This window comes from Engystomops pustulosus, chromosome 4, assembly GCF_040894005.1.
Source record: "Engystomops pustulosus chromosome 4, aEngPut4.maternal, whole genome shotgun sequence".
NCBI classification, from domain to species: domain Eukaryota; kingdom Metazoa; phylum Chordata; class Amphibia; order Anura; family Leptodactylidae; genus Engystomops; species Engystomops pustulosus.
In genome coordinates, this window is record NC_092414.1 from 12,466,945 (window position 1) to 12,611,123 (window position 144,179).

Consider the following 144,179-nt stretch of genomic DNA (forward strand, 5'->3'; position numbering starts at 1 on the left):
AGCACAGAGCACAGCAGTGTGAAGGCACATTCCCATTACACTTGGAGAAGGGTCGATCATGGAATATAAATCCATATTTCACAGTCCTGCAGCTACTTAAAACATATACACAAAGGTGTATTTACCAATCTCTCCAGAGACTATACCTAACACCGGCTGCTGAGAGAACAGCAGTGTGAGGACACACCCCCAGGAATATAAATACATATATCACAGTCCTGCTGCTACTCACACCATACACATAGGTCTGATTACACATCTCTCCAGGGAAAATGCAGAACACTGGCTGCACAGAGCACAGCAGTGTGAGGACACCCCCATTACTTTTGGAGAAGCTACATTCCACGAATATAAATCCATTTTACACAGTTCAGCTGCCACTTGCTACATATACACATTACACATTTCTCCAGGGACTATAATCAACAGTGGCTGCAGAGAACATAGAGCACAGCAGTGTGAGGACACAGCCCTAGTGCACTTGGAGAGGCCGCAATGGCATGAGCCGCAGTCTCCTGGCTACTCCTTTCTAATGAATGTTAGTTGATTTGGAACAACCAGTATTTACAGACCCTGATTGGTCCACTGAGGATTTACAGACCCTGATTGGTCCACTGAGGATTTACAGACCCCAATAACATCCTGAACTGAATTCAGAGACACATACTTTGTACAGGATGACAATTTTGGGATCCATAGAGGAGGGGGGGAGCACATTTATGATCAAAACCCGGCGTAGAGAGGGTCAAGGAGAAGTGGCGGCGGTTGCTCAAGGGACTTTTTTTTTTTTTAATCTTCCAGATTTTTTTTATTACTTTACAATGTTTTTTGTTCATTTTCCTCTTTCGCTGGCTGTGCTCCAGATGAGAGGTGTTAGAATACACACTAATATATCTGAAGCGCCTTTTGAAATTGCAGATTGCTTTAAAGATCACATAAAAGTCTTTAGAGAGCGAAAAAAAAAAAAGTGGGAAAAAAAAGATTATAAGAAAAAAAGATGATTTTTTTTTTTTTTTTGCCAGCTCTCCTGAGATGTGAGGACAGGTGAGAGTGAACTCAGAAAACCCCAAGAAACTGAAGATGAACTTTTTTGGGCAAATAAAAAAACTTTCAAGACAGAATCCATCAATACAACTGCAGGCTAAGAGTAAATTTAAAGGGGAACACTACTGAAAGTGGACCTTCTACAACCTCCCACATGTGGAGAGGAAGCAACCTGCAGGGGGCTGCTACCCAGATTCCGGAGCACTTTGAATTTTCTTTCTAGCCCCCACGGTTGCTGAGATATCAGTCCCAGTATCTGACCATTATAATCCTCTTCACTGTCAGAGAGGAGGTGCTGGATGGGGGCGTGTGTTATGCTAATCTTCTCTGACAAGTAGACGATAATCATAAACACACGCCCCTTTCTCTGCTCTATGATTATCTTCTACTTGTTAGAGAAGATTAGCATAACATACGCCCCCTTCCCATCACCTCCTCTCTGACAGTGGAGAGGATTATAATGGTCAGATACTGGGACTGATCTCAGCAACTGTAGGGGCTAGAAAGAAAATTTAAAGTGCCCCTAAATCTGTGTAGGAGCCTCTACAGCATGGTATGTTCCTCTCCATGTGTATGAGGTGGTGGAAGGTCCACTTTTCAACAATTGTTGGATCATGTATCTGGGTTGTTCCACTGTTTCCGGTGTGGTTGGAATTTTCCCTCTCGCTGTTTTTGAGAAGTCAGTGATGTTTGTTAAGCACCCAGTATGCTAATTAGGCTGCCTTTTGCCAGGTGGGTGGTCCCAGACTGGAGTAGACACTTCCCACCTGACAGTTGAGAGTATATTGGGTGTTGATAGCTAGAATCTGGTATGTGTCATGGTAATGTCCACATGATGCCAGGACACATGCTTGCCCAAGATATCACACTGCCACTGTCACCATCTTCTCCCCATAATTGACCCTGGTGCCTTCTCTTTCCTTGGTCAGCAATGCACACACACCTGGCTGTCCACATGGCGTAAGACGTTATCCTTCAGACCAGTTCCTTTCTTCCATAGATGGTCCAGTTTTGGAGAAACTTTCCGTGGTGGACAGGGGTCATAATGGCCACTGTCCCCATGTGTGTCTTGGCATCTTTCAGTGCTTTTGTGAGATTGGACAGACAGTCTTGGCTCCACTCATCAGTGATTGTTGGACACCCCCATGACTCTGATATCACCAGTTGTCCTTCCTTGGACCATTTTTGGTAAGTACATACCATGGACTCCCCACAAGACCTGTTGTTTTGAAAATGTTTCCACCCAATTCCCCACCTTCAGATTCTTGTGCCTCTTCCTCAAGTTGACGCCTTATACCTATCCATCATGGCCAGTAAGACCTATTTTTGTCATTTGGTCTGCAGTAGCTTTTAGAAGATGGTCCCAGAAGGTCTACCTTGGATGTGCACACACATTATTCAGTTCTGCATGGTAACAATGCAGTCCCTTCGGCACATCTCATCTTCTCTTAGGATCATTCTTGGTACTAACCACTTCTTACCACAACCAACCCTCAAGACCTGCTGTTGTGGAGATCATCTGACCCAGATGATCATTGGGTTTCTAGATTTGAATCTCCACAGTCTACAGTCTTTCATTGTCATGACGCAGTTGCTTCATCACATCTTGTCCTTCCGTTGACCATTTTTGGTTGGTACTAACCACTAAAGACCTGCAACAACCCGCAAGACCTTCTCTTCTGTAGACAATCTGACACAGTCGGGAACATCATCGAATGTCTAGTGGTCGGTCCCGACATGCATCGGGTATGGTAATGATACTGTCACATCTTGTTCTTCCTTGGACCATTCTTTGTAGGTACTAACCACTTCAAATGGCAACCACCCCACAAAACTTCTTCTGAAGATGACCTGACCCAGTCATTTCCATCACGGCTTGTATAGTTTTTGACCCCCACAGTCATCATTGAGCATTGGGTGGTAATAACACAGTCACTTTTCACAACTTGTCCGTCCTTGGACCATTTTTGGTAGGCACTAACCACTTCTAATAACAGCCAACCCACTGGATCTACTCCTCTGGAGGTCATCTCATGTAGTCCTTGCCATCATGAATTGCCTAGTTTTTGCTTCCCACATATATCATGGAGTCTTTCATGTTAATAACAACTTGCTCTTCAGTGGACCACCACTACTGGTACTAACCACTAAATAATGGATTTACATGATGGACCTTATCTTCTAGAGATGATCTGACCCTGATGTTGCCATCATAGATTGTCCGGTCACGTTTTCACATCTTGTCCTTCCATGGACCATTTTTGTCAGATACTAACCACGTTATTTGGAAACCACCTCACAAGATCTTCTCTTCTTTGGGATTATGAGACCTAATTTCTGGTCTCATAGATTGTCCAGTCTTAGAACCTCGCGCATTATTGAGCCTTCTATGGGAACTATGACATCACAACATGTTTTTCCATGAACCATTTTTGGTAGGTACTAACCATGTAATATATGGCTACCACCACACAAGACCTTCTCTTTTGATAATGTGACGCACTCATCACCATCATAGATTGTCCAGCCATAGAACACCCCTTCCAAAATGGAACCTTCTCTGATAACTTTCCATTTACGTCTTCACAACATGTTCTTCATGGACCATTGGTGCTAGGTAGTAACCATGTTATATGGAACCCACCCCACAAGCCTGACCTCTAGAGATGATACGACCCACTTACTAAACAACATAGATCGTCCATCCTTCACACCCCACACGCAACATTGAGCCTTCCGTCATAACTTTCAATTTACATTTTCAGATGTTCTTCCACTGACCATTGATGGTAGGGATTTAGAACCTCACACACAACATTGAACCCTCTGCGATTACTTTCTATTTACATCTTCACAACATGTTCTTAGTGGACCATTGATGGTAGGTACTTACCATGTTATATGGCACCCACCCCACAGGACCTCCTCTTCTGGAGATAATGTGACCCACATCACCATCACAGACTGTCCAGCCTTAGAACCCCACCTTGCAACATAGAACCTTATGTGATAACTTTCCATATACATCTTTAGATGTTCTTCCATAGACCATTGATGATAGGCGCAGTATTTAGAACCTCACACACAACATTGAGCCTTCTGTAAGAAATTTCTATTTATGTCCTCACAGCAGGTTCTTCCATGGACCATTGATGGTAGGTTCTACCCATGTAATATGGAAGATCTGCTCTTCTGGTGATAATATGACCCACTTATAACCATCACAGACTGTCCAGCCTTAGAACCACACATGAAACATTGAACCTTCTGTGATAACTTTCCATTTACTTCTTCACAACATGTTCTTCATGGACCATTGATGGTAGGTATCTAGAACCCCACACACAACATTGAGCCTTCTGCAAGAAATTTCCATTTATGTCCTCACAGCAGGTTCTTCATGGACCATTGATGGTAGGTTCTACCCATGTAATATGGAAGATCTGCTCTTCTGGAGATAATATGACCCACTTATAACCATCACAGACGGTCCAGCCTTAGAACCCTACACACAACATTGAGCCTTCTGTGATAACTTTCCATTTACGTCTTCACAACATGTTCTTCGTGGACCATTGATGGTAGGTACTAACCATGGTATATGGCACCCACTCCACAAGACCTGTTGTTCCGGAGATGATGGGGCAGATTTACTTACCCGGTCCATTCGCGATCCAGCGGCGCGTTGTCTGTGGTGGATTCGGGTCCGGTCGGGGTTCATTAAGGCAGTTCCTCCGCCGTCCACCAGGTGTCGCTGCTGCGCTGAAAAGCATCGGAACACGCACAAGTTCACCGGCCTATTCCTAGTGAAGGTAAGTGCGTGACGTCGGGTTTTCGTTCGGTCACGCCCCCCAATTTCCGTCGCGTGCATGCCAGCGCCGATGCGCCACAATCCGATCGCGTGCGCCAAAATCCCGGGGCAATTCAGGGGAAATCGGCGCAAATCGGAAATATTATGGTAACCCGTCGGGAAACTGCGAATCGGGCCCTTAGTTAATGACCCCCAATTTGACCCACACATCACCATCTTGGATTGGCCATTGTCGGACCATAAAAGGTCTTTGCTCGCTCAGATGCTTTCGCTTCCATCTCCTCCGCCCTTCGGAGTGACTGCTCACTTGCTCCTGATCCGTCTCATTGTTAGGAGACCATCGCCGTTATTCACTCCGCCTTTCAATGGGACATTGTTACCGTCGCTTTGTCGTTTTCCCAGAATTCCCTCATTGTTCGATATCCCATTGATATAATTCTTGGTACGAGAGGAATGCGAGTTAAATAGAAGCTAAAGAAAACACAGCGGCGCCTGTCCTTGAGACGGATGAGCGCCATTCACTGCCGCCGAAAGCCACCGCACGACCCGGACAGACGCATTCCTCTCTTTAATTTGAAGCTACATTAGTTCTTAAAGGGATTTGTTGGCGGGTTTCACTATCCAGATTAGGTATTGGCCCTGGAGAGATGTGTAATCAGACCTTTGTGTGTTGTTATTAGCAGCAGGACTGTGAAATGTAGATTTATATTTTAAGATTGTACTGGTGTGTGTACTCACACTGCTGTGCTCTGTGCTCGTTTCCGCCAGTGTTAAGCATTGCCCTTGGATTGTTGTGTAATCATACCTTTGTGTATGGAACATTGTTGCTTAAAGGGATTTGTTGGCAGGTTTCACTATCCAGATTAGGTATTGGCCCTGGAGAGATGTGTAATCAGACATTTTGTGTGTTGTTAGTAGCAGCAGGACTGTGAAATATGGATTTATATTCCAGGGTTTTACTGCGGGCCTGTCCTCACACTGCTGTGCTCTGTACTCTACTGCCAATGTTAGTTGTTATACCTTTTGTGCAAGCTGTTAGTAGCAGCAGGACTGTGAAATATAGATCTATATTTTAAGATTGTAATGGTGTGTGTCCTCACACTGCTGTGCTCTCTACCACCAGTGTTAAGTATTGTCCCTGGATAGCTATGTAATTATACCTTTGTGTATGTTGTTAGTAGCAGCAGGACTGTGAAATATGGATTTAGATTCCAGGATTGTACTGGGGGCCTGTCATACTGCTGTGCTCTGTAATCTGTTGCCCACGTTAGTTGTTACACTTTTTGTGCATGCTGTTAGTAGCAGCAGGACTGTGAAATATGGATTTATATTCCATGGTTGTACCTCTCTGCATTGAATCCAATGTCCCTTCCCCTGTAGTATTCAATGCCAGCTGCAGTTTTAACTTAGAGGAGTGCTAGTCACCTAAACTGTGCAGGAAGCACAGCAGTGTGAGGGCACAATCCCATTTTATAATCCTGGAATATTAATGCATTTTTCACAGTCCTGCTGCCACTAACAACATACACAAAAGTTTGATAACACTATCCAGGGCTTATATCTAGCACAGTCTACAGCTCAATACAGAGAGCTAAGGACACAGCAGGGTGAGGACATGCCCACAGCCAACTTGGAGAAGCTACAATCCTGGAATATGAATCCATATTTCAGAGTCCACATACACAAAGCTATATACATCTATGCAGGGACAATAGCTAACACCGGCTGCAGAGAGCACAGCAGTGTGAGGACACAACCCCCACTACAGTTCTGAAAAATAAATCCATATTTCACAGTCCTGCAGCTACAACATACATAAAGGTCTGCACTGGCTGCAGTCTGTATGGTGAGAGCTGCTGATGGGTTCCCTGTGATGATCATAGAAGTTGATTCTTCCGGTGAAGGCCTCAGTTACCGTAGGGATCGAGGGGATGATCAGATTCTTTGATTGTGGTATAAAACACTTACATACGGGGTTATAGCTCCTCATCTGGAACATGTTACATGGACTTGTCCCCGGAAATTCACCGCATGATCCGTGTGATGACTCAGACTCCGGAACAAATGGAATTTCAAATGAATTTTCTTTGTTTCATACAAAAGGTCAGTCATAGGCACGAGTCCTGCTCGCCGCCATCACTCATCATGATATGTAGCGCGACGCTGTGTCTACATGAAGTCCTATTCACTACTGGGTAGATGATGGGGCTCATTTACTTACCCCTCCACGGAGTTCACCGAAAGTGCGTTGTCCGTGCATAATGTGCTGTGCGGGGAGTCACTAAGATCGTGTGCCCGATATCCTGCATGTGTCGCTTCTCCGCTCAGGTCCCCGGAGTTCACCTTCTTCTTCCTGGTGCATGTAAGTGCATTGTCCGTGTATAATGCGCTGTGCGGGGAGTCACTAAGATCGTGTGCCCGATATCCTGCATGTGTCGTTTCCCTGCTCAGGTCCCAGGAGTTCACCTTCTTCTTCCTGGTGCATGTAAGTGCATTGTCCGTGTATAATGTGCTGTGCGGGGAGCCACTAAGATCGTGCACCCGATATCCTGCATGTGTCGTTTCCCTGCTCAGGTCCCAGGAGTTCACCTTCTTCCTGGTGCATGTAAGTGCATTGTTCGTGTATAATGCGCTGTGCAGGGAGTCACTAAGATCCTGCGCCTGATATCCTGCATGTGTCGTTTCCCTGCTCAGGTCCCAGGAGTTCACCTTCTTCTTCCTGGTGCATGTAAGTGCATTGTCCGTGTATAATGCGCTGTGCGGGGAGCCACTAAGATCGTGCACCCGATATCCTGCATGTGTCGTTTCCCTGCTCAGGTCCCAGGAGTTCTCCTTCTTCCTGGTGCATGTAAGTGCATTGTTTGTGTATAATGCGCTGTGCTGGGAGTCACTAAGATTGTGCGCCTGATATCCTGCATGTGTCGTTTCCCTGCTCAGGTCCCAGGAGTTCTCCTTCTTCCTGGTGCATGTAAGTGCATTGTTTGTGTATAATGCGCTGTGCTGGGAGTCACTAAGATTGTGCGCCTGATATCCTGCATGTGTCGCTACCCCGCTCAGGTCCCTGGAGTTCACCTTCTTCTTCCTGGTGCATGTAAGTGCATAGTGTAATGGAAAACCAAAATGGAGTCGAAGATACAACATGGCTGCTCTTGAGATAAAAGACAGTTCATGTAACCTTATTTCAACTGGGAATGAACCCAAATCAACATATTTTGATCCTCATTATATTTGACATTTTTATTCTCATTAAGTTTGACATATTCTTATCCTTATTTGGCACTCTGTTAGGCATTACACACCTGCTGGGATGCGCCTATCTTTTGGGATGCGCTCATCTCCTGGGATGCTTTCCAATGAAAACTGGCCACTTTCATGGGAAACTATACCATTAGGAGAATAATGAGAGAAGACATATGCATACATATGTTTTTACATATAGTTTGGTGACGCACAGACATGGGGTATAAAACTTCCGTACTATCACCTAGCGGTAGGGATTTGAGAGAATTGAGAGCTAGCTAGTGACTGATGCTATACTGCTTGGGTACTTGTGGGACGCCTCAAGACCTGATGTTACCTGTCATTCTACTGCTTGGTGATAGTCCGTGAAGACCCCGACCTGCCGGAAGGTCATCAATGATGCTGGACAGAGTTGTAAGTTGATAAGCCCGTGAAGATTTTGTGTGCCGGAGCTCATCAATGAAAGTTGACAGTGTTGTGAGTATAATCTTTTGATATTTACCTCTTTATATACTTTTGTATTACAATAAACCTTTTAAATATTGTTGACTGTGTAGTTTTTCTTATTCTATAACACGAAATCCAAAGAACCTGTCACTCTTTGTAATACATTTTTTAGGCAAAAGTCTGTCACATTCAGTACTCGAGCTGGTACAGCCACATGTTCTCCTTCATTCTCCATAGATCTCTCTCCCACTCTCTTGCTCCTCGACTTAGGTTGTTCTCGGACCAGCTGGGGGCTTGATAGGGCTCGCAATAAGTCCACAATAGCACCAGCACAAGACATCCGATGATGATTATCGGGATCCAAACCTAATAGGAGATAGAAATTACTCACGTTAGTACACTTTATTGGCTGGGGTGCACTGATACTGAGTTGCACCAGGTGCCATGGTAACCAGCACATTATCAGTCCCTTTTGCAATTACTTCAGCCGGTGTGGGAGGACCTTGGGATGTTTTACACATACTTTGCTCCATCTGAGTGTCCAAAACCTCCAGGACCTTATACAATCAGGAGTTTAGGAGCCTCTCCTTTAGCTAGGGTGATTTTTGGTATGACAAGACTAGCAATTGTGCTATCTTCTCTCCCTCCTAAATTCCCAATGCTTCTATCTCAGTGTTACATAGAATCAAACTAATTTCACCTCCGTAATCAACATCCATTACCTCATTACTTACCTGCACACCACGTAAACTCAAGCTGGATTGTCCCAGGATTATATCTTGAGTTCCCCCTGGGATTCTGTATTACTTCACATGGATTGTTTTTGTAGCTCTAGGGATTTCAACAAGTTTCATGTTTAATTTTCCTATCACAACTGGATTAACTTTCACAAATTTTACTTCAAAAGAAAACGTCCTGTCATGCAGCTGCAACTGCATCCAATTTAAAATATCTATATCTATAATATATTCAGGGACTGGGACTAGAACAATTAACAATACTACAATAAAACATTATACTGTTTGACAGGAAGATTCCCTATTTTTAGCCAGATTTTTACTCAAGTGCATATAACTTTCTGATACCAAGCCCCGTAATAGTCACTTTTTGCCCAGAGTGTTTGCTTGGATTTCTATAAATAAGTGTAGCCTCCGCCCCGTATCTACTTATGCAAATACATTTCAATAATTGTTGTGTCTTTAATCAATTAGCAAATTTACATGGGGTCAGGCATTCCACACCGTGGGCTTGGCTAATCTGTCAGTCATATAACTCCTGGGAAGGATTTTCCCAAAACAACTCCTCTTTCTCCTGAGCCTTGTAATCGGATAACAGTGCCTTCACTTCCTTAAACAAGTTGGTGGCTTGGGCATGATCTTTTCTGATAATTGGTTTGGCAATTAACTGCGGAGGGTCTATGATTGTATCAGAGGGATCTTCCCAATCATCATTCCCCTTTGAATCACCTGAGTTGTCCTGATCCATAGAAAAGAACACTGAGGCATCAAGTTGGGAAGGGTTACAATCAATCCCAACACAAAAAACTGCCGAAGCCACCCTGTGCTTCTTTATCTTCCCTCACCGCTTTCTGTACTTATATCGGGCTGCCCTTACAAATGCCTCTTCTGACACATTGTTATACAGAAACACTTTGTCAGCCAACATCTGCTGCTGATATCTATGCATAGTTTCCTGAGACTGTAGAGTTAACAGCGGCTGTTCTAATTCACTGACAAGATTCACATCTACCGGGCTACAATTAGTTAACTGTTCCTTCCAGTTTTCACTTAATCCAGTAGTGTTAGTCCATTCCTTCCCTAAAATTGAGTAAGGAGCCTGCTCCCAACCCGGAATACACTTAAACATTTTACACATGATCATTTTCCTTAATTCTATAAATAGAAATCCTGCCGGACTACGCCAAAAATGTATTACAAAGAGTGACAGGTTCTTTGGATTTCGTGTTATAGAATAAGAAAAATTACACAGTCAACAATATTTAAAAGGTTTATTGTAATACAGCATAGTCTGTGTATAATGCGCTGTGCGGGAGTCACTAAGATCCTGCACCGATATCCTGCATGTGTCGCTTCTCCGCTCAGGTCCCCGGAGTTCACCTTCTTCTTCCTGGTGCATGTAAGTGCATTGTCCTTGTATAATGCGCTGTGCGGGGAGTCACTAAGATTGTGCACCCGATATCCTGCATGTGTCGCTTCCTCGCTCAGGTCCCCGGAGTTCGCCTTCTTCTTCCTGGTACATGTAAGTGCATTGTCTGTGTATAATGCGCTGTGCGGGGAGTCACTACGATCGTGCACCCGATATCCTGCATGTGTCGCTTCCCCGCTCAGGTCCCTGGAGTTCGCCTTCTTCTTCCTGGTGCATGTAAGTGCATTGTCTGTGTATAATGCGCTGTGCGGGGAGTCACTACGATCGTGCACCCGATATCCTGCATGTGTCGCTTCCCCGCTCAGGTCCCTGGAATTCACCTTCTTCCTGGTGCATGTAAGTGCATTGTCCGTGTATAATGCGCTGTGCGGGGAGTCACTAAGATCATGTGCCCGATATCCTGCATGTGTTGCTTCCCCGCTCAGGTCCCCGGAGTTCGCCTTCTTCCTGGTGCATGTAAGTGCATTGTCCGTGTATAATGTCCTGTGCTGGGAGTCACTAGGATCCTGCACCCGATATCCTGCATGTGTCACTTCCCTGCTCAGGTCCCTGGAATTCACCTTCTTCCTGGTGCATGTAAGTGCATTGTCCGTGTATAATGCGCTGTGCTGGGAGTCACTAAGATCCTGCACCGATATCCTGCATGTGTTGCTTCCCCGCTCAGGTCCCCGGAGTTCGCCTTCTTCTTCCTGGTGCATGTAAGTGCATTGTCCGTGTATAATACGCTGTGCGGGGAGTCACTAAGATCGTGCGCCTGATATCCTGCATGTGTCGCTTCCCCGCTCAGGTCCCCGGAGTTCACCTTCTTCTTCCTGGTGCATGTAAGTGCGTTGTCCGTGCATAATGCGCTGTGCGGGGAGTCACTAAGATCGTGTGCCCGATATCCTGCATGTGTCGCTTCTCCGCTCAGGTCCCCGGAGTTCACCTTCTTCTTCCTGGTGCATGTAAGTGCATTGTCCGTGTATAATGCGCTGTGCGGGGAGTCACTAAGATCGTGTGCCCGATATCCTGCATGTGTCGTTTCCCTGCTCAGGTCCCAGGAGTTCACCTTCTTCTTCCTGGTGCATGTAAGTGCATTGTCCGTGTATAATGTGCTGTGCGGGGAGCCACTAAGATCGTGCACCCGATATCCTGCATGTGTCGTTTCCCTGCTCAGGTCCCAGGAGTTCACCTTCTTCCTGGTGCATGTAAGTGCATTGTTCGTGTATAATGCGCTGTGCAGGGAGTCACTAAGATCCTGCGCCTGATATCCTGCATGTGTCGTTTCCCTGCTCAGGTCCCAGGAGTTCACCTTCTTCTTCCTGGTGCATGTAAGTGCATTGTCCGTGTATAATGCGCTGTGCGGGGAGCCACTAAGATCGTGCACCCGATATCCTGCATGTGTCGTTTCCCTGCTCAGGTCCCAGGAGTTCTCCTTCTTCCTGGTGCATGTAAGTGCATTGTTTGTGTATAATGCGCTGTGCTGGGAGTCACTAAGATTGTGCGCCTGATATCCTGCATGTGTCGTTTCCCTGCTCAGGTCCCAGGAGTTCTCCTTCTTCCTGGTGCATGTAAGTGCATTGTTTGTGTATAATGCGCTGTGCTGGGAGTCACTAAGATTGTGCGCCTGATATCCTGCATGTGTCGCTACCCCGCTCAGGTCCCTGGAGTTCACCTTCTTCTTCCTGGTGCATGTAAGTGCATAGTGTAATGGAAAACCAAAATGGAGTCGAAGATACAACATGGCTGCTCTTGAGATAAAAGACAGTTCATGTAACCTTATTTCAACTGGGAATGAACCCAAATCAACATATTTTGATCCTCATTATATTTGACATTTTTATTCTCATTAAGTTTGACATATTCTTATCCTTATTTGGCACTCTGTTAGGCATTACACACCTGCTGGGATGCGCCTATCTTTTGGGATGCGCTCATCTCCTGGGATGCTTTCCAATGAAAACTGGCCACTTTCATGGGAAACTATACCATTAGGAGAATAATGAGAGAAGACATATGCATACATATGTTTTTACATATAGTTTGGTGACGCACAGACATGGGGTATAAAACTTCCGTACTATCACCTAGCGGTAGGGATTTGAGAGAATTGAGAGCTAGCTAGTGACTGATGCTATACTGCTTGGGTACTTGTGGGACGCCTCAAGACCTGATGTTACCTGTCATTCTACTGCTTGGTGATAGTCCGTGAAGACCCCGACCTGCCGGAAGGTCATCAATGATGCTGGACAGAGTTGTAAGTTGATAAGCCCGTGAAGATTTGTGTGCCGGAGCTCATCAATGAAAGTTGACAGTGTTGTGAGTATAATCTTTTGATATTTACCTCTTTATATACTTTTGTATTACAATAAACCTTTTAAATATTGTTGACTGTGTAGTTTTTCTTATTCTATAACACGAAATCCAAAGAACCTGTCACTCTTTGTAATACATTTTTTAGGCAAAAGTCTGTCACATTCAGTACTCGAGCTGGTACAGCCACATGTTCTCCTTCATTCTCCATAGATCTCTCTCCCACTCTCTTGCTCCTCGACTTAGGTTGTTCTCGGACCAGCTGGGGGCTTGATAGGGCTCGCAATAAGTCCACAATAGCACCAGCACAAGACATCCGATGATGATTATCGGGATCCAAACCTAATAGGAGATAGAAATTACTCACGTTAGTACACTTTATTGGCTGGGGTGCACTGATACTGAGTTGCACCAGGTGCCATGGTAACCAGCACATTATCAGTCCCTTTTGCAATTACTTCAGCCGGTGTGGGAGGACCTTGGGATGTTTTACACATACTTTGCTCCATCTGAGTGTCCAAAACCTCCAGGACCTTATACAATCAGGAGTTTAGGAGCCTCTCCTTTAGCTAGGGTGATTTTTGGTATGACAAGACTAGCAATTGTGCTATCTTCTCTCCCTCCTAAATTCCCAATGCTTCTATCTCAGTGTTACATAGAATCAAACTAATTTCACCTCCGTAATCAACATCCATTACCTCATTACTTACCTGCACACCACGTAAACTCAAGCTGGATTGTCCCAGGATTATATCTTGAGTTCCCCCTGGGATTCTGTATTACTTCACATGGATTGTTTTTGTAGCTCTAGGGATTTCAACAAGTTTCATGTTTAATTTTCCTATCACAACTGGATTAACTTTCACAAATTTTACTTCAAAAGAAAACGTCCTGTCATGCAGCTGCAACTGCATCCAATTTAAAATATCTATATCTATAATATATTCAGGGACTGGGACTAGAACAATTAACAATACTACAATAAAACATTATACTGTTTGACAGGAAGATTCCCTATTTTTAGCCAGATTTTTACTCAAGTGCATATAACTTTCTGATACCAAGCCCATTAATAGTCACTTTTTGCCCAGAGTGTTTGCTTGGATTTCTATAAATAAGTGTAGCCTCCGCCCCGTATCTACTTATGCAAATACATTTCAATAATTGTTGTGTCTTTAATCAATTAGCAAATTTACATGGGGTCAGGCATTCCACACCGTGGGCTTGGCTAATCTGTCAGTCATATAACTCCTGGGAAGGATTTTCCCAAAACAACTCCTCTTTCTCCTGAGCCTTGTAATCGGATAACAGTGCCTTCACTTCCTTAAACAAGTTGGTGGCTTGGGCATGATCTTTTCTGATAATTGGTTTGGCAATTAACTGCGGAGGGTCTATGATTGTATCAGAGGGATCTTCCCAATCATCATTCCCCTTTGAATCACCTGAGTTGTCCTGATCCATAGAAAAGAACACTGAGGCATCAAGTTGGGAAGGGTTACAATCAATCCCAACACAAAAAACTGCCGAAGCCACCCTGTGCTTCTTTATCTTCCCTCACCGCTTTCTGTACTTATATCGGGCTGCCCTTACAAATGCCTCTTCTGACACATTGTTATACAGAAACACTTTGTCAGCCAACATCTGCTGCTGATATCTATGCATAGTTTCCTGAGACTGTAGAGTTAACAGCGGCTGTTCTAATTCACTGACAAGATTCACATCTACCGGGCTACAATTAGTTAACTGTTCCTTCCAGTTTTCACTTAATCCAGTAGTGTTAGTCCATTCCTTCCCTAAAATTGAGTAAGGAGCCTGCTCCCAACCCGGAATACACTTAAACATTTTACACATGATCATTTTCCTTAATTCTATAAATAGAAATCCTGCCGGACTACGCCAAAAATGTATTACAAAGAGTGACAGGTTCTTTGGATTTCGTGTTATAGAATAAGAAAAATTACACAGTCAACAATATTTAAAAGGTTTATTGTAATACAGCATAGTCTGTGTATAATGCGCTGTGCGGGAGTCACTAAGATCCTGCACCGATATCCTGCATGTGTCGCTTCCCCACTCAGGTCCCCGGAGTTCACCTTCTTCTTCCTGGTGCATGTAAGTGCATTGTCCTTGTATAATGCGCTGTGCGGGGAGTCACTAAGATTGTGCACCCGATATCCTGCATGTGTCGCTTCCTCGCTCAGGTCCCCAGAGTTCGCCTTCTTCTTCCTGGTACATGTAAGTGCATTGTCTGTGTATAATGCGCTGTGCGGGGAGTCACTACGATCGTGCACCCGATATCCTGCATGTGTCGCTTCCCCGCTCAGGTCCCTGGAGTTCGCCTTCTTCTTCCTGGTGCATGTAAGTGCATTGTCTGTGTATAATGCGCTGTGCGGGGAGTCACTACGATCGTGCACCCGATATCCTGCATGTGTCGCTTCCCCGCTCAGGTCCCTGGAATTCACCTTCTTCCTGGTGCATGTAAGTGCATTGTCCGTGTATAATGCGCTGTGCGGGGAGTCACTAAGATCATGTGCCCGATATCCTGCATGTGTTGCTTCCCCGCTCAGGTCCCCGGAGTTCGCCTTCTTCCTGGTGCATGTAAGTGCATTGTCCGTGTATAATGTCCTGTGCTGGGAGTCACTAGGATCCTGCACCCGATATCCTGCATGTGTCACTTCCCTGCTCAGGTCCCTGGAATTCACCTTCTTCCTGGTGCATGTAAGTGCATTGTCCGTGTATAATGCGCTGTGCTGGGAGTCACTAAGATCCTGCACCGATATCCTGCATGTGTTGCTTCCCCGCTCAGGTCCCCGGAGTTCGCCTTCTTCTTCCTGGTGCATGTAAGTGCATTGTCCGTGTATAATACGCTGTGCGGGGAGTCACTAAGATCGTGCGCCTGATATCCTGCATGTGTCGCTTCCCCGCTCAGGTCCCCGGAGTTCACCTTCTTCTTCCTGGTGCATGTAAGTGCATTGTCCGTGTATAATGTGCTGTGCGGGGAGTCACTAAGATCATGTGCCCGATATCCTGCATGTGTCGCTTCCCCGCTCAGGTCCCCGGAGTTCACCTTCTTCTTCCTGGTGCATGTAAGTGCATTGTCTGTGTATAATGCGCTGTGCGGGGAGTCACTAAGATCGTGCACCAGATATCCTGCATGTGTCGCTTCCCCGCTCAGGTCCCCGGAGTTCGCCTTCTTCTTCCTGGTACATGTAAGTGCATTGTCTGTGTATAATGCGCTGTGCGGGGAGTCACTACGATCGTGTGTCCGATATCCTGCATGTGTCGCTTCCCCGCTCAGGTCCCCGGAGTTCACATTCTTCTTCCTGGTGCATGTAAGTGCATTGTCCGTGTATAATGCGCTGTGCGGGGAGTCACTACGATCGTGTGTCCGATATCCTGCATGTGTCTCTTCCCCGCTCAGGTCCCCGGAGTTCACCTTCTTCTTCCTGGTGCATGTAAGTGCATTGTCTTGCGACAAAATTTGGAAGTTATATCCTGCGCTTAATCCAAATCCATCGGATCGTCCAACGGCACGCCCCCTGATTTCTGTCGCATGAAAGCCACAATCTGACACTGATCAACTCATCACCAAGTTGAGCACTCTAGATGAGACGTTTTCATGAACTCTCCAAAGCTATTATGGGGCTTTCTAGGTGAGACTGTTACTGAAATTCCCTGACAGTGTTATAAGGCACTCTAGGAAAGACTGTGACCAAAACACTCCAAAACTGTTATGGGGCACGCTAGGTGAGACTGTAACAGGGACCCACCTAAGGGTTTAATGGGGGACACACCGTGACCAATAGACCTCACGGGGGCATCATATACAGTCATGTGCCGAAAACTTAGGAAGTCTCTCCAACACTGTCGTGAAGCACTATGGGTAAGGCTGTTATGGGAATTATCTGACTATGGGCCACATTTATCACTTTTGTGCGCCTAAGTGTAGTAGTTGCGCCTAAATTCAGGCGCACTGTTTTTCCAGAATTATCACAAGCTACAACCATCTGTGATAAGTATATTTTCTGCCTCTTATTAATCACTTTACTTTAAAACAGTTTAGGCGCAATGTTAGATTCGGGCACTTACATGTGATCCTGCTACAAGCTCCTCTCTGCTTCTCCCACAGCCCAGAATGAAGATAACACTCACAGCAGCACCCAGGTGTGTGACACCCTGCACCCAGTGACCTCCTCAGCAGGGGCTTCTCCTGGAGGGGATCCCCCAGTGCTGGTCTCCTGCTGCACCCCTGTAATTCTGCACAGTATCCCCCTCAGACACACTGGTGATACTGTGCAGAATTACATGGGGGACACTTGTATGTCGTATCTGCAAACATCTGCAAACTTCTGAGCTCTTTGCTGTGAGCTCAGGAGTTTGCAGAATGTTTTGTAAATAGAAGTTGATGAACTGTAAATAGAGGCTGCAGCTCCTGTCTGTAATGTATCTATTATCTGTTCTAGTGTCTGTAATGTATCTAATGTCTGTATTATCTGTACTAGTGTCTGCAGGGTCTGGCTGAGCTTTGCTGCTAGAAATGAGCTGTTCTGCAAAGGGGCTCAGTGCTTTCTTCTCAGATAACGCCACCTTCGGGCTGGAGTGTTTTTGCGCCCGTTTTTGCGCCTAAATGAAAACGTTGCAAGTGATGAATATCATTAGGCGCAGCAAAACATCTGGATTGGTAAGATAGATGAGGGAAAGCTGGTTATTTTTGCTGCGCGGCTAGTTTGGCGTTTAATCGCAAAAATGGCGCAAAAACGGTGCGCCTGAATGAAAAGGCGCAAAAACAACAGAAAAAACGAGTGATACATGTGGCCCTATGAGTCTAGGGGAGTCATAGCTGGAAACTAGAGCATAGAAACATAGAGCACTCTAGGTGAGATTGTTAGAGCATAGCTCCCAACCGTCCCGATTTTGACGGGACTTTCCCGTTTTTCGTACCTCTGCCCCGCGTCACGGGCAGCTATGAGATTGTCACGGTTTCTCCCCCCAGGTCCCGCTGTGTCCCGGCGCTGTGTCCGCATAGTAAATACTTTGAAAGTCTGAACTCACAGTACAGAATGGCTTCTACAGACATCGGGAGGGAATCCTTTTCAGAGAAGTGTCGGGCTTAGCGCAGAGCAGGGACCACGTCATCAGGTCAGATCAGCATCTGTCCATATATGGTCACTGCATCTCCTAGGGTTCCCCAGAGCAGACATCGGGCAGGGAATCCTTTTCAGAGAAGTGTCGGCTTAGCAGAGAGAGCAGGGACCACGTCATCAGGTCAGATCAGCATCTGTCCATATATGGTCACTGCATCTCCTAGGGTTCCCCAGAGCAGACATCGGGCAGGGAATCCTTTTCAGAGAAGTGTCGGCTTAGTGGAGAGAGCAGGGACCACGTCATCAGCTTCAGATCACCATCTGTCCATATATGGTCTCCAGGGCTTCCCCAGACACAAGCTCTTTGTATAATTAAATTATATAAAGTTTTGGCCAGGCTGAGAATCGAACCTGGGACCCTGTGTACTGCAGACAGGAGCTTAACTAACTGAGCTATAAGCCCCGTGATACAGAGCTGAAGATTTCTGGTAACTAAGACATGTTATCTGCCAGTGTTACACTGTGATACAGACTAATGCACTGATATATAGAGAGGGATCTTCTCAGAGATTATTATTGTAATTATTGAGACTATTATTATTATTATTATTATTATTATAAATTTTATTATTTTTATTATTATGGAGATGATTATTAATAATAGTAAAAATAATAATAATCATCTCAATAATAATAATAATAATCTCCATAATAATAATAGTCTCAATAATTACAATAATCTCTGAGAAGATCCCTCTCTATATACCAAGGCATTAAAGGGGTTATCCGGGTTTAAAAAATTTCTTATGGCGGGGCTGGGGAGGGCTATTTAAACACAATAAACATGTACTTACCTCCTCCGGTGCTGCCGATGTCCCGCGCCGCGGCCCGTCTTCTCCGTGCGCCGGTTTCATTACACCGGCGCACAGGGAGCTTCCGGCCATGCGCACCATCTCCCAGCGCTTACAACGCTGAGAGATAGGGACGCATGGGAGGAGCCGTCCACATCGCGGACCGGAAGCTCCCTGTGAGCGGCTTCCGTGCCCCTGTTTGTTTACAGGGGCACGGATCGAAGTGACCGCGGCGCGGGACATCGGCAGCACCGGAGGAGGTAAGTCCATGTTTATTATGTTTAACTAGCCTTCCCCAGCCCGGACATAAAAAAAAAAATTAAACCCGGATAACCCCTTTAAATCTGTGTCACAGTGTAACAGTAGTCATAGTTCTTAGTTACCAAAATTCTACACCTAGATAATTACAGAGGTTATAGCTCAGTTGGTTGAGGCGCTGTGACATTATTATACATGGACACTGCAGGTTCTGGGTTCTAATCTCAATGAGGATAATATATATATTTTTTTTATTGAGATCATTTTTATTATTATAATATGGCTAAAATTTGGGGCGTGGCCAGGGAGTGATTGGGGGTGTGGCTTAGGGGGATCGAAGGGAAATGAAGGAAAACATGAGTAGAATTGGAGCAAACATCCAAATACAAGGCAAAAGGAGCCGGCGTTTCTGTGCAGAGGAGCAGAACTGCTTCAGTGTGTCATTCTGGAAACCATTGGTCACCAACTATTCCAGCTATTGGAAGACAGCAGAAGGACAATGATGATGATGGGGTTTGTAGTTTCGATGCACCGCAGGAGAGCCTCTGCTTGCTGATCACTTGTTCCATATTTTATCAAAGGTTCCACCCCCTGAGGCCTCTGGGACGTCTATATCTGGATTTTATGGGCCGTCATATATAACACTGGTAATAATTAGTGCCGGCACGTAGGCCTGACTCCACCGCAAACAGCTCATTCATCCAGACGTGGAGCAAGGGGACAAGAGGATTAATGCTCAGCCCTTACCACTAAAATGTAATCTCCCTCACTTACTGATAGATCATCAGCACCCGGAATCCATCATATGTGTGATAGAAAGTATGTACTGACTGCAGGGAGAGAATCATCACTGTATAATAATATATATATATGAACGCAACTCATCCCTTATATTCAAGAATATACTACAATACTGCCCCCTATGTACAGGAATATAACTACTATAATACTGCCCCCTATGTACAAGAATATAACTACTATAATACCACCCCCTATGTACAGGAATATAACTACTATAATACTGCCCCCTATGTACAAGAGTATAACTACTATAATACTGGCCCCTATGTACAGGAATATAACTACTATAATACTGCCCTCTATGTACAAGAATATAACTACTATAATACTGCCCCTATGTACAAGAATATAACTACTATAATACTGCCCCCTATGTACAAGAATATAACTACTATAATACTGCCCCTATGTACAAGAATATAACTACTATAATACTGCCCCCTATGTACAAGAATATAACTACTATAATACTGCCCCTATGTACAAGAATATAACTACTATAATACTGCCCCCTATGTACAAGAATATAACTATTATAATACTGTCCCCTATGTACAGGAATATAACTACTATAATACTGCCCCCTATGTACAAGAATATAACTACTATAATACTGCCCTCTATGTACAAGAATATAACTACTATAATACTGCTCCTATGTACAAGAATATAACTACTATAATACTGCCCCCTATGTACAAGAATATAACTACTATAATACTGCCCCCTATGTACAGGAATATAACTACTATAATACTGCCCCCTATGTACAGGAATATAACTACTATAATACTGCCCCCTATGTACAAGAATATAACTACTATAATACTGCCCCCTATGTACAGGAATATAACTACTATAATACTACCCCCTATGTACAAGAATATAACTACTATAATACTGCCCCCTATGTACAAGAATATAACTACTATAATACTGTCCCCTATGTACAGGAATATAACTACTATAATACTGCCCCCTATGTACAAGAATATAACTACTATAATACTGCCCCCTATGTACAAGAATATAACTACTATAATACTGCCCCCTATGTACAAGAATATAACTACAGGCAGTCCCCGGGTTACATACAAGATAGGGTCTGGAGGTTTGTTAAGTTGAATTTGTATGTAAGTCGAAACTGTATATTTTATAATGGAAGTTCTAGACAATTTTTTTTCTTTTGCCCCAGTGACAATTGGAGTTTCAAAATTTTTGGTGTAATTGGACCAAGAATTATCAATAAAGCTTCATTATAGACATCTTAAAGCAGTCTGGGACTAAAGTAAAGCATCCAGAGAGCTACACCAGAGGTCACAGTGGGCAGAGGGGTCCGTCTGTAACTATGGGTTGTCTGTAAGTCGGGTGTCCTTAAGTAGGGGACCGCCTGTACTGTAATACTGCCCCCTATGTACAGGAATATAACAACTATAATACTGTCCCCTATGTACAGGAATATAACTACTATAATACTGCCCCCTATGTACAGGAATATAACTACTATAATACTGCCCCCTATGTACAGGAATATAACTACTATAATACTGCCCCCTATGTACAAGAATATAACTACTATAATACTGCCCCCTATGTACAAGAATATAACTACTATAATACTGCCCCCTATGTACAGGAATATAACTACTATAATACTGCCCCCTATGTACAGGAATATAACAACTATAATACTGCCCCCTATGTACAAGAATATATCTACTATAATACTGTCCTCTATGTACAAGAATATAACTACTATAATACTGCCCCCTATGTACAGGAATATAACTACTATAATACTGCCCCTTATGTACAGGAATATAACTACTATAATACTGCCCCCTATGTACAAAAATATAACTACTATAATACTGCCCCCTATGTACAAAAATATAACTACTATAATACTGCCCCCTATGTGCAGGAATATAACTACTATAATACTGCCCCTATGTACAGGAAAATAACTACTATAATACTGCCCCCTGTGTACAAGAATATAACTACTATAATACTGCCCCCTGTGTACAAGAATATAACTACTATAATACTGCCCCCTATGTACAAGAATATAACTACTATACTACTGCCCCCTATGTACAGGAATATAACTAGTATAATACTGCCCCCTATGTACAAGAATATAACTACTATAATACTGCCCCCTATGTACAGGAATATAACTACTATAATACTGCCCCCTATGTACAGGAATATAACTACTATAATACTGCCCCCTATGTACAGGAATATAACTACTATAATACTGCTCCCTATGTACAAGAATATAATTACTATAATACTGCCCCCTATGTACAGGAATATAACTACTATAATACTGCCCCCTATGTACAAGAATATAACTACTATAATACTGCCACCTATGTACAGGAATATAACTACTATAATACTGCCCCCTATGTACAAGAATATAACTACTATAATACTGCCCCCTACGTACAAGAATATAACTACTATAATACTGCCCCCTATGTACAAGAATATAGCTACTATAATACTGCCCCCTATGTACAAGAATATAACTACTATAATACTGCCCCCTATGTACAAGAATATAACTACTATAATACTGCCCCCTATGTACAAGAATATAACTACAGGCAGTCCCCGGGTTACATACAAGATAGGGTCTGGAGGTTTGTTAAGTTGAATTTGTATGTAAGTCGAAACTGTATATTTTATAATGGAAGTTCTAGACAATTTTTTTTCTTTTGCCCCAGTGACAATTGGAGTTTCAAAATTTTTGGTGTAATTGGACCAAGAATTATCAATAAAGCTTCATTATAGACATCTTACAGCAGTCTGGGACTAAAGTAAAGCATCCAGAGAGCTACACCAGAGGTCACAGTGGGCAGAGGGGTCCGTCTGTAACTATGGGTTGTCTGTAAGTCGGGTGTCCTTAAGTAGGGGACCGCCTGTACTGTAATACTGCCCCCTATGTACAGGAATATAACAACTATAATACTGTCCCCTATGTACAGGAATATAACTACTATAATACTGCCCCCTATGTACAGGAATATAACTACTATAATACTGCCCCCTATGTACAGGAATATAACTACTATAATACTGCCCCCTATGTACAAGAATATAACTACTATAATACTGCCCCCTATGTACAAGAATATAACTACTATAATACTGCCCCCTATGTACAAGAATATAACTACTATAATACTGCCCCCTATGTACAAGAATATAACTACTATAATACTGCCCCCTATGTACAGGAATATAACTACTATAATACTGCCCCCTATGTACAGGAATATAACAACTATAATACTGCCCCCTATGTACAAGAATATATCTACTATAATACTGCCCCCTATGTACAAGAATATAACTACTATAATACTGCCCCCTATGTACAGGAATATAACTACTATAATACTGCCCCTTATGTACAGGAATATAACTACTATAATACTGCCCCCTATGTACAAAAATATAACTACTATAATACTGCCCCCTATGTACAAAAATATAACTACTATAATACTGCCCCCTATGTGCAGGAATATAACTACTATAATACTGCCCCCTATGTACAGGAATATAACTACTATAATACTGCCCCCTGTGTACAAGAATATAACTACTATAATACTGCCCCCTATGTACAGGAATATAACTACTATAATACTGCCCCCTATGTACAGGAATATAACTACTATAATACTGCCCCCTGTGTACAAGAATATAACTACTATAATACTGCCCCCTATGTACAAGAATATAACTACTATACTACTGCCCCCTATGTACAGGAATATAACTAGTATAATACTGCCCCCTATGTACAAGAATATAACTACTATAATACTGCCCCCTATGTACAGGAATATAACTACTATAATACTGCCCCCTATGTACAGGAATATAACTACTATAATACTGCCCCCTATGTACAGGAATATAACTACTATAATACTGCTCCCTATGTACAAGAATATAATTACTATAATACTGCCCGCTATGTACAGGAATATAACTACTATAATACTGCCCCCTATGTACAAGAATATAACTACTATAATACTGCCACCTATGTACAGGAATATAACTACTATAATACTGCCCCCTATGTACAAGAATATAACTACTATAATACTGCCCCCTATGTACAAGAATATAACTACTATAATACTGCCCCCTACGTACAAGAATATAACTACTATAATACTGCCCCCTATGTACAAGAATATAGCTACTATAATACTGCCCCCTATGTACAAGAATATAACTACTATAATACTGCCCCCTATGTACAGGGATATAACTACTATAATACTGCCCCCTATGTACAGGAATATAACTACTATAATACTGCCCCCTATGTACAAGAATATAACTACTATAATACTGCCCCCTATGTACAAGAATATAACTACTATAATACTGCCCCCTATGTACAAGAATATAACTACTATAATACTGCCCCCTATGTACAAGAATATAACTACTATAATACTGCCCCCTATGTACAAGAATATAGCTACTATAATACTGCCCCCTATGTACAAGAATATAACTACTATAATACTGCCCCCTATGTACAGGGATATAACTACTATAATACTGCCCCCTATGTACAAGAATATAACTACTATAATACTGCCCCCTATGTACAAGAATATAACTACTATAATACTGCCCCCTATGTACAAGAATATAACTACTATAATACTGCCCCCTATGTACAAGAATATAACTACTATAATACTGCCCCCTATGTACAAGAATATAACTACTATAATACTGCCCCCTATGTACAAGAATTTAACTACTATAATACTGCCCCCTATGTACAAGAATATAACTACTATAATACTGCCCCCTATGTACAAGAATATTACTACTATAATACTGCCCCCTATGTACAAGAATATAACTACTATAATACTGCCCCCTATGTACTAGAATATAACTACTATACTACTGCCCCCTATGTACAGGAATATAACTACTATAATACTGCCCCCTGTGTACAAGAATATAACTACTATAATACTGCCCCCTGTGTACAAGAATATAACTACTATAATACTGCCCCCTATGTACAAGAATATAACTACTATAATACTGCTCCCTATGTACAAGAATATAACTACGATAATACTGCCCCCTATGTACAGGAATATAACTACTATAATACTGCCCCTATGTACAAGAATATAACTACTATAATACTGCCCCCTATGTACAGGAATATAACTACTATAAAACTGCCCCCTATGTACAGGAATATAACTACTATAATACTGCCCCCTATGTACAAGAATATAACTACTATAATACTGCCCCCTATGTACAGGAATATAACTACTATAATACTGCCCCCTATATACCAGAATATAACTACTATAATACTGCCCCCTATGTACAAGAATATAACTACTATAATACTGCCCCCTATGTACAAGAATATAACTACTATAATACTGCCCCCTATGTACAGGAATATAACTACTATAATACTGCCCCCTATGTACAGGAATATAACTACTATAATACTGCCCCCTATGTACAAGAATATAACTACGATAATACTGCCCCCTATGTACAGGAATATAACTACTATAATACTGCTCCCTATGTACAGGAATATAACTACTATGATACTGCCCCCTATGTACAAGAATATAACTACTATAATACTGCCCCCTATGTACAGGAATATAACTACTATGATACTGCCCCCTATGTACAAGAATATAACTACTATAATACTGCCCCCTTGCTGGGAGGTTGTGTGTGAGCTGAGCTCCTGAGTCTCCTGATGCCTGGAGACAGCCCAGGGCGGGGCCACCCTGGGTGGGGAACTTCCCCAAGCAAGGCCCAGGCTTCCAGGCCTACACCGGGAGAAAACTCCCTTAATACTTCTGATGGGGATGTAAATCCCAGAGTTAGCCGCCAGCAGAGCAGCATTCAGTTTGTGAGTGACGTTAATGTTATGAGGAAAGAAGAAAAGAAAGTGAGTGAAAGTGAAGACAGATCCCAGCCCGGACAGCATGGAGCACAGATAATGAAGCAGCTGAGTACAGGTCAGGCAGCAGGTGCACAGCCCCCCACTCCTGCACCCAGACAGCGGAGAAGATCCCTGGAAAGACAAACCCTGCAAGAAAACCTGCAGCAGAGAGAGGTTGTGTCCAGCATGGCCTGCACAGGCCGCACCAGGTCAGCAGCAAAGCCGCAGAGTGTCTCTGCACAGAGTGATCCAGCCTCAGTCTCAGGCCCGGCCATTACAGGCAGCAAACCTGAGAAGCCAAGGCAGGAGATGGTTACACCCAGGCAGCCTGGAGGACTACAGCAACCAGCACGGCAGCTGAAGGAGACCACACGTGCACCTGAGCTGCAGATGGCGGAGGAGATCCCGGCACTGGTAAGGAGGATGGGGGAGCTAAGTCACCATAAGCAGATGCTGCAGATGCAGATAGACTGCATACCTCCCAACCGTCCCGTTTTGGGCGGGACAGTCCCGTTTTTTAACCCTTGTCCCGCCTGCACGGACCGTTAAGTGAAAGTCCCGGTTTTTTTGCGGTTTCACGGATTTTTCCGTTTTGTCCCGCCCCCGAGTCCCGCCCCCCCCGAGTCCCGCCCCCGAGTCCCGCCCCCGTCCTGCTCAGGATACAGAGAAGCCAGGGGGCGGGGTACAGCGTCCTCCTCCTCTCCAGCTCCCGGGCTGTCTGCTGCAGAGCCGGCACCTCCCCCATCCCCTCCCCTGGGAGGCAGAGCCCTCCCTGTCCTCAGGCTGCCACTTGCAGGCACATGGATGGATGGATGGATGGATGGAGCAGTGCAGAGTGTCATGTTCTCTGCACTGCCCCTGCACAGCAGCCCCAGGGGATCATCCTCCGTGCAGGCAGGAACTCTCCAGCACTGCTACATCAATGGCTCCCTGCCCCCACCTCCTCCTGCTCCTCACTGAAGTTCGTCTGATGAAGCAGAGCCGAGTGTGTGCAGCTGCTGCAGTGTGATAACAGGTACTCTACAGTGACTGCAGGCAGCAGCTAAAGGGTTAAACACTTTCCTCCATAGACCCCCTGCCCCCATCCCTAACCCCCCCAGTGCCCTTCTATTCTGCTTTTATTGTACCATATACTTAATCCCTTAACCCCTTAAGGACGCAGGGTTTTTCTCTCATTTCTCGCTCTCCAACTTCAAAAATCCATAACTTTTTCATTTTTCCGTGTACAGAGCTGTGTGAGGGCTTATTTTGTGCGTAACAAATTTTACTTTCCCGTAATGTTATTTATTTTAACATGCCGTGTACTGCGAAGCTGCAAAAAATTCCAAATGTGGAAAAATTTTTTAAAAAAACCGCACATGTCACGTTCTTGTGGGCTCAGTTTTTTCGACTTTGACTGTGCACTCAAAATAACACCTCAGCTTTATTCTTTGGTTCGGTGCGATCGCGGTGATACCGGATTTATAGGTTTTATTGTGTTTTAATACATTTTCAAAAATTAAACGCATGTGTGCAAAAAAAAAAAAAAAAAATTTTTGCCATCTTCTGACGCTAATAACTTTTTCATATTTCGGTGCACGGAGCTGGGGGTGGGGTCATTTTTGGCGAAATGAGCCGACGTTTTCATTGCTACCATTTTGAGGTCTGTGCGACATTTTGATCATTTTTAATTTCATTTTTTATGTGATGTAAAAAGGTGTAAAAGTCGCATTTCGGACATTTGGGCGCCATTTCCCGCCTCGGAGGTCACCGCCGCCCGTAACCGTTTTTATATTTTGATAGATCGGGCATTTTGGGACGCGGCGATACCTAATATGTCTGTGATCTTTACTGTTTATTATGTTTTATATCCGTTCTAGGGAAAGGGGGGTGATTAGAATTTTTAATATTTTATAAATTTTTTTTATTTTTAAAACCTGTTTTTTCTTTTTTTTCCACTATTTCTTAGACCATCTACGGTACATTAACCCTAGATGGTCAGATCGCTCCTACCATATACTGCAATACTTCTGGCTCATTGTAACGAACCTGCAGAAGCCATGTAGCCTCGTGTCAAAAGAAGACCCGAGGCTACCACGGCAAACGATCGCCACCCCCGATGACGTTCGGGGGCACAGCGATCGTAAAAAAGACTTTGCCGGCGACAATGACCGACTGCGGTTATTAGCGGTGGGGGTTTTCTGCAACATGCAAAACCCCCCACCTTGTATGAAGAAGACTCAGCCCGTGAGCCCTCTTCATACACTCCTTATACTCTCTGCGTCGTAGAGCTACGGCGCAGAGCGTTAAGGGGTTAAAGGGGTTTTCCCACAAATACAAGTTAGGCCCTATCCATAGGACAGGGCTTAACCTGCTGATGTGTGGGGGTTTCAGTGATGTGACCCCCATAGATCATGAAAACAAGGGGTCTGTTGGGGTCCACATAAGGTCCATGTCATCGCTCTATGACAGTAATGGAGCAGAATGGTCATACACGGCCGTCTGCTCCATTACTCTGACGGAACAATTTTTGCGTTTCCATATTTCACTCCCCACTTTCAAAAATCAATAACTTTTTTATTTTTCCACGTACAGAGCTGTGTGCGGCCTGTTTCTGCGTAACAAATTATACTTCCTAGTGACAGTATTAAATATTCCAGGCCCTGTACTGGGAAGCGGGAAGGAAAATATCAAATGTGTTTTTTATGGCTTTCACTGCGCGCTCAATAGGACTCCTCCCCTTTACTGCGCTCCATAGGACCCCTCCCCTTTACTGCGCTCCATAGGACCCCTCCCCTTTACTGCGCTCCATAGGACCCCTCCCCTTTACTGCGCTCCATAGGACCCCTCCCCTTTACTGCGACAACGAGCATGTCCCCCCCCTAGACAACGAGGATTTCCCCCCCTAGACAACGAGCATTTCCCCCTGCTAGACAACGAGCATGTCTCCCCCTGACCCCTAGACAACGAGCATGTCCCCCCCCAAGACAACGAGCATGCCCCCCCCCCTAGACAACGAGCATGTCCCCCCCCCCAGACAACGAGCATTCCCCCCCCTAGACAACGAGCATGTCTCCCCCCGACTCCTAGACAACGAGCATGTCCCCCCCCTAGACAACTAGCATTTCCCCCCCCCCTAGACAACGAGCATGTCTACCCCTGACCCCTAGACAACGAGCATGTCCCCCCCTGTGGCTGCGTGCCCTTTTTTGTGTGTTTGTGTTATTTTTGTCTTCCAGGACCGTGCCTGCTGTGGACTGCTTCGGATTCGAAGGATTACGTCTATGACCGACATTTCTAACAAATAAAATGGTCAACGAGGGTGTGTCTGCGTCTTTTGTTCAATAAAATTTTCTGAAAACGGTGTGATTATTTATTTTTTTGCGACACTCTTCATAGTTTGCCGTAGTAGTGGTGCCGGCTAGGTGACGGTGCTCATTACTAAGGGCTGGCCTTAGTGTTTGCCTTAATTTTTTTGGCAAATTTACACTAACGCCCATACCATTACCCCGGTACCCACCGCCACCAGGGGTGCCGGGAAGAGCCGGGTACAAACCAGTACCTGACCGTCTATAGATGGTCAGGTGTTGGGGCGGCTGCAGGCTGTTATTGTTGCGCTGGGATAGCCCCCTAACAGTGACCTATCCCAGCTCAGTAATGGCAGGCTGCTGCTGCTTTTTTGTATCAGGCTGATTTGAACAATAGGGGGCACCCCATGCCGTTTTTCCCCCCCATTTTTTTGTAAAAATGGGGGAAACAGCCTGGGAGCCCCCTTTAAAGGGGGGACCCCACGCATATTTTTGTCAAAAATTTGAAGAAAAAACGGCATGGGGTGCCCCTATTTTTCAAATCAGCCTGATACAAAAAAGCAGCAGCAGCCTGCCATTACTGAGCTGGGATAGGTCACTGTTAGGGGGCTATTCCAGCGCAACAATAACAGCCTGCAGCCGCCCCACTACCTGACCATCTATAGACGGTCAGGTACTGGTTTGTACCCGGCTCTTCCCGGCACCCCTGGTGGCGGTGGGTACCGGGGTAATGGTATGGGCGTTAGTGTGAATTTGCCAAAAAAATTAAGGCAAACACTAAGGCCAGCCCTTAGTAATGAGCACCGTCATCTAGCCGGCACCACTACTACGGCAAACTATGAAGAGTGTCGCAAAAAAATAAATAATCACACCGTTTTCAGAAAATTTTATTGAACAAAAAACGCAGACACACCCTCGTTGACCATTTTATTTGTTAGAACTGTCGGTCATCGATGTAATCCTTCGAATCGGAAGCAGTCCACAGCAGGCACGGTCCTGGAAGACAAAAATAACACAAACACACAAAAAAGGGCACGCAGCCACAGGGGGGGACAGGCTCGTTGTCTAGGTGGGGGACATGCTCGTTGTCTAGGGGGGGGGACATGCTCGTTGTCTAGGGGGGGACATGGTCGTTGTCTAGGTGGGGGTACATTCTCGTTGTCTAGGTGGGGGTACATGCTCGTTGTCTAGGGGGGGGTACATGCTCGTTGTCTAGGGGGGGGCATGCTCGTTGTCTAGGGGACATGCTCGTTGTCTAGGGGGGGCATGCTTGTTGTCTAGGGGGGGCATGCTCGTTGTCTGGGGGGGACATGCTCGTTGTCTAGGGGGGGGCATGCTCGTTGTCTGGGGGCGGACATGCCCGTTGTCTGGGGGGGACATGCTCGTTGTCTGGGGGGGACATGCTCGTTGTCTAGGGGGGGGCATGCTCGTTGTCTGGGGGCGGACATGCCCGTTGTCTGGGGGGGACATGCTCGTTGTCTAGGGGGGGACATGCTCGTTGTCTAGGGGAGGACATGCTCGTTGTCTGGGGGGGGCATGCTCGTTGTCTAGGGGAGGACATGCTCGTTGTCTAGGAGGGCATGCTCGTTGTCTAGGGGGAGTGGAATATGCCCCCCAATTATATACATAAATATACATTGGTGCCAGTGGATGCGTTGAAGGTATGAGCAGTGGCGTGGCCAGGGGGTGTGGTTAGGGGGCGTGGCTAGGGTGTGGCTTCTGTGGGTAAAAAAATCGCCGCGGCGCGCTTCGCGCGCCGCCATTTTGTCCCTCTTTCTCCTCCACTAAAGTTGGGAGGTATGAGACTGTATGTACAGCTTGAGAACCGCGCACCCAGAGAGCAGCGCCCTGTACAATAGTAAGCTGCAGGCGCTAAGTAAGGAGCTGGCGGTGGTGGTCAGGGACATGGACTGTGTTCTGGAGAGGATGGGACCCCTGGCCGAGTCCTATAAGAACAGGGAGCGCTTTGCCCAGCAGAAGCAGAGCTATAACCCTGGACCCCGAGCCCCTGCAGCACAAGCAGGACTTGATGCACCCCACAAAGTGTCACCCCAAGTATTGAAACCTGCAAGTTTCTCATTCCAGAAGGGACAGACACAAGAGCAGCCGCAGACCCCCGCTGCAGGCCTGAATAAAAATGCTGTAGTACCACAGGTCCCAGCAGAGACTATGCAGCAAGACAGTGGACTTCCATCCATGCGTCATGGTGATGCGGTGACCCAGAATTGTGCTGTAGTGACAGAGACTGGGGACATTGCTGGACGTATTGATGTGGCTGAGGGGTTGGGGGATGGAGGGGACCCTCAGTCTATCTGGGAGGTGCAGCCACCGGTGGATGGGGGGCAGGGGGTTGTACAGGATGATGTGTGTGACTTCCCCCCTTTAACATCGAGCCCCCCAGATGAGTCAGGTCCCTCTACTTCAGACCCTCCCCCCAATACCCAGAGTGAGCCCCGTCAGGAGCCTCCTAAAAACGCCTGGAGCCGCGGCGCTCCCTCCTTCACCTCTGGCGCACAATACTCAGGGCAGGCGTTTAAGAGGAGGAACGTGGTGCGCTTTAAGATCAGAGGCGCTAAGGAAGATCTCCCGGATAGGAGGTTTGTGGTGCGGGATCTCCTGTGCGGCCAAATGGGGTTCTCCCCAGATGACATCCTGGCGGTCATCAACCTTCCAGACAGACAGGGCTATGATGTCAGCTTCAAGCTCATGTCTAGTCTGGACAGGTTCTGGGATAAACTCCCCCGGTTCGGGGACACTGACGGCTGGTGTAAATTCACATTTGTCCCCATTTCCAGGCCAGGTACTGTGGTGGTGAATGTCATCTTCTGGAACGAGTCGGTTCCTCCTCAGGATATTCTGGTGTGGCTCAGGCGCCATTGTGATCTTGTGTCTGACCTCACCAAGAATAGAGACGCTGACGGTATCTGGACTGGAGGGTGGAAGGTTCTAGTAAAGCTGAGACAGTACAATAACATCACCCTACACCTCCCTAACTCCTTCTTCATTGGTAGAGAGAAAGGCGTCTGTTTCTATCCCGGGCAACCACGGAAGTGCTTCAGATGTGGTAAGATCGGGCATGTGGCTAAAATATGTACTGTGGTAAAATGTAATCTGTGCGGGGAGGTCGGCCATCTCAGTGCCAGCTGTGAGAAGGTCAAGTGTAATCTGTGCGGTGAGATGGGCCACCCACACAAGGATTGCCCGGAGGCCTGGCATAACATCGCCAGGGACTTCTCAGATGATGAGATAGTACAGGAGGCAGATGCCTTAGAGGAGGAGGCCATGCTGTCAGGACAAATTCTGACTAGGCGGGAAGTACAGCAGGGCTCAAGTAAAACTGCTCAAGAACCTCAGCGGTCAGACAGCAATCAGGGGAGTATGGAGGTTGTCACCCAGGAGCAGCCTCAGGCAGCCACCTCTGTAGCACCTGATGATTATGAGGAGGTAAAGAAGAAAAAAAGAAAGAAAAAAGATAAATCCTCCCGTAAGCCTGAGGAGTACAGTGCGGAGCCTAAGACCAGGAGGAAGTCCAGTGGTGATACTGGGGTCATGGTCCTTGGCAACCGGTTTGATGCTCTGTCAGAGTCAGATGGGGATTATGAGCGAGAGCTGGAACATATTGATAATGAGTGTGAGGTGGACATAGGGGACCCCCCAACTAAAAAGAAGCCCCCTCCTGAAGATACGGATGTAGAGTCAGACATGGAGACAGGTGGAAGACAGGGGGAGGATGACTCTGACACATGATGATGGGGGTCACTGCTCTGCTCTTTATCATTGTAATGGCTGGGTTCTCTCTAAAAGTTGCTTCCAGCAACGTCAACAGCATTAAAGTAAGAAGGACCAGACACGCCGTGTATGACCACCTGAGATATCTGGACGCTGATGTCATCTTCCTGCAGGAGACCCGTCTGACCACCTTGGGGCATCTCCGTGAGGCTGAGCGTGAGTGGCGGTCTGGTCCTTCTTACTGGTCACTGGCTGTGGAGCCGTACGCCGGGGTCGCCATACTGTTTAACACCACAGACGTGACGGTGCACAGGCTGACGGAGGTCGCTATGGGGAGGTGCCTGGTGCTAGAGGTGACCATCCATGGTAGGCGGCTCCGGCTGATCAACATCTATGGCCCACAGACAGTGACAGAGAGAATCCAGCTGTTCAATGAGGTACAGCAGTATCTATTTACCTCTATCCCTGTGATAATGGCGGGTGATTTCAATGTTACCATGACATCAGGTGACAGGTCCTCGGGCAGAGCAGTGGTCAGAGACTCCAAAGTCCTAAAGAGCATCATATCACAGGCCGATCTATGTGATGTGTTCACCCTGGATGGTAGGACACCTAAGTACACATACTCTTGTGCTGACAGACATAGTAGGATCGATATGGCTTTTGTGAGTCCCTCAGAGACTGTAAGTGGGATGAGCGAGAGAGTCGTCCAATATTCTGATCACCTGGCCTTATTGTTTAGTATGGGAGCCACTAACCGCTCTGATATTGGTCGGGGGTTATGGAGGCTCAATTCTAGCATCCTGGATGATGTATATGTCCAGAATTGTATCCACTCCCTTTTTCAGGACCAGCTCCAGAGAGTAGACTTCTATGACAACATATCTGACTGGTGGGAGAACGTCAAGGAGGAGATCAGGTCCCTCTTAAAGAGACTGTCAGTGAAGAAGGGTAAGAGTAAGTACAGCCAGTATCTCAAGCTGCGGAGAGAATTGGAGTCACTCTATTCGGCGGGTGGGGATGACAAACAAAAGATTGACCGACTGAAATCTGAAATAAAGCAGTATCAGTACAGCCGCTACACGTCCCTGGTAATAGAAAGAGATTACGGAAAGCTGGGTGTTCCCGATCCGTATGAAAATTGCCGGGAACGTGTGGCCAAGAAATCGATCACAGGTCTCACTGACTCCCAGGGAGTTTTACAGGAATCTCGGGAGGGTATCCTGGGGGTGGTGAGATCCTACTATGCTGAGTTATTTCAGAGGAAGGTTTTGGATAAAGAGAAAATGGCTCAATTCTTGGAGGCAACTCCAGGTCCTGACACTAAAGATTTGGACTTTTCTCCTTTGACTGCAGGAATAACAGAGGAGGAGGTTAAAGAGGCCATTGATAAGTTACATCTGAAGAAGGCACCAGGTCCTGATGGTATAACATGTGAATTCTATAAGAAATTTAGAGACCTCTTAGCCCCGATCCTTGTGGATGTGTTTACTAATTGTTTAGAAAATCACCTGATGCCTCCATCCATGAGAGTGTCCTCCCTTATTCTGCTGTCCAAAGGGAAAGAGCCTAGTGACATCAAGAACTGGAGGCCGATCGCCCTCTTGAATGTCGACCGGAAGATTCTGGCAAAGATTCTGTTTTCTAGATTAGTCTGTTTGTCCCCGGCACTGTTGGCAGGCTCTCAGTACGGCACAGTAAGAGGGCGGAACATCTCTGGAGCAGTCATCTCGATAAGGGAGATGTTTGAGAGATGTAAAGCTCTGAGGTGTGGGAGATATGTTGTAGGTCTGGACCAGGCTAAAGCCTTTGACAGGGTTGACCACGATTATCTATGGGCAACTTTATCAAAGTACGGTATTCCGGGACAATTTATAGATTGGCTGAGAACTTTGTACAGAGAGGCTGAGAGCTTTCCTCTGATCAATGGTTGGCAGGGGGACACTTTCGGGGTAGAGGCGGGGGTGCGACAGGGCTGCCCCCTGAGTCCACTGTTGTATGTGTTTGCCATCGATCCGTTCCTGAGATCACTGCAGCGGTGTGATTTTCAGGGGGTGCCTGTCCCCCATTGCTTGCCTTTGAAGGTAGTCGCCTACGCGGATGATGTGACTGTGGTGATATCTGAACCTCGTGAGGTGGAGATGTTGTCTGCAGCCATCAGAAGTTACTCAGAGGCCTCCGGGTCTCTGGTCAACCTAGAGAAGAGTCAAGCTTTCTGGACATTGGATACTGCTCCTGGCTTTGATCTGCCACAATTCGCCAAAGCCTCCACCCATATTAAGATCCTTGGGGTTAAATTCGGGAGGGAAGATAATGCCAAACTAAATTGGGAAGAGAAGTTGGAAACCGGAAATGTAAAGGTTCAGCGATGGAAGAACTGGAGGCTGACCTATAGAGAAAGGGTTACTCTGATGAAGACTTACCTGGTCCCTGTCTTCCTCTACGTCTCTGTCGTCTTTCCTTTGCCAGAATCTTTCTCCGCTAGGCTCTTTAGCCTGTTCTTCCAGCTTTTATGGGGGAACAGGTTGAACCCAGTAAAAAGAGGGATAACCTACCTACGGAGGAGAGAGGGTGGGCTGGATATGTTAAATCCAAGGGTTTTCTTTGACTCCATGTTTCTGAAAGTTAATTTTGGTTGCCTGGACTCAAATAATGGTCTCCTGTGGGTAAGTAGTGTCAGGGACTGGATATTGCCTTTTGCAGAGTCTTGGGTGCGAGGCGGCAGTCTCAAGAGGGGTCGGTGGACTCCTGGCTTCCTCCCCCAGTACCTGGAGTATGGTCTCAGGTGCATGAAAAAGTGGAGGCTAGACAAAACATTATTGGAGAGTAGGACCAGGAAGGACCTCTATACCAGTGTCTGTAGGACCTTTTATTCGTTACAGCCAGCTCTGAGGGACTGCACAACGGCCACCCTGCAGGAGAGTCTGAAGCTCCTTAATGGACCGAGGCTTCCAGCCAAATTCTTTGACATCGCCTGGTTGTCTCTGCATGGGAAGCTTTTTGTTAGAGGAAATTTAAAATTCCTGAGTCTTTCTGACCGTATGTGCCCCTTAGGATGTCAGCAGGAGGAGACTATGGAGCATTTTACCACCGAGTGCCCGGGAGGGAGGCAGATATGGCAGGAGGTGTCCCGCAGGCTGAATATACCACGTCTGCAGTCTCTCAGATACCCAGAGATCATCTATGGGGTAGCACCACATATAATGGACATTGACCGGGGGACCATGTACCTCATTATCACCATCATTAAGTATTATCACTGGCACAACAGGACCCGAGTCTCCATCCACAGCGAGACCTTCCAGCACATGACCGCAGTCACACTGATCATGTCTGAGCTCAGGTGGATCGGATCCATAGAGATTGGGAAAAGAGAAGGGAATAGGAAGTTATGGAGGAACATAAGTCTATACTGATGCATCATGTAATTCTGGTTATTTCTGATTTTTTTCTCCCCCCTTAAACCAGTGATGGACATTTAAGTTATTATAAATGGAATTTTGATGTATGATTTCTTGTAAATTCTGATAAGAATGTAAAATGTATTTTGTTTGTTTTTACTAATAAAAATTGCCCCCTATGTACAAGAATATAACTACTATAATACTGCCCCCTATGTACAGGAATATAACTACTATAATACTGCCCCCTATGTACAAGAATATAACTACTATAATACTGCCCCCTATGTACAGGAATATAACTACTATAATACTGCTCCCTATGTACAAGAATATAACTACTATAATACTGCCCCCTATGTACAAGAATATAACTACTATAATACTGCCCCCTATGTACAGGAATATAACTACTATAATACTGCCCCCTATGTACAGGAATATAACTACTATAATACTGCCCCCTATGTACAAGAATATAACTACGATAATACTGCCCCCTATGTACAGGAATATAACTACTATAATACTGCCCCCTATGTACAGGAATATAACTACTATAATACTGCCCCCTATGTACAAGAATATAACTACTATAATACTGCCCCCTATGTACAAGAATATAACTACTATAATACTGCCCCCTATGTACAGGGATATAACTACTATAATACTGCCCCCTATGTACAAGAATATAACTACTATAATACTGCCCCCTATGTACAGGAATATAACTACTATAATACTGCCCCCTATGTACAAGAATATAACTACTATAATACTGCCCCCTATGTACAGGAATATAACTACTATAATACTGCTCCCTATGTACAAGAATATAACTACTATAATACTGCCCCCTATGTACAAGAATATAACTACTATAATACTGCCCCCTATGTACAGGAATATAACTACTATAATACTGCCCCCTATGTACAGGAATATAACTACTATAATACTGCCCCCTATGTACAAGAATATAACTACGATAATACTGCCCCCTATGTACAGGAATATAACTACTATAATACTGCCCCCTATGTACAGGAATATAACTACTATAATACTGCCCCCTATGTACAAGAATATAACTACTATAATACTGCCCCCTATGTACAAGAATATAACTACTATAATACTGCCCCCTATGTACAGGGATATAACTACTATAATACTGCCCCCTATGTACAAGAATATAACTACTATAATACTGCCCCCTATGTACAGGAATATAACTACTATAATACTGCCCCCTATGTACAAGAATATAACTACTATAATACTGCCCCCTATGTACAGGGATATAACTACTATAATACTGCCCCCTATGTACAAGAATATAACTACTATAATACTGCCCCCTATGTACAAGAATATAACTACTATAATACTGCCCCCTATGTACAGGAATATAACTACTATAATACTGCCCCCTATGTACAAGAATATAACTACTATAATACTGCCCCCTATGTACAAGAATATAACTACTATAATACTGCCCCCTACGTACAAGAATATAACTACTATAATACTGCCCCCTATGTACAAGAATATAGCTACTATAATACTGCCCCCTATGTACAAGAATATAACTACTATAATACTGCCCCCTATGTACAGGGATATAACTACTATAATACTGCCCCCTATGTACAAGAATATAACTACTATAATACTGCCCCCTATGTACAAGAATATAACTACTATAATACTGCCCCCTATGTACAAGAATATAACTACTATAATACTGCCCCCTATGTACAAGAATATAACTACTATAATACTGCCCCCTATGTACAAGAATATAGCTACTATAATACTGCCCCCTATGTACAAGAATATAACTACTATAATACTGCCCCCTATGTACAGGGATATAACTACTATAATACTGCCCCCTATGTACAAGAATATAACTACTATAATACTGCCCCCTATGTACAAGAATATAACTACTATAATACTGCCCCCTATGTACAAGAATATAACTACTATAATACTGCCCCCTATGTACAAGAATATAACTACTATAATACTGCCCCCTATGTACAAGAATATAACTACTATAATACTGCCCCCTATGTACAAGAATTTAACTACTATAATACTGCCCCCTATGTACAAGAATATAACTACTATAATACTGCCCCCTATGTACAAGAATATTACTACTATAATACTGCCCCCTATGTACAAGAATATAACTACTATAATACTGCCCCCTATGTACTAGAATATAACTACTATACTACTGCCCCCTATGTACAGGAATATAACTAGTATAATACTGCCCCCTATGTACAAGAATATAACTACTATAATACTGCCCCCTATGTACAGGAATATAACTACTATAATACTGCCCCCTATGTACAAGAATATAACTACTATACTACTGCCCCCTATGTACAGGAATATAACTAGTATAATACTGCCCCCTATGTACAAGAATATAACTACTATAATACTGCCCCCTATGTACAGGAATATAACTACTATAATACTGCCCCCTATGTACAAGAATATAACTACTATAATACTGCTCCCTATGTACAAGAATATAACTACGATAATACTGCCCCCTATGTACAGGAATATAACTACTATAATACTGCCCCTATGTACAAGAATATAACTACTATAATACTGCCCCCTATGTACAGGAATATAACTACTATAAAACTGCCCCCTATGTACAGGAATATAACTACTATAATACTGCCCCCTATGTACAAGAATATAACTACTATAATACTGCCCCCTATGTACAGGAATATAACTACTATAATACTGCCCCCTATATACCAGAATATAACTACTATAATACTGCCCCCTATGTACAAGAATATAACTACTATAATACTGCCCCCTATGTACAAGAATATAACTACTATAATACTGCCCCCTATGTACAGGAATATAACTACTATAATACTGCCCCCTATGTACAGGAATATAACTACTATGATACTGCCCCCTATGTACAAGAATATAACTACTATAATACTGCCCCCTATGTACAGGAATATTACTACTATGATACTGCCCCCTATGTACAAGAATATAACTACTATAATACTGCCCCCTATGTACAAGAATATAACTACTATAATACTGCCCCCTATGTACAGGAATATAACTACTATAATACTGCCCCCTATGTACAAGAATATAACTACTATAATACTGCCCCCTATGTACAGGAATATAACTACTATAATACTGCTCCCTATGTACAAGAATATAACTACTATAATACTGCCCCCTATGTACAAGAATATAACTACTATAATACTGCCCCCTATGTACAGGAATATAACTACTATAATACTGCCCCCTATGTACAGGAATATAACTACTATAATACTGCCCCCTATGTACAAGAATATAACTACGATAATACTGCCCCCTATGTACAGGAATATAACTACTATAATACTGCACCCTATGTACAAGAATATAACTACTATAATACTGCCCCCTATGTACAGGAATATAACTACTATAATACTGCTCCCTATGTACAGGAATATAACTACTATGATACTGCCCCCTATGTACAAGAATATAACTACTATAATACTGCCCCCTATGTACAGGAATATAACTACTATAATACTGCCCCCTATGTACAGGAATATAACTACTATAATACTGCCCCCTATGTACAAGAATATAACTACTATAATACTGCCCCTTATGTACAGGAATATAACTACTATAATACTGCCCCCTATGTACAGGAATATATCTACTATAATACTGTCCCCTATGTACAGGAATATAACTACTATAATACTGCCCCCTATGTACAGGAATATAACTACTATAATACTGCCCCCTATATACCAGAATATAACTACTATAATACTGCCCCCTATGTACAGGAATATAACTACTATGATACTGCCCCCTATGTACAAGAATATAACTACTATAATACTGCCCCCTATGTACAAGAATATAACTACTATAATACTGCCCCCTATGTACAGGAATATAACTACTATAATACTGCCCCCTATGTACAAGAATATAACTACTATAATACTGCCCCCTATGTACAGGAATATAACTACTATAATACTGCTCCCTATGTACAAGAATATAACTACTATAATACTGCCCCCTATGTACAAGAATATAACTACTATAATACTGCCCCCTATGTACAGGAATATAACTACTATAATACTGCCCCCTATGTACAGGAATATAACTACTATAATACTGCCCCCTATGTACAAGAATATAACTACGATAATACTGCCCCCTATGTACAGGAATATAACTACTATGATACTGCCCCCTATGTACAAGAATATAACTACTATAATACTGCCCCCTATGTACAAGAATATAACTACTATAATACTGCCCCTTATGTACAGGAATATAACTACTATAATACTGCCCCCTATGTACAAGAATATAACTACTATAATACTGCCCCCTATGTACAGGAATATATCTACTATAATACTGTCCCCTATGTACAGGAATATAACTACTATAATACTGCCCCCTATGTACAGGAATATAACTACTATAATACTGCCCCCTATATACCAGAATATAACTACTATAATACTGCCCCCTATGTGTAAGTATATGGATCTGCACTCGGGATTGCTTCTTGTGATGTGTCTGTAATGACTTCCTCTCATCATATTCCGCTTCTTTCTGCTGGATATTAGTTCCCAGAATAGAATCTGTAAATGAATGAGAATTCTCTGCTGATGATTGCTCTATGTCGGAAGTGACAATCCTTCATCCCTTTCTTACTGCTCTTGTTCCTTGTCAGATTTATCAATGGGCAGAGTTGCGTTTTCTCAAAATGTCGAGTTTCTGATGGTAAGCGACTCCTCGGTGATGAGTGTTTGCTGTTACCGTCATGATAATGTATAGTTAATGACACCGATCGGCTGGTGAAATCCCGGCATTACATCCCCGGTCTCCTCAATCCCCCCCCTCCCCTTCCAATTTACCTGTCATTGTTTCAGCCATTTCTTAACAGCCGGAGGGCCTCAGGTGCCGCTTCCACATATATATTACGCCTCTCCATCATGGCCGCCGCAATCAGTCGAAGAAATTGTCGCTGGGGAATTCAATTTAAATATCATTACGTTGCGAGAAAAAGAAAAAAAAATGTAAGAAAAAAAAAAAGGAGAAAAAGATATTAACGCAAAATGTAATGAAAAATCGGGAAAGCGACGATGTGCGGATGAGGCGCACGTTTCAAGACGCCTCGTGCTTTCAAAGTAGTTTCAGGGATGTGAAAGGCGCTCGCCCGTGACGACTCTGGGGCACATTTGCTTACCCGGTCCAGTCGCGATCCCGCGGCGCGTTGTCCAACGCTGATTCGGGTTCTGCCTGGATTCACTAAGGTCCGTGAGCCCGATATCCAGCAGGTGTCGCTGCTGCGCCGAGCTCCGCCGGAGTCCACCTTCTTCGTCCCGGTGCATGTAAGTGCAGATCTTGCGACACAAATTCTTTTTTAAAGTCCACGGTTTTTCCCAATCCGTCGGGTTGTCCGACGGCCACACCCCCCCTATTTCTGTCGAGTGAAAGCCGTTGCCGATGCGACACAATCCGATTTCGTGCGGCAAAATCCTGGGGCAATTCGACGCAAATTGCAAATATTCAGGAAACCCGATGAAAGTGCGGAGTTCAGACCCATAGTAATTGAGTCCCTCTTTCTTGTGATTGGAAATCTTCAGTAGAGATGAGAGGACCCTTAGTTTTCGTTTGGGTCCTGCGTACTGGCTCTTGACCCGGTAGTGCTGGCGGATTGGCGGCCAATCTGCCTAATTGACGCCTCTTGCTGCCAATCATGGCCATGATCGGCCAGGTGGACAGCAATTATGGCCATGGCTGGTAACATGGGACTTCAGTTTGCCGGATTGACCGCTTGGCCACCAATTCGGCAATATGTCCGTGTCGCATGGCCGAACCTGAACTAAAACTATGGGTCCGCTCTTCTCTACTCTTTAGTCGTCCATCTTTTTTTGCGTGGCCATTGATGTCTCATGGGTAATCGCTCCATTTCCGGTTGCAATTCAGTCCAGTTGTCACAACTAAAGTCAATTTCTCAACAGTTGGTGGAACTTGTGTCCTTGTTTTACCAGGAACCCTAGAAAAACCTGGTGGGAAACCAAGTTCCGGCTTCCTGCTTGGTGCCATCTGTCCACCAGGTGTGGTCAAAGTCAGCAGGCATTGGTCACTTACCTAACTTGGTGGAGCTTCTGACCATCGTCACGACTAATAATTGGAGAATGATCTGGACCCCATGGAATGTTTCCAAATTCGTGTATCATTATTATCATGATGAAATCCTTGGATCCAAGTTGTTTTCCTGGTCAGCAAGTTGGAGGAGACGCTAGATTCTTGGTCTATCAGTAGACTTTAAGGTTTTTCGAGTAATTTCTTGGGTAGGTGTAAGATGAAACTCTGCTTCCAGTGTAGTGGCTTGAGGTTGGTAACGGCTAAGCCAGGATTGTCAGTATTTATGCTTCAGCCAGTCATTGCCCTCACTGATATCACTTGGCCTGTTGCAGTCTTGTGGGGGCTGAACATGTTCTGGCCAGAAGAAAGTGGTGGGAAATCCTTACATGAGGATCTGAAATTTGCTGTAAGGCAACCACCAGAAAAAGACTGACCCAAGTGGGACAAGCTCATGTCAGTTGAGATGGCACAGGTGCAGAATCAGTTATGCTGGCACGGGTCGAGGCATGTGGTACAGCATCAGGATCCACTTTGTCTCCAAATAAATTCTACTTTTGGCCACAGCTAAAGGTTTTGATCTTTTAGACCCCAATCAGGTATTTGGATTTGACTACAGGGTAACCACCAGGTTGCTACCGCTAATACTACACATTCAGAGAAAGATATCCAGGCAAAGACACGGGTTCAAGCATGGGTCAATTTGGCACAGTGTCCGGACTCACTGTTTCTCCAAGAAACTTGGACAAACGCCTAAATACATTGCTTAAGTGATCCCTTGTTCTTCATCTGGACCTTGCTCAAAGGAAACTAATAGGTCGCAACCTCTTGGACAGTTTACCCAAGTTTGTCAAACTCGTGCACAGGTTCAGAGTATGCATCCATGCTCAGGTAGCACAGGTTTGGTGACAAATGAATTGTATCGCAGGTTTAGAGTCAGGTATCCAGGCAAAGGTCAAGGCACAGTTTCAGGGCTACTGTTTCTTATGTTTCACAGTGGGGCTTATGACCACTCCAAATGGCATTGTCTATGTGACCCTATGTTCTTCACCCTATCTACACAAGTTTGCTACCTCTTGGAGATGGCTGAGATGACTTAAGTAGGACAAGGTTTAGAGTTTAAATCCAGGCTCAGGTCAGGACAAGGTGCACAGGTTTGGACACAGGTATCTAAGGAAATATCAGTATTGTCCACACAGGTCAGGTGTCCACTGTTATCACTGTTTCAGGGTCACATGTCCAGGCCTGGGTCAAGGCATGTGCCACAGGTTCAGAGTCAGGTATTTAGTCATAGGTCAAGACAGGTATCTAGGCATAAGTAACGTCAGGTGGCACAGGTTCAGAGTCCGGTATCTAGTCCCATCTCAAGGCAGGTGACAGAGGTTCAGGTATCAAGGCAAAAGTCACAGCAGGTGGCACCGCTTCAGAGTCGGATAACTAGGCATAGGTCAAGGCAGGTGACATAGGTTCAGAGTCAGGCATCTAGGCAAAATTCACTGCAAGTGGTACAGGTTCAGACTCAGATATTCAGACATTGATCAAGGCAGGTGTCACAGGTTCAGTCAGGTATCTAGGCATGGGTCAATGCTGGTGGCGCAAGTTTAGAATTAGGTATCTAGCAATTGATCAAGGCAAGTGGCAAAGGTTCAGAGTCAGGTATCTAGGCATTCATCATGGCAGGTAGAACAGGTTCAGAGTCAGGTATCTAGGTAAAGGTCAGGGCAAGTGGTACAGGTTCAGAGTCAGGTAACTAGTTATTGATCAAGGCAGGTGGCGCAGGTTCAGAGTCAGGTATCTAGGTAAAGGTCAGGGCAAGTGGCGCAGGTTCAGAGTCGGGTATCTAGGTAAAGGTCAGGGCAAGTGGCGCAGGTTCAGAGTCAGGTATCTAGGTAAAGGTCAGGGCAAGTGGCGCAGGTTCAGAGTCAGGTATCTAGGCATTGATCAAGGCAGGTGGCACAGGTTCAGAGTCAGGTATCTAGGCATTGATCATGGCAGGTGGAACAGGTTCAGAGTCAGGAATCTAGGCAAAGGTCAAGGTAGGTAGTACATATTCAGAGTCGCGAATCTAGGCATAGGTCAAGGCAGGTGGCACAGGTTCAGAGTCAGGTATCTAAGCATTGATCAAGGCAGGTGGCACAGGTTCAGAGTCAGGTATCTAAGCATTGATCAAGGCAGGTGGCACAGGTTCAGAGTCGCGTATCTAGGCATAGGTCAAGGCAGGTGGCACAGGTTGAGAGTAAGGTATCTAGGCATAGGTCAATGCAAGTGGCTCAGGTACCTTTTTGGCATAAATAAGCGGTGCCCACATGGTGCAGGACCCATACGGCTCCTCAATTAGAATGTTTCCTTTCCTTTGCAATATTTTAAAATTCCTTCAATCCTCATAAAATGACAGAAAGTGAAACATCTGGGATCATTTCAAGCCAAAACCTTCGGTGGGCGAAGAACATCTTGAAACATTACGTATGGAAAAAAATACTAACAAGACACATTCATCTGGCACCTCGGCAATTATCACATTTGCATAGATTTTATTTCCCGTCTAATATTTTGCATCTGCGCTTTAATAAATGCAGATCAGATATCAAGAATCTCAAAGCATCTGATTCCGATTTTGCACGTCGGAGAAAAAAAATCAGATTTTTTTGGAAAGTATATTATCATATTTTCCACTTTACAATAAGACGGCGGAGGTGGAGACGACGGGAATTTGAATAACGACAATTAAGCTCTCCTGCCATAAACGCGGCTTATTACATTTACATAATCCAAACAAAAAAAAAAAGCAAAAACACACAACATAAAAGACCGATAAGGTTAAGTGTTTACGTGTCGGAAGTTAAGACTCCACGGAGCGTGAGAAGAATCCTTGCAGATCCAAAAATCTGGAAAAGAAAATTTCATGGGGAAATTATCTGCGTTCATTTAGATTACAATTAAGTTTTTGTTGATTTTTTTTCGTCGAAGTTTGTCGTCCGTCGGCCCGCCCCCCCCCCCCCCCCCCCCGATTTGTGTTGCATGAAAGCCGGTGCCGAAATCCGAGCCAAAATCCGAGCGCATGCGCCATAAACCCCTGTTAAATGTGGCGCAAGTCGGAAATCATCGGAATATCCGACGATAGTGCGGTCCGCTGACCCATAGTAAAGGAGCCCCATTCACTTCTCTGTGTGCCCTTAAAGTCAGGCCCACCAGAGGGGTGGAACCTGAAGTGACGATGCTACGTACTTTGGTCAATTGATGGTTGAGCCAATCCCTGGCCTTGGTGCTGGCATGTGACCACTAAGAGCAGTGATCTTGACATCACCGATTCTGGTCAACAGGACTGGAACACCAAGGGTCCGGAGAACTGGAAGGGTCTATAGCAGTGGTGGCGAACCTATGGCACGGGTGCCAGAGGTGGCACTCGGAGACCTTTCTGTGGCACCCAAACCATCACCAGAACACTCCAGGTATCTTCCTGCAGTCCCAGACAGCCCAGAATTTGCTGCGCTCGGTTTCTAAAAGGTTCGCCATCACTGGTCTATAGAGTGATAAGTATGGCGGTGTGTGTGGTTCCTGTACTGACTTTTTGGTCCCTAGGGCTCCTGGTCATGTTGGATTGGATATGGCGCCACTGCGTTCATTGTGTACGTGATCACTGAGCCAACCTCTGGTCTGAACAGTTTACATCTCAACTTAAACTAGTGGAAAGAGGGACAAAAGTTATAGCCGTTTCCCATTGTGGCCCCTCAGACACCTCCTCTTCATTCTGTGCCGCTGCTGTGTGCGGCACTGAGACCGGCAAGCGTGATGCTGTCATCACATGTACTCTGCATACAGAAGAGGCCTAATGGCGGAGTGGGGAGCCAGAAGATTCCTGCTTTGCCAATACATTCAACTCTATCTGCATTAAGAGGACACAGATAGAGTTGATACGATACACATGATTCTTTGCTTTAAGGCCACTATGGGACAGTACAGAGATCTTTCTAATGATCTTTCTACATCCTCCATGCCCGCTCCAGCCCCGCCCCGTGATGCCCGCTCCGATCCTCCATGCCCGCTCCAGCCCCGCTTTGCTCCATGCCCGCTCAAGCCCCGCTCCGATCCTCCATCCCCGCTCGTGCCCCGCTCCGCTCCGTGATGCCCGCATTTCCATGCCTGCTCCGATCCTCCATGCCCGCTCCAGCCCCGCTCCGTGATGCCCGCTCCTCCATGCCCGCTCTGATCCTCCATGCCTGCTCCAGCCCCACTCTGCTCCGTGATGCCCGCTCCTCCATGCCTCCTCCGATCCTCCATGCCCGCTCCAGCCCCGCTCCGTGATGCCCGCTCCGATCCTCCATGCCTGCTCCAGCCCGCTCCGTGATGCCAGCTCCTCCATGCCCGCTCCGATCCTCCATGCCTGCTCCAGCCCCGCTACGTGATGCCAGCTCCTCCATGCCCGCTCCGATCCTCCATGCCCGCTCCTCTCCGTAATGCCCGCTCCAGCCCCGCTCCACTCCGTAATGCCCGCTCCAGCCCCGCTCCGTTCCGTGATGCCTGCTCCGCTCCGTGATGCCCGCTCCTCCATGCCCGCTCCAGCCCCCGCTCCGCTTCAGCCTCCGCTCCTGCATGCCTGATCCAGCGTCTGCACTTGTGTCTTCAGCTAAGTGAGTAGATGTTCAGAACATCTGCAATCTGTTCTTCACTGTGTTCTTCACTGTGTTCTTCACTTAAATGATCCTGTGTTCACTGTTTTATTTGTATTCTTCACTGTTCTTCACTGTCTTTTCTCAATTAAATGCTCGATCTCGAGCAGGGGAAATACTCGTCCGAGCAACGAGCCGTTCCGAGTACTCTAATACTCGAACGAGCATCAAGTATACTCGCTCATCTCTACCCCTTACACTTCAGCCTGTAATCATGCCACGTGGACATCCTCTACACCCAGAGAGAAGACCTATCACCATACTAATGGACAGGATTCTATACTGTAAGAGCAGTGAGTCTATGGAGAGTTCATAAATCTTTCTAATGATCCCCCTACACCTCAGCCAGTAATTATCACAAGGGGGCATCCTTTATTCCTAGAGGAGAGATGTATCACCTTTGTCATAGACAGGATTCTTTACTGTAAGAGCAGTGAGACTATGGAGAGTTTTGAGAACTTTCTACTGATCTCCTTACACCTCGGCCTGTAATCATGACATGTGGACATCCCTTATACCTAGAGGAAAGATGTATCACCTTACTCATGGACAGGATTCTTTACTGTAAGAGCAGTGAGACTATGGAACTCGATGCTACAGAGTGTTCTGATAGTTGATACTTTGTTCTTGATGACCCAGATGTCTCTTTGGAAAGAAAAAATATTGGGGGTCATTTACTAAAGGCCCGATTCGCGTTTTCCCGACGTGTTACGCGAATATTTCCGATTTGCGCCGATTGTACCTGAATTGCCCCGGGATTGTGGCGCACGCGATCGGATTGTGGCGCATCGGCGCCGGCATGCGCGCGACGGAAATCGGGGGGCGTGGCCAAACGAAAACCCGACGTATTCGGAAAAACCGCCGCATTTAAAAACCGAAAAAGTGTCGCTTGGGGAGCGCTTACCTTCACTTGGTCCGAGGTGGTGAATTCCGGCGCGATGAGATGACTTTCAGTGCAGCAGAGCCACCTGGTGGACGGCGGAAGAACTACATTCATAAATCCCGGCCGGACCCGAATGCAGAGCAGAGAACGCGCCGCTGGATCGCGACTGGACCGGGTAAGTAAATGTGCCCCATTGTGTTATGATATTAGGATCTAGACTCTTGATCTGGGACGTTGATCCAGGAATTTTTGGAGTCGGGAAGGAATATTTTTCATCCCTTTGGGCCAGTTGGCACCGGCCTCATGGACTTTATCCACCTTTGTCTTTACTCCAATTCATTTATTACAGTACAAGGAGAGGTCTGTAATCCTCGTCTCCACGCCAAGAATTTTCATCTGAATTTCCCCTGGCAGAAGTAAGCGACGCTCAGAAACTTTTAGCAAAAAAAAAAACTTTTGGTAGATTAAATATTGATGCTCGGCGCTGGGCGCTTCGTTCTCCGTCAGATCGGTCACAGCTGGCGCCGCGCGGTTCCCTTCGGTTTTGTGTAGCGAGGATTTGAAAGTCTCGATAATTGCCTGTTCCCTCCGCTCCACCTGAGGCGAGGAAAATCCACAAGGTGTTCCAGAATGTTTTCAATCACTGCACAGAAATAACAGGGGGAAAGATGGCCGCCGCGGGTTTTATGAGATCCCTCGAAAGACGCCGCTCGAGGACGGATCACCGGAGCATGAACGGATGGAGTTAAGTCTGGAGAGTTTTATCCGTGACCTTGTCACATCGAGTTAATGGCAGATATATCCCTGCCGGACGGCGCCGAGGTGTCACAGACGCTCTCCAGCCCAGGACGCAGCCACACGTGCCACATCATTTGACGCTAAATCACATCTTCTGGTGTCTTCATTATACGGAGATACGACCCCCACAGATCAAAGGGCTCCGAGAAAAACGATGAGGTTATATGGGATTTTTCTTCTTATTTAGATGGGATGAGAAATTGGGGATTTTAGCGGAATGAAAAAGAAAAGACGGGATAACGTTTATATAAATACGAGTAGGAAGATAGAGGATTGATATATCGATATGATATAAGATACATAGATTGGTAGATCGATAAATAGATCGATATGAAATTGATAGATATGATATAGACAGATGGGTACATATGAGATAGATAGATAGGAGATAGATAGATAGATAGGAGATAGATTGGAGATAGATAGATAGGAGATAGATAGATAGGTATGAGATAGATAGATAGGAGATAGATAGATAGATAGATAGATAGGAGATAGATAGATAGATAGATATGAGATAGATAAATAGGAGAGAGATAGATAGGAGATAGATAGGAGATAGATATGAGATAGATAGATAGATAGATAGATAGATAGATATGAGATAGATAGATAGATATGAGATAGATAGATAGATATGAGATAGATAGGATATAGATATGAGATAGATAGATAGATAGATAGGAGATAGATAGATATGAGATAGATAGGAGATAGATAGATATGAGATAGATAGATAGGAGATATATAGATATGAGATAGATAGATAGATATGAGATAGATAGATATATAGATAGGAGATAGATAGATAGATATGAGATAGATATGAGATAGATAGATAGATAGATAGATAGATATGAGATTGATAGGAGATAGATAGATAGGAGATAGATAGATAGATATGAGATAGATAGATATGAGATAGATAGATAGATAGGAGATAGATAGATAGATATATAGATATGAGATAGATAGATATGAGATCGATATGAGATAGATAGATAGATAGATAGATAGGAGATAGATAGATAGATAGATAGATATGAGATAGATAGGAGATAGATAGATAGGAGATAGATAGATAGATATGAGATAGATAGATATGAGATAGATAGATAGATAGGAGATAGATAGATAGATAGATAGATATGAGATAGATAGATAGATAGATAGGAGATAGATAGATAGATATATAGATATGAGATAGATAGATATGAGATCGATATGAGATAGATAGATAGATAGATAGGAGATAGATAGATAGATAGATAGATAGATAGATATGAGATAGATAGGAGATAGATAGATAGGAGATAGATAGATAGATATGAGATAGATAGATATGAGATAGATAGATAGATATGAGATAGATAGGAGATAGATAGATAGGAGATAGATAGATAGATATGAGATAGATAGATATGAGATAGATAGATAGATAGGAGATAGATAGATAGATAGATAGATATGAGATAGATGATAGAAGTTTGTCCTCTCTCCCTCCCTGTAGACGTCTCGCAGTCTCTTTGTGATGTGACACTTTTTGTTTACACTTCATCTTTTGGGAACAATCAGTGGCGTCTCTCCTCCTCCTCCTCCTCCTCGCTGTGATCATCTCCTATGCATGAGCTGGGGATGTGAGTTGTGTCTCCTCGCTGCTGTCAGAGCTTTTCCTTTCAGTTTTTGGTGAGATCATTGAAGTTTCTGTAACTCCCTGCGGTAATTTTTAGTGAGTCTGACATAACACATATTTAACAGGAAGCAATAAAGCCGCCATTCATATTTAATCCGCGGTTAATAATTCTTTAATAATGTGTAATACAGGCAAATTTACACTCTGGTTCTGCAACTGGAAGCATTAAAAATTTAGAAGAGGAGATGGAAAGTAGATAAAAGAATTTCGGAGGAAACTAAATTAAAAAATATGTAATAGGCGGGAGAAATAGAAAGAGTTGTCTCTGTGTGTCTCCTGAATTGTCTTAATGGGAATATCTCTAACTTTCCTGACCGGACAATACTGTCATTGAATAATACCGCCAAAATGTGGATGAATAATACCACCAAACTGTGGATAAGTAATACCGCCAAACTGTGGATGAATAATACCACCAAACTGTGGATGAATAATACCGCCAAACTGTGGATGAATAATACCGCCAAACTGTGGATGAATAATACCGCCAAACTGTGGATGAATAATACCACCAAACTGTGGATGAATAATACCGCCAAACTGTGGATGAATAATACCGCCAAACTGTGGATGAATAATACCGCCAAACTGTGGATGAATAATACAGCCAAACTGTGGATGAATAATACAGCCAAACTGTGGATGAATAATACAGCCAAACTGTGGATGAATAATACCGCCAAACTGTGGATGAATAATACCGCCAAACTGTGGATGAATAATACCGCCAAACTGTGGATGAATAATACCGCCAAACTGTGGATGAATAATACCGCCAAACTGTGAATGAATAATACCGCCAAACTGTGGATGAATAATACCGCCAAACTGTGGATGAATAATACCGCCAAACTGTGGATGAATAATACCGCCAAACTGTGGATGAATAATACCGCCAAACTGTGGTTGAATAATACCGCCAAACTGTGGATGAATAATACAGCCAAACTGTGGATGAATAATACAGCCAAACTGTGGATGAATAATACAGCCAAACTGTGGATGAATAATACCGCCAAACTGTGGATGAATAATACCGCCAAACTGTGGATGAATAATACCGCCAAACTGTGGATGAATAATACAGCCAAACTGTGGATGAATAATACAGCCAAACTGTGGATGAATAATACAGCCAAACTGTGGATGAATAATACAGCCAAACTGTGGATGAATAATACCGCCAAACTGTGGATGAATAATACCGCCAAACTGTGGATGAATAATACCGCCAAACTGTGGATGAATAATACCGCCAAACTGTGGATGAATAATACCGCCAAACTGTGGAGGAATAATACCGCCAAACTGTGGATGAATAATACCACCAAACTGTGGATGAATAATACAGCCAAATTGAGGATGAATAATACAGCCAAACTGTGGATGAATAATACCGCCAAACTGTGAATGAATAATACAGCCAAACTGAGGATGAATAATACTGCCAAACTGTGAATGAATAATACAGCCAAACTGAGGATGAATAATACTGCCAAACTGTGGATGAATAATACAGCCGAACTGTGAATGAATAATACCACCAAACTGTGAATGAATAATACTGCCAAACTGTGGATGAATAATACTGCCAAACTGAATGATTAATACCACCAAATTGTGTATAAATAATACCACCAAACTGTGGATGAATAATACAGCCAAACTGTGGATGAATAATACAGCCAAACTGTGGATGAATAATACCACCAAACTGTGGATGAATAATACTGTCAAACTGTTGATGAACAATACCGCCAAACTGTGAATAAATAATACTGCTAAACGGTGAATGAGTAGCACAGCCATACTGTGAATGATTAATGGCATCAAACTGTGTATAAATAATACCGCCAAACTGTGGATGAATAATACAGCCAGACTGAGTGATTAATACCACCGATGAATATTACTACTAAACCACGAGGGGATAATATCATCATAATGTGGATGAATTAATAATGCCGTCATAAAGTGATGAATGAATAATACATCCAAACGGTGAATAAGAAATACCGGCACCAGATTGATGAATGAATAACGCTGAAACCATGTGATTTAGTGGTGTAGTAACATAAGGCTCTCCCATCCGTAGATCCTATGAAATTTATCATGTGGAGGTCCAGTACCCATCACCCCCACCAATCAGCTGTCTATGACCAGACAGGTCAACACTAGATTGAAGAAGGGTGTCCAAGGGGAGCTGAGCTACATTAACTCCTTTCAGTAGGTCATCAAGTTCATCAATAGGTCTCCATCCCCAAAAAACCCTTTAATCCCAACATGTGTTGTTGTATCGGGCAGCAATAAGATAAGGACAACATCGTTGGTGGTCTGGAACGTTAAAGAGGTTCCTTGGTGGTCTAGGCTACAACACATTGCTTACTCTTCTGGTGACCTACTTGTGGTGACCTAGAGTGGAGATGATCCACGACCCATCACCAGAGAACACAAAGAGCTATATGTTTCTTCATTGCAGAAGATGGACTAGGGACCTCCTCCATCATGGCAACGTTCCAGAATTGGAGACTTTAGCCATTTGTATTCTTCCAACCTATCCCTGGTGACAACAAGATTACCAGGCTGCTACCTCTAGGCGTAGTCCCTTTATGGGGACATGGGCAGTTTGAGAGATGTTGGTTAGGACTGTGCAGGAAGAAGGTATGAGGAGCATATACCCCTTGAGTTGAGCAGCACAACATATGGGACTTTGGTGGGACTTTGAGGCTACCTACAAGTCTACTTGCCCCGAAGCTATAGCCATGGCCCATTTAGGGTGGGTTACATGGCTCAGGTGCTTCATTTAAAGACTAATTGCCCGGCGTGGAGATGCAAATGTCTCTTCTGTTCAGTTTTCTAGCACAGTTGACTGAGATGCTTACCCAGTGACACCTACCATTTTTATTGCCCCAGGGTAATTCCTCATTTTGGTTGAGACACAGGGCACAGTTGCTTCTTTAGACACTGACCCAGACAGCCATAACTACCAGGAAGGACACGATTCAGGTTACCACCACCAGTTGTCTTTCCACAGAGTGAAACTCATGGTGACCAATTGGAAACGGAGTGGCAAGATTCCAGGTTGCCACCACCCAGTCTTCTTGGCAACGCATGATTGTGCTTTTTTGGTTGGGTCATGAGCTCTTAGACCTCTCCTTAGACCTTCTCAAATGGATATGGAAACTAATTGTTCCATGTGAAGGCGGAAATGTCTTTGCCCTCCATTTGTCTAGCACCATTGACTGAAATTGTAACCTAGATTGGGTTTGGGCTCTCCTTGTAAGGGCCTTAGATCTTCTCAGATGGAATTAGAGACAGTGGAGCTTCTTTACTAAGAGTCTGAACGCCGCACTTTCGTCGGATTGTGGCGCATCGGCGCCGGCTTGCACGTGACACAAATCGGGGGTGTGGCCGTCAGACAATCTGACAAATTCGGACAACGTGTGGGATTTTAAAATTGTGTCGCAAGACACACACTTACATGCACCAGGAAGAAGCAGTTGAACTCCGGCGGACCTCGGGGCAGATGCAACTCGTGCAGGAACTCGGGTGCACGATCTTGGTGAATCGCGCCGGACCCAAATCCTCGTCGGACAACGCACCGCAGGAACGCGACAGGACCGGGTAAGTATATCTCCCCTAGACTGTCTGAGAAGGTAATCCAACAGTCATGACCACCTGGAAAGACAGAATTCTGATGTACGGTTGTCCTTTTTTTGGTTTGGGTCATGAGGCTCAAGGGCATCAGTCTTAGTCTCCTTAGACCCTCTATGCCTTCCATCTGTCTCACACCCATGACTGAGATGGTAACCCGGCAGCCACCAACCAGTAACATATCTACATTGTCTCCATTTTCGATGGGTTATGGGGCTCTCACACTTCCTTGTAAGGTCCGTAGATCTTCTCAGATGACATTAGAGGCTTCCTGAGAAGGTCTTGATCACCAGGATAGACAGGATTCTGATGGACACTGACCAATCTTCTTGAACTAGGACATTATTTTGGTTGGGACATGGGGCTCAGATGTTTCCTTCTAAATCTCCCTACATCCTCTCAGATGGAAATAGAGTCTAATCGACCCTCCCGGAGGTGGAAATGTCTCTTCTGTTCCATTTCCAATCACATTAAACCCACTGGTGAGCAGAACAGCGAAACAAATCAAGCATCCGGATGTTCATCGTAACGCCACGGCGGTAATCGGGCAGTCACCTAGTGCGATCAACAGTAAAATAATGCGTCAGCTTCGCCCGTGACTAAGCGCCCACAACTTGTAGACTTGCATTTTCTTCCGAACTTAATGAACAACTCAGTGAATAAATGGGATGAATCCGGAGAAAGTGGAGAATATCTGCCGTGTTTACAATAGAAATGACTTCTCCAAAACGCCTGACGGTCCGCCTGCACGCCAGCGGGGGTTAACATTCAGCAGCGGGGTCCTACTTAAGATGGCAGATGGGAACCCGCTCCGCTCGCTTTTGTTCTGCTCCAACCCTGAATTACAGTGTTCAGTGAAGCTACAGGGAGCTGGCAATGCATCACAGTGTGAGAGCGCGAGCCATCCCTCATACACAGTCACATCATCATCGTATGGAGATGGAGGGGACAGACGCACAGAGAGATGCCAAATAAAATCAATTTACAAAATTAGGAAAAAAGTCTGTGACCCAGCTGCATCTTATACACCGCACATATATGAAAGAAGTATTACAGTATGTACATAGGGGGCAGTATTATAGTAGTTATATTCCTGTACATAGGAGGCAGTATTATAGTAGTTATATTCTTGTACATAGGGGGCAGTATTATAGTAGTTATATTCTTGTACATAGGGGCAGTATTATAGTAGTTATATTCCTGTACATAGGGGGCAGTATTATAGTAGTTATATTCTTGTACATAGGGGGCAGTATTATAGTAGTTATATTCCTGTACATAGGGGGCAGTATTATAGTAGTTATATTCTTGTACATAGGGGCAGTATTATAGTAGTTATATTCTTGTACATAGGGGGCAGTATTATAGTAGTTATATTCCTGTACATAGGAGGCAGTATTATAGTAGTTATATTCTTGTACATAGGGGGCAGTATTATAGTAGTTATATTCCTGTACATAGGAGGCAGTATTATAGTAGTTATATTCTTGTACATAGGGGGCAGTATTATAGTAGTTATATTCCTGTACATAGGGGGCAGTATTATAGTAGTTATATTCCTGTACATAGGAGGCAGTATTATAGTAGTTATATTCTTGTACATAGGGGGCAGTATTATAGTAGTTATATTCCTGTACATAGGGGGCAGTATTATAGTAGTTATATTCTTGTACATAGGGGGCAGTATTATAGTAGTTATATTCCTGTACATAGGAGGCAGTATTATAGTAGTTATATTCCTGTACATAGGGGGCAGTATTATAGTAGTTATATTCCTGTACATAGGGGGCAGTATTATAGTAGTTATATTCCTGTACATAGGGGGCAGTATTATAGTAGTTATATTCCTGTACATAGGGGCAGTATTATAGTAGTTATATTCTTGTACATAGGGGGCAGTATTATAGTAGTTATATTCCTGTAAATAGGGGGCAGTATTATAGTAGTTATATTCTTGTACATAGGGGGCAGTATTATAGTAGTTATATTCTTGTACATAGGGGGCAGTATTATAGTAGTTATATTCCTGTAAATAGGGGGCAGTATTATAGTAGTTATATTCTTGTACATAGAGGGCAGTATTATAGTAGTTATATTCTTGTACATAGGGGGCAGTATTATAGTAGTTATATTCTTGTACATAGGGGGCAGTATTATAGTAGTTATATTCTTGTACATAGGGGGCAGTATTACAGTAGTTATATTCCTGTACATAGGGGGCAGTATTATAGTAGTTATATTCCTGTACATAGGCGGCAGTATTATAGTAGTTATATTCTTGTACATAGGGGTCAGTATTATAGTAGTCATATTCTTGTACATAGGGGGCAGTATTATAGTAGTTATATTCTTGTACATAGGGGGCAGTATTATAGTAGTTATATTCTTGTACATAGTGGGCAGTATTATAGTAGTTATATTCTTGTAAATAGGGGGCAGTATTATAGTAGTTATATTCTTGTACATAGGGGGCAGTATTATAGTAGTTATATTCTTGTACATAGGGGGCAGTATTATAGTAGTTATATTCCTGTAAATAGGGGGCAGTATTATAGTAGTTATATTCTTGTACATAGAGGGCAGTATTATAGTAGTTATATTCTTGTACATAGGGGGCAGTATTATAGTAGTTATATTCTTGTACATAGGGGGCAGTATTATAGTAGTTATATTCTTGTACATAGGGGGCAGTATTATAGTAGTTATATTCGTGTACATAGGGGGCAGTATTATAGTAGTTATATACTTGTACATAGGGGACAGTATTATAGTAGTTATATTCCTGTACATAGGGGGCAGTATTATAGTAGGTATATTCTTGTACATAGGGGGCAGTATTATAGTAGTTATATTCCTGTACATAGGCGGCAGTATTATAGTAGTTATATTCCTGTACATAGGGGGCAGTATTATAGTAGTTATATTCTTGTACATAGGGGGCAGTATTATAGTAGTTATATCCCTGTACATAGGGGCAGTATTATAGTAGTTATATTCTTGTACATAGGGGGCAGTATTATAATAGTTATATTCCTGTACACAGGGGGCAATTTTTATTAGTATAAACAAACAGAAAATATTACAATACATTCTCATCAGAATGAGCAGACAATTATTTAACAAATATCATACAGATCAGAAAATAATAAATTCATAATAATCTTAACTCAAAAAGTCCATCACTGGTAAAAAGAAAAATGTGGAAATTAATATAATTACTTAATCAATTACCCCAGACATATGTTCCTCCATAACTTAACATTATTACCAGTTTTTTTAACCTCTATGGATCGTATCCACCTCAGCTCTGAGAGTATTTGGGTTACAGCGTTCATGGGCTGGAAGGACACGCTGTGTGCAGACACTCTGGTCCTGGTGTGCCAGTGGTAATATTTGATTGTGGTGATGATGAGGTACATGGTCCCTCTGTCGATGCCGGCTACCTGTGGTGTCACCCCATAGATTATGTCCGGGTAGGTCAGAGACTGCAGTCTTGATATTCCGAGTCTGTGGGACACCTCCTGCCATATCTGTCTCCCTCCCGGGCACTCAGTGATGAAATGCTCCATGGTCTCTTCTTGTTGACATCCCAAGGGGCACAAACGCTCAGAGAGACTCAAGAATTTTAAATTTCCCCTGACAAAGAGCCTCCCATGCAAGGATAACCAGGCGATATCAAAGAGCTTTGCAGGGAGCCTTGGACTATTGAGGAACCTCAGACTTTCCTGCAGGGTGGCCGTTGTGCAGTCCCTCAGAGCTGGCCGAACAGTATAGAAGGTCCTACAAATATTAGTGTACAGCTCCTTCCTGGTCCTAATCTCCAGATATGTCTTATCTATTCTCCACTTTTTCAAACACCGTATCCCATACTCCAGATACTGGGGGAGGAAGCCAGGAGTCCATCGGCCTCTCTTGAGACTGCCGCCTCGCACCCAAGACTCTGCAAAAGGCAATATCCAGTCCCTGACACTACTTACCCACAGGAGATCATTATTTGAGTCCAGGCAACCAAAATTAACTTTCAGAAATATGGAGTCAAAAAATACCCTTGGATTTAACATATCCAGCCCACCCTCTCTCCTCTGCAGGTAGGTGATGCCTCTTTTTACTGGGTTCAACCTGTTTCCCCATAAAAGCTGGAAGAACAGGCTAAAGAGCCTAGCGGAGAAAGATTCTGGCAAAGGAAAGACGACAGAGACGTAGAGGAAGACAGGGACCAGGTAAGTCTTCAGCAGAGTAACCCTTTCTCTATAGGTCAGCCTCCAGTTCTTCCATCGCTGAACCTTTACATTTCCGGTATCCAACTTCTCTTCCCAATTTAGTTTGGCATTATCTTCCCTCCCAAATTTCACCCCAAGGATCTTAATATGGGTGGAGGCCTTGGCGAACTGTGGCAGATCAAAGCCAGGAGCAGTATCCAATGTCCAGAAAGCCTGACTCTTCTCTAGGTTGACCACAGACCCGGAGGCCTCTGCGTAACTTCTGATGGCTGCAGACAACATCTCCACCTCACGAGGTTGAGATATCACCACAGTCACATCATCCGCGTAGGCGACTACCTTCAAAGGCAAGCAATGGGGGACCGGCACCCCCTGAAAGTCACACCGCTGCAGTGATCTCAGGAACGGGTCGATAGCAAACACATACAGCAGTGGACTCAGGGGGCAGCCCTGTCGCACCCCTGCCTCTACTTCAAAAGTGTCCCCCTGCCAACCATTGATCAGAGGAAAGCTCTTCGCCTCTCTGTACAAAGTTCTCAGCCAATCTATAAATTGTCCCGGAATACCGTACTTTGACAAAGTGGCCCATAGATAATCATGATCAACCCTGTCAAAGGCTTTAGCCTGGTCCAGACCTACAACATATCTCCCACACCTCAGAGCTTTACATCTCTCAAACATCTCCCTTATCGAGATGACTGCTCCAGAGATGTTCCGCCCTCTTACTGTGCCGTACTGAGAGCCTGCCAACAGTGCCGGAGACAAACAGACTAACCTAGAAAACAGAATCTTTGCCAGAATCTTCCGGTCGACATTCAAGAGGGCGATCGGCCTCCAGTTCTTGATGTCACTAGGCTCCTTACCTTTGGACAGCAGAATAAGGGAGGACACTCTCATGGATGGAGGCATCAGGTGATTCTCTAGACAATTGGTAAACACATCCACAAGGATCGGGGCTAAGAGGTCTCTAAACTTCTTATAGAATTCACATGTTATACCATCAGGACCTGGTGCCTTCTTCAGATGTAACTTATCAATGGCCTCTTTAACCTCCTCCTCTGTTATTCCTGCTGTCAAAGGAGAAAAGTCCAAATCTCTAGTGTCAGGACCTGGAGTTGCCTCCAAGAATTGAGCCATTTTCTCTTTATCCAAAACCTTCTTCTGAAATAACTCAGCATAGTACGATCTCACCACCCCCAGGATACCCTCCCGAGATTCCTGTAAAACTCCCTGGGAGTCAGTGAGACCTGTGATCAATTTCTTGGCCACACGTTCCCGGCAATTTTCATACGGATCAGGAACGCCCAGTTTTCCGTAGTCCCGCTCGATAACCAGGGACGTGTAGCGGCTGTACTGATACTGCTTTATTTCAGACTTCAGTCGGTCAATCTTTTGTTTGTCATCCCCGCCCGCCGAATACAGTGACTCCAATTCTTTCCGCAGCTTGAGATACTGGCTGTACTTGCTCTTACCCTTCTTCACTGACAGTCTCTTTAAGAGGGACCTGATCTCCTCCTTGACGTTCTCCCACCAGTCAGATATGTTGTCATAGAAGTCTACTCTCTGGAGCTGGTCCTGAAAAAGGGAGTGGATACAATTCTGGACATAGGCATCATCCAGGACGCTGGAATTAAGCCTCCATAACCCCCGACCAATATCCGAGCGGTTAGTGGCTCCTAGGTGAAACAGTAGGACAAGATGGTCAGAATATGGGACGACCTTCTCGCTTATACCACTAACATTCTCTGAGGGACTCACAAATGCCATATCGATCCTGCTGTGCCTATCAGCACACGTATAGGTGTACCGAGGCTTCCTCCCGTCCAAGGTAAATACATCACGTAGATGGGCCTGTGATATTATGCTCTGTAGGACCCTGGAGTCTCTAAGCACTGCCCTGCCCGAGGACCGGTCACCTGAAGTCATGACAACATTAAAGTCGCCCGCCATTACTACAGGGATAGAGGTAAATAAATGCTGCTTCACCTCATTGAACAGCTGGATTCTCTCTGTCACTGTCTGTGGGCCATAGATGTTGATCAGCCGGAGCCGCCTACCATGGATGGTCACTTCCAGCACCAGGCACCTCCCCATAGCGACCTCCGTCAGCCTGTGCACCGTCACGTCTGTGGTGTTAAACAGTATGGCGACCCCGGCGTACGGCTCCACAGCCAGTGACCAGTAAGAAGGACCAGACCGCCACTCACGCTCAGCCTCACGGAGATGCCCCAAGGTGGTCAGACGGGTCTCCTGCAGGAAGATGACATCAGCGTCCAAATATCTTAGGTGGTCATATACTGCGTGTCTGGTCCTTCTTACTTTAATGTTGTTGACGTTGCTGGAAGCAACTTTTAGAGAGAACCCAGCCATTCTAACCAAAAAAAGCAAAGCAGCGACCCCCATCATCATGAGTCAGAGTCATCCTCCCCCTGTCTTCCACCAGTCTCCATGTCTGACTCCTCAGCAGCCTCTACAGGAGGGGGCTTCTTCTTAGTTGGAGGATCCCCTGTATCCGCTTCACACTCATTTTGAATGCTCTGTAACTCTCTCTCATAATCCCCATCCGACTCAGACAGAGCATCATATCTGTTAGATAGGACCATGACCCCGGCATCACCACTGGCTTTTCTCCTGGTTTTTGGGCCTAAATTACAATCTTCCTCAGGTTTACGAGAGGATTTATGTTTTTTTTTCCTCTTGTTCTTCTTTGACTCCTCAAATTCAGATGTTGTTACAGAGGTGGCTGCCTGAAGCTGGCCCCGAGTGACCATCTCCATATTCCCCTGATTGCTGTCTGACTGCTGGGGTTCTAGTACTGTCTCACCTGACCCCTATTGTACCTCCCGCCTGGTCAGAATTTGCCCCGACACCAAGGCCTCCTCCTCTAAGGCGTCTGCCTCCTGCACCATCTCATCATCTGAAAAGTCCCTGGCGATGTTATGCCAGGCCTCCGGGCAATCCTTGTGTGGGTGGCCCATCTCTCCGCAGAGGTTACATCTGACTGTCTCACAGGTGGCACTGAGATGGCCGACCTCCCCACACAGGTTACACTTCACCACTGTACATATTTTGGCCACGTGACCGATCTTACCACACCTAAAGCACTTCCGTGGTTGTCCGGGATAGAAGCAGACGCCTTTCTCTCTACCTATATAGAAGGAGTTGGGGAGGTGCAGGGTGATATTGTTATATTGGCGCAGTTTTACCAGCACCTTCCACCCTCCAGTCCAGATACCGTCACTATCTCTATTCTTAGTGAGGTCAGACAGCAGATCACAATGGCGCCTGAGCCACACTACAATGTCCTGGGGAGGAACCGACTCGTTCCAGAATATTATATTAACTACCACGGTATCTGGCCTGGATATGGGGACAAATGTAAACTTATTCCAGCCGTCAGTGTCCCCAAGCCGGGGGAATTTATCCCAGAATCTGTCCAGACTAGACATGAGCTTAAAGCTGACATCATAGCCCTGTCTGTCTGGAAGGTTGATGACCGCCAGGATGTCATCTGGTGAGAACCCCATCTGGTGACATAGGAGATCCCGCACCACAAACCTCCTATCTGGTAGATCATCCTTGGTGCCTCGGGTCTTAAAGCGCACCACGTTCCTCCTCTTAAACGCCTGCCCGGAGTAGTGCGCGCCGGAGGTGAAGGAGGGAGCACCGCGGCTCCAGGCGTTTTTAGGAGGTTCCTGACGGGGCTCACTACGGGAATTGGGGGGAGGGTCTGATCTAGAGGGACCTGACTCTACTAAGGGGCTTGATGTTAAAGGGGGGAAGTCACACACATTATCTTGTATAACCCCCTGCCCCCCATCCATGTTTTCCTCCGGTGGCTGCACATCCCAGATAGACTGAGGGTCCCCTCCATCCCCCGACCCCTCAGGTATAGCAACAGTGTCCCCAGTCCCAAGCACAACAGAGTTTTCCTGGGTCATCGCATCACCCTGACCCATAGATGAAAGTTCACCATCTTGCTGCTGCACAGACACTGCTGGGACTTGTGGTACTACAGGTCCATGCACCTGCTCTGGGACCGCTGCAGAGCTCTGCGGCTGATCTTGTCTCTGTCCTTTCTGGAATGAGAAGCTCGCAGGCCTGAGAACCTGTGTAACACGTTGGGGTACATCTGGGGGGGCAGGTCCTGCTTGTGCTGTAGGGGCCCGGGGCCCAGAGTCACAGCTCTGCCTCTGCTGGGAGAAGCGCTTCTGGTTCCTGTAAGACTCGGCCAGGGGTCCCATCCTCTCCAGGACACAGTCCATATCCCTGACCACCTGTGCCAGCTCTATGCCTAGTCCCTGCAGCTTGGAGTTATACAGGGCGCTGCTCTCAGGGTGCGCAGTTCTAAGTGAATACATACAGTCTATTTGCATCTGCAGCATTTTCTTATGATTAGTCAGCTCCCCCATCCTCCTTACCAGAGTCGGTATCTCCTCCGCCAACTGCAGCTCCGGTGCCCGTGCAGTCTGCTTCCCCTGCTGTGCTGGTCGGGGTACAGCTCCAGATGGTTTGGGTGCACCCGTCTCCTTCCCAGGCTTGTGGCTTGCACTTGCAGGGGCCTGTTCACACTTAGCAGTGCTCATGGTAACAGTCTGCGGCTTTACTGCTGACCTGGTGCGGCCTGTAGCAGCCATGCTGGACACCACATCCCTCTGCTGCAGGTTTTCTTGCAGGGTTTGTCTCTCCAGGGACGTTCTCCTCTGTCTGGGTGCAGGAGTGGGGGGCTGTGCACCTGCTGCTGGTCTCACACTCTGCATCACCTGAGCTCCTCCACGCTGGCTGCTCATAGAACTTCCTTCTTTTACTGCAGTATTCATGTCCAAATCTTTCTCTTCCTTCAATACAGCGACATCACGTCCACAATCTTCACTCTTCATAACTTTGGGATTTGCATCCCTAACAGAAAGTTTTTGGGAGTTCACTCCCGGTGTAGGCCTGGAAGCCTGGGCCTTGCTTGGGGAATCTCCCCACCCAGGGTGGCCCCGCCCTGGGCTAGCTCCAAACATGAGGAGGGTCAAGAGCTCACACCACACACAACCTCACCTCTAGGAGGCAGTATTATAGTAGTTATATTCTTGTACACAGGGGGCAGTATTATAGTAGTTATATTCTTGTACATAGGAGCAGTATTATAGTAGTTATATTCTTGTACATAGGGGGCAGTATTATAGTAGTTATATTCTTGTACATAGGGGGCAGTATTATAGTAGTTATATTTTTGTACATAGGGGGCAGTATTATAGTAGTTATATTCTTGTACATAGGGGGCAGTATTATAGTAGTTATATTTTTGTACATAGGGGGCAGTATTATAGTAGTTATATTCTTGTACATAGGGGGCAGTATTATAGTAGTTATATTGCTGTACATAGGGGGCAGTATTATAGTAGTTATATTCCTGTACATAGGGGGCAGTATTATAGTAGTTATATTCTTGTACATAGGGGGCAGTATTATAGTAGTTATATTCTTGTACATAGGAGGCAGTATTATAGTAGTTATATTCTTGTACATAGGGGGCAGTATTATAGTAGTTATATTCTTGTACATAGGGGGCAGTATTATAGTAGTTATATTCTTGTACATAGGGGGCAGTATTATAGTAGTTATATTCTTGTACATAGGGGCAGTATTATAGTAGTTATATCCTTGTACATAGGGGCAGTATTATAGTAGTTATATTCTTGTACATAGGGGCAGTATTATAGTAGTTATATTCTTGTACATAGGGGGCAGTATTATAGTAGTTATATTCCTGTACATAGGGGGCAGTATTATAGTAGTTATATTCCTGTACATAGGGGGCAGTATTATAGTAGTTATATTCCTGTACATAGGGGGCAGTATTATAGTAGTTATATTCCTGTACATAGGGGGCAGTATTATAGTTGTTATATTCTTGTACATAGGGGAGCAGTATTATAGTAGTTATATTCTTGTACATAGAGGGCAGTATTATAGTAGTTATATTCCTGTACATACGGGGCAGTATTATAGTAGTTATATTCTTGTACATAGGGGGCAGTATTATAGTAGTTATATCCCTGTACATAGGGAGCAGTATTATAGTAGTTATATTCCTGTACATAGGGGGCAGTATTATAGTAGTTATATTCCTGTACATAGGGGGCAGTATTATAGTAGTTATATTCTTGTACATAGGGGGCAGTATTATAGTAGTTATATTCTTGTACATAGGGGGCAGTATTATAGCAGTTATATTCCTGTACATAGGGGGCAGTATTATAGTAGTTATATTCCTGTACATAGGGGGCAGTATTATAGTAGTTATATTCTTGTACATAGGGGGCAGTATTATAATAGTTATATTCTTGTACATAGGGGGCAGTATTATAGTAGTTATATTCCTGTACATAGGGGGCAGTATTATAGTAGTTATATTCCTGTACATAGGGGGCAGTATTATAGTAGTTATATTCCTGTACATAGGGGGCAGTATTATAGTAGTTATATTCCTGTACATAGGGGGCAGTATTATAGTAGTTATATTCTTGTACATAGGGGGCAGTATTATAGTAGTTATATTCTTGTACATAGGGGGCAGTATTATAGTAGTTATATTCCTGTACATAGGGGGCAGTATTATAGTAGTTATATTCTTGTACATAGGGGGCAGTATTATAGTAGTTATATTCTTGTACATAGGGGGCAGTATTATAGTAGTTATATTCTTGTACATAGAGGGCAGTATTATAGTAGTTATATTCCTGTACATAGGGGGCAGTATTATAGTAGTTATATTCCTGTACATAGGGGGCAGTATTATAGTAGTTATATTCTGATTATCAAAATCATACAATACATTCTGCTAACTTGGTTCGCTATTCCTTCTCCTGATATTAGTACGCCCGGCTCCTGTCACTCTCATCCCCGCCCGCACATCTGTATTTGCTGACTCTGTCCTATAGAGATGTATCTGTCACTGTGCTATCTTCTCTCTTCCTATCCATTTGCAGCAGACAGGATTGTATATGTAATATATTATAATACAACACAATCACTTGTCATATTAAATAGACTCACTTGGCTTTTTTTTCTATGACAAATGGTCCCCACCGGCCCATTATTCCAGAAAACATATTATCTTCCGGATTACGGTATAAAGTAGCGCTGTATCTCCGCCCAGGGGGCATTTTACACCCACTGCAATCTTTATGTATTAACAGGTCTGTGCCGCCTCCAGATCTACGCTGTGTTATTAATGGCGGGATGGAAGAAAGAGCGAAATATTCATTACCATTTCATTTACTAGGAAGGTGAGAGCCTTATTACACAAAAATACCTAAAAATATGATGAAATGGTACCATAATTACAACTTAAAGGGGCTGTCTACATTTTCTCTTTATTTTTAGAAGTATCAGTTTCCTGTTCAGCTGCAGGAAGCGAGTGTGAAGTGTCCCCACAGCACCCCTACAGGAGAAATAGTGTATAGACCCAACGTGCCACCCAACTGGCTTGGCTTTAGGTTACTCCCTAGGGTGTTCTCTAAGTGATGGTGTTGGTTTTTAACCCTTAACTTCTGTGTGGGGATCCCAATTTCACTGGATTCCCATCAGGCCCCTTTCTGACTTGCTCTGACTAGGTCCCTGACAGCATTATCTCTTTAGCAGCCCTGATGGCAGATCAGGCCTCTGTCTCTTGAAGTTGTACTAGGAATGATAGCGGCAACCAGAGGAGTAAAGCAGAGAGTAATCTGAAGAAAGTCGAGGTCAGGACATGCACAATTGTAGTCAAGAAACAGGTGGAAGGTCTGGCACCACACGGGTAAAGAATAGAGTAGTCTGGAGTAAGTTGGGATCAGAAGAGCAACAATTGTAGTCAAGAAACATTTGGAACCACTAAGATAAACCAGAGAGTAGTCAGGAGCAAGCCAAGGTCAGGACAATTACAGTCAAGAAACAGGTGGAAGCTCAGGCACCATAGAAGGAAGGCAGAGAGTAGTCACGAGCCAGCCAAGGTCAGGACAGTTACAGTCATAGTCAAGAAACAGGTGGAAGCTCAGACACCATAGAAGGAAGGCAGAGAGTAGTCACGAGCCAGCGAAGGTCAGGACAGTTACAGTCAAGAAACAGGTGGAAGCTCAGGCACCATAGAAGGAAGGCACAGAGTAGTCACGAGCCAGCCAAGGTCAGGACAGTTACAGTTATAGTCAAGGAACAGGTGGAAGATCAGGCACCATAGAAGGAAGGCAGAGAGTAGTCAGGAGCAATCCAATAACTGGACAGTTACAATCATTTTGAAGAAACAGGTAGAAGGTCAGGAAACATGGGATAAGGCAGAACATAGTCAATAGGAAGCCGAGGTGAGGAAAGTAATAATCATAGTCATGATAAAGGTGGAAGGTCACGAACCACTAGAGTAAGTCAGAAAGCAGTGAGGAGGAAGCAAAGACCAGGACAGTTACAGCCATAGTCAAGAAATAATTGGAAGGTACCACAGGTGTAATGCAGAGCATAGTCAGGAGCAAGCCGAGGTCAGAACAGTAATAATCACAGCCTAGACACAGGTGGAAGGTCAGGAACCACAGGTGTAATGCAGAGCATAGTCAAGGGCAAACTGAGGTCAGAACAGTAATAATCACAGCCTAGACACAGGTGGAAGGTCAGGAACCACAGGTGTAATGCAGAGCATAGTCATGAGCAAGCCGAGGTCAGAACAGTAATAATCACAACCTAGACACTGGTGGAAGGTCAGGAACCACAGGTGTAATGCACAGAGTAGATAAGTGCAAATTGAAGTCTGGACAAGAATAATCGTTGCTTAGAAATTGGTAGAAGGTCTGGCACCCCTTTACCTCCCTTGATGGTTTAGATCTGGCCCCTACCTCTTATAGTTGTACCAGGAATGATGGCAGGCACCAGAGTGGTAAGACAAAGCGTATTGAGGAGTAAGTCTAGGTCAGGACATTAATAATCATAGCCAAGAAATAGATGGATGGTCAGGAACCACAGGGGCAAGGCACCAAGTAAATAGGTGCAAATTAAGATCAGGGCAAGAACAATTGTTGTTAAGAAATTGGTGAAAGGTTGGGTACCTCTTTACCTCCCTTAATTGGTCAGACCAGGCCCCTACCTCTTATAGTTGTACCAGGAACGATGGCAGGCACCACAGGGGTAAGGCAAAGAGTAGTCGGGAGCCAGCTGAGGTCAGGACAGTTACAGTCATAGTCAAGAAAAAGGTGGAAGTTCAGGAACCACATTGGTAAGGTATATAGTCAATTGAAGTCAAGATAGTAACAATGATTTTTAAGAAAAGGGTGGAAGGCCGGGAACCCCTTTAACTGCTCTGATGGCCCAGACCAGGCCCCTATCTCGAAGTTGGAAGGAATGATGGCAGGCACCATTGGGGAAAACAGGGAGTAGTTAGGATCCAGTCGAGGTCAGGAGAGTTAAAATTGTTGAAGTCAGACAGCAACAATTGTAGTCAAGAAACAGGTGAAAGGCTAAGCACCAAGGAGGTAAGGCAGATGGCAGTTGTAGTAGTAGAGTAGTAGGACAGTTAGAATCCTAGTCAAGAAAAAGGTAGAAGGTCAGCATCCACTGGCAGAGAGCATTGAGGAGAAAGCCAAGATCAGGACAGTTACAGTCATAGTCAAAAAACAGCTGGAAGGTCAGGCACCATGAGACTAAGGCAGAGAGTAGTCAGGAGCAAACCATAATCAGGACAGTAATAATTATAGTCAAGAAACAGCTGGAAGGTCAGGCACCACAGAAGTAAGGCAGAGAGTATTTAGGAGCAAACCATAATCAGGACAGTAATAATTATAGTCAAGAAACAGCTGGAAGGTCAGGCACCATGAGAGTAAGGCAGAGAGTAGTCAGGAGCAAACCAAGATCAGGACAGTTACAGTCATAGTCAAAAAACAGCTGGAAGGTCGGGCACCATGAGACTAAGGCAGAGAGTAGTCAGGAGCAAACCATAATCAGGACAGTAATAATTATAGTCAAGAAACAGCTGGAAGGTCAGGCACCATGAGAGTAAGGCAGAGAGTAGTCAGGAGCAAACCAAGATCAGGACAGTTACTGTCATAGTCAAGAAACAGGTGGAAGGTCAGGCACCATGAGAGTAAGGCAAAGAGTGGTCAAGAGCAAGCTGAAGTCAGGTACAATCGTTGTTAAGAAATGGGTGGAGGAATGGGCAACCCTTCATCTGCCCTGATGGCTCAGACCAGGCGCCTTCTTTTTGTAGTTTTATCATGAACAATGGCAAGCACCACTGGAGTAAGGCAAAGAGTGGTCAGGAGTATGCTGGGGTCAGTGCAGTAACAATTATAGTCAAGAAGAAGGTGGAAGGGTAAGGAGGAAAGTACTAGAAATCTAGTTAGTTGTGGTCATAGAACAAGCCGAGGTTGGGAACACAAGAGGCAATCAACAAGGAAACCGTCACAGGTCCCTAGTATGTTAGAAACCTTTACACTCGGGCTCCTCTCATTGGGGGTGTTGACCCAAACCTGCCGACGGTGGATCAGATGGATCAGCCAGAGGATTGGTGGTTCTTATATTCCCTTATTTATCAACCCTTAAAGGAAATGTCCACTTTGTAAATCTCTTGTATCAATTTGCTGATCATAGAGTATTCTGGAGTGTTCAGTGTCTCTACTGCGCCCCTACAGGAGGATTAGAGTATAGACCCGATGCGCCACCCTACTAGCTTGATGTTGCTTTTATCCAGGGGGATGCGAGGATGCGGACACAGTTACTGCATCGATTAGCGCATCAGCTGTCGGCAGTGTAATCCGTCTTTCCATTTGTGTCCGGAGATTTACCGCCGTTTATACGTAAATCTGCTAAATCATGTCCCCCTGTAAATGAAGCGCTGAAGTGTCGGCCATATTTAACCTGAAGTGTTATGTGACAGCAGGACGCGTCCCGCTCGCTCTGGCCGGGATCCACCGCCTCCCGTGAATCACTTTTACAGGGGCCGCCGCTTTGTTGCCTCCATCAGGAAATTCATTCTCGTCTTCTAATAATTTGTCAGCCGCCGGAGAACATCTCGGAGAATCCGGCGTAAACGTCTTTCTGGACTCCGATGTCCGGCGATTTATCGCCTCTTGTAATTATAACGAGATGACAATTTAATACTCTGAGATTTACGGCCTTACTGTACAAGGGATTTAAAGGGGAAGTCTGCGGATTCCGTTTTAAAGGGGTTGTGCCCATTTTTCCCTATCACATCTGACTGCAAGTTGTATCTGGTATTGGATCAGCACCGTAGGAGAGACTGGGTCTGTGCTGCAGTACCACAAGTGACCTAGAGGAAGGGGACATGCACTCACACTGCTGCGCTCTGTTCTCTCTGCAGGTAGTGTTAGGTATTATGCCTGAAGAGATGTGTTTTCATACCTCTGTGTATGTAGGTAGCAGCAGCAGGACTGTGATGGGGTCCACACATTGAATTTGTGTCCCTCCTGTTGCCTTGTGGGTCTTCTGTAAGGGTAAATGAATATGTGAGATATTGAGGAACATTTGGCGCCCCCTATCTGACATTCTTTAACCTTCCCTCTCTCTATGGAAAGTGTCTGCCCTCAATAGTCCTGCATTTTTCATGCACATTATTTTTTTGGCATCCGCGTCTGCTGAACACACAGGGGGTCATTTACTAAGGGCCCGATTCGCGTTTTCCCGACGTGTTACCCGAATCTTTCTGATTTGCGCCGATTTCCCCGGGATTTTGGCGCACGCGATTGGATTGTGGCGCATCGGCGCTGGCATGCACGCAACGGAAATCGGGGGGCGCGGCCGAACAAAAACCCGACGGATTCGGAAAAACCGCAGCATTTAAAACAAAAAATCTGTCGCGGAGCTTGCACTTACCTTCACTCAGCCCAGCTCGGTGAACTCCAGTGCGTTCCGATGCTTTTCAGCGCAGCAGCGCCACCTGGTGGACGGCGGAGGAACTACCTTAATAAATCCCGGCCGGACCCGAATCCAGCGCAGAGAACGCGCCGCTGGATCGTGAATGGACAGGGTAAGTAAATCTGCCCCACAGTGTACTGACCCGAAAACCTGTATCCAAACTGCACCGAACCCAAAAATAAGATGATGACCCCCCTCACACCACAAAGCTATAGAATGTTATATACAATACTTACATGTATATTCTTGTACATAGGGGGCAGTATTATAGTAGTTATATTCTTGTACATAGGGGACAGTATTATAGTAGTTATATTCCTGTACATAGGGGGCAGTATTATAGTAGTTATATTCCTGTACATAGGGGGCAGTATTATAGTAGTTATATTCTTGTACATAGGGGGCAGTATTATAGTAGTTATATTCCTGTACATAGGGGGCAGTATTATAGTAGTTATATTCCTGTACATAGGGGGCAGTATTATAGTAGTTATATTCTTGTACATAGGGGACAGTATTATAGTAGTTATATTCCTGTACATAGGGGGCAGTATTATAGTAGTTATATTCCTGTACATAGGGGCAGTATTATAGTAGTTATATTCTTGTACATAGGGGGCAGTATTATAGTAGTTATATTCTTGTACATAGGGGGCAGTATTATAGTAGTTATATTCTTGTACATAGGGGGCAGTATTATAGTAGTTATATTCTTGTACATAGGGGACAGTATTATAGTAGTTATATTCCTGTACATAGGGGGCAGTATTATAGTAGTTATATTCCTGTACATAGGGGACAGTATTATAGTAGTTATATTCTTGTACATAGGGGCAGTATTATAGTAGTTATATTCTTGTACATAGGGGCAGTATTATAGTAGTTATATTCCTGTACATAGGGGGCAGTATTATAGTAGTTATATTCCTGTACATAGGGAGCAGTATTATAGCAGTTATATTCTTGTACATAGGGGGGCAGTATTATAGTAGTTATATTCTTGTACATAGGGGCAGTATTATAGTAGTTATATTCCTGTACATAGGGGCAGTATTATAGTAGTTATATTCTTGTACATAGGGGGCAGTATTATAGTAGTTATATTCTTGTACATAGGGGGCAGTATTATAGTAGTTATATTCTTGTACATAGGGGGCAGTATTATAGTTGTTATATTCTTGTACATAGGGGGCAGTATTATAGTAGTTATATTCCTGTACATAGGGAGCAGTATTATAGTAGTTATATTCTTGTACATAGGGGGCAGTATTATAGTAGTTATATTCTTGTACATAGGGGGCAGTATTATAGTAGTTATATTCTTGTACATAGGGGGCAGTATTATAGTAGTTATATTCTTGTACATAGGGGGCAGTATTATAGTAGTTATATTCCTGTACACAGGGGGCAGTATTATAGTAGTTATATTCTTGTACATAGGGGGCAGTATTATAGTAGTTATATTCTTGTACATAGGGAGCAGTATTATAGTAGTTATATTCTTGTACATAGGGGGCAGTATTATAGCAGTTATATTCTTGTACATAGGGGGCAGTATTATAGTAGTTATATTCCTGTACATAGGGGGCAGTATTATAGTAGTTATATTCTTGTACATAGGGGGCAGTATTATAGTAGTTATATTCTTGTACATAGGGGCAGTATTATAGCAGTTATATTCTTGTACATAGGGGGCAGTATTATAGTAGTTATATTCTTGTACATAGGGGCAGTATTATAGTAGTTATATTCCTGTACATAGGGGGCAGTATTATAGTTATATTCCTGTACATAGGGGGCAGTATTATAGTAGTTATATTCTTGTACATAGGGGGCAGTATTATAGTAGTTATATTCTTGTACATAGGGGGCAGTATTATAGTAGTTATATTCTTGTACATAGGGGGCAGTATTATAGTAGTTATATTCTTGTACATAGGGGGCAGTATTATAGTAGTTATATTCTTGTACATAGGGGGCAGTATTATAGTAGTTATATTCTTGTACATAGGGGGCAGTATTATAGTAGTTATATTCTTGTACATAGGGGGCAGTATTATAGTAGTTATATTCTTGTACATAGGGGGCAGTATTATAGTAGTTATATTCCTGTACATAGGGGCAGTATTATAGTAGTTATATTCCTGTACATAGGGGGCAGTATTATAGTAGTTATATTCTTGTACATAGGGGGCAGTATTATAGTAGTTATATTCTTGTACATAGGGAGCAGTATTATAGTAGTTATATTCCTGTACATAGGGGCAGTATTATAGTAGTTATATTCCTGTACATAGGGGGCAGTATTATAGTAGTTATATTCTTGTACATAGGGGGCAGTATTATAGTAGTTATATTCTTGTACATAGGGAGCAGTATTATAGTAGTTATATTCCTGTACATAGGGGCAGTATTATAGTAGTTATATTCCTGTACATAGGGGGCAGTATTATAGTAGTTATATTCTTGTACATAGGGGGCAGTATTATAGTAGTTATATTCTTGTACATAGGGAGCAGTATTATAGTAGTTATATTCCTGTACATAGGGGCAGTATTATAGTAGTTATATTCCTGTACATAGGGGGCAGTATTATAGTAGTTATATTCTTGTACATAGGGGGCAGTATTATAGTAGTTATATTCTTGTACATAGGGGGCAGTATTATAGTAGTTATATTCTTGTACATAGGGGGCAGTGTTATAGTAGTTATATTCTTGTATATTCGCCTGTTATTTTGTACAATCTCCTTGTAGCTCATTTACAATGTAACACAATACCGGGTGTTTCGTTAGGATATATGTCATATCTCTGTGTTGTCCGCGTCTCCTCCACAGAGAGGACTTTTTGTTCTAATTCAATGTTCTCTATGTAATTTAATTTTAATTTTCTCTTTATGGTTAATATCTGAGCTGGTGAATCCCTCATGCGATAGTATCTGGGATAGGGGTGGGGGGGAGCATATAATCACTTCTGTCTGGGTGTCCTTCATTAGCAGGAGGCCATAAAGCTCTGCTTGCTTTCATAGTATTTGGCTCTTAACAACGTAATTCTAAAATTTGTTACAGTTGAATCCAAACCAAAGCAATTCTCGCTAACCTATGTATCTCTTATCCTCATAGTTTGTTGCATTAGTGAATCTAGTATATTTACACTTGACCTTCACCACTTGCTAAAAATTTTTGTTGCTGAATATTTTATCTTATTAATTAACATATTTGATGTTTTTCTGCCTTGTTTTTGGCAGATTTTGCTGCAGAGTTGCTGGAGGATTGCAGTGCCGCCTAGTGGACACTTCTGTTACTGCAGGGTATATGTATATTGGTTCTGTAGAGCACATTTAGATGGTAAAAGCAATAATAAGGATAATTCCTACAGATCTGGGAAATTTTTAGACCTCAAACCAGAAACTAAATGATCAGACGGCCAACTAGATCCAGTAGTGATTAAACTTCAGACCTGAATTCTAAATTATTAGTTTTTAATCCAGATTTCTAAAAAATCAGGCAGCAGATAAGACGTCCAAAGTATCAGACCCCTGTCCCATCCTCTAAATTAGTAGCCTAGGACCAGACCCCTTAACTTTGTGACCTCAGATCAAGCCCCAAAATTTTCTACTTAGCTTTTAGATATGAGACTTCAGAGAAGACTCTTAAATTATCTGAACATTTTGACCCCTAAATTATCAGACCCCGGACCAGACCATTAAATTTCAGACCTCAGACCAGAAACCTAAATGATCTGACCTCCAACTTATCAGACCCTTGCAATCCCCTAAATTATAATAAACCCGACCCCTCAATTATTGGACCTCAAACCAGACCCCTAAGTTATGAAACCTCAGATCAGACCTAAGATCCTAAAGTAGACCCCAGACTCCTAAATTATCAGCCTTTGACTAGTCTCCCTAAATTATTTGACCCCTAAATTATCAGAATTTAGACACCTTAATTAAAGACCTCGTTCCTAAATCATCAGACTTTAGACCAGACCCCTAAATCATGGAACCTCAAGCAAGACCTACAAAGTATCAGACCCAACCCAAACCTCCAAATTACTAGACTTTGTATCCCAGACCAGGTCCCTCAACTATGAGGCCTCAGACTAGACCACTAAATGGTCAGACCCCAGACAAGGCCCCTAAATCATTGAGTATAAGACCAGACCTCTAAATTATCAAACCTTGACTCCCTAAATTAGCCTCAAACCAAACTTTTAAATGTTTTGACTTCAGGCCCTTTCCTCAAATAATTAGACCTCAAACCAGGTCCATTATTCTTCAGAGCAGACCATTAAAAGTTTCGACCTCAGGCCAGACTATTAAATATTTAGACCTCAGACCAAACCCTTAAATGTGTTGACCTTGGAGCAGACCCTTAAATGTTTAGACCTTGGAGCAGACCCTTAAATGTTTAGACCTCGGAGCAGACCCTTAAATGTTTAGACCTTGGAGCAGACCCTTAAAATGTTTAGACCTTGGAGCAGACCCTTAAATGTTTAGACCTCAGAGCAGACCCTTAAATGTTTAGTCCTTGGAGCAGACCCTTAAATGTTTAGACCTTGGAGCAGACCCTTAAATGTTTAGACCTTGGAGCAGACCCTTAAATGTTTAGTCCTCGGAGCAGACCCTTAAATGTTTAGTCCTTGGAGCAGACCCTTAAATGTTTAGACCTCGGAGCAGACCCTTAAATGTTTAGACCTTAGAGCAGACCCTTAAATGTTTGGACCTTGGAGCAGACCATTAAATGTTTAGACCTTGGAGCAGACCCTTAAATGTTTAGTCCTTGGAGCAGACCCTTAAATGTTTAGACCTTGGAGCAGACCATTAAATGTTTAGACCTTGGAGCAGACCATTAAATGTTTACACCTTAGACCAGACCCTTAAATGTTTAGACCTTGGAGCAGACCCTTAAATGTTTAGACCTTGGAGCAGATCCTTAAATGTTTAGACCTTGGAGCAGACCCTTAAATGTTTAGACCTCAGAGCAGACCCTTAAATGTTTAGACCTTGGAGCTTTTTAGACCCCTCTATCAGTATAACCCCTCCTGGCCGCGCTCCTGTTCTCTGCTGCTTCTCTCTTCTGGCCGGTTACTGAGCCGTAACTTTATTATTGATGCAATACGTCGGCCATATTGGCGGTGAAGCGGCTGATGAGGACAGTTTTGTGCGGTGACTTCCGTGCCGATCCCCTGCGCCCTCCAGATGTTACACTGGTAGAACCTCACGGCTGTTTATTGGGGGACACTGGGAGGCCGAGACCCCCCTCACCTCCAGCGCATATCCCGTCTCCAGTCCATTGTGTAACCTGCGCTTGTAACCGTGGTAACTGTGGTAACCGTGGCAGCCATTGCCGTTAATGTGACCATAAAGCGAGTCATAAAGTAACAGGTAGTGAGTAAAAACTCATCAGCGCCCGGACGAGAGGCCGTTTATTCCAATATAAAGTCGTCTTATCTTTCTTTTATTGTGGCCATAACTCAGACTTTTATATATAAGTTATTCCTCGCGCCGCGTCTCCACAGGTTCACTGCTCCCGAAAATGTCTGGAAACTTTTACAGTTCACGGAAATAACTCTGATACTTTATATCATTCCCAGAACTGGAGAACACCGATCCTTAAAGGGGATGTCTGATATATCCTGCACAATCCCTGTACTGTGACATCACTGTGTGTATTATCTCTGTACTGTGACATCACTGTGTGTATTATCTCTGTACTGTGACATCACTGTGTGTATTATCTCTGTACTGTGACATCGCTGTGTGTATTATCCCTGTACTGTGACATCACTGTGTGTATTATCCCTGTACTGTGACATCACTGTGTGTATTATCCTTGTACTGTGACATCACTGTGTGTATTATCCTTGTACTGTGACATCACTGTGTGTATTATCCCCTGTACTGTGACATCACTGTGTGTATTATCTCTGTACTGTGACATCACTGTGTGTAGTATCCCTGTACTGTGACATCACTGTGTGTATTATCCCTGTACTGGGACATCACTGTGTGTATTCTCCCTGTACTGGGACATCACTGTGTGTATTATCCCTGTACTGTGACATCACTGTGTGTATTATCCCTGTACTGTGACATCACTGTGTGTATTATCCCTGTACTGTGACATCACTGTGTGTATTCTCCCTGTACTGGGACATCACTGTGTGTATTATCCCTGTGCTGTGACATCACTGTGTGTATTATCCCTGTACTGTGACATCACTGTGTGTATTATCTCTGTACTGTGACATCACTGTGTGTATTATCCTTGTACTGTGACATCACTGTGTGTACTATCCCTGTACTGTGACATCACTGTGTGTATTATCTCTGTACTGTGACATCACTGTGTGTATTATCTCTGTACTGTGACATCACTGTGTGGATTATCCCTGTACTGTGACATCACTGTGTGTATTGTCCCTGTACTGTGACATCACTGTGTGTATTGTCCCTGTACTGTGACATCACTGTGTGTATTATCCATGTACTGTGACATCACTGTGTGCATTCTCCCTGTCCTGTGACATCACTGTGTGTATTATCCCTGTACTGTGACATCACTGTGTGCATTATCTCTGTACTGTGACATCACTGTGTGTATTATCTCTGTACTGTGACATCACTGTGTGTATTATCCCTGTCCTGTGACATCACTGTGTGTATTACCTCTGTACTGTGACATCACTGTGTGTATTATGCTGTACTGTGACATCACTGTGTGTATTATCTCTGTACTGTGACATCACTGTGTGTATTATCCTGTACTGGAACATCACTGTGTGTATTATCCCTGTACTGTAACATCACTGTGTGTATTATCCCTGTACTGTGACATCACTGTGTGTATTATCCCTGTACTGTGACATCACTGTGTGTATTATCCCTGTACTGTGACATCACTGTGTGTATTATCCCTGTACTGTGACATCACTGTGTGTATTACCTGTACTGTGACATCACTGTGTGTATTATCCCTGTACTGTGACATCACTGTGTATTATCCCTGTACTGTGACATCACTGTGTGTATTATCCCTGTACTGTGACATCACTGTGTGTATTATCCCTGTACTGTGACATCACTGTGTGTATTATCCCTGTACTGTGACATCACTGTGTGTATTATCCCTGTACTGTGACATCACTGTGTGTATTATCCCTGTACTGTGACATCACTGTGTGTATTATCTCTGTACTGTGATATCACTGTGTGTATTATCCCCTGTACTGTGACATCACTGTGTGTATTATCCCTGTACTGTGACATCACTGTGTGTATTATCCCTGTACTGTGACATCACTGTGTGTATTATCCCTGTACTGTGACATCACTGTGTGTATTATCCCTGTACTGTGACATCACTGTGTGTATTATCTCTGTACTGTGACATCGCTGTGTGTATTATCTCTGTACTGTGACATCGCTGTGTGTATTATCTCTGTACTGTGACATCACTGTGTGTATTATTCCTGTACTGTGACATCACTGTGTGTATTATCCCTGTACTGTGACATCGCTGTGTGTATTATCCCTGTACTGTGACATCACTGTGTGTATTATTCCTGTACTGTGACATCACTGTGTGTATTATCCTTGTACTGTGACATCACTGTGTGTATTATCCCTGTACTGTGACATCACTGTGTGTATTATCCCTGTACTGTGACATCACTGTGTGTATTATCCTGTACTGTGACATCGCTGTGTGTATTATCTCAGTACTGTGACATCACTGTGTGTATTATTCCTGTACTGTGACATCACTGTGTGTATTATCCCTGTACTGTGACATCGCTGTGTGTATTATTCCTGTACTGTGACATCACTGTGTGTATTATTCCCGTACTGTGACATCACTGTGTGTATTATCCCTGTACTGTGACATCACTGTGTGTATTATCCCTGTACTGTGACATCACTGTGTGTATTATCCTGTACTGTGACATCGCTGTGTGTATTATCTCAGTACTGTGACATCACTGTGTGTATTATTCCTGTACTGTGACATCACTGTGTGTATTATCCCTGTACTGTGACATCGCTGTGTGTATTATCCTGTACTGTGACATCACTGTGTGTATTATCCCTGTACTGTGACATCACTGTGTGTATTATCCCTGTACTGTGACATCACTGTGTGTATTATCTCTGTACTGTGACATCGCTGTGTGTATTATCTCAGTACTGTGACATCACTGTGTGTATTATTCCTGTACTGTGACATCACTGTGTGTATTATCCCTGTACTGTGACATCACTGTGTGTATTATCCCTGTACTGTGACATCACTGTGTGTATTATCTCTGTACTGTGACATCGCTGTGTGTATTATCTCTGTACTGTGACATCGCTGTGTGTATTATCTCTGTACTGTGACATCACTGTGTGTATTATTCCTGTACTGTGACATCACTGTGTGTATTATCCCTGTACTGTGACATCGCTGTGTGTATTATCCCTGTACTGTGACATCACTGTGTGTATTATTCCTGTACTGTGACATCACTGTGTGTATTATCCTTGTACTGTGACATCACTGTGTGTATTATCCCTGTACTGTGACATCACTGTGTGTATTATCCCTGTACTGTGACATCACTGTGTGTATTATCCTGTACTGTGACATCGCTGTGTGTATTATCTCAGTACTGTGACATCACTGTGTGTATTATTCCTGTACTGTGACATCACTGTGTGTATTATCCCTGTACTGTGACATCGCTGTGTGTATTATTCCTGTACTGTGACATCACTGTGTGTATTATTCCCGTACTGTGACATCACTGTGTGTATTATCCCTGTACTGTGACATCACTGTGTGTATTATCCCTGTACTGTGACATCACTGTGTGTATTATCCTGTACTGTGACATCGCTGTGTGTATTATCTCAGTACTGTGACATCACTGTGTGTATTATTCCTGTACTGTGACATCACTGTGTGTATTATCCCTGTACTGTGACATCGCTGTGTGTATTATCCTGTACTGTGACATCACTGTGTGTATTATCCCTGTACTGTGACATCACTGTGTGTATTATCCCTGTACTGTGACATCACTGTGTGTATTATCTCTGTACTGTGACATCGCTGTGTGTATTATCTCAGTACTGTGACATCACTGTGTGTATTATTCCTGTACTGTGACATCACTGTGTGTATTATCCCTGTACTGTGACATCACTGTGTGTATTATTCCTGTACTGTGACATCACTGTGTGTATTATTCCCGTACTGTGACATCACTGTGTGTATTACTTCCATATACTTTGCTCCTGTTATTCCTTTAACACCACATTCATCATGATCAGGATTATACTGAGTTACTCATCAGATTATATTCCTCGTAATAAGTTTGTACCCCCTCTTCCCCCAGGGCTAAAATTTAACAAGTGGAATCTGTCATATTATATCGACTGAAAAACTTGTAGCGTTGACCTGAGGACGGGGAGAGGACTACTTCCGCTGTGACTATACAATGAGACCCCCCTGGCAGCTGGACAGGGGCAGGCAGCGGACCCCCGCGCCTATAACAGGATGTGACTCAGCATGGGGACGACGTTGTATCTCCAGTAATTACATTCACATCGTGTTATTATTGATTCCAAAACAACAAACACAACATAAACAGCTAATTATAGTTGTTATTCAAGGCCGGAGGAGGTTTTTTTTGGCAATTGTTTAACGTTGTCAAAATTACTGGGTTTTACATTTCTTAATGATATTATACCCAAGTGTTAAAGGAGGACTCCGATTATGATAATTGATCAGTAACATCAAGAAGAAGAGGAGAATCCACTGCTACTATCTCTTGTGTCACTCAAAATCATCAGCAAGAACATAGAAAACATCACAGTGAAGTAATGACCCATACTTGATGCGAGATAGAAAACTTACTAGTAGCTGCAGCAGCCTGGGTTTTTGTCCTTGCACCCCTGTCTCTAAGAGGAATCTGAAGGTCATACAGGATAATACTGACTGTAGAGGTATGACTAAAGCTCCTGATGTGATAGAAAACTTACTAGTAGCTGCAGCAGCCTGTGTTTTTGTCCTCACTCCCCTGTCTCTAAGAGGAATCTGAAGGTCATACAGGATAATACAGACTGTAGAGGTATGACTAAAGCTCCTGGTGTGATACAAAACTTATTAGTAGCTGCAGCAGCCTGTGTTTTTGTCCTCACTCCCCTGTCTCTCAGAGGAATCTGTAGATTCATACAGGATAGTACAGACTGTAGAGGTGTGAATTAAGCTCCTGGTGTGATAGCAAAGTTACTAGTAGCTGCAGCAGACTGTGTTTTTGTCCTTGCTCCCCTGTCTCTCGGAGGAATCTGCAGGGTCATGCAGGATAATACAGACTGTAGAGGTATGACTAAAGCTCCTGGTGTGATAGAAAACTTACTAGTAGCTGCAGCAGCCTGTGTTTTTGTCCTTACACCCCTGTCTCTCAGAGGAATCTGCAGGGTCATACAGGATAGTACAGACTGTAGAGGTGTAAATAAAACTCCTGGTGTGATAGAAAACTTACTAGTAGCTGCAGCAGCCTGTGTTTTTGTCCTTGCACCCTTATCTCTCAGAGGAATCTGCAGGGTCATACAGGATAGTACAGTCTGTAGAAGTATGAATAAAGCACCTGGTGTGATAGAAAACTTACTAGTAGCTGCAGCACCCGGTGTTTTTGTCCTTTCTCCCCTGTCTCTCATAGGAATCTATAGATTCATACAGGATAGTACAGACTGTAGTGGTTTAAATTAAGCTCATGGTGTGATAGAAAACTTACTAGAAACTGCAGCAGCTTGTGTTTTTCCCTTTCTCCCCTCTATCAATCAGAGGAATTATGGTCAAACATGATATTATAAACATTACAGGTTTGAATGCAGCATCTGGTAGGATAGAAAACTTACTATTAGCAGCAAAACTGTATGTATATCCCTTTTTCTCCTTTCAGCTACATGATTATATTGTATATGCTAGAGAAGTACTGATCTATTCTGATGGCAATATAGCACTTGGGTCAAGATAGAAATGCAATATTATCTCCAGCAGCCTCTGGATTTGGATGTATCTTTCTTGTATCACTAAGAAGCATCAGCAAGACCCGATCAGACTCAGAGAGAAGTACTGACCTATTCTGATGTGAATAAAGTATTTGGGGTAAGATACAAACTTACTATCATCTTCAGCCGCCTCTGCATTGGCTTGTTTCTCTTTTGTCTCAAGCAGAAGCATCAGCAGGACCACACAGGAGTCATAGAGAAGTAGTGACCTGTTTTGATGTAAATAAAGCACTTGGGGTGAGAAAGAAACTTACTGGTATCTTCAGCAGCCTCTGTCTGTGTGTCTCTTCTGTCTTACTCATAAGCATTAACGGTATCACAAAAGGACACAAAAATCAAGTACCGACTTGTTCTGATTTGAATAAAGCACTTAGGGTGAGATAGAAACTCAGTATTATCTCCAGCAGGTTTTGTCATTGCCTGTGTCCTTCCTGTCTCACTCAGTATTATAAAGGATATTATAAAGAATTACTGACTCGCGTTGATGGGAATAAAGCACTTGGGGTGAGATAGAAACTTACTATTATCTCCAGCACTGTCAGTCTCTGGATAAGGGATGGGTTACAGATTGATGGAGTTCTGACCTCTGGGATCCCCAGTTGGAAGAACACAGGACCCAGCTCACACAATCCCATTGAAATCGACTGACCAGGCATGTGCAGCCGACCTACCTTCAAAGGGGACTTATGAGACTGCATGCTGTGAGAGGGGAAAGAAAAAGGAGCTGCAGATTGGTTCAGAAAAATCTATGCGCTTGTTTAGCGTTGTCAAAATTACTGGGTTTTAGTACAGACTGTAGGGGTATGACTAAAGCTCCTGATGTGATAGAAAACTTACTAGTTGCTGCAACAGCATGTGTTTTTATCCTTGCTCCCCTGTCTCTCAGAGGAATCTGCAGGGTCATACAGGATAGTACAGACTGTAGAGGTGTGAATAAAGCTCCTGGTGTGATAGGAAACTTACTAGTAGCTGCAGCAGCCTGTGATTTTGTCCTTGCTCCCCTGTCTCTCAGCGCAATCTGCAGGCTCATACAGGATAGTACAGTCTGTAGAGGTGTGAATTAAGCTCCTGGTGTGATAGAAAACTTACTAGTAGCTGCAGCAGCCTGTGTTCTTGTCCTTGCTCCCCTGTCTCTCAGAGGAATCTGCAGGGTCATACAGGATATTACAGACTGTAGGGGTATGACTAAAGCTCCTGGTATGATAGAAAACTTACTAGTAACTGCAGCAGCCTGTGTTTTTGTCCCTGCTCCCCTGTCTCAGTGCAATCTGCAGGGTCATACAGGGTTGTACAGACTGTATAGAGATAGAGTATAGAGATCTATGGGCAACAGAAATAAAGGGTCGCCATTTTTGATCCAAGGCATCAGAACAAATTTCCATGAGTTCATCCCTCTCAATCTAACTTTGTGGACTGGATTTATCACGCTGCCGTGACCTGCTGCAGCCTGCTGCGCCCAGCCTGACCTCTCACCTCTCCTTCGCTTTAGACCTACACCTTCGTTTTGGAACGATCCAAATAATTATAGTTTCTCATTACTTCTACTAGATGCTCTATTGGTCTTTTGGACCCGTGCGATGTCATGGCAATGCATCATGGGAGTAGTGATGTAACCTCTTCACCCCCGATTATAGGTTCAACCATCAAGATGGCAGAAAATGGACTCAATCTCCTCCTGTGGGCCAGTTAAGCTTGTGCAGAGAAGGATCCTGTGTCCGTGACCAAGTTAACCTTTAACAATTACCAAATCTTGCAGAATCGACAATGTTTTTTAAAAAAACGTCAAGTAAAAACTACAACCGCGACATATTTCTAACGTCGGGGGAAAACTTTGACATTCCCGACTTGATAATAATTACAAACTTTGCCTGAGGTCCAAAACTATCTGTAATCATTAAAGAAACGGCTCGTCCCGGGAGCGCGGAGGTCCTGACCCTTCTCCACCTTCTACGGTCAAGGGTGGCCGACTCTTATTACCTGGAATTTTCTGTATCGGTGGAGTAAGGGGAAATCTTCACGTGTCGGCAAGTATGAGACTAGAGCCAAGGTTGCGTAGACGTGTGACCTATTTACGAGATACTGGGTTAGGTGGTGAGAGAAGACCAACTTCATTGCGTAATTGCCCATTTTGGGTTATTGTCCGATCAAGTTTCTGAACCTTGGTCAGGAGAACCCAACTTTGTCATCAACCAAGAGAAGAGTATAACCAAACTCAACAGTGTTGAATTTGGAAAAAGTGTTCTCCAACCTAACCCCTACTATGCCTTGGACATAACCAATTACCACATCTACCATGTCAAAAGGTTAGCCTTGAGGCAACGTAGCTGTGGCTTTCCAGGTTACAATGTATCAGTGTATCAGTAGAGTAAAAGGAAATCTACACGTGTCGGCAAGTATGAGACTAGACCCAAGGTTGCGTAGACGTGTGACCTATTTACGAGATACTGGGTTAGGTGGTGAGAGAAGACCAATTTCATTGCGTAATTGCCCATTTTGGGTTATTGTCCTATCAAGTTTCTGAACCTTGGTTAGGAGAACCCAACTTTGTCATCAACCAAGAGAAGAGTATAACCAAGAAGTGTGATCCAACTCAACAACGTCGAATTTGGAAAAGTGTTCTCCAAGTTAACCTTGGACATCAACCAATCACCACATCTACCATGCCAAAAGGTTAGCCTTGAGGCAACATTCCAAGGGTAGAATGACCAACTATCTAGAAGAGCCACAAGTTGGAGCCCACTGTCTACATCTTGGAATATTTTTTGTTGTGTTCCTGGTTCCTTCTAGCGCCAAATGCATAATTTATGCTTCACTTGTAAAATTTTCCATAAATCTCATGGATGTCCTCACCGCTATCCTTACCAACTGTTCGATTGGCTCATCGCTCCTCAGCTCATCGTTTCTTATTTGTTCTTATAAGTGGTTGGTCCAGGGTCATCATGTACGATGCAGACCCACATGGAGGTAAGTCATGAAACGTTGATGTATGGATTGGGCTTAAAAGTGCCAATCTGTTGGTCAAACTGGTAGTAGGACAACCCAACACAAGATGGAAAGCTCTGGGATGCTTAACTCAAAGACCAAAGATGCCTTGGCCATTAATTCATTTCATTCGATGTCCACTTTGTGTTTACATTCTTTGTTTTGTTACATGGACTATTCAGTTTTTGGTGGAATGTCCTCTTGGAGATCTAGGGTGCAGTATTTGACACCCTAGATCTCAGGTTCCTCACCCTCCTTCTTCAAAGGAGCCCAACCTCAACTATAGCTCCTTGTTGGGCATGTTGGGTGGCAGCCAGAGCTAGGACGGGTTGTTGTTGAGCTTCCAGAAGAAAGATCATCAATCCTCAACCCTTGTGGTGCCTTCTGAATCATAGGGAAGTTTTCTCCCTATGGTCTCCCGACAAGGTGCCTTAGCTATAGGTTCCTAATTCCTTGTTTGATCTCTGCTTGTGTGACCTCTTTGAACTATAAAACCTCTTCTGTCTGATTGTCCTACAGCCTCTTTATCATTACAAACAGCTTAGACCTTGGCTTGTGCACTGCCCACATCTCTGCCTGTCCCTTGAGTGCCCCTTGACCAGTCTGCCACTAAACTGAGACTGAGACAGAGCCTCCTAGAGGAGGCAACCTGGTCCGAATTATAAGGGTTTGAGACTGAGACGGAGCCTCCTAGAGGAGGCAACCTGGTCCGAATTATAAGGGTTTAGGGACAAACCCTAGTTGACAAAGACTAGTTGACAATTCCCTCACGAGTAGTCTCATGACTACTCCATTCTGTAGTACAGTGGCGCCATACCTTCTGCGTTACAATGGCTTACACAATAGTCAAGCTTGAACCCTCAATTTTGATGCTGGACCTAAAGGTCCTGGAAAAGTCTTAAAAGGGAAACACCATTAAGACCTTTCTATGACCTTTAGACCAACAAGCAACTCTATGTTTAATTATGAAGTTCCTCAGGGGCGGGGCTTTCTAAAATCAATGTCAAAGGGAAATTGGCAAGTCAGAATGTCTACAAGGTGCCACTTGACCAGTCTGCCACTAAACTGAGACTACTCCTAGAGGAGGCAACCTTGTCCAAATAATTAGGGCTTAGGGACAAAGACTAGTTGACAATCCCCTCACGCGTAATCTCAAGACTACTCCATTCTGTAGTACAGTGGCGCCATACCTTCTGTGTTACAATGGTCTTCACAACAGTCAAGCTTGAACCCTCAATGATGCTGGACCTAAAGGTCCTGGAAAAGTCTTAAAGGGGTAACACCATTAAGACCTTTCTAGGACCTTTAGAGCCGACACCCAGCTCTATGTTTAATTATGAAGTTCCTCAGGGGCGGGGCTTTCTAAAATCAATGTCAAAGGGAAATTGGCAAGTCAGAATGTCTCCTTATCAATCTCCAGAGACCCCATTACATCAGTTTGTCCTTTCTCTATAGTATGTATGTTCTTAGCTCATATATAAAGTAGCCTGCAGCATCTTGTATCCCTTTAAATTAGCCCAGCATACCTCACATTAAATACTCGTTTGCAATTAATTAAAGGCATTAAGCCCAGCCGCCTGTTTCCATCCTATTTCCACAGATATCCCTGCATCCATTTACGAGAGGGGGGGGGTCTGTCCTCGTGTGTGTGTGTGTGTGTGGGGGGGTCTGTCCTCGTATGGTGGGGGGGGGGTTGATGATGTTTGTAATAAACCTATCATCAATGCCGGGGATTGTATTAAAGGAAATGCCTAAAGCTCCAGAAATGAGTTGCAGGCGATGATAAAGGGACTGAATCGTCTCCTCCTGTTGGGAGAGGCAGATTATTTTTGGGCAGCTTACGGAGCCGTGGATTAACGGGAAGTAACTTTTATAAATGCGGAAGAAAATACATACAAATAAAAATCTGCTTAGGAAGATTTGAATAGCAATTTACCAGGCGCACAATAGCGAGGCGGGGAGGTCGGAGCTGGGTAATACCGCTGCGTTCTGCCAAGGGATGAAGAATATTCCTCGGAGAAGTGGAAATTTGTGTATGGGATAGTTTACCATAGACACATCATGACGGGTGGGGGGGATGTAGACCCATTACGTCACTTAAGGGCCTAGTTGTGACCGTGGAGGCTCCTGGCCTCCCTGACTCTTCTGCTCCCTTAGGCTCAGTGCACCCATGATAAAAGTGTCACCAGCCCATCCCTGACTCTGGTTATAGAGGAAGAGCCTGAGCCTTGTGGTCCTTATCCAGATACTACCCTCCCTGCAATCTTGCCATCTCTGAACTACTTGCCCTGACCTTGGCTTGTTCTACGACTCCATCTCTCAACTACTTGCCCTGACCTTGGCGTGTTGTACGATTGTATCTCTGGACTTTTTTCCCTGAACTTGGCTTGTTTTACAAATCCACCTCTGAACTACTTGCCCTAACCTTGTTGTATAACTCCAACTCTGAACTACTTTCACTGAACTTGGCTTGTTGTACAACTGCATCTTTGAACTACTTGCCCTGACCTTGGCTTGTTGTACGACTCCATCGCTGAACTACTTACCCTGACCTTGGCTTGTTGTACAACTCCATCTATGAACTAATTGTCTGAGATTCGGCTTGTTGTATGACTCCATCTCTCAACTACTTGCCCTGACCTTGGCTTGTTGTACGACTCCATCTCTGAACTACTTGCCCTGACCTTGGCTTGTTGTATGACTCCATCTCTGAACAACTTGATCTGACCTTGGCTTGTTGTACGACTCCATCTCTGAACTACTTGCCCTGACCTTGGCTTGTTGTACGACTCCATCGCTGAACTACTTGCCCTGACCATGGCTTGCTGTACGACTCCATCTCTGAACTACTTGCCCTGACCTTGGCTTGTTGTACGACTCCATCTCTGAACTACTTGCCCTGACCTTGGCTTGTTGTACGACTCCATCTCTGAACTACTTGCCCTGACCTTGGCTTGTTGTACGACTCCATCCCTGAACAACTTGCCCTGACCTGGGCTTGTTGTACAACTCTGTCTCTGGACTACTTGCCCTGACCTTGGCTTGTTGTACGACTCCATCTCTGAACTACTTGCCCTGACCTTGGCTTGTTGTACGACTCCATCTCTGAACTACTTGCCCTGACCTTGGCTTGTTGTACGACTCCATCTCTGAACTACTTGCCCTGACCTTGGCTTGTTGTACGACTCCATCCCTGAACAACTTGCCCTGACCTGGGCTTGTTGTACAACTCTGTCTCTGGACTACTTGCCCTGACCTTGGCTTGTTGTACGACTCCATCTCTGAACTACTTGCCCTGACCTTGGCTTGTTGTACGACTCCATCCCTGAACAACTTGCCCTGACCTGGGCTTGTTGTACAACTCTGTCTCTGGACTACTTGCCCTGACCTTGGCTTGTTCTACGACTCCATCTCTCAACTACTTGCCCTGACCTTGGCTTGTTGTATAACTCCATCTCCGAACTACTTGCCCTGAACTTGGCGTGTTGTACGATTGTATCTCTGAACTTTTTTCCCTGAACTTGGCTTGTTTTACAAATCCACCTCTGAACTACTTGCCCTAACCTTGTTGTATAACTCCAACTCTGAACTACTTTCACTGAACTTGGCTTGTTGTACAACTGCATCTTTGAACTACTTGCCCTGACCTTGGCTTGTTGTACGACTCCATCGCTGAACTACTTACCCTGACCTTGGCTTGTTGTACAACTCCATCTATGAACTAATTGTCTGAGATTCGGCTTGTTGTATGACTCCATCTCTCAACTACTTGCCCTGACCTTGGCTTGTTGTACGACTCCATCTCTGAACTACTTGCCCTGACCTTGGCTTGTTGTATGACTCCATCTCTGAACAACTTGATCTGACCTTGGCTTGTTGTACGACTCCATCTCTGAACTACTTGCCCTGACCTTGGATTGTTGTACGACTCCATCGCTGAACTACTTGCCCTGACCATGGCTTGCTGTACGACTCCATCTCTGAACTACTTGCCCTGACCTTGGCTTGTTGTACGACTCCATCTCTGAACTACTTGCCCTGACCTTGGCTTGTTGTACGACTCCATCTCTAAACTACTTGCCTTGACCTTGGCCTGTCTGTGACTACTCTCTGCTTGACCTCTTTTGTTTTTTGCTTGCATCTCAGGTCCAGTTATCACCAGTACCAGGTAATTGCACTTTATAATATCTGCTGATCCAGTGGAGATCCTTATAATCTCTACTAGTCCATTATGGATTTTATGAACCCTGGTCTTCTAGAGGGAACCTTACAAACTCTAGTGATCTACAATGGATTTTATAATCTCTGGTGGTCTAGTGGCAACATTTGTCTATTGGTGGTGACTGGTGGGCTAGATGGGGACTGTATAATTACAGGAGGTCTAGTGGAGACCTTATAATCCCTAGTGGTAGACTGCTAATGTGATAATCCCTGGAGGTCTAGTGGGAACTACTACAGACTTTACGAACCCTAGAGGTCTACACATGATATTATAATCTCCAGTGGTCTAGAGAGAACCTTATGACCTCTAATGGTCCATTATGGATTTCATCATCTATGAAAGTCTAAAGGGAATTTTATAATCTGTAGTGGTCTAGAGGGAACCTTATATTCCCTGGTGGTCTAGTGGCAACATTGTAAACGCAAAACATTGGTCTAGTGGAAACCTTAGTTTACGGGTAGTGACTAGATGAATCGTGGATAGTTACTGGAGACTTTATAATCTCTAGCGGTCGACTGGTAATGTTATAATCCCTGGAGATCTAGTGGGAACTATTGAAAACTTTATAATCCCTAATGGTCTACATGTGATTTTATAATCTTTGGTGATCTAGATGGACCCATATATATCTTCTTCTATCTGGTAACATAGTGAGGACTTTATAATTCTTCATAATCCCTACTGGTCTACTATGGATTTTATAGTCCCTGATGGTCTACAAGGAACCTCACAATCTCTACTATGGATTTCATCATCCCTGGTGGTCTAGTGGATCAACAATATTGTAATTCTAAAACTTTGGTCTAGTGGAAACCTTTGTCTAGATGGGCATTTTATAATCACTGGGGGTCTAGTGGAGACTTTCTAATCCCTAGTGGTCGATTGGAAGTATTATAATCCCTGGAGGTCTAGTGGGGACTAATGAAGCCTTTATACTCCCTAATGGTCTACAAGTGATTTTATCATCTCCAGTGGTCTAGAGAGACCCTTATGTTTTTATGGTAGTTTTATCATTCCTGCTGGTCTAGTGGGAACCTTATGATCCCTGGTGGTCCTGTGAAAGGTTCTGAAAGATTCTGTTCTCTAGTTCCGGTTTGTATATCCGTTTTTTTCTACATCACTGGGAATAGAGGAGTGGGTGAAAGAAACCTGGGACCCTGAGTGGTAGAAAATACAGATAATACACAATATGTAGGTCATACACGATAGAAGTGGCGCGGCTCCGTATGATGAATCGCCGTTAATGCTCCATTAAAAAATAAATCCCCAGGTCACATTGTGTCCGCGCTCCTCTCGCCTCTTATCCCCTTCGTATGTGATACATTGTATCCGTCTTGTATCTCACGTGTATAAATAGCGCTACACGTACGTGGCGCCCAGATAATCCGTAACCTAAACCCTACTTGCTGACAGTCGCACCTTCCTTTCATCCTACATCCCCTTTAACTGGCTGCAAATAAGTCCCGATATACAAGACCCCCTCCCCCGCTCCCCCCCCCACTCCAGCGCTATACAAATCTCTCCCATTCCAATATCTCCCCGTATCCGCCAAGTCCGAGGCAATTTTTCTCCGTCCTCCGGAGACTCTTTTCTTATGGAAATTCGAAAAGAAAGACGAGACTTTATTTATACATAAAAAAAAAAAATGGACAAAAAATAATTTCCATATAATAAAAGAAACATAATACATAAAAAAATAATAATAATAAAAATATTATAATTATCATAATAATAATAAAAAAAAAAATTCTGCATTCAGGTCCAGGATATGAGAAAAAAAAAAAAATCTAATTTTCCTTGGCTATTATAGGGGCTTCCGGAGGGAGATATCGGAGGGATTAAGATAAATAGGGGGGGGGGGGGGGGGGCGTTTAGACTTCATATAAAGGACGGAGATGAGGGGGAGATATCTCCCCCCCCCCAGATTTGCGCTTCGCTGATGGAGTAACTTTACTTTTTTTTAGATTTTTAATGAATATTTTACGCCTCGCTCGCTGCGGTATTGTCCCGGCTGAGCTGCCACAGCGATATGTGTTCTGATCCGATAATCCGGGGGTATGTTATGATGCACCTTGTGTAGATGATTAGAGTCCACATATGTGCATAGAGATAGGATGGGGGTCTCTAAACAAACTGTAGAATGTATATAGTAAAAATGGGATTTGTCCGGGTCGGGACAGACATGGGGGCCGTAGGAGAAGTCTCCATAGATGTCCTAGGATGCAGAGAGGGGAGGTCTTGTTATGGGGGTTCCCAGGGGCGGACTGGCCATTGTACCCACCGGGAATTTTCCCGGTGTGCCGGTCGGTCCTGGGCCGGTCCGATCCGCACTCGCTAAAACTTTTCACATAATCTATAGTACCTGCATCGTACCATCGTACGATGCAGTTACTATTGATTAGTACACAGACGCAGCGCAGCACCGCTGCTTCTGCGTCTGTGTATAAACCCAGCTACACAGGTCGCGCAATCGACGTCATTGCGCGACCTGTGTAGCGTGGAGGAGGCTGGCACTTACCATGTCAGCTGTCGCCTGCCTCCGTGTAGCTCCGCGGCTTGGTGTGGAGGCGCGGAGCAGTGACGTCACTATCCCGCGCCTCTACACCAAGCCACCGAAGACCGAGGAAGACGGGAAGAAACTGCACCAAAGGGGTGAGTATGATGTTTTTTCTTTTTAAATGACAGAACGGGGGGCATTAATTTTATGTCTAGGGTGGGGGGCTGCATTATTCTATATTTGGGAATGGCAGTGGGCATAAATTATATGTTGGGGGGGGGGCTTATTATATATATGAGGCTGGCAGGGGGCATAAATTATATGTTGGGGGGGGGGGCTTATTATATATATGAGGCTGGCAGGGGGCATAAATTATATGTCTGGGGTGGGGGGCTTATTATATATATGAGGCTGGCAGGGGGCATAAATTATATGTCGGGGGGGGGCTTATTATATATATGAGGCTGGCAGGGGGCATAAATTATATGTCTGGGGTGGGGGGCTTATTATATATATGAGGCTGGCAGGGGGCATAAATTATATGTCGGGGGGGGGGCTTATTATATATATGAGGCTGGCAGGGGGCATAACTTATATGTCTGGGGTGGGGGGGATTATAGTATATATGGGGCTGGCAGTGGGCATAAATTATATGTCTGGGGTGGGGGGTATTATTGTATATATGGGGCTGGCAGTGGGCATAAATTATATGTCTGGGGGGGTATTATTGTATATATGGGGCTGGCAGTGGGCATAAATTATATGTCTGGGGGGGTATTATTGTATATATGGGGTTGGCAGTGGGCATAAATTATATGTCTGGGGTGGGGGGTATTATAGTATAAATGGGGCTGGCAGTGGGCATAAATTATATGTCTGGGGTGGGGGGTATTATTGTATATATGGGGCTGGCAGTGGGCATAAATTATATGTCTGGGGCGGGGGGGGGGCATTATTCTATATCTAGGGCTGGCAGGGGGGCATTAATTATATGTCTGGGACGGGGGGGGGGCATTATTCTATATCTAGGGCTGGCAGGGGGGCATTAATTATATGTCTGGGGCGGGGGGGGGGGCATTATTCTATATCTAGAGCTGGCAGGGGGGCATAAATTATATGTCTGGGGCGGGGGGGGGCATTATTCTATATCTAGAGCTGGCAGCGGGGCATTAATTATATGTCTGGGGCGGGGGGGGGGCATTATTCTATAGAGCTGGCAGGGGGGCATTAATTATATATCTGGGGCTGGCAGGGGGGGCATTAATTATATGTCTGGGGCGGGGGGGGGCATTATTCTATATCTAGGGCTGGCAGGGGGGCATTAATTATATATCTGGGGCTGGCAGGGGGCATTAATTATATGACTGGGGCAGGCTGGGGCTATTAATTCTATGTCTGGGGTAGGCTGGGGCCATTATTTTTATGCCTGGGTCATAGTAGGAGCTCTATCAATACTGGGTTGGGTCGGTGATGGTGGTGGTGGTGGTGGGGGGGGGGGGGTTAAAGGAGAGAAAGAAGAAATAAATTACCCTTCCCATTACAGTTACATTATGGGGCACTATTTGTGTGGTACTAATATTTCAGGGGGCTCTATTACAGTATTTGGGGCACAGTATTGGTGGTAGCAGAAGAAGGGACAATGAGAAAGTGCAGAACATAAGACGTCTGTGTGGTAAACTCTGCAGGAAAGCTGTGTACCTGGAGGAAGAGACAAGGTGATGGTGGAACTAATGGAGAAGATGAGGAACGAGTCCAATCCGAAGACACGTCACCTGATGTCACTGGATGCAATAGGTGAGGATCTCATGTGTTTTCTGTAGCTGTATATGATACATACTGATTTTTTTCATGTTCGCTTCTGTGTATATATGTAGTATTATAGTAGTTATATTCCTGTACATAGGGGGCAGTATTATAGTAGTTATATTCCTGTACATAGGGGGCAGTATTATAGTAGTTATATTCCTGTACATAGGGGGCAGTATTATAGCAGTTATATTCCTGTACATAGGAGGCAGTATTATAGTAGTTATATTCTTGTACATAGGGGGCAGTATTATAGTAGTTATATTCTTGTACATAGGGGGCAGTATTATAGTAGTTATATTCTTGTACATAGGGGGCAGTATTATAGTAGTTATATTCTTGTACATAGGGGCAGTATTATAGTAGTTATATTCCTGTACATAGGGGGCAGTATTATAGTAGTTATATTCTTGTACATAGGGGGCAGTATTATAGTAGTTATATTCTTGTACATAGGGGGCAGTATTATAGTAGTTATATTCTTGTACATAGGGGCAGTATTATAGTAGTTATATTCCTGTACATAGGGGGCAGTATTATAGTAGTTATATTCTTGTACATAGGATGCAGTATTATAGTAGTTATATTCTTGTACATAGGGGGCAGTATTATAGTAGTTATATTCTTGTACATAGGGGGCAGTATTATAGTAGTTATATTCTTGTACATAGGGGGCAGTATTATAGTAGTTATATTCCTGTACATAGGGGGCAGTATTATAGCAGTTATATTCCTGTACATAGGGGGCAGTATTATAGTAGTTATATTCTTGTACATAGGATGCAGTATTATAGTAGTTATATTCTTGTACATAGGGGGCAGTATTATAGTAGTTATATTCTTGTACATAGGGGGCAGTATTATAGTAGTTATATTCCTGTACATAGGGGGCAGTATTATAGCAGTTATATTCCTGTACATAGGGGGCAGTATTATAGTAGTTATATTCTTGTACATAGGGGGTAGTATTATAGTAGTTATATTCCTGTACATAGAGGGCAGTATTATAGTAGTTATATTCCTGTACATAGGGGGCAGTATTATAGTAGTTATATTCTTGTACATAGGGGGCAGTATTATAGTAGTTATATTCTTGTACATAGGGGGCAGTATTATAGTAGTTATATTCTTGTACATAGGGGGCAGTATTATAGTAGTTATATTCCTGTACATAGGGGGCAGTATTATAGTAGTTATATTCTTGTACATAGGGGGCAGTATTATAGTAGTTATAGTCTTGTACATAGGGGGCAGTATTATAGTAGTTATATTCTTGTACATAGGGGGCAGTATTATAGTAGTTATATTCCTGTACATAGAGGCAGTATTATAGTAGTTATATTCTTGTACATAGGGGGCAGTATTATAGAAGTTATATTCTTGTACATAGGGGGCAGTATTATAGTAGTTATATTCTTGTACATAGGGGCAGTATTATAGTAGTTATATTCCTGTACATAGGGGGCAGTATTATAGCAGTTATATTCCTGTACATAGGATGCAGTATTATAGTAGTTATATTCTTGTACATAGGGGCAGTATTATAGTAGTTATATTCTTGTACATAGGGGGCAGTATTATAGTAGTTATATTCTTGTACATAGGGGGCAGTATTATAGTAGTTATATTCTTGTACATAGGGGGCAGTATTATAGTAGTTATATTCTTGTACATAGGGGCAGTATTATAGTAGTTATATTCCTGTACATAGGGGGCAGTATTATAGTAGTTATATTCTTGTACATAGGGGGCAGTATTATAGTAGTTATATTCTTGTACATAGGGGGCAGTATTATAGTAGTTATATTCTTGTACATAGGGGCAGTATTATAGTAGTTATATTCCTGTACATAGGGGGCAGTATTATAGTAGTTATATTCTTGTACATAGGATGCAGTATTATAGTAGTTATATTCTTGTACATAGGGGGCAGTATTATAGTAGTTATATTCTTGTACATAGGGGGCAGTATTATAGTAGTTATATTCTTGTACATAGGGGGCAGTATTATAGTAGTTATATTCCTGTACATAGGGGGCAGTATTATAGCAGTTATATTCCTGTACATAGGGGGCAGTATTATAGTAGTTATATTCTTGTACATAGGATGCAGTATTATAGTAGTTATATTCTTGTACATAGGGGGCAGTATTATAGTAGTTATATTCTTGTACATAGGGGGCAGTATTATAGTAGTTATATTCCTGTACATAGGGGGCAGTATTATAGCAGTTATATTCCTGTACATAGGGGGCAGTATTATAGTAGTTATATTCTTGTACATAGGGGGTAGTATTATAGTAGTTATATTCCTGTACATAGAGGGCAGTATTATAGTAGTTATATTCCTGTACATAGGGGGCAGTATTATAGTAGTTATATTCTTGTACATAGGGGGCAGTATTATAGTAGTTATATTCTTGTACATAGGGGGCAGTATTATAGTAGTTATATTCTTGTACATAGGGGGCAGTATTATAGTAGTTATATTCCTGTACATAGGGGGCAGTATTATAGTAGTTATATTCTTGTACATAGGGGGCAGTATTATAGTAGTTATAGTCTTGTACATAGGGGGCAGTATTATAGTAGTTATATTCTTGTACATAGGGGGCAGTATTATAGTAGTTATATTCCTGTACATAGAGGCAGTATTATAGTAGTTATATTCTTGTACATAGGGGGCAGTATTATAGAAGTTATATTCTTGTACATAGGGGGCAGTATTATAGTAGTTATATTCTTGTACATAGGGGCAGTATTATAGTAGTTATATTCCTGTACATAGGGGGCAGTATTATAGCAGTTATATTCCTGTACATAGGATGCAGTATTATAGTAGTTATATTCTTGTACATAGGGGCAGTATTATAGTAGTTATATTCTTGTACATAGGGGGCAGTATTATAGTAGTTATATTCTTGTACATAGGGGGCAGTATTATAGTAGTTATATTCTTGTACATAGGGGGCAGTATTATAGTAGTTATATTCTTGTACATAGGGGCAGTATTATAGTAGTTATATTCCTGTACATAGGGGGCAGTATTATAGTAGTTATATTCTTGTACATAGGGGGCAGTATTATAGTAGTTATATTCTTGTACATAGGGGGCAGTATTATAGTAGTTATATTCTTGTACATAGGGGCAGTATTATAGTAGTTATATTCCTGTACATAGGGGGCAGTATTATAGTAGTTATATTCTTGTACATAGGATGCAGTATTATAGTAGTTATATTCTTGTACATAGGGGGCAGTATTATAGTAGTTATATTCTTGTACATAGGGGGCAGTATTATAGTAGTTATATTCTTGTACATAGGGGGCAGTATTATAGTAGTTATATTCCTGTACATAGGGGGCAGTATTATAGCAGTTATATTCCTGTACATAGGGGGCAGTATTATAGTAGTTATATTCTTGTACATAGGATGCAGTATTATAGTAGTTATATTCTTGTACATAGGGGGCAGTATTATAGTAGTTATATTCCTGTACATAGGGGGCAGTATTATAGCAGTTATATTCCTGTACATAGGGGGCAGTATTATAGTAGTTATATTCTTGTACATAGGGGGTAGTATTATAGTAGTTATATTCCTGTACATAGAGGGCAGTATTATAGTAGTTATATTCCTGTACATAGGGGGCAGTATTATAGTAGTTATATTCTTGTACATAGGGGGCAGTATTATAGTAGTTATATTCTTGTACATAGGGGGCAGTATTATAGTAGTTATATTCTTGTACATAGGGGGCAGTATTATAGTAGTTATATTCCTGTACATAGGGGGCAGTATTATAGTAGTTATATTCTTGTACATAGGGGGCAGTATTATAGTAGTTATAGTCTTGTACATAGGGGGCAGTATTATAGTAGTTATATTCTTGTACATAGGGGGCAGTATTATAGTAGTTATATTCTTGTACATAGGGGGCAGTATTATAGTAGTTATATTCCTGTACATAGAGGCAGTATTATAGTAGTTATATTCTTGTACATAGGGGGCAGTATTATAGAAGTTATATTCTTGTACATAGGGGGCAGTATTATAGTAGTTATATTCTTGTACATAGGGGGCAGTATTATAGTAGTTATATTCTTGTACATAGGGGGCAGTATTATAGTAGTTATATTCTTGTACATAGGGGGCAGTATTATAGTAGTTATATTCTTGTACATAGGGAGCAGTATTATAGTAGTTATATTCCTGTACATAGGGGGCAGTATTATAGTAGTTATATTCCTGTACATAGGGGGCAGTATTATAGTAGTTATATTCTTGTACATAGGGGGCAGTATTATAGTAGTTATATTCCTGTACATAGGGAGCAGTATTATAGTAGTTATATTCTTGTACATAGGGGGCAGTATTATAGTAGTTATATTCCTGTACATAGGGGGCAGTATTATAGTAGTTATATTCTTGTACATAGGGGGCAGTATTATAGTAGTTATAGTCTTGTACATAGGGGGCAGTATTATAGTAGTTATATTCTTGTACATAGGGGGCAGTATTATAGTAGTTATATTCCTGTACATAGAGGCAGTATTATAGTAGTTATATTCTTGTACATAGGGGGCAGTATTATAGAAGTTATATTCTTGTACATAGGGGGCAGTATTATAGTAGTTATATTCTTGTACATAGGGGGCAGTATTATAGTAGTTATATTCTTGTACATAGGGGGCAGTATTATAGTAGTTATATTCTTGTACATAGGGGGCAGTATTATAGTAGTTATATTCTTGTACATAGGGAGCAGTATTATAGTAGTTATATTCCTGTACATAGGGGGCAGTATTATAGTAGTTATATTCCTGTACATAGGGGGCAGTATTATAGTAGTTATATTCTTGTACATAGGGGGCAGTATTATAGTAGTTATATTCTTGTACATAGGGAGCAGTATTATAGTAGTTATATTCTTGTACATAGGGGGCAGTATTATAGTAGTTATATTCCTGTACATAGAGGCAGTATTATAGTAGTTATATTCTTGTACATAGGGGGCAGTATTATAGTAGTTATATTCTTGTACATAGGGGGCAGTATTATAGTAGTTATATTCTTGTACATAGGGGCAGTATTATAGTAGTTATATTCTTGTACATAGGGGGCAGTATTATAGTAGTTATATTCTTGTACATAGGGGCAGTATTATAGTAGTTATATTCTTGTACATAGGGGCAGTATTATAGTAGTTATATTCTTGTACATAGGGGGCAGTATTATAGTAGTTATATTCTTGTACATAGGGAGCAGTATTATAGTAGTTATATTCTTGTACATAGGGGGCAGTATTATAGTAGTTATATTCCTGTACATAGAGGCAGTATTATAGTAGTTATATTCTTGTACATAGGGGGCAGTATTATAGAAGTTATATTCTTGTACATAGGGGGCAGTATTATAGTAGTTATATTCTTGTACATAGGGGGGCAGTATTATAGTAGTTATATTCTTGTACATAGGGGGCAGTATTATAGTAGTTATATTCTTGTACATAGGGGGCAGTATTATAGTAGTTATATTCTTGTACATAGGGGGCAGTATTATAGTAGTTATATTCTTGTACATAGGGAGCAGTATTATAGTAGTTATATTCTTGTACATAGGGGGCAGTATTATAGTAGTTATATTCTTGTACATAGGGGGCAGTATTATAGTAGTTATATTCTTGTACATAGGGGGCAGTATTATAGTAGTTATATTCCCGTACATAGGGGGCAGTATTATAGTAGTTATATTCTTGTACATAGGGGGCAGTATTATAGTAGTTATATTCCCGTACATAGGGGGCAGTATTATAGTAGTTATATTCTTGTACATAGGGGGCAGTATTATAGTAGTTATATTCTTGTACATGGGGAGCAGTATTATAGTAGTTATATTCCTGTACATAGGGGGCAGTATTATAGTAGTTATATTCTTGTACATAGGGGGCAGTATTATAGTAGTTATATTCCTGTACATAGGGGGTAGTATTATAGTAGTTATATTCTTGTACATAGGGGCAGTATTATAGTAGTTATATTCCTGTACATAGGGGGCAGTATTATAGTAGTTATATTCTTGTACATAGGGGGCAGTATTATAGTAGTTATATTCTTGTACATAGGGGGCAGTATTATAGTAGTTATATTCTTGTACATAGGGGCAGTATTATAGTAGTTATATTCCTGTACATAGGGGGCAGTATTATAGTAGTTATATTCTTGTACATAGGATGCAGTATTATAGTAGTTATATTCTTGTACATAGGGGGCAGTATTATAGTAGTTATATTCTTGTACATAGGGGGCAGTATTATAGTAGTTATATTCTTGTACATAGGGGGCAGTATTATAGTAGTTATATTCCTGTACATAGGGGGCAGTATTATAGCAGTTATATTCCTGTACATAGGGGGCAGTATTATAGTAGTTATATTCTTGTACATAGGATGCAGTATTATAGTAGTTATATTCTTGTACATAGGGGGCAGTATTATAGTAGTTATATTCTTGTACATAGGGGGCAGTATTATAGTAGTTATATTCCTGTACATAGGGGGCAGTATTATAGCAGTTATATTCCTGTACATAGGGGGCAGTATTATAGTAGTTATATTCTTGTACATAGGGGGTAGTATTATAGTAGTTATATTCCTGTACATAGAGGGCAGTATTATAGTAGTTATATTCCTGTACATAGGGGGCAGTATTATAGTAGTTATATTCTTGTACATAGGGGGCAGTATTATAGTAGTTATATTCTTGTACATAGGGGGCAGTATTATAGTAGTTATATTCTTGTACATAGGGGGCAGTATTATAGTAGTTATATTCCTGTACATAGGGGGCAGTATTATAGTAGTTATATTCTTGTACATAGGGGGCAGTATTATAGTAGTTATAGTCTTGTACATAGGGGGCAGTATTATAGTAGTTATATTCTTGTACATAGGGGGCAGTATTATAGTAGTTATATTCCTGTACATAGAGGCAGTATTATAGTAGTTATATTCTTGTACATAGGGGGCAGTATTATAGAAGTTATATTCTTGTACATAGGGGGCAGTATTATAGTAGTTATATTCTTGTACATAGGGGCAGTATTATAGTAGTTATATTCCTGTACATAGGGGGCAGTATTATAGCAGTTATATTCCTGTACATAGGATGCAGTATTATAGTAGTTATATTCTTGTACATAGGGGCAGTATTATAGTAGTTATATTCTTGTACATAGGGGGCAGTATTATAGTAGTTATATTCTTGTACATAGGGGCAGTATTATAGTAGTTATATTCCTGTACATAGGGGGCAGTATTATAGTAGTTATATTCTTGTACATAGGGGGCAGTATTATAGTAGTTATATTCTTGTACATAGGGGGCAGTATTATAGTAGTTATATTCTTGTACATAGGGGCAGTATTATAGTAGTTATATTCCTGTACATAGGGGGCAGTATTATAGTAGTTATATTCTTGTACATAGGATGCAGTATTATAGTAGTTATATTCTTGTACATAGGGGGCAGTATTATAGTAGTTATATTCTTGTACATAGGGGGCAGTATTATAGTAGTTATATTCTTGTACATAGGGGGCAGTATTATAGTAGTTATATTCCTGTACATAGGGGGCAGTATTATAGCAGTTATATTCCTGTACATAGGGGGCAGTATTATAGTAGTTATATTCTTGTACATAGGATGCAGTATTATAGTAGTTATATTCTTGTACATAGGGGGCAGTATTATAGTAGTTATATTCCTGTACATAGGGGGCAGTATTATAGCAGTTATATTCCTGTACATAGGGGGCAGTATTATAGTAGTTATATTCTTGTACATAGGGGGTAGTATTATAGTAGTTATATTCCTGTACATAGAGGGCAGTATTATAGTAGTTATATTCCTGTACATAGGGGGCAGTATTATAGTAGTTATATTCTTGTACATAGGGGGCAGTATTATAGTAGTTATATTCTTGTACATAGGGGGCAGTATTATAGTAGTTATATTCTTGTACATAGGGGGCAGTATTATAGTAGTTATATTCCTGTACATAGGGGGCAGTATTATAGTAGTTATATTCTTGTACATAGGGGGCAGTATTATAGTAGTTATAGTCTTGTACATAGGGGGCAGTATTATAGTAGTTATATTCTTGTACATAGGGGGCAGTATTATAGTAGTTATATTCTTGTACATAGGGGGCAGTATTATAGTAGTTATATTCTTGTACATAGGGGGCAGTATTATAGTAGTTATATTCCTGTACATAGGGGGCAGTATTATAGTAGTTATATTCTTGTACATAGGGGGCAGTATTATAGTAGTTATAGTCTTGTACATAGGGGGCAGTATTATAGTAGTTATATTCTTGTACATAGGGGGCAGTATTATAGTAGTTATATTCTTGTACATAGGGGGCAGTATTATAGTAGTTATATTCCTGTACATAGAGGCAGTATTATAGTAGTTATATTCTTGTACATAGGGGGCAGTATTATAGAAGTTATATTCTTGTACATAGGGGGCAGTATTATAGTAGTTATATTCTTGTACATAGGGGGCAGTATTATAGTAGTTATATTCTTGTACATAGGGGGCAGTATTATAGTAGTTATATTCTTGTACATAGGGGGCAGTATTATAGTAGTTATATTCTTGTACATAGGGAGCAGTATTATAGTAGTTATATTCCTGTACATAGGGGGCAGTATTATAGTAGTTATATTCCTGTACATAGGGGGCAGTATTATAGTAGTTATATTCTTGTACATAGGGGGCAGTATTATAGTAGTTATATTCCTGTACATAGGGAGCAGTATTATAGTAGTTATATTCTTGTACATAGGGGGCAGTATTATAGTAGTTATATTCCTGTACATAGGGGGCAGTATTATAGTAGTTATATTCTTGTACATAGGGGGCAGTATTATAGTAGTTATAGTCTTGTACATAGGGGGCAGTATTATAGTAGTTATATTCTTGTACATAGGGGGCAGTATTATAGTAGTTATATTCCTGTACATAGAGGCAGTATTATAGTAGTTATATTCTTGTACATAGGGGGCAGTATAATAGAAGTTATATTCTTGTACATAGGGGGCAGTATTATAGTAGTTATATTCTTGTACATAGGGGGCAGTATTATAGTAGTTATATTCTTGTACATAGGGGGCAGTATTATAGTAGTTATATTCTTGTACATAGGGGGCAGTATTATAGTAGTTATATTCTTGTACATAGGGAGCAGTATTATAGTAGTTATATTCCTGTACATAGGGGGCAGTATTATAGTAGTTATATTCCTGTACATAGGGGGCAGTATTATAGTAGTTATATTCTTGTACATAGGGGGCAGTATTATAGTAGTTATATTCTTGTACATAGGGAGCAGTATTATAGTAGTTATATTCTTGTACATAGGGGGCAGTATTATAGTAGTTATATTCCTGTACATAGAGGCAGTATTATAGTAGTTATATTCTTGTACATAGGGGGCAGTATTATAGTAGTTATATTCTTGTACATAGGGGGCAGTATTATAGTAGTTATATTCTTGTACATAGGGGCAGTATTATAGTAGTTATATTCTTGTACATAGGGGGCAGTATTATAGTAGTTATATTCTTGTACATAGGGGCAGTATTATAGTAGTTATATTCTTGTACATAGGGGCAGTATTATAGTAGTTATATTCTTGTACATAGGGGGCAGTATTATAGTAGTTATATTCTTGTACATAGGGAGCAGTATTATAGTAGTTATATTCTTGTACATAGGGGGCAGTATTATAGTAGTTATATTCCTGTACATAGAGGCAGTATTATAGTAGTTATATTCTTGTACATAGGGGGCAGTATTATAGAAGTTATATTCTTGTACATAGGGGGCAGTATTATAGTAGTTATATTCTTGTACATAGGGGGCAGTATTATAGTAGTTATATTCTTGTACATAGGGGGCAGTATTATAGTAGTTATATTCTTGTACATAGGGGGCAGTATTATAGTAGTTATATTCTTGTACATAGGGGGCAGTATTATAGTAGTTATATTCTTGTACATAGGGAGCAGTATTATAGTAGTTATATTCTTGTACATAGGGGGCAGTATTATAGTAGTTATATTCTTGTACATAGGGGGCAGTATTATAGTAGTTATATTCTTGTACATAGGGGGCAGTATTATAGTAGTTATATTCCCGTACATAGGGGGCAGTATTATAGTAGTTATATTCTTGTACATAGGGGGCAGTATTATAGTAGTTATATTCTTGTACATGGGGAGCAGTATTATAGTAGTTATATTCCTGTACATAGGGGGCAGTATTATAGTAGTTATATTCTTGTACATAGGGGGCAGTATTATAGTAGTTATATTCCTGTACATAGGGGGTAGTATTATAGTAGTTATATTCTTGTACATAGGGGGCAGTATTATAGTAGTTATATTCCCGTACATAGGGGCAGTATTATAGTAGTTATATTCTTGTACATAGGGGGCAGTATTATAGTAGTTATATTCTTGTACATAGGGGGCAGTATTATAGTAGTTATATTCTTGTACATAGGGAGCAGTATTATAGTAGTTATATTCTTGTACATAGGGGGCAGTATTATAGTAGTTATATTCTTGTACATAGAGGGCAGTATTATAGTAGTTATATTCTTGTACATAGGGGGCAGTATTATAGTAGTTATATTCCTGTACATAGGAGGCAGTATTATAGTAGTTGGCTTGTACATGGGAGAAGGTATTGTAGTAGTTTTATTTTGTATATAGAAGGCAGGATTGAATGTGTTATTCTAAATGTGTTATTGTAGCATTATTTCTGTACATAGGATTCTTTCTCTGAATGCTACATGTATGGCACAGGGGAAAGGTAATTAAGGCATAATTTACTGATCGACAGGTCACAATCCTTGCACATTCTATTCACTTACTAGCAAAAGATGTTCTTGTTTTGCATTAAGGCCATCTACCAACAATTTGTCTGTTATAACTCCACCCACATTATCTGACCACACCCACTTGTTTTGACTCCGCCCATAAGATGGGGCCACTTTTATATTTTTTTCCAGGGCCATTTTAAATTCCCAGTCCGCCCCTGGGGGTTCCTGACTCTCTGGGTGGTCTCCTATATATATAGAGATGGCCACTCTCCCTGATGTATGATGCATGATGTAGCTGTACCCTGCCTGAGTATCCAGATTCCAGACTGACACCATTCAGCTATGAATGTTGACCCCGGGACTATGAGCTGAGTAAGAATATATGATGTGACCCTGCTGGAGACAGAGTTAGAGTCATCCCATAGGTGTCCCTGCACTTACCTTCATTTACTCTCTGATACAGATGGAGGGGGCTCCGGCTGTCAGCATGAAGCGCTGGAGGTGATAAGAAGACACTGGAGGACCATCCATGATGGGAGATGTCACCATCTGCTTCTTCATGTGAGGTTGTGTAGGCCACAAGACAGACAGTGCCTCCCTTATGTCTGTGCTTGGTATTAACTGCAATACCAAATATTTCCCATGGACAAGAGTGGCGCTGTTATTACACCCTCATACCCTAGTGCAACGTCTTATCCACCATCTTACACCAATCACTGATGACCACAACCTGCATCTGTATTTTGACATGATCTTGGGATCAAACCACACACAGGGGTTGTTTTTATCTGTCACCATGGAAACACATAGATCTGTAGTGGAACTGTATATAGAAAAGACTATTTTGTTATCAGAATCTGGTGAATGGCAGAAACAGGAGGAATAAAATAAGGTCTTTAAGCGTTTAGAGGGATTTTCTTACTTTCCTGGAAATTCCTGAAGGGCTGAGGCAAAAAGATAAAATGTACAAAGCTTCCTCCCAAAACTGAGAACCCTAAAAGCGGCTGCGGTCATGTGACTGGAAGTGTCTGGGGTCATGTGACTGGAAGTATCTGGGGTCATGTGACTGGAAGTGTCTGGGGTCATGTGACTGGAAGTGTCTGGGGTCATGTGACTGGAAGTGTCTGGGGTCATGTGACTGGAAGTGTCTGGGGTCATGTGACTGGAAGTGTCTGGGGTCATGTGACTGGAAGTGTCTGGGATCATGTGACTGGAAGTGTCTGCGGTCATGTGACTGGAAGTGTCTGCGGTCATGTGACTGGAAATCTTTAGCTTTGTGACTGGAAGTGTCTGGAATCAGAATCCCATGACTGGAAGTAGGGTCGGCTCCAGGTTTCAGTAGGCCCCTGAGCTGCAAAGCCTCAGTGGGTCCCTTTGCAGTAAACTTACGTGGCTGTGTTAAAAATTCAGAAACTAAATCAGTCTCCTGTACCCTAGTTTCCCTGGTCATGTTTAATAGGCCCCCTCACACCCTATGGATTCGTTTGATACAGCGCCCCTCACCTCCATGGATTTCTTATGTACACCCTTATGTGGGCCCCCCAGCAGCTCTGGGCCCCGGCACTTGCCCAGGTATACCCTGTGCTGGCGCCGGCACTGACTGGAAGCACCGGACTCATGTGTCTGGAAGAGCCTGAAATCACACGACCGGAAATGCGAGAATTATGTGACTGGATGTGTCTGGGGTCACGTGACCAGAAGAGTCTTCGATCACATGACTGGAAGTGTCTAGAGTCACATTAGTAGTAATGTTTGGGGTCATGTGACTGGAAGTTCCGGAATCCTGTGACTGGAAGTGTCTGGAACCCCATGACTGGAAGCACCGGACTCATGTGTGACCTTAAGTGTCTGGGATCATGTGATCGGTAGTTTCTAGCGTCACATGATTGGAAGTGTCTGGAATCATGTGATTGGAAGTGTCTGGGGTCACGTGACTGGAAATGTTTAGGGTCATGTGAGTAGAAGTATCTGGAACCATATGACAGGAAGTGCCAGAATCATGTGATTGGATGTGTCTGGGATCACGTGATTGGAAGTGTCTGGGATCACATGATTGGAAGTCTCTGGCGTCATGTCACATGACCACTGAAGCCAATCAGTGGACACAGAAATCGGAAGTCTTACATTGATATGAACAGCACAGTTCTCCCTGGTCACATGACCAGCGGCACAAGCGGCGGTGTGATATCCGGTTGGGGGACCATGCTGTGGGTACAGGTAGGTGGGACAAGATCACTTTCAACTTTTCTTTGCCCCAAGTGGTTCCTGAAAGCAGCTGGAGGACCCCTGTACACCCTGCACAAGGTTCATAAACCTCGGCCATCGTGAAATTGGCGCTCAGCACGTGTCCCACCTACTCCGGGGTCTTCGGAGCAGCACGAAACTTGTCGGGTTTATTTTCCGTAAGGGGTTAAGATATTTTGGAAATATAAATCAGGCATCCCCTATCGGTGTATCATCCCCCTCCTCCCACTCTCCTTTCTTCCCTCTTATTTATGTCGCCTTCCCTTTCTTCTCTTCTTTCATGCGCCGCTACCTAGATAAGGTTTTTCCAATCAACCTGCTTGTTATCTCTCCGAGCTGTTAACTGGAGATGAATTAACAAAGAGCGTCTCGTATCTTATCACCGGAAAGGAGGAAATTCACAACAGAGAAAGCCGCACAATGGGACCTTCTTATATTCCGAGACTGCAATTATGTTCCCACTTCATATGCTGATGTGATCCCATCAAAGGGCCTCGCCAGACTCGTACCGGCGACGGGCACCAAACATGGCTGGGCTCCTTCTACTAAAAAGAACTAATTATGGGTCAATGTGTTGCAGAAAAACACTTTTTTTTCAGTAAAAATTATATGTCAATTTTCATCCTGACCACTAGAGGTCAGGGCAACAAGCTGCATTCCGGATTGACACAGTTTCAATTTACATCCTGCTGCAAAAGACACTGGGGCAGATTTACTTACCCGGTCCATTCGCGATCCAGCGGCGCGTTCTGTGCGGTGGATTCGGGTCCGGTCGGGATTCACTAAGGTAGTTCCTCCGACGTCCACCAGGTGGCGCTGCTGCGCTAAAGTCCGCTGAAATGCACTCAAGTTCACCGGCCTATTCCTAGTGAAGGTAAGTGCAAGCTCTGCGACACTTTTTGTTTTTTAAATGCGGCGGTTTTTCCGAATCCGTCAGGTTTTTTGTTCGGCCACGCCCCTGATTTCCGTCGCGTGCATGCCAGCACCGAAGCACCAAAATCCGATCGCGTGCGCCAAAATCCCGGGGCAATACAGGGGAAATCCGCGCAATTCGGAAATATTCGGGTAACACGTTGGGAAAACGCGAATCGGGCCCTTAGTAAATGACCCCCATAATTACTACATTTTTATGGGGTTAGGCGGACCATAAAGTTTAGCTATCTATGCCTCCTGTCCTCCAATTAAAAGAAAGAGGGGGCGTCTGCAACTCTATAGAAGTGAATGGAGTTCCAGTCATTCATGGGCATATAGGGACAACTTTGGGGCAGTAACGTCATAGCACACCTGGACTGTCGGGGTTCCTGCTTGTGTGTCTGACTACAAGAATTTCCTTAAGTAATTAAGTTTATTAAAAATTTGAATACAGCTTTTTTTTTTTTTTAGATTGCAGTTCTCCCCCTGACCACTAGATGTCAGGGCAGCAAACTACATTCCAGATTGATACAGTTTCATTTTACAGCCTTGCTGAAAAGTAAAACGCTGCCACTTTATTATGAGATTAGGGTGGCCATACACTGTAGATATGCTTTGTGACCCCCTCATACACATGTATGTAATAGGGAGAGGGGTGGAAGTTCTGCTGTACCCCCAATATCTGTCACTGGGGAAGGGGGTGGTGTTGAAGGTCTCCTTAAATATCAAATACCAATATCGGCTCGTATTCACCTAATTTGCAATTTATTCCAATCCCATTTGGAGGATAATTTTCAGATGTTTGGGGGTTTGACCACTGGGACCCCCAGAGATCAGGAATATGGGGGTCTCCTTGTAAGTGCCAAGTGGGATCTCCAACACAGCGCCATTGCCATATACATTGAGGAAGATTTTCACCTCTTTCCTGGATTTTGGGGGTCCATTCTCCTAATAACTGGGGGTCAAAGCACTTAGACCCCCAGCACTTTGACACTTCACCCTTAAGCTGTGAATAGAGTATTGTGGGACAACCCCTTTAAGAAACACTAGGACAGACTCAGCTCGGCATCAGATGATGGATAGGTACAGTGTTTTCTTTCACAGTTGACCCTGAAGTTTCCAGAGAACAGATGAGTGAATTGATTTGATCTGCGGTGAATAAAGCTTATTTACTGAAACCCGTGATCCGGCGTTTACCGGAGGTTAATCCAAAATTGATGCCTGCGGCCTGAAAAAAGTAATCCTGAAGCTGCGCTCTGTCTCCCTGATGAGGACATCAGGAGCAGAGATATATATTATATCTGGAGAGGAAGGGGCGGGATCTATTCACACAAATTCAGCCAATCAGGAGGTAGCTATTTAATGACTTGCTTTCATTGGCAAAGCTAATTGGCAGTTCCATTGGCCCCTCCCCTGAGGATTGCTAAGCAGGTGTCACAAAACTTACCATGGGGTCATCAGAGATATTTCTTCCGGTAATGAATAATCCAAAAATTTTGTGTTCCACTTTTCAAAAAGTCTCGATAAAATATAATCTACCGTTTTGTGTGTACAGCTCCTATGCAGTCAAATACATCTCCATGGTAACAGACAACAAACAATCCCTGTGTAGTCTGATACCGACAGACACATTTTATTCCATATCCCGGTTAAAGTATAATTTCTTTGGATAGAAGATATGAATTTGGTTACTTGGGGCTATCATCTATAGTACTGCCCCCATTTATGATAACCTCAGGGTCCTGTTGCCTCTTATTGGTGGAGTAATAAATGGGGTAACACCCACCAATTATATTGCGAACCTTGTTCTCTGCTTTATATTTGGGCCAGCCCCATTAATATCCCATAAAATAGAAAAAAGTTGACTGTGACACATGGCCAAAAAAAAAATTGGGGGCTCAGACTACGCAGGGATAATTTGTAGTCTGTTACCATGGAGAGGCATAGGCCAGTTTAGGAGCTGTGGGTAAAAAAACGATAGGAGATAGAAAAAAATGGATATATTTTCCCTATACTTTGGATTTCCATTGTATCTGAAGTGAACAACAAAGAAACTTCATGATAAAAAAAAAAAAATCCACTGCCGTTTTCTGGCTACAGCTCCTATGCAGGCCCATGCATCTCCATGGTAACAGACTACAGAAACTCTCTGTGTAGTCTGATCTTATAATCATGTGCTCTTCCATACATTCTATATATCAAGTCATATAGCAAGAAATTATTGCTTCACTGTTACGATGAAGATCATTTTTCATTCCGGAACCCATCTGGAAATAGTGGATTCCGAAGATGGACAACGCCTTTAAGTGCACAATATATCACGGCTTTTGTGTTGCGTTTTATAAATTTTGCATCACATTTATTGGACATATCATAAAAAATGAAAACTTTTTGCTTTTCTTAGTGATGTCGCCCCCCCCGGAGCGGCTGGTAGTCACAGCGAAACGCGTGAGACGAGACATCAGTAGGGACGATCCCCGAGGCAGACAGAGGAACAGGCTCACACATTAATGCCTCACCTTGAAATCCTGGCTCTATGAGTCTGTGTTATCAAGGCGCGCCTGCGGGGACGCTCGCAGCGATGTCACAAAGCGAGCTGCCCTCCCGGTATCCTTCATCTCCAGCACCAGGCAATACAAGCCAATGGGAAAGAGCTCCCCCCTCCCCCAAAACTAGAAAGTTCTTCAGTTTTCGACAATTCTCACTTATATCTGTCACTGCGAAAACCTTATTTGACCAATGAGGCTGCCGCATCCATAGTAAAGGGTAGTAAAGGGGCTAATAGTAATATCTATGGTGCAGTAGGGTAGTAAAGGGGCTAATAGTAATATCTATGGTGCTCTAGGGTAGTAAAGGGGCTAATAGTAATATATATGGTGCAGTAGGATAGTAAAGGGGCTAATAGTAATATCTATGGTGCTCTAGGGTAGTAAAGGGGCTAATAGTAATATCTATGGTGCAGTAGGGTAGTAAAGGGGCTAATAGTAATATCTATGGTGCAGTAGGATAGTAAAGGGGCTAATAGTAATATCTATGGTGCAGTAGGGTAATAAAGGGGATAATAGTAATATATATGGTGCAGTAGGGTAGTAAAGGGGCTAATAGTAATATCTATGGTGCAGTAGGGTAGTAAAGGGGCTAATAGTAATATCTATGGTGCTGTAGGATAGTAAAGGGGATAATAGTAATATCTATGGTGCAGTAGGGTAGTAAAGGGGCTAATAGTAATATATATGGTGCAGTAGGATAGTAAAGGGGCTAATAGTAATATCTATGGTGCAGTAGGGTAATAAAGGGGCTAATAGTAATATATTTGGTGCAGTAGGGTAGTAAAGGGGCTAATAGTAATATCTATGGTGCTGTAGGATAGTAAAGGGGCTAATAGTAATATCTATGATGCAGTAGGGTAGTAAAGGGGCTAATAGTAATATCTATGGTGCAGTAGGGTAGTAAAGGGGATAATAGTAACATCTATGGTGCAGTAGGGTAGTAAAGGGGCTAATAGTAATATATATGGTGCAGTAGGGTAGTAAAGGGGCTAATAGTAATATCTATGGTGCAGTAGGGTAGTAAAGGGGCTAATAGTAATATCTATGGTGCAGTAGGGTAATAAAGGGGCTAATAGTAATATCTATGGTGCAGTAGGGTAGTAAAGGGGCTAATAGTAATATCTATGGGGCAGTAGGGTAGTAAAGGGGCTAATAGTAATATATATGGTGCTGTAGGGTAGTAAAGGGGCTAATAGTAATATATATGGTGCAGTAGGATAGTAAAGGGGCTAATAGTAATATATATGGTGCAGTAGGGTAGTAAAGGGGCTAATAGTAATATCTATGGTGCAGTAGGGTAATAAAGGGGCTAATAGTAATATCTATGGTGCTGTAGGATAGTAAAGGGGCTAATAGTAATATCTATGGTGCAGTAGGGTAGTAAAGGGGATAATAGTAATATATATGGTGCAGTAGGGTAGTAAAGGGGCTAATAGTAATATCTATGGTGCAGTAGGGTAATACAGGGGCTAATAGTAATATATATGGTGCTGTAGGGTAGTAAAGGGGCTAATAGTAATATATATGGTGCTGTAGGGTAGTAAAGGGGCTAATAGTAGTATCTATGCTGCTGTAGGGTAGTAAAGGGGCTAATAGTAATATCTATGGTGCAGTAGGGTAGTAAAGGGGCTAATAGTAATATCTATGGTGCAGTAGGGTAGTAAAGGGGCTAATAGTAATATCTATGGTGCAGTAGGGTAGTAAAGGGGTTAATAGTAATATCTATGGTGCAGAAGGGTAGTAAAGGGGCTAATAGTAATATCTATGGTGCAGTAGGGAAGTAAAGGGGCTAATAGTAATATCTATGGTGCAGTAGGGTAGTAAAGGGGCTAATAGTAATATCTATGGTGCAGAAGGGTAGTAAAGGGGCTAATAGTAATATCTATGGTGCTGTATGGTAGTAAAGGGGCTAATAGTAATATCTATGGTGCAGTAGGGTAGTAAAGGGGTTAATAGTAATATCTATGGTGCAGAAGGGTAGTAAAGGGGCTAATAGTAATATCTATGGTGCTGTATGGTAGTAAAGGGGCTAATAGTAATATCTATGGTGCAGAAGGGTAGTAAAGGGGCTAATAGTAATATCTATGGTGTTGTAGGGTAATAAAGGGGCTAATAGTAATATCTATGGTGCAGAAGGGTAGTAAAGGGGCTAATAGTAATATCTGTGGTGCAGTAGGGTAGTAAAGGGGCTAATAGTAATATATATGGTGCAGTAGGGTAATACAGGGGCTAATAGTAATATCTATGGTGCAGTAGGGTAGTAAAGGGGCTAATAGTAATATCTATGGTGCAGTAGGGTAGTAAAGGGGCTAATAGTAATATACATGGTGCAGTAGGGTAGTAAAGGGGATAATAGTAATATTTATGGTGCAGTAGGGTAATACAGGGGCTAATAGTAATATCTATGGAGCAGTAGGGTAGTAAAGGGCTAATAGTAATATCTATGGTGCAGTAGGGTAGTAAAGGGGTTAATAGTAATATCTATGGTGCAGAAGGGTAGTAAAGGGGCTAATAGTAATATCTATGGTGCAGTAGGGTAGTAAAGGGGCTAATAGTAATATCTATGGTGCAGTAGGGTAGTAAAGGGGCTAATAGTAATATCTATGGTGCAGTAGGGTAGTAAAGGGGATAATAGTAATATCTATGGTGCTGTAGGGTAGTAAAGGGGCTAATAGTAATATCTATGGTGCAGTAGGGTAGTAAAGGGGTTAATAGTAATATCTATGGTGCAGAAGGGTAGTAAAGGGGCTAATAGTAATATCTGTGGTGCAGTAGGGTAATACAGGGGCTAATAGTAATATCTATGGTGCAGTAGGGTAGTAAAGGGGCTAATAGTAATATCTATGGTGCAGTAGGGTAGTAAAGGGGCTAATAGTAATATCTATGGTGCAGTAGGGTAGTAAAGGGGCTAATAGTAATATCTATGGTGCAGTAGGGTAGTAAAGGGGCTAATAGTAATATATATGGTGCAGTAGGGTAGTAAAGGGGCTAATAGTAATATCTATGGTGCAGTAGGGTAGTAAAGGGGCTAATAGTAATATATATGGTGCTCTAGGGTAGTAAAGGGGCTAATAGTAATATCTATGGTGCTCTAGGGTAGTAAAGGGGCTAATAGTAATATCTATGGTGCTGTAGGATAGTAAAGGGGCTAATAGTAATATCTATGGTGCAGTAGGGTAGTAAAGGGGCTAATAGTAATATCTATGGTGCAGTAGGGTAGTAAAGGGGCTAATAGTAATATATATGGTGCAGTAGGGTAGTAAAGGGGCTAATAGTAATATCTATGGTGCAGTAGGGTAGTAAAGGGGCTAATAGTAATATATATGGTGCTGTAGGGTAGTAAAGGGGCTAATAGTAATATATATGGTGCAGTAGGGTAGTAAAGGGGATAATAGTAATATCTATGGTGCAGTAGGGTAGTAAAGGGGATAATAGTAATATATATGGTGCAGTAGGGTAGTAAAGGGGCTAATAGTAATATCTGTGGTGCAGTAGGGTAATACAGGGGCTAATAGTAATATATATGGTGCAGTAGGGTAGTAAAGGGGCTAATAGTAATATATATGGTGCAGTAGGGTAGTAAAGGGGCTAATAGTAATATCTATGGTGCAGTAGGGTAGTAAAGGGGCTAATAGTAATATCTATGGTGCAGTAGGGTAGTAAAGGGGCTAATAGTAATATATATGGTGCAGTAGAGTAGTAAAGGGGATAATAGTAATATCTATGGTGCAGTAGGGTAGTAAAGTGGCTAATAGTAATATCTATGGTGCTGTAGGGTAGTAAAGGGGCTAATAGTAATATATATGGTGCAGTAGGATAGTAAAGGGGCTAATAGTAATATATATGGTGCAGTAGGGTAGTAAAGGGGCTAATAGTAATATCTATGGTGCAGTAGGGTAATAAAGGGGCTAATAGTAATATCTATGGTGCTGTAGGATAGTAAAGGGGCTAATAGTAATATCTATGGTGCAGTAGGGTAGTAAAGGGGATAATAGTAATATATATGGTGCAGTAGGGTAGTAAAGGGGCTAATAGTAATATCTATGGTGCAGTAGGGTAATGCAGGGGCTAATAGTAATATATATGGTGCTGTAGGGTAGTAAAGGGGCTAATAGTAATATCTATGGTGCAGTAGGATAGTAAAGGGGATAATAGTAATATCTATGGTGCAGTAGGGTAGTAAAGGGGCTAATAGTAATATCTATGGTGCTGTAGGGTAATAAAGGGGCTAATAGTAATATCTATGGTGCAGTAGGGTAGTAAAGGGGATAATAGTAATATCTATGGTGCAGTAGGGTAGTAAAGGGGCTAATAGTAATATCTATGGTGCTGTAGGGTAATAAAGGGGATAATAGTAATATCTATGGTGCAGTAGGGTAGTAAAGGGGCTAATAGTAATATCTATGGTGCAGTAGGGTAGTACAGGGGCTAATAGTAATATCCATGGTGCAGTAGGGTAGTAAAGGGGCTAATAGTAATATCTATGGTGCTGTAGGGTAGTAAAGGGGCTAATAGTAATATCTATGGTGCAGTAGGGTAGTAAAGGGGCTAATAGTAATATCTATGGTGCTGTAGGGTAGTAAAGGAGCTAATAGTAATATCTATGGTGCAGTAGGGTAGTAAAGGGGCTAATAGTAATATCTATGGTGCAGTAGGGTAGTAAAGGGGCTAATAGTAATATATATGGTGCTGTAGGGTAGTAAAGGGGCTAATAGTAATATCTATGGTGCTGTAGGGTAATAAAGGGGCTAATAGTAATATCTGTGGTGCAGTAGGGTAGTAAAGGGGCTAATAGTAATATCTATGGTGCAGTAGGGTAGTAAAGGGGCTAATAGTAATATCTATGGGGCAGTAGGGTAGTACAGGGGCTAATAGTAATATCTATGGGGCAGTAGGGTAGTAAAGGGGTTAATAGTAATATATATGGTGCAGTAGGGTAGTAAAGGGGCTAATAGTAATATCTATGGTGCAGTAGGGTAGTAAAGGGGCTAATAGTAATATCTATGGTGCTGTAGGGTAGTAAAGGAGCTAATAGTAATATCTATGGTGCAGTAGGGTAGTAAAGGGGCTAATAGTAATATCTATGGTGCAGTAGGGTAGTAAAGGGGCTAATAGTAATATCTATGGGGCAGTAGGGTAGTGAAGGGGCTAATAGTAATATCTATGGTGCTGTAGGGTAATAAAGGGGCTAATAGTAATATCTGTGGTGCAGTAGGGTAGTAAAGGGGCTAATAGTAATATCTATGGTGCAGTAGGGTAGTAAAGGGGCTAATAGTAATATCTATGGGGCAGTAGGGTAGTACAGGGGCTAATAGTAATATCTATGGGGCAGTAGGGTAGTAAAGGGGCTAATAGTAATATCTATGGTGCTGTAGGATAGTAAAGGGGCTAATAGTAATATCTATGGTGCTGTAGGATAGTAAAGGGGCTAATAGTAATATCTATGGGGCAGTAGGGTAGTAAAGGGGCTAATAGTAATATCTATGGTGCAGTAGGATAGTAAAGGGGATAATAGTAATATCTATGGTGCTGTAGGATAGTAAAGGGGCTAATAGTAATATCTATGGTGCTGTAGGATAGTAAAGGGGCTAATAGTAATATCTATGGTGCTGTAGGATAGTAAAGGGGCTAATAGTAATATCTATGGTGCAGTAGGGTAATAAAGGGGCTAATAGTAATATCTATGGTGCAGTAGGGTAGTAAAGGGGCTAATAGTAATATCTATGGGGCAGTAGGGTAGTAAAGGGGCTAATAGTAATATCTATGGTGCAGTAGGGTAGTAAAGGGGCTAATAGTAATATCTATGGGGCAGTAGGGTAGTAAAGGGGCTAATAGTAATATCTATGGTGCAGTAGGGTAGTAAAGGGGCTAATAGTAATATCTATGGGGCAGTAGGGTAGTAAAGGGGCTAATAGTAATATCTATGGTGCTGAGATGGTGATACCAGAGATATAATATTGGACACCTCATCGGTATGTGCCATCTTCAGGATGGTGATTACTCCTGGTCTCAAGTACGACCGAGGAGGTAAGGATGGAAGAATTACCGGTGGTGGACCTCCATCCTAACCCGCATCACCCCGCACGGCATGTAATCACATTCTCTGCTGAGCCCTCGGTGTCTCCGACTCCCTCAATTACTCATCTTCTAGGCCTGTGCCTACGGTGGTAGCTCTTCATTTAGGGAATTAGTACGGGGGTAGACACCAGACAATACATGTTATGCCTCGATACGCTATTTATTAGGGAGAGAGCAGCCAGACGTAGACCTTTACTTGATCACCGCGCCGCCTTCCCAGAGCTTCCTCCGGTTAACCCTATGTCAGCTTCAGGGGCCGGAGAAGAATTATGACTTTTATTAAAGCTTATGTGGTCCTATCATGTTTTTTTATTTTTGCAAAGGGAAGAGCATTGTCATAAATCTCGAGACCAGAAATGCCGGATCTTGACTTTTTCAAACATCTCCTAGAGATTTGGTAACGATACGTTTGGGTGCAGGTGCGTCAAGAAAAATATCTCCGGGAAAGGAAAGAATAAAACATCTTCGGTAATGTCCACTGAAAGGTTGGAAAAATAACTTAAAGGAAGAATAATAAATAAAGGGGGTATCTGAAAGGTCTTTAAAGGGAACCTCTCTCCATCCCAACCAACTCTAACTCTTCGAAACCTTGGAAAGGTGGCGCCCTACTGATTCCGCCACAGTTGTTTGGTGTCCTGATTATGTTCTCTAGCAACACCTTCAGAAAATTCTCTTCTTATTTAAGATCCTTCCCACCTCTCACTCCAAGAGTCTAAACAGTCTTCATTTGGTGGTATGGCCTCCGTCTATCTTCATAGTAGAAGTGATTAGGGTGGAAGACACGGCCTACAAGAGTGTGGAGATTCATTGATGGTTGTAGGTGGTGGACACATCGGTAGTACACTGGCCGTCATGCATTGTGATGGATACTTGTGTTGCCTATAGATATGTCAAAGTTTCAAGGGTCTCTTGACCATGGCCAATGCAGAATATCTGGTTGGTTTCCCTCACCTCTGGCATCCTGAACCCAAGGCACATGCCCAACCCACATCTCCGGGAAAGGAAATAATAAAGCATCTTCAGTAACGTCCACTGAAAGGTTGGAAAAATAACTTAAAGGGAGAAGAATAAATAAAGGGGGTATCTGAAAGGTCTTTAAAGGGAACTTCTCCCCATCCCAACCAACTCTAACTCTCTGAATCCTTGGAAAGGTGGGGGCCTACTGATTCCGGCACAGTTGCTTGGTGTCCTAGCTTGGTGTCCTGATTATGGTCTCTAGAAACACCTTCAGAAAATTCTCTTCTTATTTAAGATCCTTCCCACCTCTCAGTCCAAGAGTCTAAAGAGTCTTCATTTGGTGGTATGGCCTCCCTCTATCCTCATAGTACAAGTGGTAAGGGTGAAGGACAGGTCCTACACAAGTCTGGAGATTCATTGATGGTTGTAGGTGGTGGACACATCGGTAGTACACTGGCCGTCATGCATTGTGATGGATACTTGTGTTGCCTATAGATATGTCAAAGTTTCAAGGGTCTCTTGACCATGGCCAATGCAGAATATTTGGTTGGTTTCCCTCACCTCCGGCATCCTGAACCCAAGGCACATGCCCAACCCACATCTCCGGGAAAGGAAATAATAAAGCATCTTCAGTAACGTCCACTGAAATGTTGGAAAAATAACTTAAAGGAAGAAGAATAAATAAAGGGGGTATCTGAGAGGTCTTTAAAGGGAACCTTTCCCTATCCCAACGAACTCTAACTCTTCGAATCCTTGGAAAGGTGGCGCCCTACTGATTCCGGCACAGTTGTTTGGTGTCCTGATTATGTTCTCTAGCAACACCTTCAGAAGATTCTCTTCTTATTTAAGATCCTTCCCACCTCTCAGTCCAAGAGTCTAAAGAGTCTTCATTTGGTGGTATGGCCTCCGTCTATCTTCATAGTACAAGTGGTAAGGGTGTAGGACACGGCCTACAAGAGTGTGGAGATTCATTGATGGTTGTAGGTGGTGGACACATCGGTAGTACACTGGGCGCCATGCATTGTGAAGGACACTTGTGTTGCCTCTAGATATGTCCAAGTTTCAAGGATCTCTTGACCAGAAATGGTCTAGCTTGAGGAACATGACCAATGTAGAATCTTGTTGTCTTTCCTCACCTTTGGGATCTTGAGCCCAAGGCACATGCCCAACCCCATTTGTGTTTATTCTAAAAAAATATCCTTTTTTGTAGAAGGAATCCATACAACAGAAGGTTAAAGTGTAGATATAGATGAATCACGTGTGACATCCCTATCTTATTGAGCGTCGGGCTATTTCCAGCTCACAGATAATGTAGTTACTGGTTGTCCATAATAATGATCCGACTGCAATCTCCCTGCATTGATTAATCAACATGGAGAGGAGATATGAAGGGTGGAGAGCGGGAACGGGAGCACCAGGGAAGGTGACATTCATATCTACTTATTAATGTGAGAGGGGACTCTGTCTGTATCACTAATGACCATTGGTCTGATGTGATATTGGCCAAATAACTGTCCTAATGGTCCCATGACACCTGATGGGACCTTGATCTCTTCCTTTGGAGGAATTAGGAAGAAGTTGAAAAAGAAGATTCTGCTGTTCAATAGGTTCCTGATTAATTAAGTGTTGAAAAATATTTGGTTGTTATAATTGTTCCTCTTCATAATGTCATGAATGGTTCAAAAATTGGGAGTTGTCTCACCAATATCTGCTTTTCAATGGCCTTCCTAAGATGATACCTGCCCCCTATGTACAAGAATATAACTACTATAATACTGCCCCCTATGTACAGGAATATAACTACTATAATACTGCCCCTATGTACAGGAATATAACTACTATAATACTGCCCCCTATGTACAAGAATATAACTACTATAATACTGCTCCCTATGTACAAGAATATAACTACTATAATACTGCTCCCTATGTACAAGAATATAACTACTATAATACTGCCCCCTATGTACAGGAATATATCTACTATAATACTGCCCCCTATGTACAGGAATATAATTACTATAATACTGCCCCTATGTACAAGAATATAACTACTATAATACTGCCCCCTATGTATAAGAATATAACTACTATAATACTGCCCCCTATGTACAGGAATATAATTACTATAATACTGCCCCCTATGTACAAGAATATAACTACTATAATACTGCCCCCTATGTACAAGAATATAACTACTATAATACTGCCCCCTATGTACAAGAATATAACTACTATAATACTGCCCCCCTATGTACAAGAATATAACTACTATAATACTGCTCCCTATGTACAAGAATATAACTACTATAATACTGCCCCCTATGTACAAGAATATAACTACTATAATACTGCCCCCTATGTACAAGAATATAACTACTATAATACTGCCCCCTATGTACAAGAATATAACTACTATAATACTGCCCCTATGTACAGGAATATAACTACTATAATACTGCCCCCTATGTACAGGGATATAACTACTATAATACTGCCCTCTATGTACAGGAATATAACTACTATAATACTGCCCCCTATGTACAGGAATATAACTACTATAATACTGCCCCCTATGTACAAGAATATAACTACTATAATACTGCCCCCTATGTACAGGAATATAACTACTATAATACTGCCCCCTATGTACAGGAATATAACTACTATAATACTGCCCCCTATGTACAGGAATATAACTACTATAATACTGCCCCCTATGTACAGGAATATAACTACTATAATACTGCCCCTATGTACAGGAATATAACTACTATAATACTGCCCCTATGTACAGGAATATAACTACTATAATACTGCCCCTATGTACAAGAATATAACTACTATAATACTGCCCCCTATGTACAAGAATATAACTACTATAATACTGCTCCCTATGTACAGGAATATAACTACTATAATACTGCCCCCTATGTACAGGAATATAACTACTATAATACTGCCCCCTATGTACAGGAATATAACTACTATAATACTGCCCCCTATGTACAGGAATATAATTACTATAATACTGCCCCCTATGTACAAGAATATAACTACTATAATACTGCCCCCTATGTACAAGAATATAACTACTATAATACTGCCCCCTATGTACAAGAATATAACTACTATAATACTGCCCCCCTATGTACAAGAATATAACTACTATAATACTGCTCCCTATGTACAAGAATATAACTACTATAATACTGCCCCCTATGTACAAGAATATAACTACCATAATACTGCCCCCTATGTACAAGAATATAACTACTATAATACTGCTCCCTATGTACAAGAATATAACTACTATAATACTGCCCCCTATGTACAAGAATATAGCTACTATAATACTGCCCCCTATGTACAGGGATATAACTACTATAATACTGCCCTCTATGTACAGGAATATAACTACTATAATACTGCCCCCTATGTACAAGAATATAACTACTATAATACTGCCCCCTATGTACAGGAATATAACTACTATAATACTGCCCCCTATGTACAAGAATATAACTACTATAATACTGCCCCCTATGTACAGGAATATAACTACTATAATACTGCCCCCTATGTACAGGAATATAACTACTATAATACTGCCCCCTATGTACAGGAATATAACTACTATAATACTGCCCCTATGTACAGGAATATAACTACTATAATACTGCCCCTATGTACAAGAATATAACTACTATAATACTGCCCCCTATGTACAAGAATATAACTACTATAATACTGCTCCCTATGTACAGGAATATAACTACTATAATACTGCCCCCTATGTACAGGAATATAACTACTATAATACTGCCCCCTATGTACAGGAATATAACTACTATAATACTGCCCCCTATGTACAAGAATATAACTACTATAATACTGCCCCCTATGTACAAGAATATAACTAATATAATACCGCCCCCTATGTACAAGAATATAACTACTATAATACTGCACCCGGTGTACAAGAATATAACTACTATAATACTGCCCCCTATGTACAAGAATATAACTAATATAATACTGCCCCCTATGTACAAGAATATAACTACTATAATACTGCACCCTGTGTACAAGAATATAACTACTATAATACTGCCCCCTATGTACAATAATATAACTACTATAATACTGCCTCCTATGTACAGGAATATAACTACTATAATACTGCCCCCTATGTACAGGAATATAACTACTATAATACTGCCCCCTATGTACAGGAATATAACTACTATAATACTGCCCCTATGTACAAGAATATAACTCCTATAATACTGCCCCCTATGTACAAGAATATAACTACTATAATACTGCCCCCTATGTACAAGAATATAACTACTATAATACTGCCCCCTATGTACAAGAATATAACTACTATAATACTGCCCCCTATGTACAAGAATATAACTCCTATAATACTGCCCCCTATGTACAGGAATATAACTCCTATAATACTGCCCCCTATGTACAGGAATATAACTACTATAATACTGCCCCCTATGTACAGGAATATAACTACTATAATACTTCCCCCTATGTACAAGAATATATCTGCTATAATACTGCCCCCTATGTACAAGAATATAACTACTATAATACTGCCTCCTATGTACAGGAATATAACTACTATAATACTGCCCCCTATGTACAAGAATATAACTACTATAATACTGCCCCCTATGTACAAGAATATAACTACTATAATACTGCCCCCTATGTACAAGAATATAACTACTATAATACTGCCCCCTATGTACAGGAATATAACTACTATAATACTGCCCCCTATTTACAAGAATATAACTACTATAATACTGCCCCCTATGTACAGAAATATAACTACTATAATACTGCCCCTATGTACAGGAATATAACTACTATAATACTGCCCCCTATGTACAGGAATATAACTACTATAATACTGCCCCCTATGTACAAGAATATAACTACTATAATACTGCCCCCTATGTACAGGAATATAACTACTATAATACTGACCCCTATGTACAGGAATATAACTACTATAATACTGCCCCCTATGTACAAGAATATAACTACTCTAATACTGCCCCCTATGTACAGGGATATAACTGCTTTAATACTGCCCCCTATGTACAAGACTATAACTACTATAATACTGCCCCCTATGTACAAGTAATGGTGTACAGTAGTGTTCTGTTCCCTCTCTCCCCTGTAGTATGCTGGATGTATTGAGCTCCTGTATTCCCGGTGATTATCATACATTAACATTCCACTGATTCACTGTACTGAGAGACAGCGATCGTTACTATTGGATACAAGAATCTTGAAAAATCGCCAGGTATCCACTAATAGTGATTAAGGATAGCCGGCTCTCTGCTCCTCGTCATTAGTGGACATTACGCATTCGCTTCTTTTTTTTCAGCAAATTTAATTATTTTACTATTTCAGTTACTGCTCTTAGCCAAAAAGGTAATCTCCTCTCTGGCACTGACAATGAAGAAGCTTGGCTACCATTGGGGTATCTTTACGCCTCTGGGGGTGGGGGCAAAGATATAAAGAAATTCTAGAATTTTCGAAAGAAAGAAAAAACTTTTCACATGGATTTAATGAAAAAAAAACATACATTGCTTTTTTGAATGCAGTTTTTGCGCTGACATATGTGTCCCAATGGTTACAGACAAAATTTCTAATTTTATAAGGGATTTGAAATACATAGCAGTAAAAACAGTCACCAAATTGTTTAGGTCATATCCGTAATAGAGATAAAGCAACTTTACATGAAACATCCACTGAGCTCTGAACTTGCAGGTTCATAAGAGGCTCCTTTACAGAGAAAATCCACTGAGCTCTGAACTTGCAGGCTTATATGAGGCTCCTTTACAGAGAAAATCCACTGAGCTCTGAACTTGCAGTTCCCTGGCAGAAACACTCACAGGGAACATTCTCAGAGTTCTGTGCTCCATAAAGGGCACCATCACTGGGAAACCTACTGACCTCTGAATTTAAACCCCAACCATAGGCCCTTCACAGAGAAAACCTACTGAACTCTGAACTTGTAACTTGATAAAAGGCACTTCCCGCAGAAAAACACTGCTCTCAACTTGCACTAAAAACATTAAATCCTTACAGCAAAAAATCCACAATCACATACAAAAAAAAAACATTTTTTCATCAATAAAAAAATAACTCTCTACAGGAGAAAGCCCACTGAACTCTGAACTTGCAGGTCCTAAACATAAAAATTCACAGTGAACATTAAGTTCTGCATTTATAACTCCATGAAAGGCACCGTCACAGATAAAAAAAAACCCAGTGAGCTCTGAACTTGCAACTCCATAAAGGGCACAATCGCAAAGAAAAACACACTGAGCTCTGAACTTGAAGGCCCACAAAAGGCAGATTCACAAAGAAAACCCACTGAGCTCTGAACTTGCACAGTCATTGAGGACACAATCACATAGAAAAAAACCCACTGAGCTCTCAACTTTTATCAATAAAAAAATAACTCTCTACAGGAAAAAGCCCACTGAGCTCTGAACTTGCTGGTCCTAACCAGAAACATTCACAGTGAACATCCTGAGTTCTACATTTATAACTCCCTGAAGGGAACCGTCGCAGATAAAAACCCAGTAAGCTCTGAACTTGCAACTCCATAATGGGCACAATCTCAAAGAAAAAACACACTGAGCTCTGAACTTGAAGGTCCACGAAAGGCAGAGTAACAAAGAGAACCCACTGAGCTCTGAACTTGTAACTGCATAAGCCCCATCTTCAGGATAAAAATCCACTGAACTCTTAAATTGCAGAACCTGAATGGTAAGTTTATATGAAAAACACAATGAATCTGGAACTTGCAGGACCCGAAGGCATCTTCATAAGAAACACCTCAATGCAGAGAGCCAAGATCACAGATGTGTGAGGACATCCCTAATGCACAGTCCTGGAATATAAATCCATTTTTAACAGTCTTACTACTGCTAGCAACATACACAAAGATCTGATTACACATCAAGGGCAATATCTAATACTGACTGCAGAGAGTACAGAGCACAGCAGTGTGAGGACTCGATCCCAGTACAATCCTGGAATATAAATCCTTATATCACGGCCCTGCTGTTACTGACAGCATACACAATGGTCTGATTACACATCTCTCCAGGGACAATGTATAACACTGGCTGTAGAGAGCACAGAGCACAGCAGTGTGAGGATGATTAAACATCTCTCCAGGGACAATGTATAACACTGGCTGTAGAGAGCACAGAGCACAGCAGTGTGAGGGGTGATTACACATCTCTCCAGGGACAGTACATAACACTGGCTGCAGAGAGCACAGAGCACAGCAGTGTGAGGTCTGATTACACATCTCTACAGGGACAATGTATAACACTGGCTGTAGAGAGCACAGAGCACAGCAGTGTGAGGTCTGATTACACATCTCTCCAGGTACAATACATAACACTGGCTGCAGAGAGTACAGAGCACAGCAGTGTGAGGTCTGATTACACATCTCTCCAGGGACAATACATAACACTGCCTGCAGTTAAATCTAGAGAGCACAGAGCACAGCAGTGTGAGGATACATCTGCAATGTACAATCTGGGAATATAAATCGCGTCTTTGCAGCCTCCTTCTGTATTTGGCCTGAGATGTGTTATATGAAGTGTATGGCCATTATGCAAAGCTCCTTAAAGGGGCGTATTTAACCCTTTACACACCCTTCTATAATTACTGCCAGGAATTTACGTGCACGAATGTTATAATATTGTCTAATCTACCAAAGTCACCGCTGAGTGTTCTGCCTGCACAAGGGATGATTATGATTAAAGGACGGGAGAGACGTCTGAAGAAGGATAATGGTTTAATGCACTGATGTCTAAGCGCACACAACTCCCTACAATATGAAGGCTACACTAAGTAGCGCATTAGCATAAGAGACGCCGATTCCTCAAGTATTAGCCGGAGCGGCAGAGAATAATAAAAAGATGAGCCGTCTGATCAGCGCCACTCACATCGCAGGAAATAAAGCCGCTCAGCGTTGTATCCAGACCCGTTATGTCTGCACCAACCTCCTCACCCATTTACAGGGCATATTCATAACCAGCCGAGGCGGAGAGAGGAACTATTACCTAGGAAAAGTTTTACTGAATACCCCTTTTATTCTGAAATTTACTCTGCACCTCCAGCAGAATAGTGAGTGCAGCTCTGGGGTATAATACAGGATGTAACTCAGGATCAGTACAGGATAAGTAATGTCATGTATGTACACAGTGACTGCACCAGCAGCAGAATAGTGAGTGCAGCTCTGGAGTATAATACAGGATGTAACTCAGGATCAGTACAGGATAAGTAATGTCATGTATGTACACAGTGACTGCATCAGCAGCAGAATAGTGAGTGCAGCTCTGGAGTATAACACAGGATGTAACTCAGGATCAGTACAGGATAAGTAAAGTCATGTATGTACACAGTGACTGCACCAGCAGCAGAATAGTGAGTGCAGCTCTGGGGTATAATACAGGATGTAACTCAGGATCAGTACAGGATAAGTAATGTCATGTATGTACACAGTGACTGCATCAGCAGCAGAATAGTGAGTGCAGCTCTGGAGTATAACACAGGATGTAACTCAGGATCAGTACAGGATAAGTAATGTCATGTATGTACACAGTGACTGCACCAGCAGCAGAATAGTGAGTGCAGCTCTGGGGTATAATACAGGATGTAACTCAGGATCAGTACAGGATAAGTAATGTCATGTATGTACACAGTGACTGCATCAGCAGCAGAATAGTGAGTGCAGCTCTGGAGTATAACACAGGATGTAACTCAGGATCAGTACAGGATAAGTAATGTCATGTATGTACACAGTGACTGCACCAGCAGCAGAATAGTGAGTGCAGCTCTGGGGTATAATACAGGATGTAACTCAGGATCAGTACAGGATAAGTAATGTCATGTATGTACACAGTGACTGCACCAGCAGCAGAATAGTGAGTGCAGCTCTGGGGTATAATACAGGATGTAACTCAGGATCAGTACAGGATAAGTAATGTCATGTATGTACACAGTGACTGCACCAGCAGCAGAATAGTGAGTGCAGCTCTGGGGTATAATACAGGATGTAACTCAGGATCAGTACAGGATAAGTAATGTCATGTATGTACACAGTGACTGCATCAGCAGCAGAATAGTGAGTGCAGCTCTGTAGTATAACACAGGATGTAACTCAGGATCAGTACAGGATAAGTAATGTCATGTATGTACACAGTGACTGCACCAGCAGCAGAATAGTGAGTGCAGCTCTGGGGTATAATACAGAATGTAACTCAGGATCAGTACAGGATAAGTAATGTCATGTATGTACACAGTGACTGCACCAGCAGCAGAATAGTGAGTGCAGCTCTGGAGTATAATACAGGATGTAACTCAGGATCAGTACAGGATAAGTAATGTCATGTATGTACACAGTGACTGCATCAGCAGCAGAATAGTGAGTGCAGCTCTGTAGTATAACACAGGATGTAACTCAGGATCAGTACAGGATAAGTAATGTCATGTATGTACACAGTGACTGCACCAGCAGCAGATAGTGAGTGCATCTCTGGTGTGCCTCGTTACCTCGTTAGCTGTCTGTTGCTGTGAGAGGCTGTGTGCTGCTGCTGCTCCTGAGCTCCAGGGAAAACCACCTCCACCTGGATCCTGCTCTCTCCTCTCCCAGGGAGGGAGTGGGTTTTCAGGCATGAGCCAGGGCAGCAAGTCCCAGGCTCCTGCTTCCCGGTCTAGGCCGGCGGGAGGCAGGGGTAGCCAGGAACCGGCCAGCGCTGCGGAAGCCTTGGGGGTGAGAAGATCTGCAAGGAACAGCAGCAATGCTGCTCCAAGTACCCCCAGGCCAGCTAAGGCTTCAAAAAGCGCCAAAACCCCAGGAAAGCTGGACACCTCGGGAAAGCTGGGTACCTCGAAAAAGCTGGATACCACGGGAAAGCTGAGTGCTCAGGGAGGTGAGGCTGACCTCAGTGAAGAGGGCTGGGGAATGCTGAGGACCCGGGAGTCTATTTCCAGCTATGCCTCCCGGGCTCTGGGCCACCTCTCTGAGTACGAAGAAGCCAGCAAGACGGTGAGGAGACTGCGGGAGGAGCTCAGGTGCGCCCATGCCAGGGCAAGCTCTGCCCAGAAGAGGAAGAAGGAGCAGATTATGGCAGAGATTTCCAGGCTCCAGACTGACATCCAGGCCTTGGAGGAGAGGAAGGCGTATCTGCTAGAGAGGAGCGGTCCGTTTAAAGAAAAAATTCTTAATGATGAGCGGTTCCGGGAGATGGAGGAGGAGAAGCAGAGGCGGCTGATGGGGCTTCAGCCAGAGAGTCAGACGGAGGAGGAAAGTCCGGTACCGTGCAGTGGGCCCCCTGCAGGACAAGCGGCCATGTCATCTGGCTGCGGTTCTGCCGGCCCGGGTGAGGATAGTGACAGCCACCAGGGAGGGGCGCTGATGGAGGAGATCAGACGGCTTGAGTCCCCTGTGCACCTCCAGGACTTTACTTTTGGAGACGATCTGCCGGAGGATGCACCGGGGGGCAGCAAACCACGAAAGAAGAAGACCAAATCCGTGGAAGTGGTGAGTCTAGTCTACGGCCCCCTCCCCGTAAAACCCGAGTCGGCCGCAGGGTCAGCTCACTGTGCGAGCCCCGTTACCCAGCCCAGCACGGGTCCTGCAGTGGACTCAGTGCCAGGGAGCGGGGAGATTACAGGTGTGACATCTGATGTGGCGATGGGCTCCGTCTCTGTTTGTGGTAACAGTGGGGGAGCAGGGGAGGCATCGGCCGCAAGGCCGGACAGTAAGGGCGGCTCGGCTGTTGCGATACCATCCAAATCCAGTGCTGTGGTGCGTCCCCCAGTGGGAGGGGGGGACAGCCCGGCACTGGTGGCAGCTTCCGGTGCCTCGGCGCCTCTTCATGCTGTTGCCGCTGATCACTTGGTGGTGGGGCGGCGGCAGCGTGGAGGGGTCGCTGAGGCTGAGGGCTCTGGACCTCCCAAGCCTAAAGTACTGTTTTGTGTTGGTGTTGGAGACAGTCTGCAGAGGAGTGCTGAGGAAGGTGGGGATCAGCGGCGCCACATACCAGCCAAAGATCAGTGTCGACTCTTACCTTCCCCTAAGAAAAGTAAAATAACATCTGCTACCGATGATGCGGAGGGCACAAGTGTGACACAAGTTGGGGTCCCCTCTGGGCGATGCGCTGCGGGGGGACCCACGTCCCTTGTGCCTGAAGATGCGGAGGTGGTCTTGTCTGCTAATATTGCTGCTGGTCCAGCCAGTGTGAGTGGAGTCAGTAATGTTGTGCAGGATAATGTGAATGGTGTGAGTGGTGGAGAATCTTTTCCAGCTTTGGGGGTGGGTGATGGAGTGACTGGTGGTGTGAGTGGCGCGGCTGAGTATAACATGCAGGTGGGTAGTGTTAATGTGGTGGGTGCAGGGGTTGGTCCGGTTGCTCCCCCAGTGGCGGCCCCTATTAAGAGCTATGCCAGTGTCGCTGCTGGGGGAAGTAGGGTTCCATCATCCTCGTCTCTGGGCTCTGGGGACGGCTTTTTGCAACGGCGCCTCCTGCAGGCCTTACAGAAGGGAGAAAGGACGATCAATGTAGCGGGGCAGGAGGTTGATTTGTCGTTTTGGATAGAGAGGCACGGCCTGTCTGCCTTCCGAGAGCAAAGAGGCAGGGAGACACCATGGTCGCTCCCGACAACCGGGCCGGGTGGTAACCGTAGGAATGTGGTCCGTCTTCGGTGGCGTGGCAGTGATGTGTGTTTCCCCCTCGGGCACGGGTAGTTGAGCTGCTGCTGAAGATGGACTTCAAGGCGGCTGACATCTTTGCCTTGATCCATCCCTATGGTACATCTGAGTTTGATATCAGCTTTGTTCGGCCGGAGGGGCTTGAGCTCTTCTGGTCCAACTATGAGCTGAGATACAACGAGCCCGAGTGGCGGGACTTTGCTGTGCAAGCAGTGTCCCGCCAGAGCAAACTCAAGAAAGTGACCGTTCTTACCCGTAACGAATCACTATCTTGCTTTGACATCATGACCTGGATGAATCGTTATGGAGAGGTACTGGGATTACCTGAGAAAAATCGTGATGAGTATGGTATCTGGTCAGGGGCCTGGACCTTCATGGTGAAGTTGAGGCGTTCAGGTAACTCAGTCGCCCACATCCCTTCATCAGCCTTCCTGGGGAGGGATCGGATCCTGATCTTCTACCGGGGGCAGCCTAAGCTGTGTCACAGGTGCGGTGACCCCACACATTTCAGCGCAAACTGCACTGTGCAGAAGTGTGCGTTGTGTGGGGGTGTCGGCCATCTCGCTGCATCCTGTACGGGACAGATTAGGTGTAACCTGTGTGGTGATCTCGGTCACCCGTACAGTCGTTGTCCTCTTTCCTTCGCTAATGCAGGCTCAACCTTAGCGGATGAAAGCCATGAGGCTGAATCTGCTGGGGAGGGGACTAGCAAAGGCGGAGGAATGGAGGGGCCAGGGAAGAAAGACAGGAAAAAGACGCCTGCCCAGCTAAGGCGTCTAGAGAAGCGTCAACAGGAGAGAGAGCGGGGGGAGTCTCGGGCTGCTGGGACGACCTCTGGCGCTGTCCTGGAGACCACACCTGTCGCTGAGGCCCCAGGGGATGATGTACTGGATGAGGAGGTCAGGAGGATCGAGAGAGAGGAAGGTGCCACGTCCTCAGACTCCTCCCATTATGAGAGTATGGACGAGGATAATAGGGCGTGGCTAGAGGAAAAGCGTAAGCGTGGCGCCAAAAAGAAGAAAAAGGGTAAAAAGAAGGGAGGTGTAAGATCTTCTCCCTCCCTGACTAAGGTACCCAAGGAAGGTGCAACCAACCCCCCGCTGGTCGAACTTTCAAATCGATTCCTGGCCCTGGACGGAGCCTCTCCTGCCGATGGAGGGGCTGAGGGTGAAGGGCCAGAGGTGGCGGAGCCTGCAGAAGGTGCCGAGTCTCCCCCTGGGGAGTCAGGGTCCTCAGGAGGGGAGACTGGCCCAGAGTCTGGAGACGAGGATGAGGGGGCAGGTCCTGGATCTGCCCCTGAAGCATCAGAGGTGCGGGAGATGGACACCACAATATGTCTAAAAAGGGGGTGTTCATTTCCCGAGGGTGGTGGTAAGATGGGTAAAAAGAAAGCCGTCTAACTCAATCACTCATGATGGCGGCACCCACTCCGTTGACGCTGGCGTCCATTAATGTCGCCAGCATTAAGTCTGATGCGGCTAGATTTGCGGCCTTTGATTTTCTCGGCCGCGTTGAAGCCGACATTTTATTTTTGCAGGAGACCAGGCTGCCAGATTTGGCGGCCGTGTTTAAAGCTAAGAGGGAATGGAGACACGGGCCTTCCTATTGGTCTCTTGCGGCCGAGCCGTATAGCGGAGTGGCGGTCCTTTTTACCGCACCGGTAGAATGCCGACGAGTTATTGAGTTAGAAATGGGGAGGTGCCTGATCCTGGATGTCCTCATGAAGGGACAAGAACTTCGCCAAATTAACATCTATGGTCCCCAGTCCAAGTGGGACAGGAAGTGTCTCTTTATGAGGATCAAGCCCTACCTTTTTACAAGTCGGCAGGTGGTCTTTGGAGGGGACTTCAATGCTGTCACGAGGTCCCAGGATAGGGGAGGTTCCAGAGACAAGCTGACTTATGATAGCGTCGCTCTTAATAGCATAGCCAGTGAGGCTCGCCTGGTGGATGTCCACATCCGGCACACCCCAGGCCACGCGGGGTTCACCTATTATAGGGGTAGCTGCAGGTCTAGAATAGACAGGTTTTATTTAAAGGAGGAAGCCATTTCTTCAGCAGTGTCCGTTGTTGAGGTGGAGTTCTCCGATCACTGTTTAATTTTGTTTTCTCTGAATGTTACAGAGACCCCCCGGATGGGAAGAGGCTACTGGAAGCTCAATTCGTCTCTCCTGGAAGAAGCAGAGATAAGACAATCCTTTGAGGACTTTCTTCAGAGCCAGGTACCTTTGCTGGGCCTTTGTAGCAGTAAGTCAGAGTGGTGGGAGATGCTCAAGAAAAGGGTGGGGAGATTCTTCCACCAGCTCTCGAGCCTCAGGAGCCTGGACAGGTACCGCCTGTATCAGGGCCTGAGGAGGAAACTCGAGCATCTCGTCTCGACTGGAGGTAGTCGTGAGGACATCTCCAGAGTGAAATCCTTGCTGAAGAGGTGTCAGTACGATAGACACGCATCTTTGGTTTTTGAGAGGGATTACGGGAAATACCGCTCGCCCGACCCTTACAGAAACTGCAAGATGTCAGTGAATGGTAAAGTTGTCACAGAACTGGTTGACAGTACAAGATCCCTGAAAAGGTCCAGATCAGGGATTCTGGAGGTCGTCCGATCCTTCTACTCACACCTCTTGGGCAGGAGGGATCTAGATCGGGATGTGATGTCGGCTTTCCTGGCTGAAACTGTCCCTGAGCCAGGAGTAGACCCCTCCCTTGATGTTTTGACAGAGATGATCAGTGAAGAGGAAGTCAGCCGGGCGATTGAAGGGCTCGCCCTCAAGAAATCGCCGGGTCCGGATGGCTTAACATCCGAATTTTATAAGACCTTTAAGGACGCCTTGGTTCCCCTCTTGACTGAGGTATTCAATGAGTGTCTTTCCTCGGGCGCTCTGCCGAAGTCAATGAGGAGGTCAGCCCTGATTATCCTGTCAAAGGGTAAGGACCGATCTCGTATTGAGAACTGGCGTCCCATAGCGCTTCTCAATGCGGACAGAAAGGTTTTGGCAAAGGTGCTGTTTAATCGGCTGGTGCAGTTTGCACCCCGGCTCCTTTCGGGGACCCAGCACTGCTCTGTTCCAGGCCGCAGTACATTTAGTGCTGTGCTTTGTGTCCGGGAGGCAGTGGAGCAGGGCAGGGCTGGTAACTGGAAGGGGTACTTGCTGTCCTTGGATCAGGCAAAAGTGTTTGATCGGGTTAACCACAAGTACCTCTGGTCTGTCCTTCTGAGGTATGGCCTGCCGGGTGGGTTTGTCAATTGGCTAAAGGTTTTGTACGCAGGGGCAGAGAGTTTCCCGCTTGTGAACGGTTGGATTGGCCGCTCTTTTGAGGTCGGGTCTGGTGTTCGCCAGGGTTGTCCTCTGAGCCCACTTTTATACGTGTTCGCGATCGACCCATTCCTTAGGAGGGTTGATCGTGGGCCGTTGGTGGGAGTCGGGATGGACCGGGCAGCACCTGAAGCCACTCTAAGGGTGGTAGCGTATGCCGATGATGTCACTGTTTTCGTGTCCTCGGGAGGGGAGGCGCAATGGGTGATGTCAGAGGTTGACCGCTACTCAGAGGCTTCTGGGTCCAAGATCAACCGGGATAAGTGTGAGAGTCTCTGGCTGGGAGAGGGGGATCCGGGCTTTGATCTCCCGGACACTCTTCCAGGGCCCCAGGACTCTGCCAAAGTTCTCGGCATCGAATTTGGCCAGGGGGATTACCCCATGCAAAACTGGGACGGCAGGCTTAAGATCGCCGCTCAGAAGGTGGACCAGTGGAAGGGTTGGTCTTTGACCCTCAGGGAAAGGGTTAATCTGATCAAAACTTACCTGCTCCCATTGCTGATATATCTGGGCAGTGTGTGCATGTTGCCAGAACCCCTCTGGACTCGGGTCTACAGTCTGTTCTTCCAGCTGTTATGGGGGAATAGGCTGAACCTAATCAAGAGGGAGGTTACTTACCGCACGAGGAGACAAGGAGGGTTGTGTATGGTCAACCCTGTGGTGTTCCTAGTGAATACCTTTCTTAAGATCAATGTAGCAAACCTCTGGAAAGAGAGGGCTCCTCCGTGGGTATACTCCTGCAGGGGATGGTTTCGGCCTTTCTTTCAGGAATGGGAGACAGGAGGGCAAGTGAAGGATCTCCGTACACCGCATGGGCATCTTCCGGCTTACGCTACCCCGGTTCTGAAGGTGATCCGCCGGTGGGGTCTGGGAATGTGGGAGATCAGGACCATGTCGAGGAAAATCCTTGACAAGAGGGTTCTGTTGACCCATTTCCCGAAGCCTCTGGCCCTCAGGGATTGCCCAAGTCGGGATCTGGGGGTGGGTTTGAGTTTATTGAATTTTATCCGGATCCCCTTGAAGTTTTGGGACGTGACTTGGCGCTGCTTCCATGGAAAGCTGTGTGTGAGGGACAATCTGAAGTGTAGGAGCTCTGAGGAAAGGGGTTGTCCCCGGGAGGAGTGCGGTGGCCTGCTGGAGAGCATGGACCACTTCCTGCTTCAGTGCCCCTTTAACACAGAGGTGTACAACCGGGTGGGCGCTTCCATCCATTGGCCCGGGTTGGCCGGTCTCTCCTATGCGGAGTGGGCCTATGGAGCATTCAGAGGCCTGGGTGGCCGGGACCGCTGCACGTTATTCCTAGTCAGTCTAGTGGTCAGGTACCACACGTGGAACGCACGGTGTTTAGTATCGACGCAGCGTAAAATCCTCCCGGTGGATGAGGTGGTTAGGAACATTCTGGGTGACCTGGTGAAGGTGCGCTCTCTGGAGTATGAGAGGCGGGGCACGGGGAGGGCCTCTCTCCTTTGGAGGGGGTTCTCCTTTAGTGTCCCTTAGTCTGTCATCTCCTCTCCTGGTGTGGGGCTGATGCTGCACTGTAGATTTTTGTTTTGTGTTCTGGGCGTGTAGTGATGTAGGGGCTTGCAGGCACCGAACCTGGGCTTTATGTGGTTTGGATTGATGTTGTTTAGACTTTATTTGTATTCTGTTTTCTTTGTTATGTTGTAAATACTGTATATATTGTATATATTGTATATAGTGGGGTTTGGGACATAGTGTTAGGTTGGGAGGGGGGTGATGTTGGTGGGACTTATGAACTGACCTTGGACACTGGTCTGGACTACTTAACGCAAACTTTGGACGTTAGACCAGTGTCTGGGGGGAAGGGGAGGGTGCGGGCGAGGGATCTAGTGCAGTGTAGTGTTATGTGTATTATGTGTTATGTGTTTGTTATTATATATTTATAAAAAAAAAAAAAAAAAAAATGGGTGTGGGGTGGTTTGTTATTAGAGGGTGTGGGGTGGGTTTATGTATATTTATGGGTGTGGTTTGTCTTATTGTTTATTGGTTTGGTTGAGGGTGTGACAATCGGTTGGGTGGGGGTTGTAGTATTTGGTGTTTATACATTTTGGTGTATTTTAAATTATTGTTTTAGCTAGGAGTGAATGTGGCTGGACCAGCAGGTAAGATATTGTATATATTGTATGTTATGTTTGGTTTGTATTGTTATGTTTTTTATTTTTATATAAAATAAAAGATCTACAGGATGTAACTCAGGATCAGTACAGGATAAGTAATGTCATGTATGTACACAGTGACTGCACCAGCAGCAGAATAGTGAGTGCAGATCTGGGGTATAATACAGGATGTAACTCAGGATCAGTACAGGATAAGTAATGTCATGTATGTACACAGTGACTGCACCAGCAGCAGAATAGTGAGTGCAGCTCTGGGGTATAATACAGGATGTAACTCAGGATCAGTACAGGATAAGTAATGTCATGTATGTACACAGTGACTGCACCAGCAGCAGAATAGTGAGTGCAGCTCTGGGGTATAATACAGGATGTAACTCAGGATCAGTACAGGATAAGTAATGTCATGTATGTGCACAGTGACTGCACCAGCAGCAGAATAGTGAGTGCAGCTCTGGGGTATAATACAGGATGTAACTCAGGATCAGTACAGGATAAGTAATGTCATGTATGTACACAGTGACTGCACCAGCAGCAGATAGTGAGTGCATCTCTGGAGTATAATACAGGATGTAACTCAGGATCAGTACAGGATAAGTAATGTCATGTATGTACACAGTGACTGCACCAGCAGCAGAATAGTGAGTGCAGATCTGGGGTATAATACAGGATGTAACTCAGGATCAGTACAGGATAAGTAATGTCATGTATGTACACAGTGACTGCACCAGCAGCAGAATAGTGAGTGCAGCTCTGGAGTATAATACAGGATGTAACTCAGGATCAGTACAGGATAAGTAATGTCATGTATGTACACAGTGACTGCACCAGCAGCAGAATAGTGAGTGCAGCTCTGGAGTATAATACAGGATGTAACTCAGGATCAGTACAGGATAAGTAATGTCATGTATGTACACAGTGACTGCACCAGCAGCAGAATAGTGAGTGCAGCTCTGGAGTATAATACAGGATGTAACTCAGGATCAGTACAGGATAAGTAATGTCATGTATGTACACAGTGACTGCACCAGCAGCAGAATAGTGAGTGCAGCTCTGGGGTATAATACAGGATGTAACTCAGGATCAGTACAGGATAAGTAATGTCATGTATGTACACAGTGACTGCACCAGCAGAATAGTGAGTGCAGCTCTGGAGTATAATACAGGATGTAACTCAGGATCAGTACAGTATAAGTAATGTCATGTATGTACACAGTGACTGCACCAGCAGCAGAATAGTGAGTGCAGCTCTGGAGTATAATACAGGATGTAACTCAGGATCAGTACAGGATAAGTAATGTCATGTATGTACACAGTGACTGCACCAGCAGCAGAATAGTGAGTGCAGCTCTGGGGTATAATACAGGATGTAACTCAGGATCAGTACAGGATAAGTAATGTCATGTATGTACACAGTGACTGCACCAGCAGCAGAATAGTGAGTGCAGCTCTGCAGTATAATACAGGATGTAACTCAGGATCAGTACAGGATAAGTAATGTCATGTATGTACACAGTGACTGCACCAGCAGCAGAATAGTGAGTGCAGCTCTGGGGTATAATACAGGATGTAACTCAGGATCAGTACAGGATAAGTAATGTCATGTATATACACGGTGACTGCACCAGCAGCAGAATAGTGAGAGCAGCTCTGGAGGAGGTTACCTCGTTAGAGGAGGGTGTGGCTGTGTGTGAAGCTGCTGTGTGTTTGTGCTCCTGAGCTCCTGGAGGATCCATCTACCTACCCAGGGCCTGCTCTCTCCTCTCCCAGGGAGGGAGTTAGGTTCCTGGGGATGAGCGAGGGAGCCGACTCCCAGGCTCCTGCTTCCCGGGCCAGGCCGGCGGGGGGCAGGAGAGGACAGCAACCGGCCAGCGCTATGGAGGACTCAGGGGTGAGACGTTCCACCAGGAGTCGTAGTAATACAGCTCCTACTCCCCCTGAGTCCAATGTGAAGCAACACCGTAAGAAGCTGGATGTCCATGATGGTGCGGGTGACAGCGGTCCTTCCGGGGCTGGAGCCATGAAGCGGAGTGCTCACAGGGGTAAGGCTGACCATGCGGGGGGAGGCTGGGCGGTGCAGGGACCCCGGGAGACTTTGTCCACCTATGCCTCCCGGGTCCAGAGCCACCTCTGTGAGTACGAAGAGGCAAGTAAGACCATCAGGAGGCTCCGGGAGGAGCTGCGATGTGCCCGCGCCAGGGCGAACACAGCGCCAAAGAAGCGCAAGACGGAAATATGTTGTGAAATTAACAAACTTAAAGCGGATATTGATAAACTGCTGAAAAGAAAAAACTTTATTTGCAACAACAGCGGACCATTTAAAGAAAAACTTTTAAATGATGAGAGATTTGCTCAGATGGCTGATAACAGAGAGCAAAGGCTGATGGGGTTGCAGCCTGCGAGCCAGGTGGAAGAGGAGGATGATGATGATGATAACGAGCAGCAGTTCCCACCTGGCGGCCTGCAGGAAGATCAGCAGGCCTCGTGCAGTGGGCCCCCTGCAGGACAGCCAGCAGTAACACCTCGCTCGGGGGAGGACAGTGACACCGGCAGCCAGGGAGGGGCGCTCATGGCAGAGATCCGGCTGCTCGAGTCCCCAGTGCGCATGGAGAACTTTTCGTTTGGTGATGAACTCCCAGAGGAAGCCACTGGGGGGAGCAGCCGGAGGAAGAGTAAGAAGACCAGGCCAAAGCAGCAAGAAGAGGTACGTTTCATCTTTACCCCCCTCCCTGTACACCCCCCCGGGCAAAGCGCAGGGTCAGCTCACTGTGCAAGCCCTGCTACCCAAACCCCCCCGAGTTCTGCTGTGGACCCGGTACAAAGGTGCAGGGAGATTACAGGTGTGACATCTGATGTGGCGATGGGCTCCGTCTCTGTTTGTGGTAACAGTGGGGGAGCAGGGGAGGCATCGGCCGCAAGGCCGGACAGTCAGGGCGGCTCTGCAGTGGCGATAACATCAAAATCCAGTGCTGTGGTGCGTCCCCCGCTGGGAGGGGGGGACAGCCCGGCACTGGTGGCAGCTTCCGGTGCCTCGGTGCCTCTTCGTGCCTCGGCGCCTCTCCATGCTGTCGCCGCTGATCACTTGGTTATGGGGCGGCGGCAGTGTGGAGGGGTCGCTGAGGCTGAGAGCTCTGGACCTCCCAGACAGAAGGTACTCTTTTGTGTCGGTGTTGGGGATAATGATAATTCTATACAGACCGGAGATCAGCGGCGCCTCACACCGGCTAAGGAGCAGCGGCGGTTGTTTCCGAGCCCCAGAAAAAGCAAAATAACATCTGCTACCGATGATGCGGAGGGCACAAGTGCGACAAGAGTTGGGGTCCCCTTTGGGCGATGCTCTGCGAGGGGACCCCCGTCCCTTGTGCCCGAAGATGCGGAGGTGGTCATGTCCCCTGATGTTGTTGCTGGTCCAGCCAGTGTGAATGGTGTCAGTAATGTTGTGGTGGCTAGTGTGAATGGTGTCAGTAATGTTGTGGTGGATAATGTGAATGGTGTGAGTGGTGGAGAACCGTTACCAGTTATGGGAGTGAGTGATGGAGTGACTGGTGGTGTGGGTGGCGCGGCTGAGGTGGGTAGTGTTAATGTGGTGGGTGCAGGGGTTGGTCCGGTTGCTCCCCCAGTGGCGGCCCCCGTTAAGAGCTATGCCAGTGTCGCTGCTGGGGGAAGTAGGGTTCCATCATCCTCGTCTCTGGGCTCTGGGGACGGCTTTTTGCAACGGCGCCTCCTGCAGGCCTTACAGAAGGGTGAAAGGACGATCAATGTAGCAGGGCAGGAGGTTGATTTGTCGTTTTGGATAGAGAGGCACGGCCTGTCTGCCTTCCGAGAGCAAAGAGGCAGGGAGACATCATGGTCGCTCCCGACAACCGGGCCGGGTGCTAACCGTAGGAATGTGGTCCGTCTTCGGTGGCGTGGCAGTGATGTGTGTCCCCCTCGGGCACGGGTAGTTGAGCTGCTGCTGAAGATGGACTTCAAGGCGGCTGACATCTTTGCCTTGATCCATCCCTATGGTACATCTGAGTTTGATGTCAGCTTTGTTCGGCCGGAGGGGCTTGAGCTCTTCTGGTCCAACTATGAGCTGAGATACAACGAGCCCGAGTGGCGGGACTTTGCTGTGCAAGCAGTGTCCCGCCAGAGCGAACTCAAGAAAGTGACCGTTCTTACCCGTAACGAATCACTATCTTGCTTTGACATCATGACCTGGATGAATCGTTATGGAGAGGTGCTAGGATTACCGGAAAAAAATCGTGATGAGTATGGTATCTGGTCAGGGGCCTGGACCTTCATGGTGAAGTTGAGGTGTTCAGGTAACTCAGTCGCCCACATCCCTTCATCAGCCTTCCTGGGGAGGGATCGGATCCTGATCTTCTACCGGGGGCAGCCTAAGCTGTGTCACAGGTGCGGTGACCCCACACATTTCAGCGCAAACTGCACCGTGCAGAAGTGTGCGTTGTGTGGGGGTGTCGGCCATCTCGCTGCATCCTGTACAGGGCAGATTAGGTGTAACCTGTGTGGTGATCTCGGTCACCCGTACAGTCGTTGTCCTCTTTCCTTCGCTAATGCAGGCTCAGCCTCAGCGGATGAAAGCCATGAGGCTGAATCTGCTGGGGAGGGGACTAGCCGAGGCAGAGGAATAGAGGGGCCAGGGAAGAAAGACAGGAAAAAGACGCCTGCCCAGCTAAGGCGTCTAGAGAAGCGTCAACAGGAGAGAGAGCGGGGGGAGTCTCGGGCTGCTGGGACAACCTCTGGCGCTGTCCTGGAGACCACACCTGTCGCTGAGGCCCCAGGGGATGATGTACTGGATGAGGAGGTCAGGAGGATCGAGAGAGAGGAAGGTGCCACGTCCTCAGACTCCTCCCATTATGAGAGTATGGATGAGGATAATAGGGCGTGGCTAGAGGAAAAGCGTAAGCGTGGCGCCAAAAAGAAGAAAAAGGGTAAAAAGAAGGGAGGTGTAAGATCTTCTCCCTCCCTGACTAAGGTACCCAAGGAAGGTGCAACCAACCCCCCGCTGGTCGAACTTTCAAATCGATTCCTGGCCCTGGATGGAGCCTCTCCTGCCGATGGAGGGGCTGAGGGTGAAGGGCCAGAGGTGGCGGAGGGGCCTGCAGGGGGTGCCGAGTCTCCCCCTGGGGAGTCAGGGTCCTCAGGAGGGGAGACTGGCCCAGAGTCTGGAGACGAGGATGAGGGGGCAGGTCCTGGATCTGCCCCTGAAGCATCGGAGGTGAGGGAGATGGACACCACAATATGTCTAAAAAGGGGGTGTTCATTTCCCGAGGGTGGTGGTAAGATGGGTAAAAAGAAAGCCGTCTAACTCAATCACTCATGATGGCGGCACCCACTCCGTTGACGCTGGCGTCCATTAATGTCGCCAGCATTAAGTCTGATGCGGCTAGATTTGCGGCCTTTGATTTTCTCGGCCGAGTTGAAGCTGACATTTTATTTTTGCAGGAGACCAGGCTGCGAGATTTGGCGGCCGTGTTTAAAGCTAAGAGGGAATGGAGACACGGGCCTTCCTATTGGTCTCTTGCGGCCGAGCCGTATAGCGGAGTGGCGGTACTTTTTACCGCACCGGTAGAATGCCGACGAGTTATTGAGTTAGAAATGGGGAGGTGCCTGATCCTGGATGTCCTCATGAAGGGACAAGAACTTCGCCTAATTAACATCTATGGTCCCCAGTCCAAGTGGGACAGGAAGTGTCTCTTTATGAGGATCAAGCCCTACCTTTTTACAAGTCGGCAGGTGGTCTTTGGAGGGGACTTCAATGCTGTCACGAGGTCCCAGGATAGGGGAGGTTCCAGAGACAAGCTGACTTATGATAGCGTCGCTCTTAATAGCATAGCTAGTGAGGCTCGCCTGGTGGATGTCCACATCCGGCACACCCCAGGCCACGCGGGGTTCACCTATTATAGGGGTAGCTGCAGGTCTAGAATAGACAGGTTTTATTTAAAGGAGGAAGCCATTTCTTCACCAGTGTCCGTTGTTGAGGTGAAGTTCTCCGACCACTGTTTAATTTTGTTTTCTCTGAATGTTACAGAGACCCCCCGGATGGGAAGAGGCTACTGGAAGCTCAATTCGTCTCTCCTGGAAGAAGCAGAGATAAGACAATCCTTTGAGGACTTTCTTCAGAGCCAGGTACCATTGCTGGGCCTTTGTAGCAGTAAGTCAGAGTGGTGGGAGATGCTCAAGAAAAGGGTGGCGAGATTCTTCCACCAGCTCTCGAGCCTCAGGAGCCTGGACAGGTACCGCCTGTATCAGGGCCTGAGGAGGAAACTCGAGCATCTCGTCTCGACTGGAGGTAGTCGTGAGGACATCTCCAGAGTGAAATCCTTGCTGAAGAGGTGTCAGTACGATAGACACGCATCTTTGGTTTTTGAGAGGGATTACGGGAAATACCGCTCGCCCGACCCTTACAGAAACTGCAAGATGTCAGTGAATGGTAAAGTTGTCACAGGACTGGTTGACAGTACGGGGTCCCTGAAAAGGTCCAGATCAGGGATTCTGGAGGTCGTCAGATCCTTCTACTCGCACCTCTTGGGCAGGAAGGATCTAGATCGGGATGTGATGTCGGCTTTCCTGGCTGAAACTGTCCCTGAGCCAGGAGTAGACCCTTCTCTTGATGTTTTGACCGAAGTGATCAGGGAAGAGGAAGTCAGCCTGGCGATTGAAGGGCTCGCCCTCAAGAAATCGCCGGGTCCGGATGGCTTAACATCCGAATTTTATAAGACCTTTAAGGACGCCTTGGTTCCCCTCTTGACTGAGGTATTCAATGAGTGTCTTTCCTCGGGCGCTCTGCCGAAGTCAATGAGGAGGTCAGCCCTGATCATCCTGTCAAAGGGTAAGGACCGATCTCGTGTTGAGAACTGGCGTCCCATAGCGCTTCTCAATACGGACAGAAAGGTTTTGGCAAAGGTGCTGTTTAATCGGCTGGTGCAGTTTGCGCCCCGGCTCCTTTCGGGGACCCAGCACTGCTCTGTTCCAGGCCGCAGTACATTTAGTGCTGTGCTTTGTGTCCGGGAGGCAGTGGAGCAGGGCAGGGCTGGTAACTGGAAGGGGTACTTGCTGTCCCTGGATCAGGCAAAAGCATTTGATCGGGTTAACCACGAGTACCTCTGGTCTGTCCTTCTGAGGTATGGCCTGCCGGGGGAGTTTGTCAATTGGCTTAAGGTTTTGTACGCAGGGGCAGAGAGTTTCCCGCTTGTGAACGGTTGGATTGGCTGCTCTTTTGAGGTCGGGTCTGGTGTTCGCCAGGGTTGTCCTCTGAGCCCACTACTGTACGTGTTCGCGATTGACCCATTCCTTAGGAGGGTTGATCGTGGGCCGTTGGTGGGAGTCGGGATGGATCGGGCAGCACCGGAAGCCACTCTAAGGGTGGTAGCGTATGCTGATGATGTCACCCTTTTCGTGTCCTCGGGAGGGGAGGCGCAATGGGTGATGTCAGAGGTTGACCGCTACTCAGAGGCTTCTGGGTCCAAGATCAACCGGGATAAGTGTGAGAGTCTCTGGCTGGGAGAGGGGGATCCAGGCTTTGATCTCCCGGACACTCTTCCAGGGCCCCAGGACTCCGCCAAAGTTCTCGGCATCGAATTTGGCCAGGGGGATTACCCCATGCAAAACTGGGACGGCAGGCTTAAGATCGCCGCTCAGAGGGTGGACCAGTGGAAGGGTTGGTCTTTGACCCTCAGAGAAAGGGTTAATCTGATCAAAACTTACCTGCTCCCATTGCTGATTTATCTGGGCAGTGTGTGCATGTTGCCAGAACCCCTCTGGACTCGGGTCTACAGTCTGTTCTTCCAGCTGTTATGGGGGAATAGGCTGGGCCTTATCAAGAGGGAGGTTACTTACCGCACGAGGAGACAAGGAGGGTTGTGTATGGTCAACCCTGTGGTGTTCCTAGTGAATACCTTTCTTAAGATCAATGTTGCAAACCTCTGGAAAGAGAGGGCTCCTCCGTGGGTATACTCCTGCAGGGGATGGTTTCGGCCTTTCTTCCAGGAATGGGAGACAGGAGGACAAGTGAAGGATCTTCGCACACCGCATGGGCATCTTCCGGCTTACGCTACCCCGGTTCTGAAGGTGATTCGCCGGTGGGGTCTGGGAATGTGGGAGATCAGGACCATGTCGAGGAAAATCCTTGACAAGAGGGTTCTGTTGACCCATTTCCAGAAGCCTCTGGCCCTCAGGGATTGCCCAAGTCGGGATCTGGGGGTGGGTTTAGGTCTTTTGAATTCCATCAGGATCCCCTTGAAGTTTTGGGATGTGACTTGGCGCTGCTTCCATGGAAAGCTGTGTGTGAGGGACAATCTGAAGTGTAGGAGCTCTGAGGAAAGGGGTTGTCCCCGGGAGGAGTGCGGTGGCCTGCTGGAGAGCATGGACCACTTCCTGCTTCAGTGCCCCTTTAACACAGAGGTGTACAACCGGGTGGGCGCTTCCATCCATTGGCCCGGGTTGGCCGGTCTCTCCTATGCGGAGTGGGCCTATGGAGCATTCAGAGGCCTGGGTGGCCGGGACCGCTGCACGTTATTCCTAGTCAGTCTAGTGGTCAGGTACCACACGTGGAACGCACGGTGTTTAGTATCAACGCAGCGTAAAACCCTCCCGGTGGATGAGGTGGTTAGGAACATTCTGGGTGACCTGGTGAAGGTGCGCTCTCTGGAGTATGAGAGGCTGGGCACGGGGAGGGCCTCTCTCCTTTGGAGGGGGTTCTCCTTTAGTGTCCCTTAGTCTGTCATCTCCGCTCCTGGTGTAGGGCTGATGCTGCACAGTAGATTTTTGTTTTGTGTTCTGAGGTTATAGTAATGTAGGGGCTTGCAGGCGCCGAACTTGGGCTTTATGTGGTTTTGATTGATGTTGTTGAGATTTTATTTGTATTCTGTTTTCTTTGTTATGTTGTAAATACTGTATATATTGTATATATTGTATATAGTGGGGTTTGGGACATAGTGTTAGGTTGGGAGGGGGGTGATGGTGGTGGGATTTATGAACTGACCTTGGACTCTATGACCCTGGGCACTGGTCTGGACTACTTAACGCAAACTTTGGACGTTAGACCAGTGTCTGGGGGGAAGGGGAGGGTGCGGGCGAGGGATTTAGTTTAGTGTAGTGTTGTGTGTATTTGTTATTATATATTAAAAAAAAAAAAAAATGGGTGTGGGATGTGATCTGTGTGGGGTGGTTTGTTATTAGAGGGTGTGGGGTGGGTTTATGTATATTTATAGTCATTTATGTTTTATTTGTGGGTGTGGCTTGTCTTATTGTTTATTGGTTTGGTTTAGGTTGTGATAATCGGTTGGGTGGGGGTTGTGGTGTTCATTCATTTCGGTGTATTTTAAGTTATTGTTTTTACTAGGTGTGAATGTGGCTGGACCAGCAGATAAGAGATTGTATATATTGTATGTTATGTTTTTTTACTTTTATATAAAATAAAAGATCTACAGGATGTAACTCAGGATCAGTACAGTATAAGTAATGTCATGTATGTACACAGTGACTGCACCAGCAGCAGATAGTGAGTGCATCTCTGGAGCTCGTTAGCTCGTTATCTCTGTCTGTTGCTGTGAGAGGCTGTGTGCTGCTGCTGCTCTGAGCTCCAGGAATAATCCACCTCCACCTGGGACCTGCTCTCTCCCTTCCCAGGGAGGGGGTGGGTTTCCAGGCATGAGCCAGAGCGGCAAGCCCCAGGCTCCTGCTTCCCGGGCCAGGCCGGCGGGGGGCAGGGGTAGCCAGGAACCGGCCAGCGCTATGGAGGACTCAGGGGTGAGACGTTCCACCAGGAGTCGTAGTAATACTGCTCCTGCTCCCCCTGAGTCTGGTGTGAGGCGGCGCGGCATGAACCTGGATGTCCATGATGGTGCGGGTGACAGCGGTCCTTCCGGGGCTGGAACTATGAAGCGGAGTGCTCACAGAGGTAAGGCTGACCATGCGGGGGGAGGCTGGGCGGTGCAGGGGCCCCGGGAGTCTTTGTCCACCTATGCCTCCCGGGTCCAGAGCCACCTCTGTGAGTACGAAGAGACGACCAAGACCATCAGGAGGCTCCGGGAGGAGCTGCGATGTGCCCGCGCCAGGGCGAACACGGCGCCAAAGAAGCGCAAGACGGAGGTTAAAGGAGAGATTAATCACCTAAAGGCAGAGATTGACAAGCTGACAAAAAGAAAGACCTTTATTTGTGATAACAGCGGACCATTTAAGGAAAAACTGATTAATGATGACCGATTTGCTCAGATGGCTGATAACAGAGAGCAAAGGCTGATGGGGTTGCAGCCTGCAAGCCAGGTGGAGGAGGAGGAGGATGATGATGATGATAACGAGCAGCAGTTCCCA

At 44.1% G+C, this 144,179-nt stretch overlaps 2 long non-coding RNA genes across 2 annotated transcripts; both read left to right on the forward strand.

Annotated features, from left to right (window-relative positions):
• Nucleotides 1-4,472: 4,472 nt before the first annotated feature.
• Nucleotides 4,473-81,732, forward strand: LOC140128856 (uncharacterized). Its single transcript, XR_011855160.1, has 3 exons — nt 4,473-4,625; nt 65,740-65,829; nt 81,658-81,732. It is a non-coding gene; the product is annotated as an uncharacterized lncRNA (long non-coding RNA).
• A 9,425-nt stretch (nt 81,733-91,157) lies between these two features.
• On the forward strand, nt 91,158-104,730 carry LOC140128855 (uncharacterized). The gene is made up of 3 exons (XR_011855159.1): nt 91,158-91,347; nt 92,878-92,986; nt 104,360-104,730. It is a non-coding gene; the product is annotated as an uncharacterized lncRNA (long non-coding RNA).
• Nucleotides 104,731-144,179: the final 39,449 nt, after the last annotated feature.